Source organism: Pezoporus flaviventris, unplaced genomic scaffold (genome assembly GCF_033815535.1).
Source record: "Pezoporus flaviventris isolate CSIRO_AGI_PZ_B2104156 unplaced genomic scaffold, CSIRO_AGI_Pfla_v1 ptg000148l, whole genome shotgun sequence".
Lineage (NCBI taxonomy): Eukaryota > Metazoa > Chordata > Aves > Psittaciformes > Psittacidae > Pezoporus > Pezoporus flaviventris.
Window position 1 is genome coordinate 3,178 of NW_026892696.1, and position 102,204 is coordinate 105,381.

Genomic DNA, 102,204 nt, shown 5'->3' on the forward strand with positions numbered 1-102,204 from the left:
CCCAGCTGGCAAGCAATGGGATCGCAGGGGTTTATTTCACTGATCCCAAAACGGGGCTGCCCCTGAAGGTGAACACAGGGAACGCTTTGAGAAAGCTGAGAAAGGAATAACTTGATATAAACCACCCAGGGAGCTCATGGTCAGAGGACCCTCCATGGAGAGCAGCACCCGGCATGCCGGCAGGAGCCAGGTCAGGCTATCAGCTTCCTCTCCAGAGCAACACATTAATCCTATGTGAGACAACAGCAATGCAAACACGCAGCCTGGGAGGCTGGGGCGCCCGCTGGAAGGGGTTTAAGCTGTATTTCCTGAAAAGGAAATCAAACAGAAGGTTTCAGAGATGCTGCGGATGCTCCAACAAATGCCTGGGCTCCACTCAGCCCAATGCGGGTGAGCCGCTATCCGGGTGTCAGGGAATAGTTGGAGCTCTGGAAGGGAAAATTCCTTAGAGAAACCTAAAAAGCTCTTCAAAATCAACCCTGAAGAAGAGGTTTGGAAGGGGACAGGTGTGCAAGTAGATGAAGGAGATGTTTCTCATCATCATCCCAACAGCAGGTACCCAGCTCTCACATGCATGAGACCCTCAGAAGTTCCCAAACTCAGCACCATCAAGGAGACCCAACTCTTCTGTGTCTATATAAGGCCTCCTAACCCCAAGAACCTATTTTTGTGGATCATGGACTCCTTATAGACCCACAGGCTGCAAAGAGTTTTCCCCAATTTTGGAATAACCACCTCAAAAATCCAGCAGCATCTTCCAAGGGCCTGAGAGTCACGTTTCCAATGAGCACGAACCACGCTGGGAAGCACGGTGCATCCAGCAGCCACCCTGTCCCTGCTCATAAACTGGGACCAGGGAGGCTAAAAATTCTCCCCATCCATCCCGGAAAAAGGCCATAGTGGGAAAAATTCCTCTGTTAATCTCTGGAGGAATCTGCACCCAGGGAATGTGTCTCTGGGAATCTAAATCTGACAGGGTTAAAGCAACAAGCTATTTTTCATGTTGCTCTGCTCCATCATCACAGAATCCCAGCCTGGTTTGGGCTGGAAGGGATCTTAAAGCCCATCCAGCTCCAACCCCTGCCACGGGCAGGGACCCCTTCCACTAGAGCAGCTTGCTCCAAGCCCCTGTGTCCAACCTGCCCTTGAACACTGCCAGGGATGGGGCAGCCACAGCTTCTCTGGGCACCCTGTGCCAGCGCCTCAGCACCCTCACAGGGAAGAGCTTCTGCCTAAGAGCTCATCTCAGTCTCCCCTCTGGCAGGTTAAAGCCATTCCCCTTGGCCTGTCCCTACATCCCTTGTCCCAGGCCCCTCTCCAGCTTTCCTGCAGCCCCTTCAGGCACTGGAGCTGCTCTCAGGTCTCCCCTTCAGGAGCCTTCTCTTCTCCAGGCTGCCCCAGCCCAGCTCTCTCTGCCTGGCTCCAGAGCAGAGCTGCTCCAGCCCTCGCAGCATCAGGATATCTTAATGCCAGGTAGGACCAGGTGGGATCAGGGGAGGGTGGAACAGAGAAAGCTATGCAGTGACGTGGTTTTCAGACACAGTGCTCACAAACAGGAGGCACGGGGGTATTTTTCTCCCTGGTAGTAGCAGTCCACATCCATTTCCCATCGCACTGACTGGAGACAGAGTTCAAGAGCTTTACTTCTGAAGCATCTAAACAACCAGTCTCTGCAAGCAGGCAGCAGATTCCCAAGAGCCACAGTGACCCCTCGGAAGACGATGGGAATCTTCTGGCTTTTCCTGCCTGGTTCAGTGAAGGCATTTGCAGGATAGACCCTTGCAAACAGCGGATTGCACACCCCCTTTGCAATGTGTGTGCTCTACCTCTGCAGCCCTGGCTTCATTCACGCTATGCTGCTGGGTCATGCGTGGTGTCCATCCCAACGGGTAAGAGCTGCACTGCACCAAGTGATGCTGGAAAACAAACAGATCCAGACCAAAAACCTGAAGCAGAGGTTAAACATAAGCAGGCAGAGAGGCCACGAGACCAGAGCAGGCAAACCAAAGGGAGGGGAGATGTGTTGCAAACCTAAACCCGCTCGGATTAAGCATCTAATCACCACACAGAGCAATCCTATTGAATCAAACAGCGATGGATTAACGTGCTGGAAGCCAGCCCGCCACGCACAGGCTGTGCTTTGCCAATGGGACATCACAGCCCTTGGCAGAAAACAACCCTTCACCTGCTGAGTTTCTGATCTTTCGTCTCTTGCCCTTGGAATAGTTCACATTTCACACCACAAAGTTCATTAAAGCCACTTTTCCACAGCAGCCAAGCGAGGAAAGGAACAAATGAGCACCCGAGCCCGCCCCACACAGACTAACCAAGGGCCTGAGAGGCACCCCAGCTCCATGGAGCCTCAGAGCCTGCCAAACCAGCTCCAGGCTCACCCTCTGAAGGGCACTAATGAAGTTTAAACCCGCCGTTCCAGGCTGAATGGGGAGCTCCTGCAGAGAGCAGGGTGTACCTCGCCCTTTCCAAACGCAGCAGACCCAGGTCCCACTCCCTGCAAAGTTGTGTTTTGCAAGAGAGGTTGTTCAAGGTCTGCACGGATGCAGTTTTCCCCCAGGAGCAGGAAGCTGTGCAATGGGATGACCTTGGCGTGCTGTGCTTCGGGATGTTTCTACATGTACCACCAGGCAGATCACACCAGTTTACCAGGAGTCTGCTTCAAAGGATGCACTATGCCTTCTTACTTCTGCTTACATTTTGGAATGGCTTCATCCTCCAGTGCTCCTTGTCACTCCCAGCCCCACAGGACAGAGGATTTGGCTGTCAAAGGCTACTACAACTCTGCATGAGTGGTTACTCATCTCCTGGTAAACCTGTGAGCTAAAAGAGGGGGGGGGGAAACTCAATCTATTTAAATCAAGGAAAGCAATTCCAAGCAACAGCACCCATCCCAAAGGATGGTGTAGAAGGAAGCCCAGAAACTCCTGGCTGTGTTACAGAAGGGCAGTGTGTGATAAGCAAGCTTTGGCCAGGCAGCAGCCTCACCACAATTAAAGCAGTTTCCAATGGGATCAAGTCACCCTGGGCTTAAGGGCTCAAAGAACATTTTGATGGTGGTGGGAAAACCAGGGATTGGTTTTGATGGTAACATGGAAAGTTTTAGCCCTACAAAGGCAGAAATACAGCTACTGAACTGAGAGGACAACGAAAGAAAAAAGAGCCAGACCAGGAAAAGAGCTGGGGAAAAGCTTTCCTCTCCAGGATGCATTGACTACAGAGGGCTTGCATCCCTGTCATTAACCTGTTCCACTTTGAAGCACCAGACACCCACAGCCAGCAGCTGCAGCCCTAACAAGAGGTGTTATTGTCCACCAGGCACCAGCTTTCCACTCCTTTTCATTCCCAGGAGGGCAGCAACTACAATGTGGCTGCAGAGGTGATCCCAAAGCTCAACAGTAAGATTGGCATGGCTTTAATTAAAAAGGGATGTTCATCACTGCACCAAGCTCAGAAACACACTGAATCCCAGCCTGGTTTGGGTTGGAAGGGACCTTAAAGCTCATCCAGTCTCAACCCCTGCCACAGGCAGCGACAGCTTCCACTGGAGCAGCTTGCTCCAAGCCCCTGTGTCCAACCTGGCCTTGAGCACTGCCAGCAATGGGGCAGCCACAGCTTCTCTGGGCACCCTGTGCCAGCGCCTCAGCACCCTCACAGGGAAGAGCTTCTGCCTAAGAGCTCATCTCAGTCTCCCCTCTGGCAGGTTAAAGCCATTCCCCTTGGCCTGTCCCTACATCCCTTGTCCCAAGCCCCTCTCCAGCTTTCCTGCAGCCCCTTCAGGCACTGGAGCTGCTCTCAGGTCTCCCCTTGAGGAGCCTTCTCTTCTCCAGGCTGCCCCAGCCCAGCTCTCTCAGCCTGGCTCCAGAGCAGAGCTGCTCCAGCCCTCGCAGCATCTCCATGGCCTCCTCTGGCCTCGCTCCAGCAGCTCCACATCCCTCTTGTGCTGCTGCCCCAGAGCTGGATCAGGGCTGCAGGGGGGGGTCTCCCCAGAGCACAGCAGAGGGGCAGGATCCCCTCCCTGAGCTGCTGCTCACGCTCTGGGGGTGCAGCCCAGCACACAGGGGCACACAGTGTCCATTTTGCAGTTCTCCCTTCAAGGGCTGGAAGTGGCAATGAGCTGCACTGAATTTGGAAGCTCATTTTCCAGACCTGCTTCTCCCAGCTTCCCTCCTTGCATCCCCTCTTCTAAGAATCTGTTCTGCTACAAAAACTTTCACAAATGGTGTCTCAGGGACTGCAGCAGTGCCTAGACTGAGAAATGCTGCTCTAGGGAGGCCATTAGCACCGGCAGGGCATGGTTTGGGGGGGGGTGTGTGTGGGGAGGTGTTAATCATAGAATCATAGAATAATTAGGGTTGGAAAGGACCTTAAGATCATCCAGTTCCAACCCCCCTGCCATGGGCAGGGACACCTCACACTAAACCACATCACCCAAGGCCTTGTCCAGCCTGGTCTTGAACACTGCCAGGGATGGAACATTCACAACCTCCCTGGGCAACCCATTCCAGTGCCTCACCACCCTAACAGGAAAGAATTTCCTTCTTATATCCAATCTAAACTTCCCCTGTTTAAGTTTTAACCCGTTACCCCTTGTCCTGTCACTACACTCCCTAATGAAGAGTCCCTCCCCAGCATCCCTATAGCCCCCCTTCAGACACTGGAAGCTGCTCTGAGGTCTCCATGTGACTTCTCTTCTCCACGCTGAACAGCCCCAGTGTTCTCAGCCTGGCTCCATACAGGAGGTGCTCCAGTCCCTGATCATCCTCGTGGCCTCCTCTGGACTTGTTCCAACAGTTCCATGTCCTTTTTATGTTGAGACACCAGAACTGCACACAATGCTCCAGGTGAGGTCTCACAAGAGCAGAGCAGAGGGGCAGGATCACCTCCTTCGCCCTGCTGGTCACGCTCCTTTTGATGCAGCCCAGGATACAGTTGGTTTCTGGGCTGCAAGCGCACACTGAAGCCGGCTCATGTTCAGTTTCTCATCAGCCAACACCCCCAAGTCCTTCTCCTTGGGCTGCTCTGAATCTCTTCTCTGCCCAACCTGTAGCTGTGCTGGGATTGCTCCCACCCAGGTGTAGGACCTTGCACTTGGCATGGTTAAACTCCATGAGGTTGGCATCAGCCCACCTCACAAGCGTGTCAAGGTCCCTCTGGATGGCATTCCTTCCCTCCAGGGTATCAACCGACCCACACAGCTCGGTGTCATCGGCAAACTTGCTGACGGCGCACTCAATCCCACTGTCCCATGTCCATGGCAGTGACAAAGATGTTGAACAAGATCGGTCCCAACGCTGATCCCTGAGGGACCCCACTCGTTACTGGTCTCCAGCCGGACACTGAGCCATTGACCACAACTCTGTGTGTGCGGCCATCCAGCCAGTTCTTTATCCACCGAGTGGTCCATCCATCAAATTGATGTCTCTCCAATGTAGAGACAAGGATGTCGTGTGGGACAGCGTCGAACGCTTTGCACAAGTCCAGGTAGATGACATCAACTGCTCTACCCCTGTCCATCAGTTCTGTAGCAAAACTGCCTTGGATCACTCCCTACATTACCATGAGGTAAGCCATGCTGCCAGGGGAATGGAGGAACACGGGGTCAGGGATGAGTGGTTCAGGGATGAGTCTCAGCCCATTCTGGCTGCTCAGAAACACGATGATGCAGAACACAACCCAGGACAGAACAAGCTGCAGCTCTCGGGAGCTCTTCAGACTTGGTGGGGTTTAAATCCACAAAGCAGGAGGTTTGTACTCCTCTAACGAGTATTTACCCATGGAAACCCCAGTGATCCCTTGACAGAAGGTGCTGTGCTGATGTGTTGATGTGGAGGGCTGGATGCTGGCTGGATCACCCCTGCACAACCACCTCCATCCCTTGGGAAGCACTTTGCTGGGGCTCATGTCTCCTTTCAGCTCCATAAGGCTCACAGCCCTGAGGAGGAAACTCACTCCAGCCCAGGACCAGCATTCTGAGACTTCACCAGCTGCTCTGAGCGCTTGCCCTGGTTTCTCCAAGGGGATGATGAAAACAGGGCTGGGTTTTTTTGGCTCCAGGCAAGGTTTTTGCAGAGCTTTATCAAGGACAAACCGCTCCTCAACTACCAGGGACCACATCTGATAGAAGCACCTGGGGCAGGTGACAGCAGAGCCTCTCCTGCCTGCGCTGGGTTGTTAGCTCTGTTGACACAACACCATCAAAGGCACCTTCCCCATAGCTCACAAGGGGAAACCTGAGCCTTAAACTCCAGCAGCTCCCACTCAAAGCACTGAGAGAGGGCCTGGGGGAAGAACAGAGCCAAGAACAACCAACAACCAACGTGGGAGAGGGCTTTTTGCACACTTACGGGGTTGGGTTAAGGCTACCTGGGAGGTTTGCAGGGCAAACTTGAGGCTGATGGGCTCTGCTCATTTACAGGCTAAAGCAGGGAGCATCGGCTGCTCTGATGTGGCTGTGCCTTGACACTGAACATGGACAGAGGGGATCAGAGCATTTAATGAACGAGGTTTACCTCCAAGGCTGGTTTTATCCTCAAATCCTGAGGGACATGAACAGCTTTCCCATCTCCCAGCGAAAACAAAGGCAGCATGAGTGCAGGGAGAGCAAACCACCAGGAAACAGGTCCTGGAGTCCCACCTCCCCGGCGGAAGGGTGGGCACATGGAGAGCCTCCCATAGCAAACAGGAAGAGCAGAGCCACGAGTCTCCTGAGTCCCCTGATAGCACAGTGGGATCTCACAGTGGGAAAACACACAGCACCAAGGGGGGAACTGGGGCCTTTCCAGCTCTCCTGCCTCCCCAGGTACCTGGAGAGGAGATGGGATCGTGCTTGGCTGCGGGTGATAAAGCAGAAACAACAGGGAGGATGTGCAGATCCTGCAGAACTTCAGCTCACGTTCCTCTCCCTCAAAGACCTGCTCTTTGTAACACCATTCCTGACTCTGCCAGCACAGCAAGAGGCTTGGTTTGGGAAAGAAAAGCTTTCCATCTCTGTCCCTAAGCCCCTGGGAGCATGGGCAAACCTCCTGGCATTTTTCTCTCTGGTTTATAAAAGGTATTTCCCAGTTTGGTGCAGGCAGAGGCCAAGTGCAGGGCTCCCGAGAAACATAAACTAACAAATACAGGAAGGGAGAAAGTCTGCAGGAACACAGAGTCTGGAACAGCACAGCAGGCCAGAAGGAAAACTGCCTGCGGATATGGATACACCTCGAAGTTATCCCCTGCAGCCCAAGGAGGACACAACAGGAGAGAGATGATGGGGAAGGTCCTGGGTCAGTGCTGGTGGCCGAGGCAGCCTCTGCCAGCAGCATTCATTGCAGAGATGGACAGGATCTCATCCAGAGTGCTTCACAACCACATGGAAACAGGACAAACCTTCCCTGCCACCAGCACAGCCTGCATCAGCCAACTCCAAGCCCACGCCAAAGCCTCCACACTATGGGAACCCCAACATCCCCCATTGCATGAAACCCTGGTACTCCCCATCCCAAAGGGGTTTGGTTTCTTCCCTGGCTGTTTCAGCTGCACAAGAGCTTGTTTTGGGGGGAGCACCAGAGGATTATTGCCACCAAAGCCACCCTGCGTGCGCCCTCTCTGCGGGAGCGGCGTGCTGCAGCTTGAGTCAGAGTGGAGACTAACCCTTGCCTCCAGCTGCATCAACAGACTCCAGTGTAAACCACCTCCAGCCCTCTCTGTCAGGTTCTCCTCTGTGCAGATAGGCTCCAAGTCAAACAAGTGCCCAGGTTAATTATGCAAATCGAGAGAGAATAAAGCAAGCATCCCTAACACATGGAGAAAGGCTCCTGCCTCCCAGAGACCACCTACCCTGGGATAACATTGCAGCCTTCCCACGTAATGCCAGGGCCATTAATTACAGCTCTCCTCCTGCTCTGGCAAGGCTCCTGTGTGGGAGTGGAGGAGGTGGAAAACAGCTCCAAAGTGGCCAAAAGAGCTTGAGGGAGAAGGGTTGAGAGGCATTCCTGTTCACGTGCCTAAAATAGAGATCCTGCTGCCTTTACGCCCTCCTTTGTAGAGCGTTGAGCCCCACCAGGAAAAAGCACTATATAAAAGCCAGGCGTTGACTCTCTTGTTCTGCACCAGCCTAATAAGCCCAAAGTCAATGCCATTGTTTTAGATCTAAGCACAAAAATACTTTGAAACCTCAAAAATTAGGGTTTTTGGAAGCAATTATCTCCCTCCTCCTCTCTGAGACTAAAAGCAACACAGGCCAATTACTGCTTTGAAGGCTAAATATTTACTGCTGGGTGAAGTGCAGCAGCTCGGGCTGGAGAGGAATCATCCAGCTCTGATGTCATCTCATGCCTACAAGGAAGAAAACCCAAAGGAAAAACAGGTATGAACAAACAACAACAGAAAAGCCCTTTGGAGAGGGGAAAGGATGAAGTGGGTTCAGCTCACCCATGTCCAAGGCATTTAGTGTGGCCCTGGCACTGTTCTCCCAGTCGCTTTAGGTAGCCCTACCCAGGTCTCATTAGATAAGATGCTCACGCTTAATGAGGGTGCAAGGAGAGTGTGAGCCAAGCTCTCTGAGCAAGAACTGGCCTCGTGGAAGAGCCGGTGCCTTATCCTGGAGCAAGACCTACCCTATAGAGTCCGTAGGGGCAGGTGTGGGAACTCCTCAAGCTCCAGCAGCAATTAGCCTGCACACAGCAAGGGTTCATCCATCAATGTCAGCTCTTGTAAAGAGTAACAGCCCTCCTGCCTTATTTAGCTCTGACTCCTGAGTTTCAAAGCTCTCAGCTTTTGCCCCCTCCAGCCACTATTCTTTCCCAGGCAGCGGATGCCAACCCTACGGTTAAGGGCACCAAGGGATAAAAAGAGAGCAGTTATGTGTAAGACACAAAAAGGAGAGCAGTGATGTGTAAGATACAAGCAGCTATGTGTAAGATAGCACCAGGGGCACAAGCAGGGAGTGACTCATCTCCTCTGCAGACCAAGGAACAAGAGCTCTCTGTTTGGTGAGCCTGCCTGAAGTTTCAGTTGCGATCCCATCTCGCTCCACGCGCTCGTGACAGCATGCAGAAAGATTTCCTCGGGGGATCTTCCCATGGGACTTAACTCTGACACATATTCCCACAGGACTCGTTCTTTACAAAGTGTAATCTGTTAGTAAGGCACTGGGAATCTGACTCGGTGAAATACCAAGAGGGTGAGTGAGCGGAGCTGGGTGCCGGCGGCTGGAGCCACGGACACGACTGCGAGTCGTGCCCCGCATTCAATGCGACGGAAGAACTCGCTGGGCTGGAAGAATAGATGTCCTGGGTCAGAGCAGAGGTCTGCATGGCCCAGTATCCTGTTTATGCTACCCATGGCCTCTTCTCCACCCCTGAGCACAGGGAGATTGCTCCAGCAGGGAAGGGGGAAGAGTGAGAGCCAGTTTTCACATACATGCAGGCTGTGGTTGCTTTTCTCTCAATCCATGGCTGGTTAATTCTCACATGCAGTGGATGGGCAGATGCAGGAGTCAAACTATGCTGGGTATCAGTCTGCACAAGCAGCCATCAAGCACTGAGTTACATGTTAACATGTCAAAGTGACAGCCCACCAATTCCCAGAGGACACCAGGATGCAGAAACATCTGGATCTGGGAGGACTTCATATAAGGGAAAGAAGTGTCAGACAAGAAAATACAACTTTAAACAATAACTGAATAATCCACAACACTTAAGAGTACAACGGAGGAGGATCTGCACCCAAGCAGACACATCAGCAAGGAGTGGCCGCTGGATGCTGAGCTCCTTTTCTTCCTCCTACTCTTGGTTGCACATCAAGCCTTCACTGCAATCACTGCTTTAATACTGACTTTCCTCCCCCCAGTTCTTCTGCTTGTCTCCAGAGTTATTTCAGTCAGACTGAGAAGCAGAAGGAAAACAAGCACAGTGTGTGTGTGTGTGTGTGTGTGTGTGTGTGTGTGTGACATGGGGAGTCCGAACCCCAGGGTGGGAAACCAGGGCTGGTGTTTTCCTGCCCTGAGCATGGGGACTGCAGGAATGTGCCTGCTTTCCCACGCTGTGGGTAGCCCGCACGGGCATGTCTCCTCCACTCCTCAACATACCTGAGGTGGCGGCTACCAAGGTTATTAAAGAATACAAATCTCTCGGCTTTGAGACATCCATTATTAACAAAACAGGCTCTTGTGGGCACAGGGAAGTGTCACTCATCCCGCACGGCACGAACCGGCACCGAGATGCTCCTCCAGACAAAGAGGAACAACCCAGCACAGTGCTGCACGGACAAGGATACTGAAGTCTGTGGCCAAAACCAACCCCAATATCACCTGAAAACTGGTCAGATAGTGATAAAACACATGGGGAAACCCAGCCTGAGAGCAGCCATCGCAGGGCTGAGGAGGGTTTTACATGTCTGATAGTGGCATTTCTCACCTGAAGCCAGGGGCCGGATCCACTCCTTGCTGTTCAGGTCGAGTCTCCAGAGGTCGTTGAAGGCAGCGTTACAACTGCTCTGTGTGCAGCCACCAAACACGTACATGGACTGGTTAGAGTCATAGTAACACGCACCTGGAGAACAGAAACACATCAGGCAAGGCCCTGACATTTGTGTTTTGGGGTGAAAAGAGAGATCAGTCTCCCCTCGGGCAGGTTAAAGCCATTCCCCTTGGCCTGTCCCTACAGGCCCTTGTCCAAAGTGCTCTCCAGGTTTCCTGCAGCCCCTTTAGGCACTGGAGCTGCTCTAAGGTCTTTCCTCCTGTTCCATACAGAACAGCAGATGGGCTGCCCCAACTTCAATAAAACCACGGGCCAGGTTAGGGATATCCCTGAGCAGCATAAACCTCCAGCAAGAACCTTATCCCCTCAAGCAGAGCTGCTCCTGAAAGTGCAAGGAAAGCTGCCTTAGTAGCCTGCAGTTAATGAGATCAGCTATGATTAGCACTCAGCACTCCTCCCTTCTCTGAGCTCATTCCTATGATGTCCAGGGTCACCAGATGAGACTAAGAAACCAGCCTGTGCACCCAGCCCTTCACTTACTGCTTTTTCCAGATCTGACAGCATTTCGTAGAATTATTTGTGTTGGAAAAGCCCTTTCAGCTCATCCAGTCCAACCATTCCCCAGCACTGCCAAGGCCACCCCTAACCCACGGCACTGAGGCCTCATCTCCACGGTGTGTGAACACTTGCAGGGACAGTGACTGCAGCCCTGCCCTGGGCAGCCTGTTCCAATGCCTGAGCACCCTCTGGGGCAGGAATTGTTCCTCAGCTCCATCTAAACCTGCCCTGGTGCAGCTTGAGGCCGTTTCCTCTTGTCCCATCCCTTGTTCCTTGGGAGCAGAGCCCAGCCCCTCCTGGCTCCATCCTCCTGTCAGGCACTTGTAGGGAGCCATCAGGTCCCCCCTGAGCCTTCTCTTCTACAGACTGAACCCCCCAGGTCCCTCAGCCATTCCTCATCAGACTCTAGACCCTACTTTCAGCATCACTGAAACACATCCTACACAAGCATTCCCTCTGCTCCTTATGGGAAAGGATTAGGCAGCGAGATGGGGAACAGGGAGGGAACACAGCACTTGATGGCCCTCCAAAGATACCCAGGGAAATAAAGAGCGTTTGGCCCCAAACCAAACTCTGCAGGAAAAAGAAATTATATGCAAGTGTCTGCCTTTGGCAGTGCCCCATGGCACCCAGGCACCTCTGCCGGGAAATACATTAAACATGAGAGCAGAGAGGACTTGCTCAGCTTTTCTGCCTTGGAGGATGAGGAAGATTCAAACGTGTTCAGAAAGTTAAATCCCTGCAGCTACAAAGAGGATTTCCCAAGTTCTTCATTTCCCTCCTCAAATACAACGAGCCCCATTGACTTTATAGAATCCCAGCCTGGTTTGTGTCGAAGGGACCTTAAAGCTCATCCAGCTCCAACCCCTGCCACAGGCAGGGACCCCTTCCACTAGAGCAGCTTGCTCCAAGCCCCTGTGTCCAACCTGGCCTTGAACACTGCCAGGGATGGGGCAGCCACAGCCTCTCTGGGCACCCTCACAGGGAAGAGCTCCTTCCTGCAGCGCTGGTCAGAGCTGCTCTCCAGTTCAACAATAAAAATAGATTCAGATGATGTGACCTGAGGGGACACGGGATGCTCGGAGCTTGCACAGACAGAAAGGCTTGTTTCCCTTTTGGAAACAGCAGCCAGAAAAGAGAAGAAATGGAGCCTATAAAAGGAGCATCTGGAGCAAAAGGCTGATAACCTACTTTTGGTAGCAAGAGAAAAGGGCTCACAGCAAATCCCCACGAGAAGTCCCTGCTCTCAGCTTTGCTCTAGGCCAGTACAAGCACGTCCCTGGTTTCCAGTGATCCAACACCACAGCCTCACTTTTGCAGGCTGGAAGGAGGTAATTCCAGTGTGGAATTGCTGTGTAATACATCCCACCCCTACGTACACCAGTGACACTCATCCTGCTGCGTGCTCAGCACCATGCTGGGACACAATGACACCTGGTGGTCTTTGCTGAAGGTCCCATGGTCTGATCCCCTATTGAAAAGCCAGCAGCCCTCATGCCCTGGGCTATTAGGGATGAGTCCAGGGTGCTTTGCTGACCACCGGGTAGGAATGGGGGAGCTGGGGATATGGGATGTGCTCACAGGGTGAGACCACACAACCTATCCCTATCTACAGTGTCCTTATGTGCAACTGAACTGTCTTCATCGCAGCCCACATCTTGGTGAAGGATTTAATACCTCTAGCGCCACAGGCCATCGCTTTGGAGCTCTGTCTGGGTTGGAGGATACATAAATGATGGTGAAGTGCATGTGCCTGGCACTGGATTGAGGAAGAAATCACGATGAAGAACAGTTTTAGTGCTTTAGCTGCTCCCTGAAACTCAGCCCTGCCTCATTTTCACACAGCAGACCCTTGGAGGTCACCTCCACCCAGCACAGGGTGAGGTGCTTCACACCCTAAGCCCATGCAGTTAACACCCAGCACAAAGCAACACTGGGGCTTTTCTACTTCACCTTTCAGGAACGGCTTAGTTCCTTTAGAAATCTAATCCCCACCTCAAGCATGCCATGGTGAGAGCCTCTTCCTCCTCCCCACACCAGCCCCTTGGCAAGCTCAGCCTGCACACCGCAGCCCAGCTCCTCTATTATGTTGGAGGGGAGGTGGCAGCATTCTTCTCCTCTATTTGGCTTCAAACCCCAGGCCAGCCAGGCAGGCACCATGAGGCATTTTAATCCTAGACCGAAAGAAGTCAAACTTACTGTGCCTTGCTACTCCTTGTAAAGCTGCTGAAGCTGAGGAAGGCAGACTGGTTTGGGGAGGAAAAAGGACATTAGGGGTCAAGGAGGAAACAAAGCACAAATGAAAGCTGCAGTTTAAACCAGGCTTGCAAAGGGGTAGAATAAATCAAGGGAGGAGGGTGTGAGTCCCTGGTGCCCAGAAAAGGGTGAACACTGGATTTTGGGTTGATTTTTGTCAAGTGCCAGTAAAATTCAGTGTCCCCCATGTTTCAGTATTGCAAACACACAGATCTGTGTAACTGGAAACGAGGGCAAGAAATATTTGGGCTGTTTGAAGATGCTGATACCTGAACAGAGCACAGATGCAGCTGGATTTGAACGTGTTCCTCTTGGCCCTCTGTGCTGCACCACGAAGCATCAGAGACCTTTGCCTGGAGCATGAGATAACTGAAAGGAAGATCAAGTGGGAAGGGAAGACTGACTGCAGAGCACATGCCCTTTGTGGTACCTGGCTTTTTAAATGTCGAGTACACCAAATAAAGTCACCTGAGTTCAAAGGCTGCATTCCCCATTGGAGAGAGGGGAAGGAGTCAGCTTGGCTATTGGAATCCCAGTGCAGCTAAAGGCTGACAGCCCTCGGTGTCGGCATTCCCAGGAGGAGCCGGCCAAGCTGATGCTACAAGCGTTGTACATCGAGCTGCTGGCACTGGGACTGGAGGTAACCTCTCCACACCCAACCACACTTGGCACCGGAGCCATGGATGGTGGCGCCGAGGAGGACGGGCTGCAGATGAAAGCTCCAGGTCCTGCTCTGCACCAACCACACGGGCGTTGTGGCATGATAAATACCCAGCATTGCTCACAAAGCCCAGCTCCACACCCCTTCAGGGGGAAAAACCCCACCGAGCCACCTCCTGATGCTCTAAACCACCATTTCCCTGCTCCTTGCAGTGCAGGCACTCAATGTAATCAAAAGGCAGGGCTCCATTGAGCAATGCTGGGTGATATGAGAAGCTCTGGTGTAAAGCAGCCCATCCTGTAAACCAAACAACATTCCGGCTTCCACCTCGCCCCTGCCTCTCAGGGTGAAGGCAGGGAATTGCTTTTGTTAGTCATCAGGCTGCTGCCACTCTGCCCAGACTGCACGGAAAAACCAGAATCAGGCTTTAAAATTAGTCACTCTTCCATCAAAGGATCAATATTCCTGGCACAACGGGCGGCATTCCTCTGCTGCTTCCCCCTTCCTGCATTCCTCCTGACGTGGCATTCTGACCGGGGCCAGTTATTTAACCACATGAGTCACTGCCCTGCTATGATGTTTGTAGGTTCATACTTTAGGGCTAAAAAGGAATTAGATGACTCCTGCAAACATCAGACCTGGTGGTCGGCTCAAAAACCTCCATGGGAAGTGTTTCTCTGGCTGAGATGGGACACTTAGACCTGAAAAGCCAACATCATTGCTATAGGCTGATGTTCTGCAGCTTTAAATCCTTCATTAAAACTACAGCTCATCCATGAGGCTTGTTATCAGTTGTGTGAGCTTTGCCAAACGCTCCCTCCCCACGAGACCAGATGAAGGGAACATCCATTCATTATTCCTTATCAAACGGTTCTGCTGTTCCTCCCTTCGGAACTGAGAAGACATTTTGACCTCCAACTGTTTAGAATTCTCTTCCTCGTCCTTTTATGCTCCGTAAGAGCATTTGTGGGATAGTTCTAATAAATCCTGGAAGTCAGACAGCCCTGACCACTGTTTTGGTGCCAGCTCCTGCTGTCTGTTGCCTTCAGTGGCTCATGCCTGGGAGATGACGTCTTCTACATGAACTGGTGCATTACTCACCCCTAGAAAGGGATTTATGAGTCCCAAACCTCCTGTTCTTATTCACCTCAGCATCTCAGTAGTTTAGGTTTAAAGATTCAGTTGGAGTTTCTGCAATGAATCATTTGCAGCTTCAGTTTAATGCAGAAACCCAGCAACACGCGATGCTTTGGTGGACGGAAAGCAGCTACTGCAGATCTGCTTTAAAAAAATCCCTTTAAATCAGCAAACAAGTTAATCCAGATTAGCTTTCTGCACACAAAGTGCATTAATAACGCTTGGGGAGCAACTGAGGGCTGACCAGAGCCAGGACAGCATCAAACAGAGAGGCTAATCCAGATGACATGCTCCGAGGGCAGCGGCTTTAGGGAGACAGCTCACGTTGGAGGGAGCGTAACAGCAAAGCCCCCAGTGGGCAGCAGGATAAACTACAGAGCACTCAGGGTCTTAGGAGCAGTACCGGGGCCTATTTCAAGAATTCCCAGCCAGCCTTAAAGCTCGCAGGTTGAAAAAGGCTGCAAGAACTGAGGGGCAACACACTCGGATTGGGAAGTCATTAACAAGTACTTTGTGAACACTTCACACCAAGCTACGAACAGTGGGGACCTGCGTTCTTCAGGAGGACAAGGAAGTCTTTAAAGAGCTCCACAGCTTCACCAGAGATTCCTGCAGTGTCTCCTGGGGATGGAAGCCTTGTCCTATGTGACCGTGCCACCAGGCAGAGCAGGCTGAGGCAGCGCGGTGCTGCTGCACTACAGGCAAGTTCTATTTCAGTATCAATTCAAGGCCAGGTTGGACACAGGGGCTTGCAGCAAGCTGCTCTAGTGGAAGATGTCCCTGCCTGTCGCAGGGGGGTTGGACTGGATGAGCTTTAGGGTCCCTTCCAACATAAACCAGTCTGGGATTCCATGATCTTTTCCTCAATAGGAATGCTTTTTGCTGTTCTCTTGCAGAAACTTGGAAGCAGGGTGAAACTTCACCCATACATAAGCAGTGTGAACTGAATCACTTCTATGAGCAAATACACTCGTGTCTCATGTGTGGCTGTGTTTTAATCTGAAGGAAGCCATACTTGGCCCCCTACAAATCCATCTCCTGCATCTGTGAGTAACAGATCTGCTGTAAAAGCAGCCAGCACATGCCCCAAGCGTGGTGAGTGTGCAAACTCAGGGGTGTTGATTTAATGGCCTGAGTCTAGCAGCTAAGTGAGGTTTCTACTGAAGAAGGCACAAAGCTCAGGCTCAGAGTTATGGGAAGAAACCCGCATGTAAAATACACAAAATCATCTTCTTCCCTGTGAGGGTGCTGAGGCGCTGGCACAGGGTGCCCAGAGAAGCTGTGGCTGCCCCATTGCTGGCAGTGTTCAAGGCCAGGTTGGACACAGGGGCTTGGAGCAAGCTGCTCTAGTGGAAGGGGTCCCTGCCTGTGGCAGGGGTTGGAGCTGGATGAACTTTAAGGTCTCTTCCAACCCAAACCATCCCGTGATTCTATGAAAGCCAGAAAGCCAAGATCCCACCCCGGCTCCACAGACATTCCCAAGGAGCAATGAGCCAACAACAATGACAAGCAGCTACTAAACCCCCATCCCTGTGCAAAGCATTGGTGCTGGCAGAGCTGTGTGTTACGGTGCTGCAGTGACAGGGGTCTGCAGCACTGCTGGATCCCAAGGGATGCAGCACACACCCCTGGCCTGCAGTGTCCGGTGGCAAACCAGGGTGAGCAGAGCTTTCCCAGCAGGTACTTACTGTGTGAGAAGCGCTGGGTGATGGGGGTGCCGGGGTAGGGGTAAGTGCGGCTCTCCCACTGAATGTTTCCTTCTTGCACTGCTTTGATAAAGCCGTGATAGCACTGATGGGCCACGCCTGGGGAGAAACGAGAGAGCAGCAAAATTGGGGCACATTAGGAACAAACTGTGCCTGCACAAGCAGCGTGACAGCAGCTAGAAAGAGCTCCTGTATTTAGACAGGCTGAGAGCTGGCTGGGGCAGCCTGGAGAAGAGAAGGCTCCTGAAGGGGAGACCTGAGAGCAGCTCCAGTGCCTGAAGGGGCTGCAGGAAAGCTGGAGAGGGGCTTGGGACAAGGGATGTAGGGACAGGCCAAGGGGAATGGCTTTAACCTGCCAGAGGGGAGACTGAGATGAGCTCTTAGGCAGAAGCTCTTCCCTGTGAGGGTGCTGAGGCGCTGGCACAGGGTGCCCAGAGAAGCTGTGGCTGCCCCATCCCTGGCAGTGTTCAAGGCCAGGTTGGACACAGGGGCTTGGAGCAAGCTGCTCTAGTGGAAGGGGTCCCTGCCCGTGGCATGGGTTGGAGCTGGGTGAGCTTTAAGGTCCCTTCCAACCCAAACCAGGCTGGGATTTTGTGATGAGTCTACAATTATAAATAAACTGGTGGGAATTTGGAGGATTACAGAGAATAGAAAATAGGGATTGGGTGAATGTGGCAACGAGCAATGTTCACTGAACCAACTCGCTGTGTTTCTGCTATCCATCCCCTCCAGCCTGGCAAACAAAGCCTGTTTGGGAAAAGTCAGCACATGTGATGCCTCAACAGGGCTGGTTTTCACTCTCCTCTGCTGCAGCTGAACCCTGCTGTCCCCTAATCACACCTCGGAGGAGCTGCTGCCCTTCCCTTTACAGACCTTCCAGGACAAACAACCTGCACCCTCTTAAAACCAGCTCTGGTCAGCCTCAGAGCTGTGTATGGAGCCCACGTGGCTGTGAGTGTGCTGAGAGCGGCTGGATCCTGCTCCCTGCCCACAGAGGAGCCTCTGGAGGAGTTCTGTGACTGCATGAAAGCTGGTGGCTTCTGCTCCACTACAGAGGATGCCATAACCTGCCAAGAGACTCTGCCAAGGATCTGCTTACTGGAAGCTCTGCTGGGAACAGCCCCAGTAAGGAATCACACTCTGGATACAAAGCAGGAAGTTTTATTAATGAAACGCAGGGTCCTCAAGCAGCTGGTCCCGGAGAGTGACGCAGGAGACAGGATCTAACTATAGGATTTGATAGCAGATGTATCCTGACAAACAGGAAAAATTAGCCAGGATTAAAGGAATCAATGCTTTACCTCGAGCGACCCCTCGCAGGTTGCACTTACACTGCCCTTTTGTGCTGTGATGGCCACAGAACCAGTACAGCTGCCCTATACCACACATCCCCTGGGATGGGGGACTCCAAGGACAGCTCCAAGGCCAGGCTGTGCCTTGGACTGCTCATCCCTCCCCTCCACTGCAGGGATGTTTCCCACAGTCTCTTTTGGGGTGAATCACAGGGTGTTTGATCCCAGCTGCATCCTTTGCATCTCTCAGGCTGTTCCAGGAACAAGCCCTGGGTGAGAAAGTGCATCCAGGCAGCAACTCAAGGGCTGCTGACACTTGAAATCATAGAATCCCAGCCTGGTTTGGGTTGGAAAGGCCTTAAGATCATCCAGGTCCAACCCTCTGCCATGGGCAGGGACACCTCACACTAAACCAGGTCACCCAAGGCTCTGTCCAACCTGTCCTTGAGCACCACCAGGGATGGAGCATTCACAACCTCCCTGGGCAACCCATTCCAGTGCCTCACCACCCTTACAGTAAAGAGCTCCTCTCTTATACCCAATCTAAACTTCCCCTGTTTCAGTTTGAACCCATCACCCCTTGTCCTATCACTACAGTCCCTAATGAAGAGTCCATCCTCAGTATCCTTATAGCCCCCCTTCAGACACTGGAAGCTGCTCTGAGGTCTCCACGCAGCTTCTCTTCACCAGGCTGAACAGCCCCAATGTTCTCAGCCTGGCTCCATACAGGAGCTGCTCCAGCCCCTGCTCATCCTCGTGGCCTCCTCTGGCCTTGCTCCAACAGTTCCATGTCCTTCTCATGCTCAGGACACCAACACTGCACACAGTGCTGCAAGTGAGGTCTCACGGGAGCAGAGCAGAGGGGCAGGATCACCCCCCTCGACCTGCTGGTCACGCTCCTTTTGATGCAGCCTTTCAACAGGGGTGCAGGCTGTTGCTGCCCCAAAAGGATGCTAAATGATTCCTTTTGTGCTGCTGAAGTAGCTGTGCTTTAACCTCCAGCCTGTTCAACTCTGGGCAAGGCAGGAGGTGCCAGGAACCCGAGCAATGCCCTCACATGTGCAGAGGAGTCCACAACTGAGCCATCACCCCACACAACACCCAAAGGCATCTCTCACCTGACACTGTTTTCCCCTTATGCAGCTGCGTGCCTCATTCCTCCACATTTACCTGTGGGCTCCTCTTAATCTGCTTGGGTTTAAAGAAACTTGCACTCAAAGCACATGTTCCCAGTGGAAACACAATGGAAATGATCCAGTGTATTCCAGAAACACTGGAGCAGAGCACTCAGGTTACATCCTTGTCCAAACCTTACCTACCTGCCTGTCATATCATACCTATCTAGCATTAAAATATCCCCATGAGGTTTCAGGATTAACACTGTGTGGAAGCAAAGAGAAGTATCTGTGTCTCAGGGCTACTCTTTGAGGAAATGTGAATATGCAGATCTATGTTAATGCAGATTTTATGCACCACTTCAGCAGAGCTGTAAGAACCTGACAAGGCTTTGTTTCCAGCTGTAAGCATAAACTTTGGGAAGGTTATTACCAAGCAAGGTGTAAAGGAAGCACAATTACAGCCACATTAGCCATGGGATCTACTGGGTGGTGGAGGGAAGCTGAGTGCCAGGTCACGAGGGAGCATTCAAAAGCAACCTCAGTGAGCTGCTCTGTGCTGAGGTTTCACTCCTTCATACTTCAAAGAGGCTGAGGGGCTCAATTCTGGGCTCTTATCAGCACTGCCTTGAGCAGAGCAAGTGACCTGATGGCTGGAGCTGCTGTTTTGGCACCTTTCAGGATTCAGATTTCCCAGTTGAAGGGGAAAACAAGAAGTGAGGCTAAACCAAAGCAAAGGGCAGCTGGGTTACACATCCCCAGTAACAGAAATGCCTCCTCACTACAGGGCTCTGTACCTTTGATGAGTCGATACCACTGTTTGCAGACAAGGGCAGCAGTTTTGTGCTCCTGATAGGGCGAGAGGAAGGAGAGGATATATTCCAAAACCTCTTCAGGAAGCTCCAGCATTGATCTGTTGTGCCTGGTCTCTTCCACCTCCAGCTCAGTGTGTGGCTCATCATCTTGCTCCATCGTCCCCTCCACCACGGCGTCTTCTGGATCCACAGCCATGAAACCATCATCTTCACTGTCCGAGGAGCTGGCCATGGCATTCCACTTCACAGCTTCAGGAGGGGAAAGAGACAACAGTGAGCTCACAAGGAACATTAACAGCACCAGTGGCCCCAGTTGGCTGGTTTGCACTGTGGGGCCAGGCAGTGACGGGGAAAGGGATCCCCATGGAATTGAGAGCAACCCAAGGTGAGACATGATGGAAGCAACATCTCTGCAGCCCCTGCTCCCCTGTGAAACCAGTCTTGCCAGTGAGCCTGCTCTGGCCTGGGCAGCACAATGGGGGGAAATATCCCTGTCCCATTCCCCCTTATCACCCCCATGTTTTCTTTTTCTTCATAGAATCCCAGCCTGGTTTGGGATGGAAGGGACCTTAGAGCTCATCCAGCTCCAACCCCTGCCACGGGCAGGGACCCCTTCCACTAGAGCACCTTGCTCCAAGCCCCTGTGTCCAACCTGGCCTTGAACACTGCCAGGGATGGGGCAGCCACAGCTTCTCTGGGCACCCTGTGCCAGCGCCTCAGCACCCTCCCAGGGAAGAGCTTCTGCCTAAGAGCTCATCTCAGTCTCCCCTCTGGCAGGTTAAAGCCATTCCCCTTGGCCTGTCCCTACATCCCTTGTCCCAAGCCCCTCTCCAGCTTTCCTGCAGCCCCTTCAGGCACTGGAGCTGCTCTCAGGTCTCCCCTTCAGGAGCCTTCTCTTCTCCAGGCTGCCCCAGCCCAGCTCTCTCAGCCTGGCTCCAGAGCAGAGCTGCTCCAGCCCTCGCAGCATCTCCATGGCCTCTTCTGGCCTCACTCCAACAGCTCCACGTCCCTCTTGTGCTGCTGCCCCAGAGCTGGATCAGGGCTGCAGGGGGGCAGAACGTGCTGTTCAACACTTGCTCAGTTGGTGCTGGCAGCTGGGGAGGAAAGGACACGCTCCCTCCTGTCCCCCAGGATTTACTGCTGCTGAAAGCTGGAGTATCAAATCTTGTCCCTCCAGCTATTCCGAACATCTGCAGTGTAAGGTAACGCACTGACAGAAATACATCAGGAGATAAATCCACCTTAACAAGAGGCTGAGGCCAATTTCCAGCTGGCACAGCCTGCAGTTACCCCCGTGCTTGTCACTGCAGAACAAATCCCTGGACCTTATTTCCTAGGAAGCAGCTGACCTGTTTTGGGAAGTGGATCCTTTCCCCTTCCAACACCACTGGGTGATGACCATGGGATGGAATATCACTGCACAGGTACTGATAGCTCAAACCAGAATCCCACTCGTGAGGATGGCTCAGGGGATTTCTCTCCCAGAATCTCCCATCACAAATTCCTTTTGCATCCCTTCCCAGGGATGCAGGTTATAAAGAAAGGACCAAACCAGGGCTCTTATGATGGTGAGCTCAAGTTCCTCCTGATGGCATGCCATGTAGGCAGAGGCTGCCCACATGGACCGGGATGATGGAGTGCAGATCAACACAGTCCATGGGACAAATCCCACCTGCAGCAAGCCCAGGAAGCAAACCCACTGCTCAAGAGGAAGACAAGAGGGTGGCCAAAGATGGAATCACCCATGGAACGTGTTTGAGGTTGGAGGCTTCGATGGGCAGCTCCCACAGAGGACCAGCAAGGTTAAAAAGGGTGAACAAGACATGGAAGGGTGAAGTGAACCATGCGGTGTTCAACACATCCATCCTGATGCAGAGGGGTTTAACACGAGCCTCTAAGCTGTTCATTCAACAACATCCCAAGTCACAAACCCACAGAACACTTGAGGTTGGAAGAAACCTCTCTGGAGGGCATCTGGTCCAAGCCCCTGGTCAAGCAGGGCCACCTAGAGCAGGCTGCCTGGACTGTGTCCAGATGACTCTCCATTATCTCAAGGATGGAAACTTCTCTCTTTGGTGACCAGTGACAGGACATGAGAAAGCAGAATGAAGCTGCTTCAGGGGGAGTTCAGATTGGATATTAGGGAAAAGCGCACCGAGAGGGTGGTGGGTCTCTGGAGCAGTCTCCCCAAGGAAGTTCTCATGGCACCAACCCCATCAGGGTTCAAGGAACACCCCAGTGATGCTCCTTGTCACATCGTTTAGCTTTAGGTAACCCTGCGAGGAGGAGGGAGTTGGACTCAATGACCATTATGGGTCCCTTCCAACTCAAGACACGTTCAGACACAGCTTTTAGCCCAACACATTGCAATACAAAGAGGTAGCAGTTTGTTTTTACCAAACTCTCAGTACCACAGAAAACATGGATGGAAGGAATTTAAGTTACTAGTTATAAGGAGTCATAGAATAGTTTGGGTTGGAAAGGACCTTAAGATCATCCAGTTCCAACCCCCCAGCCATGGGCAGGGACACCTCACAGTAAACTATATCACCCAAGGCCTCATCCAGCCTGGTCTTGAACACCACCAGGGATGGAGCATTCACAACCTCCCTGGGCAACCCATTCCAGTGCCTCACCACCCTTACAGTAAAGAATTTCCTCCTTATATCCAATCTAAACTTCCCCTGTTTCAGTTTGAACCCGTTACCCCTTGTCCTATCACTACAGTCCCTAATGAAGAGTCCATCCTCAGCATCCTTATAGCCCCCCTTCAGACACTGGAAGCTGCTATGAGGTCAACTAAGCTGTTGTAACAAGCTGCCAGAGATGCAAAGTGTAGGCACTGTAGTGACAGGACAAGGGGTGCTGGGTTCAAACTGAAACAGGAACCTCAGGTTGGAGATAAGGCAGAAGCTCTTCCCTGTGAGGGTGCTGAGGCGCTGGCACAGGGTGCCCAGAGAAGCTGTGGCTGCCCCATCCGTGGCAGTGTTCAAGGCCAGATTGGACACAGGGGCTTGGAGCAAGCTGCTCTAGTGGAAGGGGTCCCTGCCCATGGCAGGGGTTGGAGCTGGATGAGCTTTAAAGTCCCTTCCAACACAAACCAGTCTGAGAATCTCTCACTGCCTTCCCCAGCTAAAGCCAGGGTTTCCCCAGGCTGGCACGCACACAAGAGCCATGGGAATAGCAGACAGCAGAGCTTCAGAGTGGAAAAGCTTTCCCTGACAACCAATTCCTGCTCAAAACCTGACGTGTGACAGCACTGCTGTGCTTCTGTCAGCCCCAGGGGCTGTCAATCTGCAGTGGAAACCACGTCAAAATGAAACTCCCAGTTCCCATCCTGACAGATCCTCCGGTGTCTCCTGTGTCACAAATCCTTCTCTGAGACAATGTTGTGACAGAGAGGGGCTGGAACCCCACGCTGAGAGCAGCAAACTGCATTACACAGCAGATAAAGCACCAATTCCCAAAGGTTAACAAATGGAAAACTAAGGGGAAAAAAAAGAACAAGTGGAGCTGGGCTAAAAAAACCGATTCAACCCAGAGGGTTGGGACTTTTCCAAGCCAAAGCATCCATCACTGTGAGGAGCACGCACTGATTTCCATCCTGACACAGCATGGCAGGAAGCCAAGCTGCCGGTATTCCAGCCTCGGGATGCGGGGAGGCTGGAGGAAGGCGGGTTGGGAAACTGGAGCAGCACATCCACCCAGGCAGAGGAGGTGTTTCACAACCCAAGAACGTGCTACAAACCCAAACAGGAGCCTGTCTGCAGCCAGATCAGATCCAAGAAGACACCTGCGGGTGACAGTGTGGAGCGTAAGCCTCGGCTCGCCAGGTTCCCACAGACCCGCTGTGGTGCTGAGGTTTGGAAGCAGAGGTTGTGTGTGATTCCCAACAGCTTTTATTTGCCCTTTAAACAACATCCCAAACCTGCTGGAGGATCCCAGCTGGGAAAGGCAGGAATGAACGCCTGGCTAGGAGGGGTTTTCCAATTATTAAATCCCAATTTCATTTCTCTGGAGTAGGTTTGGGAAAAACACAAGTTCATCACAGGCACAATCACAGCTTAGGGGTTAGAACAGCATCCCTAAGGCCAATTTAAGAAGACAGGAGAAGCTGCCTCAAATAGCACATGAATGTGCACATCATAGAATCCCAGCCTGCTTTGGGTTGAAGGGACCTTAGAGCTCCTCCAGCTCCAACCCCTGCCACGGGCAGGGACACCTTCCCCTAGAGCACCTTGCTCCAAGCCCCTGTGTCCAACCTGGCCTTGAGCACTGCCAGGGATGGGGCAGCCACAGCTTCTCTGGGCACCCTGTGCCAGCGCCTCAGCACCCTCCCAGGGAAGAGCTTCTGCCTAAGAGCTCATCTCAGTCTCCCCTCTGGCAGGTTAAAGCCATTCCCCTTGGCCTGTCCCTACATCCCTTGTCCCAAGCCCCTCTCCAGCTTTCCTGCAGCCCCTTCAGGCACTGGAGCTGCTCTCAGGTCTCCCCTTCAGGAGCCTTCTCTTCTCCAGGCTGCCCCAGCCCAGCTCTCTCAGCCTGGCTCCAGAGCAGAGCTGCACATTTTGTCTGGCCTTACCAGACCACTTGTTAATATTATCAGTATTCCAATGCATCCACTTGTTTAGATCCTTGTTTTCGATGTGTTTAAGTGACAAAAACCTCCTCCAGGCTTTCACATCCACCTGGTGCTGTTTTCAGAAGGAAAGCAAGGCCATAGCAAGCAATAAACCCAACTCCCAAAAGACAAGACTCAGTCAAAATAACCCTTCAAGCCTGACCTGTCACGGGTGTGGATTTTACTCTTACGACACAGGAACAACAGACTGGGAATAACCACCCCCGAGGGCAAAGCAGCAAAACCCTGTCCCAGAACTCTGCTCCAACACTGGAAAAGGGAAAAGCAAGTCAGGTAAGAGAGCTCAAGCATCCTAGGCAGCTCCTATTACCAACTATTCAGCAGATGCACAGGAGAGCATCCCATGGAGGTGTTTTTCCTATATCAGAGCAATGTTTCTGTCCCGCTTGCCCTTAGTGGGGATGCAGGAGGTGCTTTCTCACCCATCCTGGCTCTCTGGGTGCTCTCTGCTTGACCAGCCTGGGCTGCAGCTTGGCCAAGGGCTAAAATGAACCTTAGAGCACTCCAGAAGCCGCAGGGAAGGGACTGAAGCAGTTGTGTCTCATCCAAAAGTACAACTCCATTAAGCTGCTGGGATGCATCCAGCAGCCCCACTCTGCTTGGATCGATCTCTGCATTGGTCACCAAGAGCCCCTTGAAGCATCATATCCTATTTTGCACCCTCCAAGCCTCTGGTTTCCGAGAAATGCCTTTATATTGCAGCAGCAGCAACGGTTTATGGTGTTCAGAAATCAGGCTGAAGCTCTACCAAGGAGGAATTGCAGCTACTTAAAATAACACATAAGGAAACGCTAGAAGGGCAACTGAACGGGGCTGTGCCAGTGCTGATCAGATTGGCCCTTCCTAAAAGCTGTGTCTCTGCCAGTTGGCACAACACTTTATAACTCTTTTCCTCCTTTCAGAGCACTTCAGTTTTCCCTCTCAGCCATTTAAGAACCTGCTATTTATTCTGCTAAAGTAACTACCCACTGCAGTGGAACAAACAGATCACAGAACCATGGGTTGGGTTGGAAGGGACCTTAAAGCTCACCCAGTTCCAACCCCTGCCACGGGCAGGGACCCCTTCCACTAGAGCAGCTTGCTCCAAGCCCCTGTGTCCAACCTGGCCTTGAGCACTGCCAGGGATGGGGCAGCCACAGCTTCTCTGGGCACCCTGTGCCAGCGCCTCAGCACCCTCACAGGGAAGAGCTTCTGCCTAAGAGCAGAAGCTGGCAGGTCAAAGCCATTCCCCTTGGCCTGTCCCTACAGGCCCTTGTCCAAAGCCCCTCTCCAGATGAGGACTATTAAATGCGGATGGAAAGGACAATGAGGTTTAACACTTCTTGAAGCCTGGTAATGGCATCAAGGCAGGCTGCAGCCTGCTCCTGCAAACCCCCTCTTGACCCACCAAGGTTTTCCTACCTGCAGACACCAATCCTGGCTCCATGGACCCCCATTCACAGATGTGGGTGGCATCAGTGGTTCCCATCCTGAGCTACCTCCTCTTCTCCACAGCTCTCGGCTGCTTTAAGAAGTGCCTGAAGAACCCGCAGGGTTTTCAAGTCAACAGATTTTAGTGGTGGTGGGGAAAAGGCTCCGAGGGAAAGCTCCCGACTGAAAAGAAGAGGCCGTACAAGAGGACTGAGTCAGAGCACGTTACGCATGAGGGAACGCTCATTTTCGCATGCCACAAAACACTTCTCTCTCCAAACATGAGCACAGCAGTGATGTTCTCACCGGGGGGAAAACTAATGAAGGTGTGTGAAAGGACCCAGCCCTGCTCCGGCTGGAAGGAGACAGGGACTCTGTGAACAGAACAGTTAATTGCACTTGGCAATCAGGAGCTCCGGTGTTCAGCTAGGGCTGGGAGATAGCAACTAACCCGCTTCAGACTCTTCCTCAACCTTTGCAACTGCTTATTGTGCTTGTCAACAGCCCCATCGGCACAGCAGGGGAGCATTTATGGAGCTATTTAGACCTTTTGGGCTTATTCTCTTACCCACTTTAAACTCTCCATCAAACAGACACATTTAATAGTAAGTTTTAGGCTGCTTTCCTTGCAAAACAAGCCTGTATTGGGAAGGGATTGTTTTGCATGACATTGTATTGTATGGTGCAGCTGTGCCAGCAGCAGCAGCTTCCCTCCCACCTCCAGTTTGTTTTCCCTACCATCAGTCACCCTACAGAAACTCAAGCCCTTTTCTAATGATAAAAGGGGAAAATACAGTGTATTTCCTAGCTGGAAGTGCTATTTAAAGAAAGCAACAGCACAGGGAGCAAAAGGTCTGCTGGAGCCACTGGATTCAGGGCAGGGATAAACACCAATAAGCACGATGATGTTTCCAGTCCTCCCAAACTGGTACCAGCTAAATCACCCCATTTGAAACCCAACTGCTGGAGAGGTTCAACAGTGGGGAAGAGAGCAGATTTTAGTCACAAAAAGGAAAACAAAACCTCAGGAGAGCAAATGATGAGCAATATCCTGTCTGTGGGGCTGTGGAGCATCACCCAGAGGAGAAGGTGAGACCTCGGGATCCCTGCTCCATGCTTGTCTCATCCCTGCAAACCAGGCAGTTCCAAGCACTTTGAAGCAGAGCTTTTCCCTTTTTTAACCCCCTTTTGCTGCTCTTCCACAGGAAATCGTGTTTCTGCTTTCACATAAGAGCCACAAAGCCAAGGGTTTCCTAAATTCCCTCTGTGAGTGTGAAGTTCAACTGCAGACCTTGCAGCACAACCTCCCTGCGTGTGCTTTGCCTGTTAAACCAGGACCTTTACAGAGAATCCAGAGACAAATTCCAAATGAGCTGACTTCATTCTGCAGTGCCAGCTAACCTGCACCACGCTGGGATGAAACAGCATGAGAACAACTGAATGGTAATTGATATGGCTGGAATAAAAAGGTTTTGTTACCCGAAATCCTCCTGCTCTGCTGATGAACCAGCCCGATTCCTGCTCAGTTCTAGTCTAAGCTTTCATCTAAAGAAGGAATATAACATGCTGCAGCAAGATTTATTGCACAAACAGCACAGCAACCTAAACATAAATCCTGCTTAACCCATCTTCCTAGAGGAGCACTGGAAATGAGAAAGGAAATTGGAACACAAACCTCCACGTGGGTTCTATGCTTGGTTTAGTGTACAGCTCATGAGAATAAGGGGGAAGAGCAGAGGTGAATGATGCTGCGCTGCAGGTGTCCACAGCAGAATGGGACGTTCCCATCTGCTGATGGAATAAACAGGAGAAAAGCTCAGAATTGGCCAAAAAGCTGAATAAAATATTAACAGATCAAGAACTGGACCAAGAAGCGATGGCACCAGAACCATCCCTGCAGAAAACTGCCTGGAGCACCCAACAACCAAACAACAAATGGTATTTGGAGACTTCCTGATTTCTTTTGACACTGTTATTAACCTGTAAAAGGCTGCAAGTTGTTTAAAACTTGTCAAAAACAGAGAAGCTGTGGCTGCCCCATCCCTGGCAGTGTTCAAGGGCAGGTTGGACACAGGGGCTTGGAGCAAGCTGCTCTAGTGGAAGGGGTCCCTGCCCGTGGCAGGGGTTGGGGCTGGAGGAGCTTTAAGGTCCCTTTCAACCCAAACTACCCTATGATTCCATGAAACCCAGCTTGATGGGCACTGGCAGTGCAAAATAAGCTGTTATATTACTTATTAGGTACCACTTCAGCTCACACATGTGCTGTTGGCCGAGAAGCCTCAATTTAATCCCACCAGGCATTAAATACATTGAATCTTTGGTTAAAAGGGTGATGCAGGTGGGTCAGGCATCTATATAAAGGGCACTGTGCTCTTTGGGCTTTCCTGCTGGAAATTCCAGCCTCCATGTGTGCTCCTTCAACTCCAAATCAGTAACTGCTCAATGACATTACATCCGTCCAACCAAACCCCAGCAACATCCCTGCCTGTGGCACAGGGCTGGAATTGGATGATCTTAAGGTCCTTTCCAACCCAAACCATTCTATGACTCTATAATATCAACCCTAGTTGGGGTTTTCCAAACGCAGGAAGGGTCATTCCAGCAGCTTAGACCCAAATTTGGCTTGTTTAAAGAACTGCTCCTCTCTGGGGCAATAAAGGGCTGGTCTGCATCGAGGTTTGCCCATCGCCTCCACTGAACCCCCCCATACACGTTGTAGGGCTGACCAGGGAGCAGGATCTGGGGCTCACGCACTCCCTCTGCCGGCTCCCTGCCAGCTCCTGCTGAAGCTTTCGCCTCGCCTGAACTCCATGCACCAAAACAAACCATCATGATTCACTGCATAGGGAAGGCAAAACTGCACGCGAGCCCTTCACCGGCAAATAAGAGGCTTTGAGACTTGGAAACAGAGGATTTACCAAGAAAATGGGCAGATGCTTCTCCTGTTGGAGCGTATGCTGAGGATAAACAGCTTGTACAGATAAAAACAGCTGAGGGGATTTATTCAAACCTGTTGGTGATGATTCAACAGCAAGAACTCGACAACAGCAGCAAACACACCACGGCACATCCTGAAAGAGCTGTCACCTTCCTCCTTCACTGAGGTAGCGCAGCAGGGCTGGAGCTCATGGGCACCACTTGAAAGCTGCAGGTTACCTGAAAAAGGGGCTTTGGACAGGGGATGTAGGGACAGGCCAAGGGGAATGGCTTTAACCTGCCAGAGGGGAGACTGAGATGAGCTCTTAGGCAGAAGCTCTTCCCTGTGAGGGTGCTGAGGCGCTGGCACAGGGTGCCCAGAGAAGCTGTGGCTGCCCCATCCCTGGCAGTGTTCAAGGGCAGGTTGGACACAGGGGCTTGGAGCAAGCTGCTCTAGTGGAAGGGGTCCCTGCCCGTGGCAGGGGTTGGAGCTGGATGAGCTCTGAGGTCTCTTCCAACTCAAACCACTCTGGGGTTCTGTGATGACTCTAGGGACAGCATAAATGACACAGCACTCGCTGCTTTTCCACAGACATCTCTTTCACCCACCAAAGCCATTCAAAGTGGTTCATCTGTATACAGGTTTCAGGCAAATGAAGGCAAATTTATAACTGAACCCTGAGGAGAACACATGCTGCTGACCTGAAACCCAGCCCGGGTCTGACTGCAGGAAAACTAAGCCTGAAAACACAAGTGTGAAACATCATTTCTCTGTTTTCCATTTTCACACAGCCCAAAGCCCCTTTCTACATCCAAACCACCCAGAAAACCTGCTAAGGCCAAAGAATTCCATGGAAATGCCTTTGGGAAGGGATTGCTCACAGAAACCAGGAGGTCCCCAAACATATTGGCTGATTTTGCCAGGCTGCAGCAATGCTTTTCAGTGTGGTTGGGATGAATTTTGAGACAACCACGTCTTCCCTTTGCACTGTATAACCTGGTGACTCCAAACAGCTGCTCCCAGCACAATTCCCACTGCAGTCCGGGAGGTGCCCACGTGCAGAGCAAACACTGCCACAGGAAAAAGCACCATGGCAAGTGTCAGAGTCCGACCCGGCACACGACTTCCTTGGCCAGGAAAGCCCTGGATCACATCCACCTCCTCAGCTCAGCCAGCAGAACAGGCAGCTCAGGAATGTCGTTTCCTACCAATGCATCGCCTGTGGGTGAGTCTCTGCTGTCTGCAGCCATCGGCCTTTTTCCTCCTGGGAGCTCCTCTGGTCTGCAGGGTTCTGAGCTTCACTGAGGGCACTCACCGGGTGTTTCCTCTCCCTTTCCTGCCCTGTGAAACTTGGGGAATTTGAGGATCATAGAATGAATCCCAGACTGGTTTCTGTTGGAAGGCACTTAAAGCACATCCAGCTCCAACCCCTGCCACGGGCAGGGACACCTTCCACTAGAGCAGCTTGCTCCAAGCCCCTGTGTCCAGCCTGGCCTTGAACACTGCCAGGGATGGGGCAGCCACAGCTTCTCTGGGCACCCTGTGCCAGTGCCCTGAGCCCTTCATCCTTTTGTTGACTCAAGCATAAAGGGACAACAGGATCAGGAATTAGTGTGAGAGGGAAGCAAACTGCATGAGCTTTGCTTCCAAAACAACCCTGACAAAAGGCACCAAGAGACAAGACACACACACATGGGTCCACATGACATCCTTCAGCTCTTCAAGCGACTTAAATAAGCAGTGTCAGTGCCCACACTGCAGCACTGGCCACAGAAACCAGGCAACCTCCTGTTGCTTCACCCAGCGAGACAAGCAGTCAAGATTAAGGCTTCCAACACTGCTGCAACATTCCAGTTTAATGTTTCACTGCGGGAACGGGGAATGAAGTTTAATGCTCAGGCAAATCAAGTGAAGCAAACACCAGGTCAAGGTCAGGCAGCTGGTCCTGCCAAGTGCTCACACTGAAGCCTCCGGGTTCGCCCTGCGACGTGGTCTTTGGCTTAGCACCCGCATGGGAAGGAGGAAGAGTGGGGAAGGATTTCAGTTTTGCAATGACCGAAGCTGCTCTGCAGCTGAATTCACACCCACAACGTTCCTCCATCCACTGAGAAATGTGAGTGACGAGCAGTCACTGGAGAGATTTCATCACAAGGGAAGATGAGCTCAAGGCTACTTCCAAGCCAAAGAGAAGAAGGATGCAATGGGAAAAGCCACGTCTTAGCGCAGACTCAGCAGCCAAGGTTCAGTTTAAATCAATACCCCAGTGTTCAGATGGTGCTGACTTGGCAGCAGCTGGTGCAATGGTCCGATTGTGGTGAGCAAGCAGGGCGCTGAGATATCTCACACCATCTCCGCATGGACATCAGCAGTGTCTGAGCACAGCAAACAATGTTCTCCTCCTGAGCTTAACTCCTTGCTGCTGGATTGTGGCATGCACTGGGTGTGTAACACACTAACATGGGTTTTCATGATGTCCACTCACCTCAGATCTGCATCCCACCTTCAAACTAGTCTGTGTAATTCCTGGTAGGAAGCCTTTGATGAAAGCTACCAGCTCTGGAGTTAACCATCTAGCAAGTATTGCCCAGGAGCAAGGCTGGATCACCCCACAGAGAACTGAAGGGCAGAGCTGTTTAAACAGCAATTGCAACAACACAGAAAGTATTTTCTCTCTCTCTCAATGGTGGGAAAAAAGGAGTTTCCATGGATAGATCCACACCCAGACAGAAACCCCTCTGGCCACAGAGCACCCACCTGCCTGACACAGCTTCCAACACCTTCACACATGGCACAAGCACAGCATCAGGTGTCCCAGTGCCGGGCTCGTGGTGATTATCCCCATTCCATAAGTACAGAAGCATCAAGAAGCTGAGGTCGAACAAGCCCTGGGCAGCACTGGGATTACAATAGAGCGTCCCAGCTCCCTGACCTGTGCTGAAGAAATGGGGTCACCTCCTCCCTCCAGTTCAGATGAGCACAGCACCAAGAGCTCTGGGTTTGAGCTGGAAACTACGATAGGCTGATCAAGGAGAAAGAGGTGATGGGGAAGAGAGGAAGATGTCTGAAAAGCAGCCACACATTTAAGTGCTTGCCTTGACAGCCGGGAAGAGCATGCCCAACCCATCACTGGGGTTTGTTAGCAGAAGATACCAACTAGGGAGAGCCAGCACCCCTCAGTCTCTGCGATCTGAGCCTACGTACGTACCCCTTTGTCACACTGGAAGGAGAGAAGAGCGGTGCCTCAGGCTCTGCAAGCACGAGATGTCAGCGAAGGGCACCACCAGAGCCTGGTTAAGAGGCAGACACGGGTCTGGCTGAGGCAGTGCGGTCTCCTCATCACCCAAACCCCATCAGAGCCACTGGCAGTCTCCTGCAGTCCCTGTCAGTGCTGGCAGGAGCAGAGGATTCCTTTAAGACGTTAGGGAGGTAAAGCAGATGGGGAGGGAAGGAGAAATACTTTTCGGTGATACGAGCTTGCAAAACAGCCTGCCGGGTGGTGGCAACTGCAACCCTGTTATTACAGAACAGGGAGGACTGCTCTGTGTCCCCTCGGAGGCTTCAAGGGACAAGGATAAAGCCCCAGGGAAGAGCCACGCACTCCATGTGAGGGGCTACAAACAGCATCAACAACCCCACCAAGCACAGGCCTTGAAGCAACTGAGCCCCCTCCAGGGAAACACAACCCAGCAATTCCATGTAAAACACATTTTCTGAGCCACCCTACAGGCTGGAGGAGGATTTGCTGCAGTTTCCACACAGGCTGGGAACTGGCTTCTCTTTTTATAGGCTTTTCTTTTATTCCCTAGCTAATGATGAAGGTGATGTTCTGAGGAGCAAAAGCACTGCCAGTCACGGATGCATCACCATGGGGAAAGCAGTTCTTTCTGTCCTACATGTCATAGCTCATGTTAGCTCTTTAGGGAGGCTTCAAGCTACCAGATATTCAATACTAAGAAAGAGAAGACCCCAAAATACAAGTCAAATCCACGTTATATTCATAAGCAAATAAAAAATAAGGGAAATTGAGAGCACCTCTGCCACTCAAGGGCACCCCTTTCGAACTGATAACCACAGCCTGGCCTCACACCGAGCGCAACATCATCACACAGCATGAAACTCCAGGACACCACAGCATCCAAAAGCCAGGTTCAGAGCAGGCTGAAGCATCCCCCATGACCCTGTCTGGGGAACAGGTCACCACTGCTCTGAACACTGAAGGTCCAGGAGGTTTGATGGAGTCATGATGGGGAAAGAAAACAGCTGCCTAAAAACAAACGCAGGAAAGGAACGTGTTCCACAGGGCAGAGGGAAGGTGGCGGCTCCTGGAGCTCAATAACTGCAGGATGGATGTGACAACAATGGCACAAGTAGCTGCTTTTGGGTTTCTTAAGGTGTTTCGGGTAAGTGCCTTCACACAGTGGCAGAAGGAGCCGATGTGCAGCTGACAGCAGTGACAAGAGAAAGATTCACTGGCAGTGCTTGGCTTGTGCAGAGCTGTGCTTTTTGGACAGGCTCAGTACCCTGCACGCACTCTGCCTCTTCCCTGGAAGCTCACCATGAGGATAACAGCACCAAAGGGGGTTGGGATCACAAAATATGGGGATTGTTAAGGTTAACATGTGTTTTTGGTAATGATCTTCAGCATTCAGTGACAGCCCCTTGGTCTTACCCCTGACCCGAGGCAGCAGAACAAGTCCTAACACCATCCCTTCCAACCAACTCAAATCAAAGCATCTCTGCACCAAACAAAACTTGCTCTGGAGAGCTGGAGCACCCCTAAATGCATCTCGAAGCCCTGATGGGGCTGTCACTACTGATCTGAGGTTGGACAAGGCTGGCAGTGGAAGGGAGCATCCCCACACCTCATCAGTATGGACCTCCTGAGAAGCCCCAGAGCAATTCAAGCAGCTCTGCCACCTCGCCTTCAGCCTTCAGAGGCCCACACTGCTACAAAACATGCACAAACACAGGACAAAATAAGCCAGACAAGCATTTCAAAACGAGTCTGAAACACAGAAGACATAGAGCACATGAGCTGCAAACGTTGCCTGGACTATACTAGATAGGGGGAATATTAACATTTCAAGCCACAGATGTTTCAGTAGGTGTTCAGCAGGCAAACACAAATACCACAGAACTGGGGAAGCAAATAGAGATCACAGCATGGTCCAGTGTGGATGCAGCAAAGCTCTAGGAGAACATCTGCAGCTCCTGAAAGGAGACTCCTGAAGGCAGGAGCCCTGTTTGCTGCACGTTGCCCAACACAAGGCACAGTGTTCCATTCGGATGCGTCACCCGGCTCTCCTTTAATCTAAGACACAAGCAAGTTGAAAAGGGATTCTGACCTGAATATCTACACTACATCAAAAGCTGCATTAGCTGCTAATGGCAGCACAACCCAGATACCTGGATGCAGCTCCTGGGGATATCACCAACTGCAGATGGTCCCACTCAGGTCAGAAAACTGCACTCAAAAGGAGCTCCAACCTGGAAAAGCACCCATTGAGCACGTTATCAGGGCCATCTGTCCTCTTTTCACAGGGTTTTATCTAGATATGGACCAGATCTGAGCCCCTCTCTGCCTCTGACACCTTTCAGAAGCCCTCTCAGACATCCCCACATAACGCTGCAGTTCAAAGCCAAGGGCTTGAAGCTTATTTATATCCAACCTTAAGGACAATTTGTGAGGGCAAAGCCTGGCTCGGTGTTTCCCAACAAAGCTCGCCATGCCTAAATATACAGGGAAAAAGAACTTCCCTCTGAGGAGCAGCTCTATTTACACAGAAAGTGGGAAGCGTTTTCCAGCAGCCCTCACTCACATCCTGTGGAAGCGGCTGGAACGGGCAGCGGGTGAAGCTGCCAAACCCCAAGGCTGCTTTGAAGCCCTGCAGGGACCTTCACAAACCAGTTGTGTGCTGGGAACACAGGGAGAAAGGACCATCCCCTTCACCCCAGTGCTGGTGTCGCTGCTCCGGAGGGAACTCGAATCACAACTGGAACTCACACACAGTGCTTGGAAAGCCGGCGAGCGGAGCAGTAAAATCCTGTCAAACCCAAGAGCTTCACTTCCCAATGTGGAAAAAATGCTGCTTGGGTGGAGTCAGCCATCAGGGAGAACAGCAGGTAAGACAGCAGGAAAAACATGCACAAACATCTTCACTATGTGAAAACAAGCACTGGATGTGATTCTGCCTCTGAGAGGAGCACGCAGGTACAAAAGACACAGTGAGGATTGGACACGGTGCAGGAACAACAATCATTGCTTGCCCGAATCCTGCTCAGGAGCCTGCTCTCTCCTCTCCCACTTCTGACAGCAGGGAAAGACCGACCCCAGGCAAACCCAAGGGACACAACCTAAGGGAAAGCCAGCAGCACTGAGCCTTTCTGTGGTACAAGTGTAAGGAAAAAGGAAGGGAGGACGGTGGGAACACGCAGGGCTACGGAAATGTGGGAACAACAGCGAGTCCCTTAACTCCTGAATTAACCATCCAGCCCCGAGATTTGGCTCTTCAGCAGAGCCAAGCCCAGGCTGCAACTGCTGCGCTGTGATATCAAACCCTGCATCAGCATCATGGACCTGGGGTTCACGAGGCAGAGGATGGGCACAGGCATCCTGCCACCAGGCTGGGGATGTGAGCTCCAGTGTGATGGATTGTAAGGCATGCTCCTTTCAGGAGAGGGGAGGACTCCCAGCTGCTGAGCTGCAGCACGAGCCAGGTTCCCCAGTGAGGATTAAACCCCATTTTAACCCCAGCACCATCCCTGGTGCTCAATCGGGTTGTCCACACAGCCCCCATGTACCGACCCGACCCACCACACCGCAGCCCGGCACTTCAGTCCGGTTCCCTTTTGTTCTTCCCCCCCCCCAAACATGAATGAGACTTTAGGTTATCAAGGGCACGATTCCAAGGCTCCTAACAAACGCCCTGCTCCATTTGGAAACCCAAACGGGCTCCAAAGGAGAGGAGAGGGCTGCACAGCATGAGCTAATCCTGCCGAGCCCCTGCAGTGCCTGCCCAGCCCCAGCCCAGCCCCGTCGTGACAAGGGAAACACCACTAAATGAAGCCGTTCTCTCATCGCCCACCACAGACCAGCACCGAAGACAATGGCGAGGAAGGACCCAGCCTCATCGCTTCAATACAAGGCTCCGAGGGACCAAAACAAGCGCAGGGCGAGCAGCACACACGGCACGAACGCGAGATGTGGCTTCCTTAACGGGGAACAAGCAGAGGCTGAGCCTCACCTTTTGTCTTTAGACACGGAGGAGCCGCCTCTGAGGCTGGGGGCACCCCAGCCCGCAGCTCAAACGCTGCTTTTGGGGAGAAATCCGTTTTTTTTCTTAGAGAAAGGGCAGGTTTTCCCTATCCCCAGCAGTAACAAGACCTGAGGCTGCGCTCCCCTCTCCCGCGGGGCAGGGAACGAACGGGCTTCCCCCCTTCACTGGGGCGAGCAGCCCTCGGGGACCGGGCACAGCACCCCCTAACCCGGGGGAAGAGGGGCTCGGCCCCTTCGCCGTGTCCCCCTCCGGGCTCGGCCTAGCCCCCCGCCGCCGCCGCCCCCCCGGGGAAGGGTCACTACCCGCCCCACGGAGCCCTCCGCTCACCTCCCTTCGCCCGCCGCAGCCAGGCCGAGCCCTCAGGGCTGCCGGCCCCGGGTCCGCCGCGTCGCCCGGGTGACGGCTCGAACCGGCGCCGCCATCTTCCTCCCCTCCCTCCCGTCCGCCGCCAACCGCCGCTCCGGAGCGCACCGCGCAGGCTCCTTCCCCTCACGTAACGGCGCGGCGAGGGGCGCCATGATGGGGAGGTCAAGTGGAGCCCGCCCGCCCGCCTTCGTGTCGCCGTGGCGGACGCCATGATGGGGAGGTCCCGTCGTGGCGGGAGCGGCGCGGGCGCCATGTTGGGGAGGTCGCGCCGAGGAGGAGGCGCCATGTTAGGGAGGTCGCGCTGAGGAGAAGGCGATGGGGCGGCTCCTGCTCCTTCCCGACCGTACCGGGAGGATTCTGCGGCTTTCCGGGCTCCCTCGTCGGCCGCTGCTCGGGGAGGCACAGCCGGGTCCCCGGTTCCGTGCCCCAGCCGTTAGGAAGCGGCCATGTGGGGCTGGGAGTGATGGAAGCTGTGGTGTGGAGGCCGAGGGGGAAAGCAGCAGCGGCAAAGCAGCTTTGCTCTTTGCACCTCAGCGGTGTTACTTGAGGACCTGAGGGATACAGAGGTGAGGGTTGTGTCTCATTGCCCCGTTAAAGCCGCCTAAAAAAATCAATGTATCAATCAATAAACCCTACAAAAATTCAATCAATAAATCAACCAATAACCCCCCCCAAATAATCAATGAATCTACCAATGAACCCTAAAAAAAAATCAGTAAATCAATAAACCCTAAAACCTCTATAAATCAATACATCAACCAATAAACCCTAAACAATAATAATCAATAAACCTCCATAAATCAATAAAACATAAAAAACCAATAAATCAATAAAACATAATAATCGATAAATCAATCACTAAACCCAAAACCTCGATAAATCAGTCAATAAATTGACCAATTAACCCTAAAAAAATCGATAAATCAATAAATCCTAAACAATAATAAAAGTCAATAAACCCTAAAAAAGCAATATTCAATAAATCAATGATAAATTAGTAAACCCTAAAAAAGTCAATAATAAATCAATAAATCCTAAAAAATCAATAACCAATAAATGAATAACACCCCCCCCCCCCAAATCAATAAATCCATCAATAAATTCACTTTTTGGACGGGCGCTGCAGAACCTGCCCCAAAATCCTTCCTTTTGCCCCCAAACGCTGCAGTTGCACTCATGGGTGTTCATGTCCTGGCTGCTTGCAGCGGGCGGTGACCCAAGGGGTTTATGGGCTCTTTAACAGCTGCGTTTACCAGTGTTGAGCCCTGGCCACGGAGCCTGCACAAGGCACGGCTTTCCCGGTGCTTCCTTCTTCCCTTTGCCTTGGAAGTGCCCTTGAGCTCGGCTCCACTCGGGATGGGATCAGGCTGCTCGGGATGGATGTTTCCCGGTGGATGCAGGAGCGCTGTGAGGTGGATCCGGCTGCAGGACAGCCCTGCTCCCTTCGTGTTGGTTTATCACCAGCTCCTGCATCCCTCCTCACCAGGACACGGCATCGGCTGCCTGCGGATGGGCAAAGCTTCCCTATGGCAGCCAGGCTGAGGAGGACTCCCAGCACAGCTCAGATCCATGGGGACACCCAGGACTTGTCCTGACAAAGCTCTTCCTTCCTTTTCAAGGCCTCACCAGCAGGTCAGCCACATCCCATCCCGGGCTCCATGCTGCCATGGGAGAAGTGGAATTCCTTTCTGCAGGCGCTGGGTTCCATGGCACAGGACCTGCTTGGTGCTGTGCAGGATGGAGCAGCTCCTTCCCTCTGCTTCCAATGGCCAGCAGTGGCACAGCGAGGAATTCCACCAATTCCTGTCACAGGGAAAACCAACATGAAGGGAGCAGGGCTGTCCTGCAGCCGGATACACCTCACAGCGCTCCTGCATCCACCGGGAAACATCCATCCCGAGCAGCCTGATCCCATCCCGAGTGGAGCCGAGCTCAAGGGCACTTCCAAGGCAAAGGGAAGAAGGAAGCACCGGGAAAGCCGTGCCTTGTGCAGGCTCCGTGGCCAGGGCTCAACACTGGTAAACGCAGCTGTTAAAGAGCCCATAAACCCCTTGGGTCACCGCCCGCTGCAAGCAGCCAGGACATGAACACCCATGAGTGCAACTGCAGCGTTTGGGGGCAAAAGGAAGGATTTTGGGGCAGGTTCTGGAGCGCCCGTCCAAAAAGTGATTTTATTGATGGATTTGTTGATTTTTGGGGGGGTTATTCATGGATTAATTGATTTTTTTTGGTTTATTGATTTATTGATTTTGGGGGGTTTATTGATTTATTGATTTTGGATTTTGGGGGTTTATTGATTGATTTATTGATTTGGGGGGGTTATTGATTGAGTCATTGATTTTGGGGGGGTTATTGATTATCTGTTTTTGGGGGTTTGTTGATTGAGTCATTGATTTTGGGAGGTTTATTGATTGATTTATCTATTTTTTTGGGTTTGTTGATTGAGTCATTGATTTGGGGGGTTTATTGATTGATTTATTGATTTTGGGGGTTTACTGATTGATTTATTGTTTTTTTAGGCTGCTAGAATGGGGCAATGAGCCACAACCCTCACCCCGGAGACACTCAAGAAGTGAACGCAGTTGTGTCTGTTGTGGCAAGAAAGAAGAGAAAATGAATAAATGATGTTTTATTTTGGGTTTAAAGGCTGGGTCCGCACACTGGGGAGTAGCTGAGGTGTTAATGGAGCAGAGGTGGGAAGGACAGGCGGGTTGTGGGACCGGATGAGAATGGCGAAAGGAAGGGAAACCACCCCAAAACCTCGAGCGCTTCCAGGCTGACCCCGGTCCTCCCGCCCGCCAGGGGGCGCGGCCGCGCCGCCTCTTCTCCTGCCCCCTCCCCTCCCGGCCGCACGTGCTCGCCCGCAGCGGCTCCCTGCGCACGCGCCGCCCGCCTCACCTCTCCCCGGGCCGCTCGCGGCGGGGCGCGCATGCGCGGGGCGCGGCTGGCGGCGGCGGAGGGCAATTAAAATGGAAGATGAGGAGGTCGCCGAGAGCTGGGAGGAGGCGGCCGACAGCGGGGTGAGCCCGGCGGCGGGGCCGGCAGCGGGCACCGGGCGGGCGGCGGGGCGGAGCGGGAGGGACCGACAGCCGGCGGGGCGCGGCCAGCGGGGCGGCCGGGCCCGGAGCGCCTGCTAGGCCTCTTAAAGGGACCGCGGCCTCGCTCGGCGAGGGGGGGTGTACCCGGCCTCAGCGCCTCCCGCCCGCCTCCTCTCCATCCCCCGGTGCTGTGGGAGCCGCTTCCCGCCCCTCCGGCTGCCCCCCCGGTGCCCAGACACACTTCTCTGTTCCTCCGGCCGTGTGGGGCTGCGGGCAGGGTGGCAGCGGCCGGGCCGGGCCAAAGCTGCGGGCGCTGGGGAGCGTGGGGGGGTGCTGGCTCCTTCTGCTGAGCGGCCACGGCAGGATAAGCCACGTTAAGCCCCGCAGGGTGGGCTGTGTCTGCCGGGGGGGGGTCACAGCCAAAGCCCTTTTGCTCCCTTGGCTCCCTGTTAACGTGCTGCTTCACTAGGACAAACCGTGGCTCGTAGCTGAGGTTTTGGCTTGCCGTTAATTGCTCCAGAGCTGAGCCTCTCCTCACTGAGAGGCTCTGAAGCGTGAAATAAAGCCATTACTTTAGCAGGGGGGTGGGTTAGGGTCTGTGGGGGGCTCACACCGGGGGAGAGGAAACCCTTTACCAGGCACACTCCTGTTTGAATGCGTTCATTACCAACCAGAGGGCAAAAGGACTTTGTAACAATGACTTGGTGAAAAGGCTGAGGCTTCTCGGGGGATTGGGTTACGTCTGCCCAGCAAGGGGGTGGCAAAATAGAGCCTGTAACTCAACCCATGCCCGAGCCCAGCGCTCGCCCCGTGCCAGGGCCTGCGGAGCCTTGTGCTGGGTGGTGCGGTTCAGTCGCTCCATGAAGGGACATAACTCGTGTCCCCGGCAATGCTGATAGCTGTGGCCTTGAGTAATGGTTTAAAATTGTAGGGCTGCGCAGATCCCGGCCAGCCGTTGTCTGTCCTCACTGTCCTTTCCAGCCCGTACCTTGTAGGTGTGCTTCTAAAGCCCTTAGAAGGAAGAGGCTGTTCTCACCCCCTTTTCCAGTCCAAACTTGTGGGGTTTTTGTCTTCATCAAGCTCTCCTGAGGAGCTGCTGCTGCTCTTGCAGCTGCTTTGGCAGTTGTCGGGGCTTGGGGGTGCCTGCAGAAGCAAAGGTATCTGCGGCAGGAGCTCCTCTTGTGTAAGACAAGGGTCAGGAGCTGCCTCCTGGCATCTGTCGTGATTTAAAAAGGTCATTTCCAAGCCCTGCCTGGCAGGAAGGAGCCCCTCTACTGCTGCCGGTGGCTGCAGGAAGCACGGTGGGATGGAGCAGGGGAGCCCAGCCTCTGCCTGACCAAGGGTTTTCATGGTCCCAATGGACGTGGATGCGGTTGGGCTGTGCTGCTGCAGAATCAGAGCTACCAGAGGTGGAGAGCAGAGGGCAGGAAGAGGCCATGCTGCAGAGCAGCAGCGAGACTGATTCACTTGTTGGCTGGGCTCTGTGCCCAAGCCCTGCTGCTGTTGTGGGCCTGGAGCCTGGGACCTGCCCGAGCGAGATGGGTCTCATGGCAGAGGTGAAAAAGGATGGAAGGGGTGAGGTGGCCGGGTCCTGTCAGCACAGGGACCTACATCTTCAGACAGGCTGAGAACACTGGGGCTGTTCAGCCTGGAGAAGAGAAGCTGCGTGGAGACCTCAGAGCAGCCCCCAGTGTCTGAAGGGGGCTGCAAGGATGCTGGAGAGGGACTCTTCATCAGGGACTGGAGTGATAGGACAAGGGGTGATGGGTTCAAACTGAAACAGGGGAAGGTCAGGTTGGAGATAAGGCAGAAGCTCTTCCCTGGGAGGGTGCTGAGGCGCTGGCACAGGGTGCCCAGAGAAGCTGTGGCTGCCCCATCCCTGGCAGTGTCCAAGGCCAGGTTGGACTCAGGGGTTTGGAGCAAGCTGCTCTAGTGGAAGGGGTCCCTGCCCATGGCAGGGGTTGGAGCTGGAGGAGCTTTAAGGTCCCTTCCAGCACAAACCAGGCTGGATTCTGTGATTTTATTCTTCTGACTTGCCGTGGATTGGAGGTGGCACAAGACAGATCCTAGAAAGGCACAAGCCAGCAGCAGCCAGTGCTCAAGAGGAATATGCAATAAAGCATAACTCCCACATCAAGGAGCAGCTTTAAACACAGACTCTGCTCCTCGTACTTCAAGCACTTGAGGACCTGAGTTGCTATCATTTATGTTAGACCCTTCAGCACATCTCTGAGGGAGCAGCAGAGGTGTAGCAGATCCCAGATGGGCTTTGGGATATGTTGCTTGCTTCTCACTATGTAACTTGTTAATATTCCACCCAGATGGGTTCCTTAGGACAAAGAGCACATCACATGTTAGTGCTGGTCCTGTTCTGGGTGTTAGGCTGTGAACTTGTGCACAAGGCCTTCAAGAAGGTGGTTCCAGCCTGCCCAGAGGTGCTGTGGTCTCTCGGTTACAATTCCCCTCCCGTCTTTCTTATAGATCTGCCTTGCAACAGAGGCAGTGCTAAAATCTCTTTAAGTTAAGGGGAAACCCCCAGGAAACCTGTGGCAGACCTTCTGCCTTGCTTTGGTCAGTCAAGCAGCTCCTCAAGCATGTCTGCTGCTCTTGAGGTTGCCTTTTTGGGTCTTCACATCTTCAGTGTGGTTTCTGTTTGTGTTTTACCCCCCTGGGTCACTGGAGTTCCCCAGTGCTTGCCAGAGAAAGGAGCAGTTCTTTGGGTACGTGCCACCCCCTGAGCAACCGCGTGCAGCAGAGCTCTGGGGGACCTCTCCATCTGTGTTACCCCATTGCTGCTTCACTACACTTGAAAACGCCTGTGGAATGGGGAGGTTTTGCTGCTCTGTGAATTACGGGTGGAAAACAGGGCGTAAATAACAACTGAAGTGCCTAAATGAGGAGTCTGGGTTAGTAAACACTCGGATGACTTCATATGGGGCTTTTGTGTGGCCTGGCTGGCTGTAGGAAAGAGGGAATCATGGATGAGAGAGGTCTATTTGGGACACCTCAGTCTATTTACCTGCCTAAACGTAATAATTAAGCATCAGGTGGGAAGCTGAGCTCCAAAACTGGGCTGGAAGCCTCATGTCCTGGGTCACAGGTAACCCTCAGTCTGGAATTGGTGCCCTTCAAGCTATTCGGGGTTTGCTTATTCCTTTGTTAAGCAGAATTTGCATCAGTGTCATCCAAATTAGGAACTTACGTTTTCTCTGCACAGATTCTGAGTTGAAATCAGTCTGGCAGCCCCAAATGGGTTAAAAACTGTAAAACCTGATCCTCTTGGGTGTCTTTTCTCCACCTCAGTTTGCTGCTGATGGACAGTTTACAGGGCAGTTTGCTCCCAGCCGCTGCATCCAGCCTTCCTACTGGCCCTTCACACCTATCCCATCGCAGTCCAGAGTCGAAGTCCCGTGCTCAGGCTGCTCCTTGCTTCACTGGTCACCACCAGCACGAGAAGCTCACCCTGATGATCTGCAGCCCAGCCATTGGGGAGGATGAGAGCAGCTGAATGTGTGTCACTGAACTTTGTCCCTCCTGTGTGGGGACAGGGGTTGTCGCCTGCTTGTGCTGTGGCACTCGGTGAGGACCCAAGGTGGGGAAGAAAACCTTCTTTTTGTCCTCTCTAAAGTGGTCAGAGGGCCTGGATTTGAGCCTGCGGCAAAGGCAGAGCGTTCCCAGCTTGTAAAGGTTTTAGCTTGGAGTTGCTAAATGGGATTGAAGCACAGAGAAGTCGAAAGGGAAATGTTTCCGTGTGCAATGCTGTGACTCCAGTCCAGCTTGTGCCACCAGAGGAGGAACTGATGGGGTTTTGGTTTGCAGGACCTGCACCCGGGAGGATCACTGCTGGGTTTTGATGTCAGGTCTGTGAGGATGACAGAATCCCAGCCTGGTTTGTGTTGGAAGGGACCTTAAAGCTCATTGAGCTCCAACCCCTGCCACGGGCAGGGACCCCTTCCACTAGAGCAGCTTGCTCCAAGCCCCTGTGTCCAACCTGGCCTTGAACACTGCCAGGGATGGGGCAGCCACAGCTTCTCTGGGCACCCTGTGCCAGCGCCTCAGCACCCTCACAGGGAAGAGCTTCTGCCTAAGAGCTCATCTCAGTCTCCCCTCTGGCAGGTTAAAGCCATTCCCCTTGGCCTGTCCCTACAGGCCCTTGTCCCAAGCCCCTCTCCAGCTTTCCTGCAGCCCCCTTTAGGATGAGTTTTGACTTCACGGACCAAAATGCTCTTTGTAAAGCCTTTGCTGACTGTTCCCTTTAGGTGTTTGCAGTGTCACCAGAGCCTTAAAGCTGGGAAAGGAAAGGTTCCGTTCCTGCTGCTCAGGGTTGCTGGGGCAAAGGAGGTTGTTTTGGTAGGAGAAAATGATGTTTGCAGGTTGGGAATGGCTTTGGGGATGTTGCTGCAAGTCCTGCTCGTGTTGCTCAGACCTTGAGGAGCAGCTGGATGCGACCCTGCGCAGGGACATGGGTGCGGAAGGCAAAGGTGATCTTCAGGATTAAGGGATGTTCCAGGCCCTTGGCAGAGGGCTTTTGCTAGGTCTTAATCTCTGTTTTGTTGCTAGGTTGATAAAGGGTGTCAGTTCCCACTCTGTAGCTGAGAAGTGCATGTCCCAAGTGCTTCCCCCCTCCTGTAGTGTGTCTGTGCTGGGAATACCGTGTGGCGCCCGCCAGGCTTGTTCCCCAAAATACTCCCGTGTCTTGTTTCCCAGTATCCCGCTACCAGGAGCATTATCTGCCTATGGAAGATGTAAATGCCAGCACACTGAGAAGCATCTGAGGCTTTCTCAGGCACCATCCGCTGCCAGGGTTTAACATAAGCAGAGTAACACGGGGAATTAATTAATGGAGCAGTTTTGATTCCCAGGATAGCCTCAGGAATTGCAATGTTCCTGTAATTAATAGAAGATTAATTTATCTTCAGAGCAAAGAAGTAGGTACCTAATGAGGAGTCAGCTTGGAGGTGGCGGAGGATTATCTGCTCCTGCTCAGACTTGATGGTGCTTTTGGTGAGTCTGTATGTGCTGCTGTGAGGGGTTAGGAACCAGGAGCACCTTTGGTAACCTCAGCTCTGACAACCTGGTTCTTGTCTAAAGATGAGAATATGAGCCAGGCCTCGAAGTTCATCTCCTGTCCTTTAGAAGATGCCAGAGGATCTGGTGGTGCTCTGGTCCAGACAAGGCTTTGGTTTGGCTGGTGAAGGAGGATGCAGCTCCAGCCTCGATTCCCTCTTTCTGGGTTTGATCTTACACATCACTTGGGTGAGGAAGGGCAGAGGGTTGTGCTCAGGGGGAATGTCCAGTAAATACATCCCAGACTGTGGTTAATGGTTTTCTAGAGCTGTGTATGTGACATGTTATCACCTATCTAGGAGAGATTCCTGTATCCATGACTGTCCTGGTGGCTGTCTCCTGGATTCCTGCAGTCACCTTATCTGGGAGGTGGAGAGGAATTGTCCTCCTGGCAGAAGGGGTTGCTGTAAAGCCCAAACCTCTGCTTCCCTTCAGACATTCAGTCCTGGTTACTCACTGAACTGGAAATGAACCCCAGCGCTATGTTGTTATCCCTTCCCCTGCTCCACCAGAGCTGGAGTTGAGTCTGTTCAGAGTCCCTGTTGGCAGGGATGGGAAGGATAATTCCATAGACATATCTAATGCATTACAGTTACTCCAAGAAAGTTCTTCCAGCCACATTAGGGCTGACTCCAGCCTCTCCCTGTGCTTTGCAATACTCTGGAAAACTGGGTTTCCTTGGGAATGTGCCTAAACCCTACATGATCCATGGGGGCACCCCTCCTGAAGGGCACATTTCAGGGGTGTCGGGGGCAGCATCGGTCTCCAAGTACCCATAACATCACTGAGCTATCCTCTGTGATGGTGGGGTTCTTCCTTGGGATGGGTCTGTGCAGCAGGTTTGTGTGTTGGTCCCTGTCCAACGGCCTTCCAGAGGTATTCTGTCAATCCTTGTATGCATTGCTGTTTGTCCTGGGGTTAAAGGCTTGGAAGGATGGCTGGGATGGGGCTGGAGTTGTTTCCATGACGTCCTCACCTACAAATGCAGCTTAAATGTCAAAGAACAGTGTCTTCTTCATGCTCTGTGTGTGTGTTTGGGTCCTTTTTAGTCCCCAGACATAATAGCCCTAAAAATAGTTTGCTGAGATTCTTTGCTAATCCTTGGGGCGGGTGGTTTGAACCAGGGGGTGGAAAGTATAGAAATAAGGGGGGGGTTGGGTATAGATAGAAGTTGATTTGGGAAATAAAAGCCAGGAGAGCTTCCTAAGGAGACTCATGCCTGGGTTTGGGATCTGGGAATGTGCAGCGTGATGCCCCGGGGTGCCAGCTCTGGTGGCCTCTGCTGCGGGCTCGTGCCTTTGGGTTGTTGTAGTGCTCCTGGCATTCACCCTGCACGTCAGGGCCTAATTTTATCTCATTACCACCCAGCCTTGTGGCAGCGTGACACAGCAGTGGACAGGGAATGACATCAGGAGGCAAACACCTCCCCATGGAGCAGGGGCAGGGAATGTCGGCGTGCTTCTTCATTAGGAATGAGCCGTGTCAAGGTGGTTCTGCTGCTCGGCTTCGTGCAGCGTGATCCATGTGTGGGGCTTGGTCTGGCAGCGTCAGGGCTGCCTGCCTGCATCTGGGATGCTCTCTGCATCCAAACGCCTCCGCTTCAGACACAGTCGTGTTCAACACCCAGAGCTTGACTCTTGCTGAGGGCAAACCGGGCCAAGCCCTGCATTTCAGAGAACACAACACTGAACACATCAAGAGGTGCATGTGAGGAGGGAGCTGCTGTTACCACACCAGCCTCTGCACGCAAAGGGAGGCTCTTTGTACCCAATGGAGGCAGCTGGAATCCTCTCAGCAGCACAGCATCGTGTGAGGCTAATGTGGCTGGGGTGAGGTGACATGTGTGTATTGGGGGTGATGGCTGGTTGATGCTGTTCTGCTAGGATCTTTATGTGTGAAGGAAGCAGAGCACATCGTGGCTCTGAGCCGATGTTGGACTTGGAATGGTTTAACTGAGCTTTACTTTGCTCTTGGGTGAGGAGCCGGTGTGTGGTGGCTGGTGAACAGCACTTGGTGACCACTGACAACTGTGGAGGGATGTGGAGACCTCAGAGCAGCTTCCAGTGTCTGAAGGGGGCTGCAAGGATGCTGGAGAGGGGCTCTTCATCAGGGACTGGAGTGACAGGACAAGGGGTGATGGGTTCAGACTGAAACAGGGGAAGTTCAGGTTGGAGATAAGGCAGAAGCTCTTCCCTGTGAGGGTGCTGAGGCGCTGGCACAGGGTGCCCAGAGAAGCTGTGGCTGCCCCATCCCTGGCAGTGCTCAAGGCCAGGTTGGACACAGGGGCTTGGAGCAAGCTGCTCTAGTGGAAGGTGTCCCAGCCCATGGCAGGGGTTGGAGCTGGAGGAGCTTTAAGGTCCCTTCCAGCCCAAACCAGGCTGGATTCTGTGATGAGAGACAAAATACCAGGTGTTTTGCCAGCAGTTATCTGCACAGGAGTCAAACAGACGTGGACAGGAATTGTTTTGGGGAGCAGTGTGTCCCAAACACAGGTCTTGGAGGATTCCTTGGGATACGTTTGTGTGTGTTAAGCAAAGTAGAGGACTCTGTTTCTGGTAGGGGAAGCTGCAGGCTCTGGCGTCAGAGGATGTCTGTGTGTGTGTGTGTGAGGGTGTGCAGAGCTGCTCAGCCCAGTGACAGGCCCATTAATCAGGTGTTTGTCACCCGCTGAGGTCGATCCAAGGCTGTGCAATTGCAGGATCTCATAGTCCAGCACATGGACCAGGACTTGAGCCCCAGGACGGACCTGCAGAGCCATCAGGCATGTGGGAATGCGGCGTTTGTCAAACCCAGCTCCTGTGCCAGGGAGGAGAGCACAGACAGAGCCTTCCTTGCCATGTCTGTGCCCCATGGGCCTCACCGTGGGTTGCTGAGCTTGTCTTGTGTGGTTCAGCACCATGACTCTTGAAGGTGCTTTCCCCACCCTGCATCATCTTCCTGTCATCCCTCTCCTCTGCTGAAGGCTTTAATGAGGGATGTTTAAGGATGTTCCTTCCAGGTCACTGCTTCCAGGTGCCCCAGAGAGGTGTGGTGAGCTGTTTGAGTTGGAAAAAGTGCTGTAAACACTCTTCACCAGCAGGATACGGCCTCACCTGGTTTGGGCACATGAGAAACCCCTTCCCCTTAGTTTGACTGTCATTGTTTGCCGGCAGCTGCTCTATGAGGTCTCCATCCTTGCAGGGATATCCATTTCCCTGCTTGCTGATCCTTGGCCTTTGCAGGTGGGAAGCAGCTGCTGCACATTTCATTCCATCCTCCCAAGCAGCACTGGGGTGGGATTTTGCTCCCAGTGAAGAGGAAGGAGCCGACAGGTTCATGTGCCCTTGATGGGAGGCTCTAGCCATAACCTGGCTTCCAGTCCCTGGTTTTGTTCTGGCACATCACTCATCACCTTCCAGTACAGAGGCTGGGAGAAAATTCAACCTCCTGCCTTTTGTCTGCTTAAAGCACTTACAGTTATTTCATCCTAAGTGGAGGTTCCTTTGGGATGCTGACTGCTTAGAGCCAGAGAATCCCAGCCTGGTTTGTGCTGGAAGGGACCTGAAGCTCAAGCAGTTCCAACCCCTGCCACGGGCAGGGACCCCTTCCACTAGAGCAGCTTGCTCCAAGCCCCTGTGTCCAACCTGGCCTTGAGCACTGCCAGGGATGGGGCAGCCACAGCTTCTCTGGGCGCCCTGTGCCAGCGCCTCAGCACCCTCACAGGGAAGAGCTTCTGCCTAAGAGCTCATCTCAGTTTCCCCTCTGGCAGGTTAAAGCCATTCCCCTTGGCCTGTCCCTACATCCCTTGTCCCAAGCCCCTCTCCAGCTTTCCTGCAGCCCCTTTCAGGCACTGGAGCTGCTCTCAGGTCTCCCCTTCAGGAGCCTTCTCTTCTCCAGGCTGCCCCAGCCCAGCTCTCTCAGCCTGGCTCCAGAGCAGAGCTGCTCCAGCCCTCGCAGCATCTCCATGGCCTCCTCTGGCCTCGCTCCAGCAGCTCCACGTCCCTCTTGTGCTGCTGCCCCAGAGCTGGATCAGGGCTGCAGGGGGGGTCTCCCCAGAGCACAGCAGAGGGGCAGGATCCCCTCCCTGAGCTGCTGCTCACGCTCTGGGGGTGCAGCCCAGCACACGGGGGGGGCGGTTCTGGGCTACGTCACCAAGCACAAGCTCTGTGGTTTGGCACCTTGTTGTGACTTGTGTTCATTCCCTGCTTATTGGGGCAGCAGGGAATTACTGTGCAAACCAGTTTCTTCCCTGGGTTGTGCCTGTTGTGGTTTCTGACAGCAGGGCAGGGAGCTCACAGTGCAGTTGAGCAAACCAGCCCCAAAAGTGGAGCAGCTGCATCCTGCCGGGAGCTTGGAATTCCTGCAGTATTGCCAGTTATCAGCTCGTGCAACTGGGACGCTCTCAGGTGTCTTTGTTCCCCCTTCCCTTGATGGTTAAACACATCAGTGCATCAGTGAGGATCCTGGTAGCCGGCTTTGTTCTCCTGGTTAGCCAAGAGTCCCTGCGGGATTGCTCCAATTGCAAAACACGGACACCTTTGGGAAGCTTGGGACAGAAGCTGACATGCTCAGAGCCACGCTCGATTGGCACTGGGGGTCTGTGCAATGTCTTTGTGCCCATGGGTGACTCTGCAGCCATGGTGCAGAGGGGAGAAGCACAAGGAGGCTCAGCTGCGCTCTCCTGCTCGGGTGCACCGGGGCAGGGCAGGGCAGGGTTTGGGAAGGAGGGCTCATTGCAGCAGGAATGTGGCCCTGCCGGCCAGGCCTCCGGATGGCTGCAGGCTGTGGGGCTGAAATCGGGCACACAGAAGGATGTGCATCGCCCCGGCCGGCGCCTGCTGCTGCTGCTGCTCTGCCCCAGAGGTTTGGTGCCAGCTCCCGCTCGGATCCGGGCATACCTCCCTCTGTGTTCCCATGGCTCCTCACCCTCGATAGAGCTGTCCTGCCAGCTGAAGTGCTTACAATGAGCCATGAGTGCCCTGCGGCTGCCCTCGCGCCGTGACACACAAGACTCACAGCCTGCTGGAGGTGTATTAATGGCTATGGATGTAGGTGGTGGCTTGGCTCTTGTCTACCTCTTGATTTGCAAGTCATCCTCAGGTGGAGACACGCACTCTGTTTGTGCCCCCTTTATGGTTTCACTGTAAAGTGGGATGAAATATGGGTGCAGACAGACTTAAGCTCCAATTCTTGAGATGAGCCTTCAGGTTTTCATCTTCTTCCTTCCTTTCTTTCATCTTCATCTTTCATCTTCTTCCTTTCTAGGAGATAGACAGACGGTTGGAGAAGAAGCTGAAGATCACACAGAAGGAAAGGTAATGGTGCTGCACGGCTTGGTTTAAAACCCAGCGTTCTATTCCTGAGCTCTGGGGAGAGGGGACAGCAGGGAAATGGCTTCCGACAGGAGAACCAGCCGAGTTCCGAGGTCAGAACCAGGGAATTCCGTGCTCGTGCCACTAGATGGCCCTTTCGATCCATAACGGGGGAGTGGAAAGCTGCTTGGAGTGAGTTTATTTCAGAGCTGGGTCTTCCGGGCTGGCTGTAGCTGCAGCCCTGGAGAAGCCAGGTAAGAAAGAGACACTGAGGGTGAGTCAGGTAATCCCAGCTCCCAGCCCTGGGTTGGCTTGACAGGTCTTGCATCAGTGAGACTCTCTCTTCCTGCTTGCTTTGGGTTGGGTTGGGATGGGGGGTGGGTGTTACAGCCTGTTTGTAATCACTTCTGACAAGTCTTTTGTTGTGGTGGATTCATTTTCACCCCTTTGATTCCTGGGAGGCCACTTAAGGAGTCACGGGGAGACTTCTCTGGGAATGCCACACGGAGAAGGGATCATAAGAGCAATGCAGATGGTGACAGGGACCGAGGCTGGCTCTGAGGTGTGAAATGACAGCTTGGGCTGGGTGTCCTGGTGAGGGCAGCCCTAACAGGGAATGGGATCATGGTGCTGATACCAGTATCTACACGTAGAACCACTAAACCTTCAGCCCAGGGTCTGCTTCCCTTCGCTTGAAGATGTGGAAGGCAGAAGGGACTGATTTTCCATCCCTGCTGAGCTCTAGTTTAGGGTTACAAACATAGCAGGGTCTTTAATTATCACAGGCTACCTCTTAATCACAGGATGACATCCAACAGGCAGGAATTCCCATGGAGAGCAGGAGAACCCGCTCGGGAACCAGAACCAACCTCCTGTTTCTGCCTTTCCACCAGCAGAAAGTCCAAATCCCCTCCTAAAGTGCCGATCGTGATTCAGGACGACAGCCTCCCCGCAGGGCCTCCCCCCCAGATCCGCATCCTCAAGAGGCCGACCACCAACGGCGTGCTCAGCAATCCCAACTCCGCCAGCAGGCCGGTCTTCCCGGTGAAATCCTTGGCGCAGCGGGAAGCGGAGTACGCGGAAGCCAGGAAGCGAATATTGGGCAGCGCCAGCCCCGAAGAAGAGCAGGAGAAACCCATCCTGGATAGGTGAGAGCAGCTCCCTGTGTGCTCCGTGTGAGCCAGCTCCCCGAACAGCTCCTTGGAGAGCAAAGTGAGGCCATCGAGGAGAAGGCGTTGCTTTGCGAGCAAGCAGGGAGGCCTGAACCTCAAATAGATGGGACTTCAGGGAAGTGCCTGATGTGGCTGTTCGGGTGATCTTTGATCCCTGGAAGAGCATGAGGGGGGGAAAGAGAGATGTGTGGACAACTAGGGTTCATAGAATCCCAGCCTGGTTTAGGTTGGAAGGGACCTTAAAGCTCCTCCAGCTCCAACCCCTGCCACAGGCAGGGACACCTTCCACTAGAGCAGCTTGCTCCAAGCCCCTGTGTCCAACCTGGCCTTGAACACTGCCAGGGATGGGGCAGCCACAGCTTCTCTGGGCACCCTGTGCCAGCGCCTCAGCACCCTCACAGGGAAGAGCTTCTGCCTAAGAGCTCATCTCAGTCTCCCCTCTGGCAGGTTAAAGCCATTCCCCTTGGCCTGTCCCTACATCCCTTGTCCCAAGCCCCTCTCCAGCTTTCCTGCAGCCCCTTCAGGCACTGGAGCTGCTCTCAGGTCTCCCCTTCAGGAGCCTTCTCTTCTCCAGGCTGCCCCAGCCCAGCTCTCTCAGCCTGGCTCCAGAGCAGAGCTGCTCCAGCCCTCGCAGCATCTCCATGGCCTCCTCTGGCCTCACTCCAACAGCTCCGCATCCCTCTTGTGCTGCTGCCCCAGAGCTGGATCAGGGCTGCAGGGGGGGTCTCCCCAGAGCACAGCAGAGGGGCAGGATCCCCTCCCTGAGCTGCTGCTCACGCTCTGGGGGTGCAGCCCAGCACACGGGCGGGGGACGACTCTTCCTGGTTTATCCCAGCAGGACATTTCTTCATCTGCCCTGAGGGTTTAGACTTGAGGAAACCACCACATGCAGAAGGGAGGGTGTGAATGCTCTTTACTGCACACAGGTCACTTGGAGGCATTGTGCTGTGTGTTCTCTGGATAGAAACCTAAGTGCTGGTTTGGGTTGGGCCACATTCCTTGTCCCAGGGAGTGATGTGCACCGATTGTTCCGTGGTGGTGGCTCCCCACTGAGGCGGGTGCAGTATCACAGCATCCCAGGCTGGAAGCGACCTCAGGGATCACCAGATCCAACCTCCTCCTCTGACCTCCTCTCTCCTTGCAGGCCCCCGAGGATTTCCCAGCCAGAAGACACCAGGCAGCCCAACAATGTGATTAGGCAACCCCTGGGTCCTGACGGCTCCCAAGGCTTCAAGCAGCGCAGATAGAGGCGGGCAGGAGGGAGATGCTGCTGCGGGAGGCAGCGCCCGCTGCCCTGCGTCGGACTTGAGCAAAGGGAACTCCCCGGGTTCTTTGCACTGTGATCCCCTTTGCTCTGCCCACTGTGACCTTCATCCCCACGCACTGTGACCTCCCCTCGCCACCCACTGTGACCCACAGACGGCGAAGGGCTGTCCCCGCATGGCCGGGACGACAAGGGGGGGGGTTAAAGGACTCAGATGGGTGCAGGGAGCCGCGGGCGCGGTGCTTGGGCTGCAGCTAGCGCCAGCAATAACGTTTGTCGTCCTCGTCACCCGGGATTTAAGGAAGCAAAACCCCTGGGAATGCTCCCCAGACGCACGTGTTGTCCTCATCGCCTTAGGAGCGAGTTCTGCTTCCAAGGATCTCTCTTTATTTCATGTCCTCTCTGCTGTCTGTTTGGCGGAGCACATGGGATGGGTTTGAGCTCTTGGGGTTCATTGTGAGAGGGAGTTAAGCTTCCAACAAGGAATTTCAGTGAATTGCTGCAGCTTTTCCCAGCTCGCCTTTGGCAGCTGCTTGCTTCTCCTTCTCCATTTCCACTTCTGCCAAGCACAGGGGGTGCAGACTCCAGATTCCCACCTTTGGGAGCTGTTGGAGCCCGATGACCGAGTTTACATCCTGCTCCTGGTAGAGCTTGGCTGGTGTTTTCTGCTGGCTTTGAGGAAAAGCTTCAAATCATCTTTTTTGGTTGGTTTTTTGGCTTTCTTTTTTTGTATTTGGGGAGCAGGGAGCGTGCCCCCATCCCAGGAAAACGCTTCCCACCTGGCTGAGAGCACCGGGAGGTGAAGGATTAGGAATCCATTGCACGGAGGAGAAGGTGCTGCTGTGGTCCGTGGAATGAGGCTTGTCGTGTGGCCAGGGAATGGGGTGTCCCATGGCGCTGACTCCGAGTGTCACGGATGGTCACGGTACGAGCTGCGTTTCCCTCCTGGAATCACATCAGGGAAGAAACCCAGCGCTGGATAAAGTCTGGATGATTCCCACCATCGTACCGGCGGCTGCTGGGAAGCGATATTCCTCCTCCAGCTCCCGGGAGGATGACGGGGAGGCTGGTGATGGTGAAAACGTGGATATTGCCCCCCTGGATGAAGCTGACCTACCTTAATATTGAGGGATGAGATGAACACTAAGTGCTCGTCCTGGAGGGGATGGGACCTGGAAAACCATTGCTGGTTCTGGGTGCATGATTGTGCCGCTTTGTGCTCAGTAGGTTCAGGGGTAAAGGAGTGAATCCCGGTGTCCTCCACGCGCAGGGAAGTGCCTGGACACCCACAGACGTGTTCACCCCAACCCCAGACGGTCAAATAAACCTACCTGTGTCTCAATGACCCCGTTAGAGCATTAATGGGCTCATTCAAGCACTGAGGATGGTGGTGAGGGGGTGGTGGGCAGGGATCCCCTGGGTATCCCCATGTTTTGGGGGGGGGGGGGGGTCCTAATGTTTATCCCCTCCCAATGTCAGGCTGAGGCCCTGGGGGGAGCGGGAGAGGGGAATGACATCAGCAATAACCGCAGTCACCGCGCCTTTCCTTAATGATTATCCAAAATAGCTTTGAATAGCCCCAAATCCAGTGGGGTTTGGTGTAGCTGATCAGTGTTAAAGTCGCTGCCTCCAAAACATCCCATCTCCGGCACTGAACCCCCCCCCCCCTCCAAGCTCCATCACCGGAATCTCCATTTCCAGCACCCGGACCTCCCATCTCGGCACTGAAATCTCCATCTCCAGCACCAAAACCTCCTTTTCCAGCACGGATCTCTCCCGGCTCCTCCATCCCGGTGACCAGGAGCCGGCCGGCCCGCGGGCAGGGCTCGGCGGCGTTCCTGCGGGAAGCCCCTTCATCCCGGGAACGCTGAGGATGACCACGGTACCACGTGTGTTTTCACCCCCTCCCCCCCCCCCCAAACCCCGTGCGCCGTGAAGAAAACGTTTTATAAAGTTGTATTTTAAATAAATGTCTTTAAACTTTTAACGACAAAATGCGTTTGGTTCTGCTTTATCCACCCCCATCCCAAAGGGACTGCTGCAGGAGAGGGGGGTGGTGATGGATGAGCTCCCGGTGTGAGCAGAGCCTTAAACATCCCTTGGGAAGGTAAAAAATGAGGAGGTTTTTGGCCTTTGTGCTGGTACGAAGCCAAAAAGGTGGTGTCCTTCAGGGATGGGTGTTGGGACCGGGCTGGTTCAGCATCTTTGTCGCTGACACGGACAGTGGGATTGAGTGCACCCTCAGCAAGTTTGCCGATGACACCGAGCTGTGTGGTTCGGTTGATACCCTGGAGGGAAGGAATGCCATCCAGAGGGACCTTGACACGCTTGTGAGGTGGGCTGATGCCAACCTCATGGAGTTTAACCATGCCAAGTGCAAGGTCCTACACCTGGGTCGGAGCAATCCCAGCACAGCTACAGGTTGGGCAGAGAAGAGATTCAGAGCAGCCCAAGGAGAAGGACTTGGGGGTGCTGGTTGATGAGAAAATGAACATGAGCCGGCTTCAGTGTGCGCTCACAGCCCAGAAAGCAACCGTATCCTGGGCTGCATCAAAAGGAGCGTGACCAGCAGGGCGAAGGAGGTGATCCTGCCCCTCTGCTCTGCTCTTGTGAGACCTCACCTGGAGCATTGTGTGCAGTTCTGGTGTCCTCAGCATAAAAAGGACATGGAACTGTTGGAACAAGTCCAGAGGAGGCCACGAGGATGATCAGGGGCTGGAGCACCTCCTGTATGGAGCCAGGCTGAGAACACTGGGGCTGTTCAGCCTGGAGAAGAGAAGTCACATGGAGACCTCAGAGCAGCTTCCAGTGTCTGAAGGGGGGCTATAGGGATGCTGGGGAGGGACTCTTCATTAGGGAGTGTAGTGATAGGACAAGGGGTAACGGGTTAAAACTTAAACAGGGGAAGTTTAGATTGGATCTAAGGAAGAAGTTCTTTCCTGTTAGGGTGCTGAGGCACTGGAATGGGTTGCCCAGGGAGGTTGTGAATGCTCCATCCCTGGCAGTGTTCAAGGCCAGGCTGGACGAGTCCTTGGGTGCCATGGTTTAGTGTGAGGTGTCCCTGCCCATGGCAGGGGGTTGGACCTGGATGATCTTAAGATCCTCTCCAACCCAAACCATTCTATGGTTCTATGAATTTTGTCCCATTTTTGGGCTTGCTGAGGAGGGGGAAGGGGGGAGCTCAGGGGGAAGATGTGGTTTGCAGAACTGGTGTGAGCTGTGCCTGGGCAGCCTCCTACTGGGGGGGGGGTGAAGGGATAATTAATTTAATTAATTAATTTTAATGAAATTAAGTAAATCAATGTGATTAATTGAATGTTATTAATGATATTGCCATGTGCTGGCCTCCCTCCTTGGTGCTGTGCTGGATAACCCTTGGAGGAGCGGGGTAAGGGGCTATTGGGTGCCTCTGGCTGAATTGGGGGTGTGTGGGTGGCTCTCACCGGTCCTGACACCTTTTAAATTCTTATTAATTAATTATTTCTTATTAATTAATTGCTTCTTATTAATGACGTAATTCTTATTTTTAATGTCCTTTAACGATGAAATCGCTTTCAAAGGTGTCTCAGTGCCAGGGGGACAGGCTCCTTCCCTGTCCCGTGCCCCCCCCAACCCCTCGCAGTGCACCCTCCCGCCCGCCAGGGGGCGCGGCGGCGGCTGACGCCCGTCCCCTCCGCCCCACCCGCTGGGCGCAGGGCGGTACCATGGAGGCGGCGGGGCAGAGCGGCGCCGCGATGGCGGCGGCGGAGGAGGAGTACGAGGCGGTGCTGTGTGTGAAGCCGGCCGTGCACGTCTACCGCCTGCCGCCGCGGGCCTCCAACCGCGGGTACAGGTGGGGCCTCCGCCGTCCCCGCTGCTTCGGTCCCCGCAGAGGGTCCCGCGGGGTGCTCGGGGGCTGCCCCTGAGGGCAGTGGGGCAGGCGGGGCCCTGCAGCCCCGAGAAGCTGCTGTCCCGCTGCGGAAGGGGAAGCGAAACCTCTTGCTGGGTCCCTTCTGGGGTGAAACGAGAGGTGTCCGGAGGAGCCGGCTCCTTGCAGGGGCGCACGGGGGCTGTCGGTGCCGTTGCTGAGGCAGGCGGGCGCCATGGGGATGTCGCCGTGGGTCTGGATGGGCTCTTTCCGCATCCCCCAGGGCTGCGGAGTGGCAGCTGGAGCAGCCGGCGTGGAGCGGCAGGATGCGGGTCACGGCCAGGGGCAGCGTCGCCTTCATCAAGCTGGAGGATAAGAACACGGGTAAGGAGGGGAGGAGGGCACGGATCCATCAGGGCCCTTCTCGGCGCAGCTGCTGCAGGGGGGATGTGTGCAGAGGAGGCCGTGGAGATGCTGCGAGGGCTGGAGCAGCTCTGCTCTGGAGCCAGGCTGAGAGAGCTGGGCTGGGGCAGCCTGGAGAAGAGAAGGCTCCTGAAGGGGAGACCTGAGAGCAGCTCCAGTGCCTGAAGGGGCTGCAGGGAAAGCTGAAGAGGGGCTTGGGACAAGGGCCTGTAGGGACAGGCCAAGGGGAATGGCTTTAACCTGCCAGAGGGGAGACTGAGATGAGCTCTTAGGCAGAAGCTCTTCCCTGTGAGGGTGCTGAGGCGCTGGCACAGGGTGCCCAGAGAAGCTGTGGCTGCCCCATCCCTGGCAGTGTTCAAGGCCAGGTTGGACACAGGGGCTTGGAGCAAGCTGCTCCAGTGGAAGGGGTCCCTGCCCGTGGCAGGGGTTGGAGCTGGAGGAGCTTTGAGGTCCTTTCCCACTGAAACAATTCCATGGTTCTGTGATTTTTCCAGGAGAGCTTTTTGCCCAGGCACCAGTGGAGCAGTTCCCCGGCATCGCTGTGGAGAGTGTGACAGACTCCAGCAGATACTTTGTCATCCGGGTCGAAGATGGGAACGGTACATCCCGATCCATGGGGCACGTGTTGGGGGAGTCACCTCAGAACGTCCTCATTGCCCTCACTGCTCTGATCTGCGGATTCTTGCTTTTAAGTGCCAAATATTCCCAGCATCCAGTGGCAGAGGGATGAGTTCTGTCGCTCCCATGGCTCAGACACACTCTGGCCTCTATCAGGAACTAAAACCATTTTGATTTTGTTGCTTGGGGTTAACATGAGGATGCAGGATCATCATCCTGATGCCTCCCTCTGCTTTCACTCGCTTATGGGAATGTAAAAGCTGGTTTTACTCACCCTGCCTCAGCACCCTCACAGGGAAGAGCTTCTGCCTCAGAGCTCATCTCAGTCTCCCTTCTGGCAGGTTAAAGCCATTCCCCTTGGCCTGTCCCTATAGGCCCTTGTCCCAAGCCCCTCTCCAGGTTTCCTGGAGCTGCTCCAAGGTCTCCCCTTCTGGAGCCTTCTCTTCTCCTGTCCATGCAGCCAGCAAACAGAAGATATTCCCAGTCCCTTATCTCAGCCTCCATGGGCCCAGCTCCTGCAGGAGGAGGTGTCAGGCACGATGGGATGTCCCATCCCTCTTCCTCTGCTGCTTTGCAATTCCAACCCTTCCCGTTCCTCCTTCCCAGGCCGCCGTGCTTTCATCGGAGTTGGCTTTGTTGACCGAGGGGATGCCTTTGACTTCAACGTTGCTCTCCAGGACCACTTTAAGTGAGTTTGTGCCTCCCCCTGTGTCTTCTCAGCTCCATTTTTGTGGCGGATGTTCACCAGAAGTGGTGGAGAGGAAGTGGGAGGCACACTTGAGTGGTGTTGTGAGGTGGAAACCCCTGTTTCCCTGTGCAGGCAGCTTTCCTTCTCTCAGATATTGCCCACTCTGCATTAGCAGGGTCCCAGACTGGGCTTCCCCATCCAAAACTGAGCACATTCCTTAACTCCCTTCCTTCTTTTCTCGTGCCACCGGTAAGGGGCTGCTCCTGCAGCACTGGGATGCTGCTGCATTGCTCCAGCAGGGAAGGTGGCAGCTCCCATCCAGCACCTCTGAATCGCTGCTGCCAGGCAGAGGGGGATGATTTTGGGCTGGATGGATCCGGGAGAGCCTCAGGCTGGTTCCTGACGTCTCCTTTCCTGCTTCTGTGATCGCTGCAGGTGGGTGAAGCAGCAGAGCGAGCTGGCCAGGCAGGCCGAGAACCCCGAGCAGGGCCCCAAGCTGGATTTGGGCTTCAAGGAGGGACAGACCATCAAACTGAACATTGCGGTGAGGAGCTCTTCCAGCTCAATCCCACCTTTCCTTGGGTGGAACAAGAGGAAGCAGCAGCTTGTCCTCAAAATCCCTGCGCAGAGCCCTTCATGGTAACGCTGCAGGCAGGGATCTGGTTGTGTTATGGGTGGTGGGGCTGTGGGTTCATGGTGGGGATTTAAGGATAAACCCATCCTTGGTCTGACCCCTTTTGCAGTGGGATATTGCTACAGAGCGGGGTTTTCCCCCCCAGGATAAAGGGGTTTGGCTTTGGGAAGCTGTGCCTGGGAGGAATCGCACTCTGGCTCCGGATTTAAACCCAAATTTGCCTCTTTTGTTTCAGAACGTGAAGAAAAAGGAAGGAGCAACCGGGACCACCAGACCCCGGCCTGTGGCTCCTGGGGGCCTGAGCTTGCTCCCACCACCTCCTGGAGGGAAACTTCCTTCTGGAGAGCGCCCGTCTTCACTCTCCAATCCCACCCAGCTCCCAGGCACCCCCATCACAGGTCTGTGCTCACACAGTGGTGGCTGTAAAGCTCTTCAGGCTCTGTTTTATCCATCACAATGGGGGAAACAGCTGGGAATTTGGGAATAAGAGTGGGAAATAACCCCTGCTGTTTGTGTTCTCTTTTCCTGACTTCCCTGGTGCTGACAGACTCCCTCTTGTCGTGGCCACAGCCGAATGCTGCTCCCTCTGCCTCCACCAGTGATGTGTGGGGAGACTTTGCCAAAGCTTCAGGGTGAGGCCCTGTGGGGTTTGATTCCTGCTCATTTCCCTGGCTGTGGGGTTTGATTCCTGCTCATTTCCCTGGCTGTGGGGTTTGATTCCTGCTCATTTCCCTGGCTGTGGGGTTTGATTCCTGCTCATTTCCCTGGCTGTGGGGTTTGATTCCTGCTCATTTCCCTGGCTGTGGGGTTTGATTCCTGCTCATTTCTCTGGATGTGGGGTTTGATTCCTGCTCAATTCCCTGGATGTGGGGTTTGATTCCTGCTCATTTCCCTGGCTGTGGGGTTTGATTCCTGCTCATTTCCCTGGCTGTGGGGTTTGATTCCTGCTCATTTCCCCGGCTGTGGGGTTTGATTCCTGCTCATTTCCCTGGATGTGGGGTTTGATTCCTGCTCATTTCCCTGGATAAACCCATTGTGGTGGGGGGGGGCATGGCTGCACCCCAGCACCCCTTTGGGATTTCAGAGCAGCTGTGACTTGCACATTGCCTCAGTGCAGTGCAAGGCTATGGGTGCTGCCTCCCCATCTTCCTCTGGGAAGTTTGGGGTGATCCTGCAGGACCCTCCCTGTGTCCCATGGGCCCTTTTGGCATTTAAAACCTCCTTTTCCCCCTTTTTCTTCTCCAGGTCAGCTTCAACCCAGACAAACACAGGCTGGGTTCAGTTCTGACCCCATCCTCTCAGCTGCTCTTCCCTGCACGGGTGCTGGGATCATTGGGATTCCTTCAGGACCAAAGCAGCAGCTTCGGGACACCCCGCTCCTGCCCTTAAATCCTGCCTGGCATCCAGATCCTGCAGTGAATGCCAGGAAGCAAACACACACGTGCCTTCAAACACTCCACACCGGTGCTCTCTGTCCTGGGGGGCGGATCACAGGAAACCTCCCGAGGCTTCTCCATTGGGAAGAACAAGCCATCATCTTCATCACCTCCCCTTGATCACAAGATGGGCATTGAGTGCTCCCAGCGCTGGTTTTCACTAGAGGTTTACGTGCTGGAGCTGCTCCATGTGTATTTGGGCTGGAAAAGCCCTTCCCTTGGCAGGAGCATCCTCCTGGATTCATCTCACCTGCACGATCCTGATGAATGCAACGCTGAGCGTCGCCCTGATCTCTTCTTGAGTGCTTACCTCCACGGTGCAGGAGGTGGGGAGCTGGACCTCTGCCTTTCCATGCTGAAATTCCTCATTTCTTGCTCGGGGAAGTTTGGTTTTCCCCCTCTCTTTTGGGAAGACACGGTTTTACCTCGTCAGTTGATGAAGGACAGGACGTTGTTGGTCTCTTTGACAGAGCTGGGCTTGAGATTCCTCTTTACACAAATAAATATTTTCTTACCTATTTCTATGACGCTTTTTTGGTGTCCAAAATCCCGCTCCTGTTTGGTTTTTCCCAGTGTTTTGGGGTTTTATGGCTTCCATTCCCAACTGAATGACGGTTTCAGAGCCTGGCAGTGAGGCTGCACACCCAGGTGAGGGATTAATGCTTCCACGTGCTTCCAGATGCTTTTGATGCCCAAGAGGAATGGTGTTCCCCCCTCAGAGGGGCTGGGATGTGGTTTTGTGGTTCCCCCTCCTTGCTGGTGTCGAGGAGACCGTCTTGGACAGCAAAGCACAACACACACTCGTTGCTTAGCAGTGGCTTTATGGCTGGGAAAGACTCCAGGAGAGGAAGGTAAGGAAAGAAATGGGGGGGAAAAGGAGGGTTTTGGCATCCCCATCACCTGGGGGAGCCTCGAGGCAAGACCTGAAGCCCTAAATCCCATCCATTCGCCCTGTCCATCTCCTGTTCTCTGGATGCTTCCCCAAGCTTTTGGGGCAGCGGTGGGCTGTGGGGTAGGAGCAGGGATACTCCAGTCCCCGGTGTGGGGGATGTGGAGCTCAGTTGGGGATTTACCCACAGCTTTTCCTGCCGGATGGGGGCACAAAGGCCGCAATTACCCCCGGGGGGGGTATATTTACCGCCCCGGGGTGGCTGCAGAGGCTCCGGGGGGGGACACAGACATCCTAAGGGGACTTTTACTGCATCTTGGCCTCGGAGCAACCCCACACGCTCCTCCCCGGAGCTTTTTCTGCCAGAGCAAACCCCGGGGCTTTAATGAGCTTAATGAGAGCCAGGGCTTAAGGAAAGGGCTCTCTCCAAGGAGCTCCTTTCCCTGTGGGAGCCAGCACCATCCTGCCGGGGGGGGACAGCACCGCAGCGTAAGCCCATTTCCACTCATTCTGGGCGTGGGGATTGGTGGGGTTTAGTGGTTTACATCAGTTTGATCGTTCTCCTTGTGCCAAGAGCCTCCTTGGCTGGGTTTTAGTGCCAAATCCTTATGGATGGGGGGTTGTTGGTGGTGGGTGTTGAAGTGATCCATTGGGAGGCATTGGGACCCCTGAGGCAGCCAGGAAGAGGAGGGTCCCCGCTCCCGCCGTCACAGAGGGAAGAGGAAGGCAAAAGGCCGGGATTTCGGGCTAATCCCGACCGCGCATCCGCTTTCCTCTCGCAGGCACAGAGCCCCAAAAGCTCCCGGCAAAGGGGTTTTGGAGCAAGGAGCCTGCAGCAAAGGGGTGCCAAGGGCTCGGCGGCCACCCATAGGGAGCCCATGAGCGATCCGGAGGCTGCGGTTGAGGTGGGGTCCCCACATTGTCCCTTCCTGGTCCCCCCCATAGCGGGATCCGGCGGCTGCTCTCGCGGGAGCGGCGGCAGAGGGGGTGGATCAGGTTGGCCGGTTGCATGCAGAAGGCACCGGTGCAGTGGGGTTTTGCCACTGCAAACGGGGTTTGGGAGGGGAAATGGCAGCTCTGAGCCGGCTCCGTCGCTGCGGATGCAGTCGGGGTGGGTTTGGGATGGCAATGGGGAGACGCAGCACCCCGGTGCTCACAGACACAGGTTCACTGCTTCCGTGAGTGCAGCTGCGAAGCTGAAGTGGGTTTGGGATCACAGACCTGTGTTTGCAATCGGTTTGTGATCAGAACGGCACCTTTGCAGCGGGTTTGTGTCTGCAGCTCTGAGTTTGCAGTGGTTTTGTGCTCACATCTATGAACTTGCAGTGCTTTTGTGCTCACAATTGCAACTTTGCAGCAGTTTTGTGGCTGCAGCTGCAAATCTGCAGCCGTTTCATGATTTCAGTTGCAAATCAGCAGTGGTTTTGTGGTCACGCACACAAACCTGCACCCCTCTTGTGATTGCAACTGCAGATCCACAGTGGGTTTATGGGCACAAGCTTGCAGTGGCCTCGCAGCTGCCTCCCATTGCATGTTGGGGCGCAGCATTTGCAGCTGGATGAGGGAAAAGGTTTTTCACGGGGCAGGCTCAGCTCAGCCCCTTCCTCACTGATGGCTCCATCGTGGAGCTGGATCCGTGTCCCGCTGCTCCCGGAGCCGCCCTGAGCCCGGTCCCGGTCCCGCAGCGGGGGCCATGTCCTCGCTGCTGTCCCTCCAGGAGGAGAACCGCATCCTGCAGCAGGAGCTGTCCCGTGTCGAGGACCTGCTGGCGCAGAGCCGGGCCGAGCGCGATGAGCTGGCCATCAAGTACAACGCCATCAGCGAGCGGGTGAGTCCCGATAGCCCCAAACCACCCTTGTAAACCCCAGACCTCACAGCCATCCCAGCTGGAATCTTTGCATTCCCCATGCTGGGAGCTGGAGGTGCTGTGGCATCAATGGGAATTTCAGAGCCGGCCTGTCCAGACCTGTCCTGGCTTGCCAGGGCTTGTCCTGGGGGATGCACAAAGCATCCTCATCCCCCTTTTGTTTTCGGCAACAGGACCCCCTGCCACGGGCATCCTTCACATCCCTTCACCATGGCAACGGAGGGATTCAAAAGGGCTTTAGGCAATGGCCGGATGCTGAATGTGGCTCCTGGGGAGACCCGAATTGGGGCACTGCCAGGATTTTGGGGGCACCCCCTCTGTTTGTGCCTGGTTATCCATAAAATACCCCAGATCCTAGGATAACACCCCAAAGCAGATCACTGTGGCTGCACCCGGGTTTCCTTTATCCCGGTGCAAACCAGGGTGGGGTTTGCTGAAGCCCCTGCTTCAAAGTTGGGATGTTTTTGAAAGCACCCCCAAAATTTCCTGTTCCTCCCCTCCCTGTGTGTGCAAAAGGGGGGATGCAGAATTTGGGGGGCCTTTGTATAGGATGCCCTGAAGCAGTGGCTCGATCTGGATACGAGTGAAACTGGAGGATGCTCAGAGGGGGTTTAACATCCCGATGGACTCAGGGGGTATCCTGACATCAATCCTATCCCACTTCCCAGCTGGAGCAAACGCTGCGGCTGGAGACGGGCGAGCGGGATGCATCGGAGAGCCGGAGCCTGGCGCAGCACAACATCGAGCTGCGGCGCCTGCTGGAGGAGGAGCAAGCTGCCTACAAGCGCAAGCTGCAGGCGTACCAGGAGGGCCAGCAGCGCCAGGCCCAGCTGGTGCAGAAGCTCCAAGCCAAGGTAGACCCTTCCCAGGGGACACAGGGATGCGTTGGGGACCCCGTCTCGGTGCCACCCTCCCCGTTGCCTCCATCCAGGTGCTGCAGTATAAGAAGAAATGCGGTGAAGTGGAGCAGCAGCTGCTGGAGAAGGCGACAGAGCTGGAGCAGGAGAGGCTGACGGTGAGGGATGGGTTTAGGGGTCCTCTGCCTTGAACCCCCCCAGGTTTGGGGGATGCTGATGACAAGTATCCCTGCAGAGCCAGCTGGATGTGAGCAGCGTGCAGCCGGAGGAGGAGGGCAGCAATGAGCTGGAGAACGCCCTGATCCGGCTGGAAGAGGAGCAGCAGAGGTGAAGGGGGGGGGTGTGTCCCTGAGGAGCTGTGGGACCCCCTTGGGGTGATGCTTTCAATGACCCCCCCATTCCCCACCCCGTCCAGGAGCAGCAGCCTGGTGCAGGTGAACTCGATGCTGCGGGAGCAGCTGGAACAAGCCAACGTGGCCAACGCGGCGCTGAGCGAGGACATCCGCAAGCTGACGGCCGACTGGGCACGGGCACGGGATGAGCTGGAGCAGCGAGAGGAGGAGTGGAGGCGCGAGGAGGAGGTTTGGGGGGAACAGGGATTGCACAGGGAGAGGGATGTGGGGATGTGGCATGGAAAGGGGGGTGGGGATGGGAAGGGGGATGCAGGACTGCTGGGAAGGATGTGGGGTTGTTGCATGGAGAATAGTTTGGGGCTATAGGAGATGTGGCATGTGATGGGAAGGGGATGCAAGGCACAGGGGTGGAGGGATGTGGCATAGAAAGGGATGTGGGACCACCAGGAGGGATGCAGGACCATGGGGAATGTTGCATGGAGAAGAATTTGGGGGTGCAGGAGATGGGGCATGTGATGGGAAGGGGATGCAAGGCACAAGGATGGAGGGATGTGGCATGGAAAGGGATGTCGGATTACGAGGAGGAATGTAGGACCATGGGGGATGTTGCATGGAGAAGAATTTGGTGATGCAGGCGATGTGGCGTGGAATGGGATGAGTCCCCCAACCCTTGCCTTGCAGGGTGGGAGGGAATTGGGGTTGGGGTTATAGAGCACCATGGGGATGATGGTTGTGGCCATGGGGGTGTTGCAGGAAGATCTGGGGACCAAAGGACGAGGGATGTGGGGCCAGGGGAGGTGGGGATGCTCCACCAAGGAGGCTGCACGGGGAGGGACCCCACCACCGCAGTCAGCACCAACACATTGCACCCCATAACAGACCTTCAACACCTACTTCAGCAACGAGCACAGCCGGCTCCTGACGCTCTGGAGGCAGGTGGTGGCCTTCAGGAGGCACTTTGGGGAGATGAAAGCCACCACGGAGCGGTCAGTGCGGCGCTCGGGGAGGGCTCACGGCGATCCCCACGGATGCGCAGGGGTCCCGGGTCCCATCCTGCGCCTCCCCGCACAGGGACCTGGCGGAGCTGAGCCACGAGGCCTCTCGGGCGGGCAGGGCTGCCCATGCCGCCTGCCTGCACCTCGCTGCCAACCTGCGCCTGGCCGAGAGCCAGGCGGGAGCGGCGCGGGAGCAGCAGGAGCTGCGGCTGGGGCAGCTGCAGGAGCAGTTGGCGGCGCGGGCGCGGGATGCGGAGCTGGAGAGAGCCGGGCTTGGAGCGCGGTACGAGGGGTCTGGGGGCACGGGGTGGGGGGGTGCTGGTGGGGGGGCCTGGTGCTGCCCCATGGACGGTCCTGCCCCATGTCCTGGTCCTGCCCCATGTCCCATTGTTGCCCCCATGTCCCATTGTTGCCCCCATGTCCCGATGTTCCCCCATGTCCCGGTGCTGCCCCATGTCCCATTGTTGCCCCCATGTCCCATTGTTGCCCCCATGTCCCGATGTTCCCCCATGTCCCGGTGTTGCCCCATGTCCCGGTGTTGCCCCATGTCCCGGTGTTGCCCCATGTCCCGGTGTTGCCCCATGTCCCGGTGTTGCCCCCATGTCCCGGTGTTCCCCCATGTCCCGGTGTTCCCCCATGTCCCGGTGTTGCCCCCATGTCCCGGTGTTCCCCCATGTCCCAGTGTTGCCCCATGTCCTGGTGCAGGCTGTCGGAGCAGGCACTGGCTCTGGAGAGGCTGCAGGAAGGGAATGCAGAGAAGGAGCGAGAGGTGGAAGCGCTGAAGCTGCAGCTGCAGAGCTTGGTGAGTGCTGGGGTGAGTGTGGGGCATGGGGGTGCAGGGATGCACTGGGGCTGGGAGTGCCAATGTGATGTGTGATGTGCATTGGGGCAGGTTGCGTGCGGAGCCAGGCTGAGAGAGCTGGGCTGGGTCAGCCTGGAGGAGAGAAGGCTCCTAAAGGGGAGACCTGAGAGCTGGATGAGCTTCCATCCCAAACCAGGCTGGGATTCTATTTCATGCTGGAGCATGATGCATGCTGCACACCACGGTGTGATGTGTGCTGGAGCACAGCACAGTGCACGCTGAGCCATGAAGCACGCTGGGGATGATGCAGGATGCTGCCAGAGCACGGTGCATGCCAGAGTGCAGTGCACCCCGGGGTGCACCACATGCTGCGTGTGCCTGATGCATGCCTGTGATGCGGGGGGGGTTGCAGGAGGCTGCACGTGCCCAGGATCCGTCTCCAGCAGAGGTGGAATCGCTGCGCTCGGAGGTGGAGCTGCTCCAACAGACCCTGCAGGACATCACCCAGGTGATGGGGACACCCCGGCCCCGCCAGCCTCAAGCCTCAATTCCCCCCCCCCTTGCCTCAGTTTCCCCCCGCTGACATGGGGGTTTCTCCCCTCTCTCTCAGGCCGTGCTCTCGGATGACCCTGAGCAGCCCCCGCTGTCCCCCCCATGTCCCCCCACGTCCCCTCACCGCAGCCTCTCGCCCAGCGCTGCTGCTGCTGCAGTGCACGCTGCCCTGTGCCGCCGGCAGCTCCAGCTGCAGGTGAGTGAGGGGTGGCTGCGGGAGGAGGGTGGTGATGAGGACCTGGAGAGGCTGCGGAGGTGGGACCGAGATCAACAAGGGCAAGGGCAAGGTCCTGCCTGGGGTTGGGGCACTCCCAGCACAAACACAGGCTGGGGGAGATGGGATGGAGCAGCCCTGAGGAGAAGGACTGGGGGTGCTGGTCAGTGAGAAGCTCCCCATGACCTGGCTTCAGTGAGTGCTTGAGCCCAGAACCCCCCTGTGCTGGGCTGCACCCCCAGAGCGTGAGCAGCAGCTCAGGGAGGGGATCCTGCCCCTCTGCTGTGCTCTGGGGAGACCCCCCCTGCAGCCCTGATCCAGCTCTGGGGCAGCAGCACAAGAGGGACCTGGAGCTGCTGGAGCGAGGCCAGAGGAGGCCATGGAGATGCTGCGAGGGCTGGAGCAGCTCTGCTCTGGAGCCAGGCTGGGAGAGCTGGGCTGGGGCAGCCTGGAGAAGAGAAGGCTCCTGAAGGGGAGACCTGAGAGCAGCTCCAGTGCCTGAAGGGGCTGCAGGAAAGCTGGAGAGGGACTTTGGGCAAGGGCCTGTAGGGACAGGCCAAGGGGAATGGCTTTAACCTGCCAGAGGGGAGACTGAGATGAGCTCTTAGGCAGAAGCTCTTCCCTGTGAGGGTGCTGAGGTGCTGGCACAGGGTGCCCAGAGAAGCTGTGGCTGCCCCATCCCTGGCAGTGTTCAAGGGCAGGTTTGACACAGGGGCCTGGAGCACTCCACCTCGAACCAGTCTGTGACTCTGTGGTTCTATGTTGTTGATGATGATGGTGATGGTGATGCTCACCCCTCTTTCCCCCCCATCCAGGACGCCCGGGGCCAGGCAGATGCCAGCCGGGAGCTGGCCGGGAGCCTGCGTCGGGAGCTGGGGGACAGCGAGAGGCGTGTGGGGATGCTGCAGCGGCAGCTGGAGCAGCTCAGTGCTGAGGCCGAGGTCCTGCGCAGGTACCTGCTGTCTGTGCAGCCATCCCTGTGTCTGACCATCCCTGTGCAGCCATCCCCCTGCGTCCTGGCCAGGATGCCCATCATCCGTCCATCCACCCAACCCTGCCTACACGTTTATGTTTGTCTGTCCCTGTGCATGCTGCCTTGTCCGTGTATCCATCCATCCATCCCTACACGTTTTTATCTGTCCATTTGTCCCTGTGCGTTCTGCCCTGTGTCCACCCATCCATCCATCCCTACATGTTTCTGTCTGTCCCTGTGTATCCTTCCCTGTCCACCCATCCACCCGCTCATCCATCCATCCGTCCACCCATCCGTCCACCCATCCATCCACCCATCCATCCATCCATCCATCCATCCATCCATCCATCCATCCATCCACCCACTCATCCATCCGTCCGTCCATCCATCCATCCATCCATCCATCCATCCATCCATCCATCCATCCATCCATCCATCCATCTGTCCACTCATCCACCCATCCATCCACCCACCCATCCATCTGCCCATCCATCCACCCACCCCCTCATCCATCCATCCATCCATCCATCCATCCATCCATCCATCCATCCATCCATCCATCCATCCATCCACCCACCCACCCACCCATCCATCCACCCACCCACCCATCCACCCATCCATCCATCCATCCATCCATCCATCCATCCACCCACCCACCCATCCATCCACCCACCCACCCACCCACCCACCCACCCACCCATCCACCCATCCACCCATCCACCCATCCATCCATCCATCCACCCATCCATCCATCCATCCACTCATCCATCCATCCATCCATCCGTCCACTCATCCACCCATCCATCCACCCACCCATCCATCTGCCATCCATCCACCCACCCCCTCACCCACCCATCCATCCATCCACCCACCCCCTCACCCACCCATCCATCCATCCACCCACCCACCCACCCACCCACCCATCCATCCACTCATTCATTCATTCATTCATCCATCCATCCATCCATCCATCCATCTGTCCACTCATCCACCCATCCATCCACCCACCCATCCATCTGCCCATCCATCCACCCACCCCCTCACCCACCCATCCATCCATCCACCCACCCACCCACCCATCCATCCATCCACTCATTCATTCATTCATTCATCCATCCATCCATCCATCCATCCATCCATCTGTCCACTCATCCACCCATCCATCCACCCACCCATCCATCTGCCCATCCATCCACCCACCCCCTCACCCACCCATCCATCCATCCACCCACCCACCCACCCATCCATCCATCCATCCATCCATCCATCCATCCACCCACCCACTCATCCATCCATGCACCCATCCCTACACATTTATCTCTCACATCTCTCCGTCTGTCCCCGTTCACTCCTGCCCCTCCCTCCATCCTGGCACAGCGAGCATCGCCCCATCCACCCCTGCCATGTCCATCCATCCATCCCCCCATGTCCATGTGTCCGGCAGGGATCGGCAGCGTGCGGAGGAGGCTCTGGCAGGGGAGCAGCAGCGCGCAGAGGCCCTGCAGCAGGAGCGGGCGCAGCTGCAGCGCCGCAGCGAGGGGCTGGAGGATGCTCGGGACGAGGCCGCCCGCGCTGCTGAGGCTGCCCGGGGGCAGCTGGAACGCAGGTACAGGGACATGGGACACACACAGGGGGTGCTGCAGCCTGTGCCTCACCTGGGGCTGCACCCTCAGCAAGTGGGTGCTGCAGAACTGCAGTGGGTGTTGCAGCCTCATCCTCCACCCAAGGGTGGGTGTTGCCACCCCTGCAATGGGTGTTGCAATACCCCTGTGCATATGGGTGCTGCAGTGGTGGGTGCTGCAACCCCTGTCCTGTGAGGATGCTGCGATAGTGGGTGCTGCAACCACTGTCCTGAGTGGGTGCTGTGTAATAGTGGGTGCTGCAACGCCTCTCCTGGGTGGGTGCTGCAATAGTGTGTGCTGTAACCCCTGTCCTGGGTGCATGCTGCGGTAGTGGGTACTGCACCCCCTGTCCTGGGTGGGTGCTGCAATAGTGGTTGCTGTACCCTTTATCCTGGGTTGGTGCTGTATTAGAGTGGGTGCTGCAATAGTGGGTGCTGTAACCCCTGTCCTGAGTGGGTGCTGTATAACAGTGGGTGCTGTAACCCCTGTCCTGAGTGGGTGCTGTATAACAGTGGGTGCTGTAACCCCTGTCCTGGGTGGGTGCTGCAATAGTGGGTGCTGTAACCCCTATCCTGGGTGGGTGCTGTATAACAGTGGGTGCTGCAACCCCTGTCCTGAGTGGGTGCTGCAGCGGTGGGTGCTGCAGTGGCGGGTGCTGCAGTGATGGATGCTGCATGCCCCGTGTGTGCTGCCCCCTGCCTTGCCGCAGCCAGCAGCAGCTGGAGGAGCTGGATGTGCAGCGTGCAGCAGTGCAGCAGGAGCTGCTGGAGGCACGGGAGGCGCTGAGCCAGGCGGCGCTGGAGGCTGAGGTGGCGCGGGGCGAGCGGGAGGCGCTGGCCGAGGCGCTGAGCAAGGTGGGTCCCTGACACCCCCGTGACCTGCTGCAGTGGGTGCCCCCCACGCAGTCTGCAGTTGCCATGCAGTGGGTGCATCCCCAAGCAGCGGGGGCAACCCCCCCGTGCATCAGGCTCATTCCTCTCATACCTTTGCCATGCAGCAGGTGCAACCCTGTGCAGTGAGTGCAACCTACATGCAACAGGCTTATTCCCCCAGTGAAGTGGGTGCAACCCCTAAGCACCAGGCTTAGGCCATGCAGTGGGTGCGACCCCCAAACAACAGGCTCAGCCCTGCAGCAGGTTCCTCCTCATGTCCCGGGTGCCTGCGCACAGCCCATCAGCTCCAGTCACAGTGCTGGGCACAGAGATGGTGCAAAGCCCATCAGCTCCATGCACAGGGGTGGTGCAGAACCCATCAGCTCCATTCACAGTGCTGGGCACAGGGATGCTGCCATCAGCTCCATTCTCAGTGCTGGGCACAGGGATGCTGCCATCAGCTCTGTTCACAGTGCTGGGCACAGGGATGCTGCCATCAGCTCCATTCACACTGCTGGGCACAGGGATGCTGCCATCAGCTCCATTCTCAGTGCTGGGCACAGGGATGCTGCCATCAGCTCCCTTTGCAGTGCTAGGCACAGGGATGGTGCAGAGCTCATCATCTCCATTCGCAGTGCTGGGCACAGGGATGATGCAGAGCCCATCAGCTCCATTCTCAGTGCTGGGCACAGGGATGGTGCAGAGCCCATCAGCTCCATTCTCAGTGCTGGGCACAGGGATGCTGCCATCAGCTCCATTCTCAGCGCTGGGCACGGGGATGGTGCAGAGCCCATCAGCTCCACTCTCAGCGCTGGGCACGGGGATGCTGCCCTCAGCTCCATTCTCAGCGCTGGGCACAGGGATGCTGCCATCATCTCAATTCTCAGCGCTGGGCACAGGGATGCTGCCATCAGCGCTGGGCACGGGGATGGTGCAGAGCCCATCAGCTCCACTCTCAGCGCTGGGCACGGGGATGCTGCCCTCAGCTCCATTCTCAGCGCTGGGCACAGGGATGCTGCCATCATCTCAATTCTCAGCGCTGGGCACAGGGATGCTGCCATCAGCTCCATTCTCAGCGCTGGGCACAGGGATGCTGCCATCAGCTCCATTCTCAGCGCTGGGCACAGGGATGCTGCCATCAGCTCCATTCTCAGCGCTGGGCACAGGGATGCTGCCCTCAGCTCCATTCTCAGCGCTGGGCACAGGGATGCTGCCATCATCTCAATTCTCAGCGCTGGGCACAGGGATGCTGCCATCATCTCAATTCTCAGCGCTGGGCACAGGGATGCTGCCATCATCTCCATTCTCAGCGCTGGGCACAGGGATGCTGCCATCAGCGCTGGGCACGGAGATGCTGCCCTCAGCTGCGGTCTCTCGGCAGGCGCAGGGGAGCTGCGGGTCGCTGTCGGCAGCGCTGCGGGAGGCGCAGGCCGAGGGCTCCCGGCTGCGGGACGCGCTGGCCAAGACGAGCGAGCTGGCGGCGGGGCTGGCGCGGGACAAGGCGGAGCTGAGCCGGGGCCTGGCGCGGCTGGAGGCGGAGCGGGACAGCGGCAGCGTGCGGGAGCTGCGGCGGGAGCTGGCGCTGCTGCGGGAGCGGCTGGAGCGCGGGCAGCGCGCGGGGGCCCTGGAGCGGCTGCGCCTGCAGCGGGCGCGCAGGGCGGCGGAGGAGCAGCGCTGCGGGGGGCTGCGGGACGAGCTGCGGGCGCTGCGCGACCAGCACCTGCGGCTGCGCCGGCACCTCGGGCAGGTGCGGGGGGGACTGCGAGGGATGCTGCGGGTAACTGGGAGGGAGAAGGGAGGGACTGGGGGCAACTGGGAGGGATGTGGAAGGTGCAGGGAGCAAGTGGGGTGGTGAACGCGGTAACCGGGAGGGATGGGGAGAGCGCTGGGGTAACTGGAATTGTTCACAGGGCAGCTGGGAGGGATGGGGAGGATGCCAGGGGTAACTGGGATGGTGAATGTGGTAACTGGGAGGGATGGGGAGAGTGCAGGGGTAACTGGAATTGTTCACAGGGCAACTGGGAGGGATGGGGAGAGCGCAGGGGGCAACTGGGATGGTGAATGTGGTAACTGGGAGGGATGGGGAGAGCGCTGGGGTAACTGGAATTGTTCACAGGGCAACTGGGAGGGATGAGGAGGATGCCAGGGATAAGTGGGATGGTGAATGTTGTAACCAGGAGGCATGGGGAGAGTGCAGGGGAACTGGAATTGTTCACAGGGCAACTGGGAGGGATGTGCAGGGGGCCATTGGGATGGTGAATGTTGTAACTGGGAGGGATGGGGAGAGCGCTGGGGTAACTGGAATTGTTCACAGGACAACTGGGAGGGATGAGGAGGATGCCAGGGATAAGTGGAATGGTGAATGTTGTAACTGGGAGGGATGGGGAGAGTGCAGGAGTAAGTGGAATCATTCACAGGGCAGCTGGTAGGGATGTGCAGGGGGCCACTGGGATGGTGAATGTGGTAACTGGGAGGCATGGGGAGAGTGCAGGGGTAACTGGAATTGTTCACAGGGCAACTGGGAGGGATGTGCAGGGTGCAGGGGGCCACTGGGATGGTGAATGTGGTAACTGGGAGGGATGGGGAGAGTGCAGGGGTAACTGGATTTGTTCACAGGGCAACTGGGAGGGATGTGCAGGGGGCAACTGGGATGGTGAATGTGGTAACTGGGAGGGATGGGGAGAATGCAGGGATAACTGAAATTGTTCACAGGGCAACTGGGAGGGATGTGGAAGGTGCAGGAAGCAAGTGGGGTGGTGAACGCGGTGACCGGGAGGGATGGGGAGAGTGCTGGGGTAACTGGAATTGTTCACAGGGCAACTGGGAGGGATGGGGAGAGCGCTGGGGTAACTGGAATTGTTCACAGGGCAGCTGGGAGGGATGTGCAGGGGGCAACTGGGATGGTGAATGTGGTAACTGGGAGGGATGGGGAGAGTGCAGGGGTAACTGGAATTGTTCACAGGGCAACTGGGAGGGATGGGGAGAGCGCTGGGGTAACTGGAATTGTTCACAGGGCAACTGGGAGGGATGTGCAGGGGGCAACTGGGATGGTGAATGTGGTAACTGGGAGGGATGGGGAGAGTGCAGGGGTAACTGGAATTGTTCACAGGGCAGCTGGGATGGTGAATGTGGCAACTGGGAGGGATGGGGAGAATGCAGGGATAACTGGAATTGTTCACAGGGCAACTGGGAGGGATGTGCAGGGGGCCACTGGGATGGTGAATGTGGTAACTGGGAGGGATGGGGAGGATGCCAGGGTAACTGGAAGGATGCGTTGGACAACTGGGAGAACTGGAATGGTGCAAGGGATAAATGGGAAGAGTGGGAACCATGCATGGGGCTTTTGGGAGGGGTAGAGAGGGTGCATGAGCAACTGGGATGGTTCATGGGACAACTGGGAGGGATGAGAAGGGTGCAAAAGACAACTGGGAGAGATTTGGAATGTGCATGGGGCCAGCAGGATGGTGGGCAAGGCGACTGGGGGGGGGTGGAAATAGTGCATGGGGCAACTGGGAGGGAAGGAAAGGGTGCATGGGGGAACAGGGAGGATGAAGAGGGCAACTGGGAGGGATGCTGAGGGTGCACAGGGTAGCTGTGGACACACGGGGTAGCGGTGCCATCGCTGTGCTGCAGGCGGTGCAGGAGCAGAGCGCGGCGGGCGAGGCGCTGGCCCAGGCACGGGCAGAGCAGGAGCGGCTGCGGGGGGATCTGCTGCGGCTGAGCCGGGCCCGCGAGGGGCTGGCCAAGGAGGGAGCCAGCCTGGCCGTGCAGCTCGCTGCTGCCCAGCGCCACGGGCAGGATCGGGCCCAGGAGGCGGCCGGGCTCAGGTGGGTGCTGGACCGGGGTGAGCGGTGCTCACAGCCATGTAGCTGGGCTCTGAGCACTGTGACTGGTGCTGGTGTGGCTCTGAGCACTGTGACTGGTGCTGGTGTGGCTCTGGGCAGTGTGACTGGTGCTGGTGTGGCTCTGGGCAGTGTGACTGGTGCTGGTGTGGCTCTGGGCACTGTGACTGGTGCTGGTGTGGCTCTGGGCACTGTGACTGGTGCTGGTGTGGCTCTGAGCACTGTGACTGGTGCTGTTGTGGCTCTGAGCACTGTGACTGGTGCTGGTGTGGCTCTGACCACTGTGACTGGTGCTGTTGTGGCTCTGGGCACTGTGACTGGTGCTGGTGTGGCTCTGACCACTGTGACTGGTGCTGGTGTGGCTCTGAGCACTGTGACTGGTGCTGGTGTGGCTCTGGGCACTGTGACTGGTGCTGGTGTGGCTCTGAGCAGTGTGACTGGTGCTGGTGTGGCTCTGGGCACTGTGACTGGTGCTGGTGTGGCTCTGGGCACTGTGACTGGTGCTGGTGTGGCTCTGAGCACTGTGACTGGTGCTGGTGTGGCTCTGGGCACTGTGACTGGTGCTGGTGTGGCTCTGGGCAGTGTGACTGGTGCTGGTGTGGCTCTGAGCAGTGTGACTGGTGCTGGTGTGGCTCTGGGCACTGTGACTGGTGCTGGTGTGGCTCTGAGCACTGTGACTGGTGCTGTTGTGGCTCTGGGCACTGTGACTGGTGCTGGTGTGGCACTGGGCAGTGTGACTGGTGCTGGTGTGGCTCTGGGCACTGTGACTGGTGCTGGTGTGGCTCTGAGCAGTGTGACTGGTGCTGGTGTGGCTCTGAGCACTGGGACTGGTGCTGGTGTGGCTCTGGGCACTGTGACTGGTGCTGGTGTGGCTCTGAGCAGTGTGACTGGTGCTGGTGTGGCTCTGGGCACTGTGACTGGTGCTGGTGTGGCTCTGGGCAGTGTGACTGGTGCTGGTGTGGCTCTGGGCACTGTGACTGGTGCTGGTGTGGCTCTGGGCAGTGTGACTGGTGCTGGTGTGGCTCTGGGCAGTGTGACTGGTGCTGGTGTGGCACTGGGCAGTGTGACTGGTGCTGGTGTGGCTCTGAGCAGTGTGACTGGTGCTGGTGTGGCTCTGGGCACTGGGACTGGTGCTGTTCTGGCAGGTCGGAGAAGGAGGGGCTGGAGAGCAGCATCTTCCAGCTGCAGCAGCAGCTCACCCAGCTCGATGCCCGCAACCAGCAGCTGGAGGCTGAGGGACGGAGCCTGCTTCAGGCCAAGGAGGCTTTGGAGGGTGAGAGGTCCCTGTCCCCATCACCCCGGCCATCTCCTTCTGTCCTTTTACCCCTGCTTCATCTTCCACATCCTCATCTCCATCCTCATCTCAATCACTCTCTTCATCCCCATCCTCATCCCTGTCCATCCCATCTTTATCCTCATCTCTAACACTATCCCTGTTCAAACTTCATCTGTATCCTCATCTCCACTTTCACGTCCATCCATCCACCATCTTCATCCCCTTCCACCTCCCATCTTCATCCTCTTCCCCATCCTCATCCCTGATCCTCATATTCATCCCTGGTCCCCATATTCATCCCCATCTCCATCCTTATCTCAGTCCCCATCCTTATCCCGGTCCATCCCTATCTTCATCCTCATCTCCAACACTATCCCCATCTTAATCCCAGTCTTCATCGTCATCTCCAGTGACATCCCTATTCATTCCCCATCATCATCTTCATCCTCATTCCCATTCATTCCCCATCATCATCCTCATCCCTGTCCTTCCTATGTTTATCCTCATCTCCAACACCATCCATCTGTACTCTATCTGTATTCTTATCCCCACTTTCATCTCCATCCATCCACCATCTTTATTGCTGTCCATCCCCCGTCTTCACTCTTGTCCATCCCCATCCTCATCCTCTTCCATCCTCATCCACCTGCAGCAGGGCCATGACAAGCTCTTCTCCACCACCATTTGTCCCCCTGTGACCCTGCTCCTGTCCCCCCACACCCCGGGGTGTCCCCACTGACACCCCACTGATGGGTGCCCTGCAGCGGAGCTGGGCGCCGCACGGCTGGACCGGGAGCGGGAGCTGCAGAGCCGGCGTGAGGCCGTGGCCGCAGCTGAGACCACGGCGGTGACCGTGGCCCTGCAGCGCGCCCGCGATGGGCACCGCGCCGAGCTCGACCGCCTGCAGCATGAGAAGGTGAGCGCAGTGGGGTTGGGACAGGGGTGTAGAGTTTGGGGGGATGGGGAATTTTTGGGGTACTGCGCTTATTCTTGAGACATAATGCTGATGTTGGTGGTGCGATGCTGATTTTTGGGGTGCAATGATGATTTTTGGGGTGCAGTGATTATTCTTGGGGTGCAAAGTTGCTGATTTTAGGGGGTTGCTGGTGACTTTGGGGTTCACTGATTTTTGGAGTTTCACTGCTTTGGGAGGTTCACTGTTGGTGTTGGGTTCACTGTTGGGGTTGGGTTCACTGCTGGGGTTGAGCTCACTGTTGGTGTTGGGTTCACTGTTGGTGTTGGGTTCACTGTTGCTTTGGGTTCACTGTTGGGGTTGGGTTCACTGTTGGGGTTGGACTCACTGTTGGTTTGGGCTCACTGTTGGTTTGGGCTCACTGTTGGTGCTGGGCTCACTGTTGGGGTTGGGCTCACTGTTGGTTTGGGCTCACTGTTGGGGTTGGGCTCACTGTTGGTTTGGGCTCACTGTTGGTGTTGGGTTCACTGTTGGTGTTGGGTTCACTTGGGGTTGGGTTCACTGTTGGGGTTGGGTTCACCGTTGGGGTTGGGCTCACCGTTGGGGTTGGGCTCACTGTTGGTTTGGGCTCACTGTTGGGGTTGGGCTCACTGTTGGTTTGGGCTCACTGTTGGTGTTGGGCTCACTGTTGGGGTTGGGCTCACTGTTGGTTTGGGCTCACTGTTGGTTTGGGCTCACTGTTGGTTTTGGGCTCACTGTTGGTTTGGGCTCGCTGTTGGTTTGGGTTCACTGTTGGTTTGGGTTCACTGTTGGTTTGGGTTCACTGTTGGTGTTGGGCTCACTTGGGGTTGGGCTCACTTGGGGTTGGGCTCACCGTTGGTTTGGCCTCACCGTTGGTGTTGGGTTCACTGTTGGTGTTGGGTTCACTGTTGGTGTTGGGCTCCCTGTTGGTGTTGGGCTCCCTGTTGGTGTTGGGTTCACTGTTGGTGTTGGGCTCACTGTTGGTGTTGGGTTCACTCTTGGTGTTGGGGTCACTGTTGGTGTTGGGCTCACTGTTGGGGTTGGGCTCACTGTTGGTGTTGGGCTCACTTGGTGTTGGGTTCACTGTTGGGGTTGGGCTCACTGTTGGGGTTGGGCTCACTTGGGGTTGGGTTCACTGTTGCTGTTGGGTTCACTGTTGGTGTTGGGTTCACTGTTGGTGTTGGGTTCACTGTTGGTGTTGGGCTCACTGTTGGTGTTGGGTTCACTGTTGGTGTTGGGTTCACTGCTCGTGTTGGGTTCAGGAGGAGCTGGAAGCCGAGCGGGTCCGGCTCTCTCGGGATCAGGAGGTGCTGGCAGCTGAGCTGGCGTCGATGCGGCAGCAGCATGAGAACGAGAAGCAGCAGGTGGGTGTCCCCATGTCCCCCCAGCCTGAGCCCCGGTGTCCCCCCGGGCTGATCCGTGTCCCCGCCGGGGCTGATCCTTGTCCTCACAGGCACTGGCGCTGCAGGAGGAGGAGAGGGCTGCCCTGGCTGAGGCACTGCAGCGGCTTCAGCGGGGCCTGGCCGAGGCCACGGCTGAGCTCGAGCAGCAGCGCCGGGAGGTCTCCAGCCACCAGGAGAAGGAGGAGGTGGGTGTGGAAGGTCCTGGGACCCCCCCGCCATGGTGGCGCAGAGCCCCACATGGCCCCTACTGCAGGCCCATGTCTGGCTGTCCCCTCTCCGTGCAACTGCCTATGCCTAAGCATCCCCTTCCATTGCAGCACCCATCACTGGATGTCCCCTGTGTCCCCCTACTGCCACTCCCCCATGCCTGGGTGTCTCCTATGGCTCCCCCATTACACCCCCCCGTATCTGGGTGTCCCATATATCCCCATCATTGCAGTTCCCCCATGCCCCCCCCCATTACAGCATTGCAAACCCCCATGCCTGGGTATCCCCCATTCCTGGCCATCCCCCTTATTGCAAACCCCACTTCCCAAGGCTCACCCCCTCCATTCCAAGAACACCCCCCCCATCTTGCAGCTCCCGCAGTGTCCCCCCATCTTTCAGGCTCTCCATTGCGAGGCCCCCATTTTCCCCTTGCAAGCCTCCTGGGCGATGGGGATGCTCGGGTGCGGTACCCGAGGTTCCCCATCCCCGCACCATCCCCATCACAATTCCCCCGGGATCCTAAACAAGCGGGGCAGGGGTGCTCAGGGTGCTGTGCCCCCCCCATGCAGAGCCTGGCAGCGGAGCTGCGCACCTTGCGGGCGCAGGCAGAGGAGACAGCGGCGACGCACGAGCGGGAGGCGAAAACCCTCCGTGACCAAGTGACAGCAGCCGCCAAGCAGCGGGATGGAGCCCTGCGGGAGGTGAACCCCCCCGACCCCTTCCCACCGCCCCCAATACCCCAGCCCCTAACACCCCGCTCCCGCCCCGGCGCAGGCGGAGGATGCGCGGGCGCAGCTGCGGCTGGTGGCGGAGGCGCGGGCTGCGGGGCGGCGGGAGCTGCTGCAGGCGCAGCGGGAGGCCCGGGAGAGCCGGGAAGGCCGGGAAGCGCAGCGGCGGCAGGCGCAGGAGGCGCGCAGGGCGCTGGGGGACGAGGCGAGGGAGAAGGAGGCGCTGCGGAGGTCCAACGAGGAGCTGCGGGCGGCGCTGCGCCGCGCAGAGGGCGAGCGCATCAGGTGAGGGGCAAGGGGTGCTCGAGGGGGGGAGAGGCAGGAGCTGGGGTGATGCTGAGGGTCGGGGTGATGTGAAGGACAAGGGGCTGCCCAGGTTAGGGTGATGCGCAGGGTCGGGGTCGTGTGCAGGACAAGGGGTACGAAAGTTGGGAGATACAGGAGGTGGGGCAATGCTCGGAGTAAGGGCAACGTTTGGGGTAGTACAATGTTTTGGGTGCTGGGGTTGGAGTGATGGTCAGGTTGGGGTGATACTCAGGGTCAGGGTGATGCTTAGGACAAGGGGATACCTAAGTTGGGAGGTACAGGAGGTGGTGCGATGCTCAGGGTCAGGGCAGTGCTTGGGATAGTGCAGTGTTTTGGGTGCTCAGTGTTGGGGTGATGTGCAGGACAAGGGGCTGCTCAAGTTGGGAGATGCAGGAGTTGGGGTGGTGACTGGGGTCGGGGTAATATGCAGGACAAGGAGGTGTTTGGGTGATGCTCAGAGTCTGGGTGATGCTTAGGACAAGGGGATACCGAAGTTTGGAGATACAGGAGGTGGTGCAATGCTCAGGGTCAGGGCAATGCTTGGGGTAGCACCATATTTTGGGTGCTCAGGGTTGGGGTGATGGTTGGGCAAGGGGCTGCTCAAGTTGGGAGATGTAGGAGATGGTGCAATGCTTGGGGTCATGGGATGCATGCAGTGATGCAGTGTTTTGAGTGCTCAGGGTTGGGGTGATGGTTGGGAGAAGGGTGCTCCCAAGCTGGGAGATGCAGGGGGTGATGCAGCACCTTGGAGGGTGGTGCTTGCTGTTGGGATGATGCTCAGGACAAGGGGATGCTCCAGTTAGGAGATACTCGGGGTGATGTGTTGCCTTGGCAAACGATGTCTGTGATTGGGGTAATGCTTGGGACACAGGGGTGCTCAGGTTGGGAAATCTATGGGTTAGTCCAATCCCTTGGAGGGTGGTGCTCCAGGTCAGGGTGGTGTTTGGGGACAAGGAGATGGAAGTTTGGGCATGGGGAGGGATGCCTAAGGACAGGATTCACTGGAGCAAGATGCTCACTACAGGGGTTGCTCGAGGTGAGCAGTGTTTGGGGTGGGGCAGTGCCTTAGAGGGACTTTTTAGGGGAAAGAGAAACCTGTAGAGGGGCTTTGGAGAAGGGCCTGTAGGGACAGGCCAAGGGGAATGATTTTAACCTGCCAGAGGGGAGACTGAGATGAGCTCTTAGGCAGAAGCTCTTCCCTGTGAGGGTGCTGAGGCGCTGGCACAGGGTGCCCAGAGAAGCTGTGGCTGCCCCATCCCTGGCAGTGTTCAAGGCCAGGTTGGACACAGGGGCTTGGAGCAAGCTGCTCCAGTGGAAGGGGTCCCTGCCCGTGGCAGGGGTTGGAGCTGGAGGAGCTTTGAGGTCCTTTCCAACCCAAACCAGGCTGGGATTCTGTGTTCAGGGTGGCAGCGCTCAGGGTGGAGGCTGCCCTGATGGGGTGGTAGCTGGGGAGGAGCATCCAAACCAGAGGGATGCTGGAGGATGGGGATGGCTTGGAGCGGGATGCTGAGGACAGGGCGGTGCTCGGGGCACTGCAGTGCCCCTGTGGGTGACCCGGCCCTGTCTCCCCTCGCCCGCAGCCTGAAACGTGCCGGTGAGGAGAAGGAGCAGCGCCTGGCGCTGCTGGAGGACGGGCGGGCGGCTGCGGAGCGGGAAGTGAGCGAGCTGCGGGCGGCGCTGCGGGAGCTGGAGCGAGCCCGCCTGGATGCGCGCCGGGAGCTGCAGGAGCTGCGCCGCCAGGTGAGGAGGAGGAAGAGGAGGAGGGTGAGAACCCCCCCGCTTCATCCATTTCGGGTGTCCCCACACCGTGCCCCTGCGCTCCGTGGGCAGGTGAAGGACCTGGACGGTGAGAACAGCCGGAGGAGCAGGGAGCTGGGCGAGCTGCAGGCGCGCATGGCCCTGGAGGAGCAGCGGGAGCAGGAGAGCCGCCGCGAAGCCTTCGGCCTCAGGCAGAAGGTGGCAGAGAGCGAGGCCGGGACGGAGGCTGCCAGGAAGGAGGTGATTGTGTATGGGGAGTGTCCCCAGAACCCTGTTTCTCAGTGCTCTGTGTCCCCATCACCCCACAGCTCCGTGCCCAGCCTATCCAGTGTCCCTGTCTCCTCCCCCCATAACTCAGTGCCTGTGGTCCCCAAGCATCTCCATTACCCCAAAGCTGGCATACTGCGTCCCTCGGTGTCTCCACTGTTCTGTTTGATGCCATGCCCCTGGGTGTCCCCATTATCCCATCGCTCAGTCTCTGATGTCACCATCACCCTTTGCTCTCTGCCCTGTGTCCCCTGAGGTCCCTTGCATCCTCCATTGGTTTGTGTCTTGCAATCCCATTGTCTCCTGACTCTGGGTCTAGTGTCCCTGGGTGTCTCCATCACCCCACCACTCCGTCCTGCATCCCTGGGTTTCTTACACCTCATTGCTCTATCCCTTGGGGCCCCCATCACCCATTACTCCATCCCCTCCATGCCCTCCATCCCCATCACCCATTGCTCTATCCTCTGTATCCCTGGGGTTCCCCCATCACCCCATTGCTCCATCTCTCCATCTCCTCCATCTCTGTTATCCTGTACTCCAACTGCTGCACCCCCATCACCCCATTGCTCCATCCCTGGAGGTCCTTGTCACTCCACTGCTCCATCCCCTGCATCTCAACCTTGCTGCTGTGTCTCCTGCTTCCTTGGTGGTCCCCCATCACCCCATTGCTCCATCCCTGGGGGTTCCCATCACCCCAATTGCTCCATCCCTGGGGGTTCCAATCACCCCAATTGCTCCATCCCCTGCATCTCCACGTCGCTGCTGTGTGCCCCGCATCCTTGGGGCTTCCCCATCACCTCATTACTCCATCCCCTGCATCCCCACCCTCTCGCTGTGTTCTCTGCATCCCTGGGGGTTCCCTATCATGCCATTACCCCACCCCTTGCACCCCATCACTCTCCTCTCCCCATCGCCCCATCTCCACCCGTGTTCCGCAGCTCCAGCACCTGCAGCAGCGGCTCTCGGAGGTGGAGGCCGAGTTCCGGCAGCGGGAGAAGGACCTGGCCCGCAGCCTGGAGGAGGCTCGAGGCAATGAGAAGAAGCTCTTGGCCGATGCCCGCAACCTGCAGCTGAAGGTGGAAGCGGCGCGGGGCGAAGCGGCCGAGCTGAGCCTGCGCCTGAGCGCGGCCGAGGGCCGGGCGCAGGGGCTGGAAGCGGAGCTGGCGCGTGGCGAGGAGCTGCGCCGGGCCACCGAGACCCGCCTGGGGGGCATCCAGTCCGCCCTGCGCCGCACCATGGGCATCGGCCGCGCTCGGGCCGGCTCCCCCGGCAAGGGTGAGGGGCTCCGGGGACCCCCGCTGCTTCGTACCTTGCTTATAGGGGAGAGGGGTGCATCCTGCTGCAGTGCATCCTGCTGCAGTGCTCCATCCCCAGCATCCCAGGGGGTTCCCCATGTCCCATTGTTCCAGCTCTGCATCCCCATCACACTGTTGCTCCATCCCCTGCATCCCCATCACACTGTTGCTCCATCCCCTGCATCCCCATCACACTGTTGCTCCATCCCCTGCATCCCTGTTGCCCTGTTGCTCCATCTTCTTCATCCCTCTCACCCTGTTGCTCCATCTTCTTCATCCCTATCACCCTGTTGCTCTTTCCCCATTGCCCTGTTGCTCCATCTTCTTCATCCCTATCACCCTGTTGCTTCTTCCCCATTGCCCTGTTGCTCCATCCTCTTCATCCCTATCACCCTGTTGCTCCTTCCCCATTGCCCTCTTGCTCCATCCTCTTCATCCCTATCACCCTGTTGCTCTATCCTCTGCATCCCCTTCATGCTGTTGCTCCATCACCTGCATCTCCATCATTCTGTTGCTGTGTTTACTGCATCTCTGGGGTCCTCCATACCTCATTACTTCATTCTTGGGAGTCTCCTATTCTCCACTGCTCCATCCGCTGAATCTCTGGAGGTTCCCCAATCACCCTATAACTCCATCCCCTGCTTCCTTGGGGTTCCCTGTGCTCCATTGCTTCATCCCTGGGGGTTCCCATAACACCTTTCCCATTACACCCCATCTCCTCTATCTCCATCATCAGGTGCTCCATCCCTTTCACGCCATCACACTTGCTGTGTCCCCTCCAATCCTGGGGGTCTCCCATACCCCATTTCTTCATCCTTGGAGTCCCTCATCACCCCATTGCCCCATCCTCTGCATCCCTGGGATCCCCCAGGACCCATTGCTCCATTCCTGGTGTTCCCCTCTCACCCCATTGTTCCATCTCCTACATTCCTGGGGTTTCCTATACCCCATTGCTTCATCCCTTGGAGCAGCGGGGTGATGGGGGACCCATCTCTTACACCCCTGTATCCCATGGGTGCATCCCACTGTGGCACATCCAACTCCGGCTTGCCACCCTCCCTTGGGTGCTGCCCCCGTTGTCCCCATGCTACCCTGTTTGTCCCCATACAGGTGGGGGACTGGAGGGGTCATTGAGCCCCGGCTCATCCCTGGACCCCGATGCAGCATCCGAGCCCGAGGCGGTGCGGGCAGCGCTGCGGGACTTCCTGCGGGAGCTGCAGGATGCGCAGCGGGAGCGGGTACCATCCCCGCTTCCCTTTCCTCCCCTTCCCTTCCCCATCGCACCCAAAAAGCCCCTTTTTCACCCCATTTTCTTGCCGCAGGAGGAGCTGCGGGTGCAGGTGGGCAGCCTGGGCCGGCGGCTGGCGGAGGCAGAGGAGCAGCGGGACAGCACCAGTGCCCGGATGCAGCAGCTCCAGAAGCTGGTGGATGAGAGTGAGGAAGGTGATGGGGGAGATGGGGTTTTGGAGGGGAGGAATCCCCTCTGAATTGTGGGGTTTGGGGTGATCTGTTCCATGCTGGAGCCTCACCAATGAGTGGGGAAACTGAGGCACAGGGAGGGTGATGAATGGGTGGGATTTCCTCCATGCACAGCCTCAAAATCCTGGTACAATTGGTCTGTCCCCCCCTGGAAACCCCATGAACCCTGGTAAAACCCCAATGCCTGCCCAGTAAACCCTGGTGAAACTGCCCCTGTATCCCCTTTGAACCCCAGTAAAAGTGGTAAAAGCCCCCATGCATCAGTGTAAAACCCACAGAAACTGGTAAACCCCCTCTGCAGCCTCCATAAATCCCAGAACAACCCCCCTGCATCCCTGTAAACCCCAGCAAAGCCGGTAAAACTCCCTGTGCAGACTCCTTAAATCTCAATAAAATGGATAAAATCCTTGTGCGTCCCCCGTAGATCCCAGTACCGACCCTGCATCCCCTTTAAACCCCAGTAAAGTGGTAAAAGCTCCCATGCATCCCTCTAAACCCCACTGAAAGTGGTTGAACCCCCGTGCATCCCCCATAAATCCTTGTAAACCCCCCTGCATCCCTGTAAAGCCCATTAAAGCTGGTAAAACCCTCTTTGCAGACTCTGTAAATTCCCCCCAAAATGGGTAAACCCGTGTGCATCCCCCATAAATCACAACAAAATGGGTAAAATCCCCTGTGCATCCTTCATAAATCCAAGAAAATGGGTAAACCCCCTTGTGCATCCCCTATAAACCCCGATAAACCCCTTTGCATCCCTGTGAACCCCAGAAAAATGGGTAAATCCCCCTGTGCATCCCTATAGATCCCTGCATCCCCACTAAAACTGGTGACACCCCCCCCCCCCCCCCCGTGCACCTTCCATCGATCCCAATGCAATGGGTAACCCCTGCCCTGCATCCCTGCAGGACGCCGCAGCGGCGGGGAGCTGAGCAGCGCGCAGGCAGCGCTGCTGCTGCAGGAGGAGACGCTGGCGCGGGGCGAGCGGGAGCGCCGGGCGCTGCAGGACAAGGTGGCTGCGCTGCAGCAGAGCCTCCGCGCTGCCGAGGGCGAGCGCCGCGCCATGCAGGTGAGCATCGCCGTGCGGGCTGCATCCTGCCCTGCATCCCCATCCCTGAGCGCGCCATCCTGCAGGAGAGGGTGAGCGCGGAGCGAGCCGGAGAGCTCAAGGATGCCAAGAGGAGGTTGGAGGTGGCCGAGAGCAGGAGCTCGCGCCTGGAGCTGCAGCAGAAGGTGCTGGAGGGTGAGCTGCAGCGCGCACGCACGGCCCTGGGGGAGCGGCAGGCGGAGGTGCAGGCGATGCAGGATCATGCTGAGCTGCTGCAGAAACAGGTATCCAACAGGGACATAGAGTTGAATAGAATCACAGGTTTGGGTTGGAAGGGACCTTAAAGCTCATCCAGCTCCAACCCCTGCCGCAGGCAGGGACCCCTTCCACTAGAGCAGCTTGCTCCAAGCCCCTGTGTCCAACCTGGCCTTGAACACTGCCAGGGATGGGGCAGCCACAGCTTCTCTGGGCACCCTGTGCCAGCACCTCAGCACCCTCACAGGGAAGAGCTTCTGCCTAAGAGCTCATCTCAGTCTCCCCTCGGGCAGGTTAAAGCCATTCCCCTTGGCCTGTCCCTACATCCCTTGTCCCAAGCCCCTCTCCAGCTTTCCTGCAGCCCCTTCAGGCACTGGAGCTGCTCTCAGGTCTCCCCTTCAGGAGCCTTCTCTTCTCCAGGCTGCCCCAGCCCAGCTCTCCCAGCCTGGCTCCAGAGCAGAGCTGCTCCAGCCCTCGCAGCATCTCCATGGCCTCCTCTGGCCTCGCTCCAGCAGCTCCACGTCCCTCTTGTGCTGCTGCCCCAGAGCTGGATCAGGGCTGCAGCGGGGGTTCTCCCCAGAGCACAGCAGAGGGGCAGGATCCCCTCCCTGAGCTGCTGCTCACGCTCTGGGGGTGCAGCCCAGCACAGGGGGGTTCTGGGCTCAAGCACTCACTGAAGCCGGGTCATGGGGAGCTTCTCACTGACCAACACCCCAAGTCCTTCTCAGGGCTGCTCCATCCAATCTCCCCCAGCCTGGAGCTGTGCCTGGAGCTGCTCCGACCCATATGCAGGACCTTACACTTGGCTTCCTCATCAGTTCCTCTCAATCCCCATGGCACAGATGAACGTTAACCGGTGCATTCACTGCTCTCGGTGTTTTGGCTGTAGCTGGCAGACAGCGAGCACCGCGCCGGCACCTTGCAGCAGGCGATGCAGCGCCTGAGCACGGCCCTGACGGACACCGGCTCCAAGGATGCTGCTGCGGCTGCGGCCGATGGCGCCGTGGTCCACGAGCGGCTGCTGCAGCTGCGGAGCGCGCTGGCCGCGGGCGAGCAGGACCGCCGGGCGCTGCAGGTGGGGTGAGCACCCTTGGGTGCGGGTACCCGCGGGGTGCGGGTGCCGGGGAGTTGGGGGGTCACTGCCGTGTCCTTACGCTGCAGGAGGGGCTGGAGGTGGCGCGGCGGGCGCTGGCCGAGGCAAGGGAGGAGAAGGCGGCGCTGCGGGAGCAGCTGCAGGAGCTGCGGCAGGAGCGGGAGGAGCTGCAGCGGGGCAGGGATGAGCTGGAGGCGCAGATCCAGCAGCAACAGGAGGTGAGGGCCGGGGGGGGGGGCTCCCCTCCATGCTGGGTTCCCCACGTTCGCTGTCCTTTGCCTCCGTGCAGCTCCATTGCCTGCTCCATCCAGCCTGTTTTGACCCCATGCAGCGCCTATTGCCCCACCCCATGCAGCATCCTTTGCATCGCCACCCTTGCATGACCCTATGAACCCCTCTAAAGCCCCAGCACCCTTTTCCCCTATACACCCTTTAACCTCCCCATGCAGCACCCTATTGTCCCATACAGCTCCCTGCATTCTTTAACCCTACCACGCAGCACCCTACACCCCTTTGCCCTCCCATACAGCACCTTTTGTCCCCCCTTGCATCGCCCTGTGGACTCCTCTAGAGCCCTAGAACCCTCTTGAACCCCTCCAGGAAAGGAGGGAAGGGGTGCTGCTCATCCCAGCACCCTATTGCCCCCGTGCAGCATCCCTTCCCCCTCCCCTTGCTTACCCTCTGGAACGCCCCAGAGCCCAGCATCCCTTTCCCCGTGCCCATGGCCATGCTCCCGGCCCGCAGGCGCTGCTGCAGCGGCAGCAGGAGGAGCACGGGGGGCTGCAGGAGCAGCAGGGGGGGCTGCAGCAGCGGGTGAGCAGCCTGCAGCAGGCCCTGGCCCGCTCGCAGCGGGAGCGGCGGGAGGCCGAGCGCCTTGCCCTGCGCCTCGAGAAGGACAAGGGTGCCCTGAAGAAGACCCTGGACAAGGTGAGGGGGCACCTCGGGGGCATCGCACCCATGGGGGTGCCGGGACACGCACCCATGTGCCAGGGCTGGGTGCGCAGCAAAGGCAAACGCGAGCCCCAGCTCGTTATACAGATATGCAATGGGCTTTGTATATATGTTGTGTGCTAGGCACAGGGTCTGTATGCACTTACGTATGTATTATATATATGAAATATGTGAAATATCTGTCTTAATCTACCATATTTTATATATATAATCTGTGGTATTTTATATAATGTGTATTATCGCATGTCTGCTCTATTCCATTCTGTTCCATTCCATGTATTCTCATGTGTATATATATAATCTGCTACAATTTTATTATATACATTATCTGCTATATATTATATAAGTAATGTATTTTTGTATTATTTATAATCTATATTTTATGTGTTATCTGCTCTATTTTATATATATTATCTACTCTCTAGTATATATAATCTCTATTTTATATTGCAATGATATATACATTATTATAGATCTCTACAGTATTATACATCTATAATACATTACATTAATATATATGTATATATACTATATATGGATATATAGAGAGTATATATAAAATGTATGTATAATATATATACACATATAAAATATAACATTAAATCTGCAATCTGCTGTATTTTATAGTATATAGAGTCTATGTGGCTTATATCATATATTATCTGCAATATATGATACCAATCACCAACTATATTTTATATTATATACAAACTGGCAGGGGGTTGGATCTAGATGATCTTAAGGTCCTTTCCAACCCTGACTATTCTATGATTCTGTGATTCTATATGTATAATCTCCTATATATTAGTCAATCTGCTATATTTTATATTATATAAAATTTATATGTAATTGCTGTATTTCATATGTACTATATATGTTATTTTCTGTATTTTACGTGTCCTGCATCTCTCATTTACTCTATTCCCATGTCCTGTATCTCTCACTGCTCCATTCCCATGTCCTGTATCTCTCACAGCTCCATTCCCATGTCCTGTATCCCTCACTGCTCTATTCCCATGTCCTGTATCTCTCACTGCTCCATTCCCATGTCCTGTATCTCTCACTGCTCTATTCCCATGTCCTGTATCTCTCACTGCTCCATTCCCATGTCCCAATACCTGTCTCACTGCTCTATTCCCATGTCCTGTATCTCTCACAGCTCCATTCCCATGTCCTGTATCTCTCACAGCTCCATTCCCATGTCCTGTATCCCTCACTGCTCTATTCCCATGTCCTGTATCCCTCACTGCTCTATTCCCATGTCCTGTATCTCTCACAGCTCCATTCCCATGTCCTGTATCTCTCACAGCTCCATTCCCATGTCCTGTATCTCTCACTGCTCCATTCCCATGTCCTGTATCTCTCACAGCTCCATTCCCATGTCCTGTATCCCTCACTGCTCCATTCCCATGTCCTGTATCCCTCACTGCTCTATTCCCATGTCCTGTATCCCTCACTGCTCCATTCCCATGTCCTGTATCCCTCACTGCTCCATTCCCATGTCCTGTATCCCTCACTGCTCCATTCCCATGTCCTGTATCCCTCACTGCTCTATTCCCATGTCCTGTATCTCTCACTGCTCTATTCCCATGTCCTGTATCTCTCACAGCTCCATTCCCATGTCCTGTATCCCTCACTGCTCCATTCCCATGTCCTGTATCTCTCACTGCTCCATTCCCATGTCCCTATACCTGTCTCACTGCTCCATTCCCATGTCCCAATACCTGTCTCACTGCTCTATTCCCATGCATTCCCCGCAGGTGGAGCGGGAGAAGCTGGAGGCACAGGAGTCCTCGCTGCGGCTCTCTGCGGAGCAGAGCCGGCTGCACCGCTCCCTGCGTGCAGCACAGCAGGAGCTGGCGGAGGCGCAGCAGCGCGTGCGCATGCTGCAGGTGGGTGCCATGCAGCGGGTGCTGCCCACCCGCTTGGTGTGGAGCCCCCGGCCCCACTGGTGGCTTGCAGCGGGGTGGGGATGGGGACTCATCCTGGCATGAAGGGAGGTGCTGGTGCTTGCAATGGGATGGGGCTGGTCTTGTTTTTGGGGTGCTTCACAGCCTGGGGCGATGGTGGTGCTTGCACTGGAACGATGCTGGGCTCATCCCAGCTTGAACTGAGATGTTGGTGCCTGCCCTGGGATGATGCTGGGGCCTCTTATGGGCTTCTTCCAGCCTGGGGAGATACTGGTGCATGTACTAGGATGGGTCTGGGCTCATCTTTGGGGTGCTTCACAGCCTGGGGAGATGCTGATGCTTGCTCTGCAACGATGCTGGGTGCAACCAGGCATGAAGGAGATGCTGGTGCTTGCCCTGGAATGGCACTGGGCTTATTTTTGGGTTTCTTCCCAGCCTGCGGAGATGCTGGTGCTTGCTCTGGGTTGATGCTGGGCTCATCCCAGCATAAAGGGAGGTGCTGGTGCTTGCCCTGGGATGGGGATGATCTTGTTTTTGGGGTGCTTCACAGCCTGGGGAGATGCTGGTGCTTGCTCTGCAATGATGTTGGGCTCATCCCAGCATGAAGGGAGGTGCTGGTGCTTGCCCTGGGATGGTGCTGGGGCCTTTTATGGGCTTCTTCCAGGCTGGGAAGGTGCTGGTGCTTGTACTGGGAGGGTGCTGGGCTTATGCCATCATGAAGAAAGGTGCTGAGACTTGCACTTGGATGGTGCTGGATTCCTTTGGGGGCTTATTCCAACTTGGGGAGAGGATGTTCTTGCCTCGGGATAGTGCTGGGCTCATCCCAGCATGAAGGGATGTGTTGGTGCTTGTACTGGGATGGGGCTGGGCTCTTTCTGGGGTGCTTCCCAGGTTATGAAGATGCTGGTGCTTGCCCTGGAATGGTGCTGGGCTCTTTCGGGGACTTCCTCCCCCCTGGGGAGATGGTGGTGCTTCTGTGGGGATGGGGCTGGGCTCTTTTAGGGGTGCTTCCCAGGGATGCTGGTACTTGCCCTAGGATGTGGCTGGGCTCTTTGGGCTCATTCCCTGTTGGAAAGATGCTGGTGCTTGCCCTGGGCTGGGGCTGGGGTGACACCACCGCTCCCCATGCAGGCGCTGGCGCTGGAGCACCCATCTCCACCGAGTTCCAGGCCCTCTCCGGTGCTGGAGGCTCGGGAGCGCATCCATCACCACCGCATCCGTGGCCTGGAGGAGCAGGTGAGGGGGGGACACTCCGGGGGGGGGTACAGCCTCATGTGCCCATCTCATCCCAACCCCACCTTCCAGATCGCGCTGCTGAAGGGGCAGGAGCTCCACCGTCACCCCACCAGCATCTAAGGAGCCTCCGTGGACCCATCCATGGGATGTGGCTCTGGGCAGCCTGCTCTAGGTGAAGATGTCCCTGCTCGTTGCAGGGCGGTTGGACTCGATGAGCTCTGAAGGTCTCTTCCAACCCAAACTGCTCTGTGATGCTCTGCCGCCCGCAGAGACCGGCGCAACTCATCGCACACATGAGGGAGGAAGTATTCCCCATCCCCGTGCTCAAACCCCACATCTGTTTGTGTCTCATCATTCCCTTCTCTGGCACTTTCCCAACAAGATGACACTTGTGTATTTTTGATACAAATCGGGTGGGTTTTCCCATTTTTTTATGGCTATTTTTAACAAAAGGTTTGGAATTACTCCTGGTTTTTAGCCCTGTCCCTTCACCAGCCAAGCTACTTGATTAATGCCCCCCCAATCTGTGATGTTTCACAATTCCCAGCACTCACTGGATCCTAATTTTCCCCTTTTTCTAACCAAAAAACTCCTCTAGGTCGGTGCTTTTGATCTGATTTTTAGCAAATAGAGGGATTTTTATACCACTATTTTTGGAGTTTGAGGTTTTTACTGGTGCTACCGGATGGCCTGAGGTCAGGTACCCAAACCCCCCTGCCCTGATCCTGGTCAGTCCCTATTCAATGTGGAACCCCCAAATTGGAAGCCCAACAGGGTGTATTTTTGGGGGGACATCAGTGTTTTGGGATGCCCAAAGGGATGTCCATTGGGAGAGTGGGATTGATTCAGGTCCTTAATAAGTAATAATAATCAATAATAAATAATAAGATGCATTAATAAATAATAATAATTAATATTTTGCTATTATTATTGTTACTATTACCATGAGCACCCCCACATTAGAGGGGAGCTGCAGAGAAGCACTGGAGCCATTAAGCAGCATCCTCTGGGGTGCTGCTGCCCTCCCTCTCCTTGTTTTAAGCCTCTGGGGAAGATTGAGCCCCAAAGAAGGATGAATCCCTTGTGCCTCTGAGGCCGTGAGCTGTGCAGGGATAGGGATGGGGATGGGGATAGGGATGGGATGGGATGGGATGGGATGGGATGGGATGGGATGGGATGGGGGAGAACGACAGAGAAAACTCAATGCAGAACCCCCCTGGACTAATTTCTATAGAAGAATTGGAGTATAGACCAACTGCACCCTACATGAGAGAGGCACACTATAGGGCTCTGTATGATATGAGACCTGCAGCCTGTGTAAGATCTGCACTCTACATAAGAGCTATGTGCTGTAAGAGAACTACACACTATGGGAGATCTTCTGACCCTGCAGAGCTCCTCAACAGAGGGGTATGGTCGGTATAGAGCTGCATGTTATATATGAGAACCACACACTGAGAGAGCTGTACAAGAGCTGTATGGACCCACTGCGTAAGAGCTGCACCGTAAGGAAGAGCACGGCGTGCTCTAGAACTGTATCCTATATGTGCTGTGGGAGAACTGTATGCTCTGAGCTGCATGCTCTGTACATGAGCTATGCACTGCAGGAGAGCTGCACACTACATAGGAGAGCTGCACAGTATAGACAAGAGCTGCACACTACGTATGAGCTGCACACTGTGTAATAGAGCTACACACTGTAGAAGAGCATATGTAAGACTATATATGAGAGCATATTAGATTATATATAAGAGCATATATGAGCTACACACTAGATGTGAGAGCTATGAACTGTGTATGAGCTGCACACCGCATATACGAGCTACAGGCTATATAAGCAAGCTATGCATTGAATAAGAGAGCTGCACACTACATCTGAGAGCTACCCACTGTGTAAGAGAGCTCACCCTATAGATGAACTGCACACTGCATAAGACAGCAGCATGCAGTGTGAGACCTATGCACTGTAGAAATGAGCTGCATGCTATGAGACCTGCAAGCTATGTTAGAGGGCTACATGCTATATAGGAGCTGCATGGCATATAAGAGAGGTGCACACTATATATAAAGAGCTGTATGCTATATATGAACTGCACACTATATATGAAGAGCTGCATGCTATATATGAGAGCTGCCTGCTATATAAGACCTACACACTGTATATGAAGAGCTGCATGCTATATATAAGACCTACACACTGTATATGAAGAGCTGCATGCTATATATGAGAGCTGCACACTATATATAAAGAGCTGTATGCTATATATGAACTGCACACTATATATGAAGAGCTGCATGCTATATATGAAAAGCTGCATGCTACATAAGACCTACACACTATATATGAAGAGCTGCATGCTATATAAGACCTACACTCTATATATGAAGAGCTGCATGCTATATATGAGAGCTGCATGCTATATAAGACCTACACTCTCAATGTGAATGAGAGCTGCATGCTATATATGAGAGCTGCGTGCTATATAAGACCTACACACTGTATATGAAGAGCTTCATGCTATATATGAGAGCTGCATGTGCTATATATGAGAGCTGCATGCTATATGTGAGAGCTGCACACTGTATATGAAGAGCTGTGTGCTATATATGAGAGCTGCATGCTATATAAGACCTACACACTATACATGAAGAGCTGCCCACACTAGTTCCTGTAAGTGACCTGAACCCCAACCTCCACCCTCCATCTATAGGGGAGCCCAAACCCTAAACACCCAAACAGAGACCCCCCCCCCACACCACCCTGCTCCAGGGGAACTGATGGCACCCCAAAATCAACCCCAAACACCCCCTATTTGGTCTAAGAGACTCAGAAATGTGCCCCAAACACACCTATACCAAACCAAGCCCCCTCCAAGTGGTGCTGTTTCCCACCAAACGCCCCCAAAATTACTCATTTTATATGCTCCAAAACGCCCTAAAGCACCCCAAACTCACGTCCCCCAGCCCTTCCTCCTGTGCACAGGGTTGGGATTGCTCAAAACACCAGAAATGCCCCCAGAATTGGATCATCCCCGCCAAAATACAGGAATTCCCCTCCCCAGCCTGGAAATCCTGCCAAAAATTCAGAAATGCCCCTAAAAGAGCAGAAATCCTCCCCAAATCAGAGCCCTTTACCCCAATATTGGAGCCATCACCCCCCCAAAAATGGACACCCCCAAAATAAATTGAAAATCCTCCAAAAAATCAGGAATCCTCCCCAAAAATCAGAAATTCACCCCAAAATCAGCAATTCACCCCAAACTCCGAGCCTTCGATCCCAGTATTGGACCCCCTCCAAGTAAATCAGAAATCCTCCATCAAATCACAAATCCAACCAGAAATCTGTCCCTCGAATCAGAAATTCCCCCCCCCCCCAAAAAAAAAAATCAGGAATGCCCCCAAAATAATCAGAAATCCCCCCAAATCAGAGCCTTTTCCCCCAAAATTGAACCCTCCCCATCAAATTGGACCCCCCCTGCAAAAACCAGCCCCTCCTTCAAATAAATCAGATCCCCCCACTCCAAAATACGAGGTTCCCCCCCCCAGTAAGGAGTCTGGAGCCGAGTGACCCTTCCGCTTTATCTCTTGGATACTCTACATAGAAAACGGGGTGACGGGGGCTGCCGCCGCCCCCCCTTTTACAATATAATAAAGAAAGTCATAAAAATAATACCCCCCCCCCTTTTTTTTCCTTATTATGTGCACAAAAATGGACCTTTTCTTATGTTCTTTCATGCACCGTTTCGTTAGCACCATGTGAGGAGGCTCCGGAGCGGGACGGGGACCCGGGAGACCAGGATCCAGGGATGGGGAAGGGGGTTTCGGGGGGTCCCGGTGATTGGGGGGGGGCCCCGGAGCTCAGCAGCCGCCGCAGCTGCGGGCGCAGGAGGCGACGACGGTTTGGCAGAGCCCACTGGTGGCCATCACCCCACACTTGGAGAACTTGTCCCGGCACAGGTCGGCTGCGGGAGAGGGGGAATCAGCCGGGAATGGTGGGAAAACAACGCGCATCCCATTGGGATGTCATAGCCCACAAAGGGGGGGGGGGGGGGCAGCCCCTTCGATAATGCAGCCCATGGGGTGCGATTTGGTGGGGTTGTTGGGATTATCCAGCCCGCATCACCGTGGGATAAAGGGGATCGGGATGGGAATGAGCCCATCCTTACCTCGCAGCAGCTCTTCGTGGGCGCACACGGTGCGGACGCAGATCTCCTTGTTGATCACGTAAACCCGGCGGAGGCTGGATGAAGGGGTTATGGGGTTGGTGTCAGTGAACGGGGGGGTCCCCAAAATAGAGGGGTTAGGGAAGCTCCCCCCCCCCCCTTCCCATCCCTGCTCACCTGTAGAAGCAGATCTCATTCAGGCATTGCTTGCAGGGCTTGTGCACGGAGTAGAGCCTGGTGCAGGGGTATTGCTCCTCCCGGCAGTCTGCAAGGAGAAAAGGGTAAATCCATAGGGATGAGGCCTGACGCCCTGGGGACGGGCTCAGCCTCCACTCAACTCTAACCCAGTGCTCTCCCAGTCCTCATCTTCAACCCGGGGTGTGAGAGTGGAAGCGCATCCTTACCCCAGCTGGGATGAAAGGCAGGATGAACCCCCCCAGGTGGGGACCAGGGAGGGGGGACAAGGACTCACCAAGGGGTCCTGGCTCCGTGGGCTCAGTCTCGGGGACAGCAGCTGTGGGGAGATTGAATGGGGGGGACACGGGACAGACGGACACGACATTTAGGGATGGAGCAGAGCATCTTTGCCTGGGTTTTGGGGCTGGAGCATCCTTATGGTGGTACCCACCTGGGGTTGGAGCCGGCACGACTTCCTGCTGGGATTGCTGCTGGGACTGGTACCGAAACTGCTCCTCAGGGGCACGGGGGGTGACATCTGCAGGGAGAGGGACAGTGCGGGCACCCCCCAAAATCCTGCTCCCCCCCATCCGCCGTCCCGCAGGGAAACCACTTACCGTGATAGTCGTAGTAATCCTGAATTTCTGGGGAATAAAACGGAAAACAGCAGGGGCTGAGGGTGGGATTTAGGGACAAAACACCCCCCATCAGGGCCAGTTGAGCCATGATCCCCCCCCCCCCGTATCTGCAGCCAGTCTGAGTGATGGGAGAACCCCCCCCAGCCACCCCAGGAATGGGGCAACATCCCACGGCAGGGGGGTAAAAATAAAGCCTTAATGAATAGTTGGTAGAAGGGGACAGGAGAAGAACATCTACAAGGAGAGAGGTGGGAGTGGGTTGGGAGGAGGCTGGAAGTGTCAGGAGGAAAGGGATGGAGCAAAGAGCATTGAAGAGGCATCAGATTGGTGGCGTTAGCCAGAGGAAGCAAAAAGAGGGAGGAAAAGGAGCAGGAGGGAGGTGGGTGAAGCCTCTCCCGGGTCAGGGAGCTCTAACCTGATTGCTGGTCGTACTGGGAATATTGCACCGGCTCGGGGTAGGTGATGCCTTCAAACCTGCTGTACTGCGCCTGGACCAGGAGCGCTGCTGGGATGCAAGAGCCAGGGGGGAAGCATCACTTAGAGGGGCACAGGCACCCCCAGCCCGAATGGGGGGTCCCTGCTCTGCCTCCACCTCTCCTCCTTTGCATCATCCCCCAAAATACCATCCCAGAGCTGTCCTTAGGGACACGCTGCCTGGAGAGGAGGAGGGAGAGGAAGGTAGGATGCTCACTGATGGGGGAGCTGTGATTCCTGCCTTGTCCAGGCACAGCTGGGGATGATCCCAATGTCTTGCAGCACCTGGGTACCAGGACCCTGCCCATCCTGCATCCAGCTGACCCCAGTGATGCTCCTGACACCCCGGGCATCCCCTATAACCCTTATGGAGACCCTGGGAGCTAATCCAGCCACGGATCCAGGGGGGAAAGTGGTGTTCAGAGGCCACTGTGCATGAGATGATGGGATCACACAGGCAGAGTGCTGCTGGAAGCGGGGATCAGGTCACCCCCATCCCCAGGGCAGGGCAGGGATGCCCCATGGTCTATCTAGATGCCGCATCCCTCCTTATCCTCCATCCATCAGCAGTGGGAATGATGCTGGGATGGGACTTATCTTCTCTGCCCACTCTCCCCCATGCTGCCCCCTCCTTCCTAGGCTCCTTCGGCCTCAACTGCTTAATGTTTTCCATCTGCTCCCTACCCTTTGTGTGGAGCTGGTTTCACCCAAAGTTTTCCTGGCTCCCGGCTCCGTCGCCTCCCTCCTTGTTTCCATCCCGCCTTTGCCAGCCCCTCCGGGGGTCACCAATCACCACTTCTCTGGCTGTTATCCCAGCCACCTCCATGTCCCCAAGCAGGAGGGATGCGCTTGGTGCCAGACCCCCGGTACCCCGCACCCTGAAGCATAAAGAGGAGCCTAAACTGAGGGTTGGGGCTAGTTTTGGGGTGCAGGAGGCGATGGGGCGATGCTTGCCCCATATGGCTGCAGCGCCCAAGGGTGGCTCCTGGGGTCGCCTCGCCTTGGGGACACTCACCTGGCACACACAGCAGGAAGAGCCCGAGCGCTCTCATCCTGACAGCAGCGATGGAGGGGCAGCGCGGGCCGGGATGCAGCCGGAGTCTGGATGGGGCCGAGGGGACAAGCAAAGGGATTAGGGAATAGGGGACACAGATCCCAGACCCCTCCAGTCTCCATTCCCTATAGCAGCCCCCCCCCCTCCCGGCTCGTTGTCCTCGGGAATTGGCTCAAAAACCCACCCAAACCCCAGGAAAATGAAGAAACCTCCCCAAAACCGGGCTTCCAGCGGGAATTGCAAGGACCAAACCCTCAAAGATCCCGCGGGCAGCATGAGGGGGGATGAGAAATGCTGGAATGTCTGAATCACTGCCATGGGGGGGGGAGTCTGGATCCCCCCCAGTCACTTGGGGTTCCATGCCCGGGATTTTCAGCCCTGCTCCTCGGGAAAGGGATTATCTGGGGGGTCCCCGGTGCTGGGGGATGCTCTGTGTGCTTGGGAATGCCCTAAATCCAATGGGATGTGGAGATCCGGGGAGGGAAAAACCCGCTTGCAAGAGAAATCCCGCGCTGGGGGTGGCAGCTTTGGCTGCTTGCGGCTTCCCAGCACTTCCCAAGCGAGATTCCATGTCAAGGTCTGTCTGCCCTGGCGGGAGCACGGACCAAAGCCGGCTGTGCCGGAACCCCGGTCCCAGTGGTGGCTGGTGGGGACGCCGGCGCAATTCCCATCATCCCAAACCAGCTCCAGGGGGGAAAACTGGGGGGAAAAAAGGAGAACTTCTCCCACAAAGCTCCTTTAAGATCCAACTGAACGTGTTTGGCTGCTGGGAATGGAGCACGGCGGCTTTCCTGCTGCGCCGGGATGGAGAATCCCTCCCGACACCCCCCCCCGGGAGCAGGGAAACTGAGGCACGGGTGGACATGACCAAACCCATTGGTATCCATTGGTGTCTTGCTCCTGGTGCTGGGAGGAGCACCAGGAGGGTCCCGGACCCCACCAGCTCCCAGCTGGATGCAGCATCCGGGATGGGAATGTGGCTTCCCCATCCCTGCTGGGATTGAGACCACCCTGGGGAAGGTGGGGTCAGTGGGACCATCATTAGAGCATGGCAGCTCCTTATGACCATGTCCTCACCATCACCTTCTGGTGAGCGCATCCTGCACCATCGCCACCATGTAACACCTCTTAGGGACCACATCCTGCACCATCGCCATCCTGTAACACCTCTTAGGGACCACATCCTGTGCCATCACCATAGTGTCGCACCTTCTGGCCCCCATGTCCTCAAGATCACCAAAGTATATCTTGTAGCGACCAGGTCTTCACCATCACCAGAGCACAGCACCTTCTAGAGACCGTATCCTGCACCATCAGCGAGGCGCAGAACCTTCCTGTCCTCACCATCACCAAAGTGTGGCATCCTCGAGGGACATTGTCCTGCACCATCACCGTGGCGTTGCACTTCCTAAGGACCAATCCTCACCATCACCAAAGGCAGCACCTTTTAGTGACCACGTCTTGAGCCGTATCCAGTGCTGCACCTCGAGATCATCAAAGCACAGCATCTTCTAGGGATGTTGTCCTGCACCTTCTAGCCACCACATCCTCACCATCACCAAAGCACCTTCTAGCACGGAACTATAGAACCAGCCAGGTTGGAAAAGCCCTTTAAGCTCATCAAGTCCAACCTTTACCCCAACGTTGCCAAGGCCACCACTAACCCATGGCAAAATGCAGCTGCCACAGTTGCATCTTTTGGGCACCGCATCCTCTTCCATCCAGACAACTGATTCCAGACCCTTCCCAGCTTTGGGAAAGCCACACAGTTGGTCCCTGCCTGAGCTGGGATCTGATAACCAGGAGTACAGTAACCAAGAGTTTGGTGGGTGCCAACCAAAGCACCCAGCCTGCCTCCAACACCAACCCATGGCTGCACCGTGGTGGGATGTGGGACCCTGCAAGCCCCATCTGCTTCCCACTGCAATGGAAGCCTCAGACCCGGGTTTAACCCAGGCTAATTGTGTCTTGGGATTAAAGGGATTGCACAGGGATGAGTGGGATCATGGCACAGATCTGGGTTTGGTGGGTGCTTGGAAAGGGACTGGAGGCTTTATCAAGCTGCTTAGATCCTGTCTTGGATCTGGGTCCTGGCCAGGATCGGATGGGTACAGGGAACCAGGGGAGCCTGGGGCTACCTCAAGGTGCCAGAAAGGGAATGCAGATGCCCAGCCCGGCTTTTGCTGGGTGCCCGGATACTGGAATCCTAAGGGATGCTGGCACCAACATCCTGCAGCCCCAAATCACCTGGTGCCGTGTATCCCACTGGGATAGCCTGGGGCAAGGCTATGGGGCAGATGGATGCCCACCTCCAGAGGCGTCCCACATCATCCTCCCATCACTCCATTGCTCACAGAACCACAGAGTGGTTTGGGTTGGAAGGGAGCTTAAAGCCCATTCTGCTCCAACCCCTGCCCCGGGCAGGGACCCCTTCCACTGGAGCAGCTTCCTCCAAGCCCCTGTGTCCAACCTGGCCTTGAGCACTGCCAGCAATGGGGTGCTGGCACAGAACCCGGAGCCAAGGCTCCAAGGATGCAGCCCCACAGCTCAGGATCACCCCCCCCCCCCCCCCCAGCCCCTTCATTCCCCAGCACCGTCTGCAGCGTCCGCGGCCTCTCTCGAGGCCCAATTCCCCCTGAATTCCCCCCAAACACGGAGCTCTTGGAGCGAGCCCGCACGGCTTGGCCGGGAGCGGGGACAGTCGGGTCACGTCTGCCCTGGCCTCCTCTCCTCCTGCTTGAGGCCGTCGGAGCACCCAGCACCACCCCCAGAGCCCCCCGGCAGCGATGCTGGGGGTCACCAACACCGTCCTCACCCCCCAGGTGCCCAAAGAGCAACGGGGCCACCACCTCCTCCTCCTCCTCCTCCTCCTCCTCCTCCTCCTCCTCTCCCTCCTTCGCCTTTCCCCCCCACCAGCACCAGTGAGGGGAGGGGGGTGATGCCCCAGGTCCCCTCCCCAGCCCCATTCCCCTCCGTGCAGGGGTCCAGCGGCTCCAAGAGCGCCAGATGTTGCTGCAACTGCACATCTGGGAACAATCAGCCCCGAAGAAAGAACACCACAGCCTCGCTCTTTCATTCTGCTAAACCCCACCTCCCCCCAGCCGTTCCCCCCTCCCCCAGCTCCCTTTTTTTTTTCCCTTTTTCCTTTCTTTCCTTTTTTTTTTCTTTTTTTTTTTTCTTTTCCCCAAGCTCTCCAGTTGCCAGAGGGTGGGAGAACAAAGGGAATAGAAAAGGATTCACTTTAGAAGGGGGGGGGGGGGCTTTAACCAAAGGTAAAACCCAGCCCTTCTTTCCCCCCCATTCCCATTTTCACACATCGCGGTTTCATTTGGGTCCCGTTCCCACCCGGGGCACACACACAAAATGCATGGAAATACTGAAATATCCCTTTCCTACAGCCTCATCCCAGGAGGGAAAGAGGAAAAATGCCGTTCTCTTCAGGCATTGTGGGAGTTTGAAACTTTGGGAAGCGGTTAAAAATCGACTGAAGTGGTTAAAAATCTACTCCATCAGCTGTCAGGCTGCAAAAATGCCCCCCCCCCCCCCCCCATGGCTGGCGGCTTTTTAGCACCCCAAAAATGAGGTGGGTTTGCTTTGTATGAGCTTAAAAGGTTGGAGCAGCTTTTCCGAGCCCCGCTGATGGAGTTTTAAGGAGGTTTCAGAAGCACCAAAGATGGGGTTTGGTCCCGTGGGGTGCTGGGGGGATGCGGGATGCAGGGGTTGGGATGGGGGGGTCCCTCCCGCCTGGTCCTTACCTCTCGCGGTGTCGGTGCTGGCTCTGCCCTCGGCCGGGTCCCTTCTCGCGCTTCCCAAAACTCCGAAATGAGTTAAAAGCCTAAAAAACAACCCAAAAAGCAAAGCTCCTACCTCCAACATGGGGGATCCGCTGGGTCCTAATGCCACACCTGAGCCGGCCCCTTCCTCCGCCCCAACGGCTGCCTGTGAAGGAGGGGGATAAGAATGAAACCAAACTGATCAATAAGAGCACAGGGATGCAGTGGTCATCAGGGATAGGGATTGGGTTTTCCCAGGTGGATGAGTTTGAAATGGATTTAATGCTACTTTGATTGTGAAAGCAAGGAGGGAGGAGGATTTTGTGCAGCACCGAGCACAGTTTAGGCTGGGTTTTGTGCTGCTGTGGGGTGGGGGGAACGAAGGGGTCGTGTCAAAGCATTGCTCCATGATCCCGGGTGTCTGGGGGAAACGGAGATAAACCCCCAAAACTGGGATACCGGCACCCCAGAACACTCCTCACTCCATGCTTGGCATTAGCGCTCCATCTCCCACTGAAGCAGCGAGGATGCTGCAACCCCGCAGCGGATTTAAAGCTTTATCCCAGGATGAAGGGAAAATAACTCAAGAATTCCCTGTTTTCCCACCCCGTCGGAGGATGCTGGAGCTGATCCGCAGCCCCTGTGTGGTGCTGGAGCCAGCACTGCTGACCGTGGGGCCCTCTTTCCCCCGGCTTGCTGGCGGCTTTCCGCAGCACACAGGATGCCGGCTGCATCCCAGTGAGGCCAGGGATGCTCCATAAACCCCCTGATCCTGGGGGGGGAACAGAACCAGCACTGGGAGGGGGGGGAATCCTGCACATTTTAGGGAGTTCTAAGCCAGCAATGGAGCAAACAGAGAGCGCTCGAGGGCTGGGGTGGAAGGAGAGGATCTCTGGAGATGTGGATGAGCAATGGGGAGGATGATTGCACCCATTGCACCCACTGCACCCACAGGCACTCGCGCCAAGGTGTGAGCACAAAGGGGATCTGATTGCTCTAAAACCAGTTTCAGACTAGAAAGGGGGGGGGGGGGGGGGGTAAGGTGCTCCCATCTCCTGTCAAACCTGGTTTTCCAGGCTGGAGGATGGATGAAACCACCACAAAGACTCCAAACACCCAAAAGCTGCTCCCATAAAGCTCCTGCTTGTCCCGAACCCCAGCCCTGTCCCTGTCCCCAGCCCTGTTAACCTCTAACCAAGGGCAGGAGCTGCCTGTTAATCATCAAAGAGACTTTGCAACCCCCCGGGCAGGAGCAGCCAAGCAAAACACCCCAGGGAAAAGGGGAAAACCAGGGGGGCAAAGGGTCCCCTTTTGCTCTCCCAGTGACCAAGCCCAGGGCTCGGGGGCCTGTGTGTGTTTTGTGTGCGTTTCCAAGCTCAGGCAGCCTGGTTTAATAACTGCAGCCTTGGCTGGGCTGTCAGGAAACCTCTTACCTCTGCTTGTGCCTCATTTCCTGATCTAATCCCCAGCTCCCGGAGGGCAGAGGCGCCGCTGGCGCTCGCAGGGGCTTCGACTTTCCATGCAGGAGACTCCCTGCAAGAACCAGCCCTAGATCCAAGAGCCAGGCTGAATCCCCCGCTTCGGAAGGGGGATGCAGGCACCCCAGGGGCTCGGCTCGGCCCCTTTTGGGATGCGGCATCTCCATCTCTTGGCTTTTCCGCCCTGGAAGGAGCGAGGTTTTGCAGCCCTGGCGAGGACACCTGGGTTTTTCCAGCAATTACGATGGTTTTCTAGGAAATTCAAGCTGGAAACAGGCTCGGGGGTTGTTTATACGCAGACGGAGCTGCTGCAATCCCAGCGGTGCCGGCTCTGGATTCACTCTGCTTTGGGGCATCGAGG

General features: G+C 55.6%; 5 protein-coding genes across 19 annotated transcripts; 3 read left to right on the forward strand and 2 right to left on the reverse strand.

Annotated features, from left to right (window-relative positions):
* Positions 1-5,915: 5,915 nt before the first annotated feature.
* LOC133282984 (F-box only protein 42-like) lies at positions 5,916-36,788 on the reverse strand. 2 transcript variants are annotated; one of them, XM_061479387.1, is made up of 5 exons: positions 36,589-36,788; positions 20,001-20,267; positions 16,779-16,895; positions 10,416-10,550; positions 5,916-8,334 (listed from the first exon to the last, which is right to left on the reverse strand). In XM_061479387.1, exons 2-5 carry the CDS (start codon positions 20,248-20,250, stop codon positions 8,324-8,326), a joined length of 513 nt encoding a protein of 170 aa, XP_061335371.1. In that variant the 5' UTR covers positions 20,251-20,267; positions 36,589-36,788; the 3' UTR covers positions 5,916-8,323. The 2 variants fall into 2 exon arrangements, with proteins under 2 accessions (XP_061335371.1, XP_061335370.1); XM_061479386.1 differs by lacking the exon at positions 36,589-36,788 and adding an exon at positions 26,059-26,098.
* Positions 36,789-36,942: 154 nt separating this feature from the next.
* Positions 36,943-54,446, forward strand: SZRD1 (SUZ RNA binding domain containing 1). Its single transcript, XM_061479360.1, has 5 exons — positions 36,943-37,075; positions 39,430-39,647; positions 49,977-50,026; positions 50,920-51,171; positions 52,340-54,446. Exons 1-5 carry the CDS (start codon positions 36,943-36,945, stop codon positions 52,440-52,442), a joined length of 756 nt encoding a protein of 251 aa, XP_061335344.1. The 3' UTR covers positions 52,443-54,446.
* A 1,710-nt stretch (positions 54,447-56,156) lies between these two features.
* On the forward strand, positions 56,157-60,623 carry NECAP2 (NECAP endocytosis associated 2). Of its 2 annotated transcripts, XM_061479385.1 has the most exons (8): positions 56,157-56,291; positions 56,590-56,690; positions 57,224-57,328; positions 57,954-58,035; positions 58,471-58,579; positions 58,905-59,067; positions 59,217-59,301; positions 59,915-60,096. In XM_061479385.1, the coding sequence occupies exons 1-8, from the start codon at positions 56,164-56,166 to the stop codon at positions 59,955-59,957; spliced, it is 816 nt and encodes a 271-aa protein (XP_061335369.1). In that variant the 5' UTR covers positions 56,157-56,163; the 3' UTR covers positions 59,958-60,096. The 2 variants fall into 2 exon arrangements, with proteins under 2 accessions (XP_061335369.1, XP_061335368.1); XM_061479384.1 differs by lacking the exon at positions 59,217-59,301 and having other exon boundaries at positions 59,915-60,623.
* A 273-nt stretch (positions 60,624-60,896) lies between these two features.
* Positions 60,897-90,863, forward strand: CROCC (ciliary rootlet coiled-coil, rootletin). Of its 6 annotated transcripts, XM_061479333.1 has the most exons (36): positions 60,897-60,956; positions 61,777-61,899; positions 62,712-62,822; positions 63,530-63,715; positions 63,793-63,876; positions 63,954-64,045; positions 64,134-64,299; positions 64,951-65,057; positions 65,143-65,349; positions 65,772-65,868; positions 66,281-66,376; positions 66,479-66,616; positions 67,450-67,586; positions 69,052-69,213; positions 69,939-70,083; positions 71,483-71,848; positions 73,735-73,928; positions 75,089-75,216; positions 75,984-76,135; positions 77,416-77,517; positions 77,607-77,741; positions 78,333-78,464; positions 78,538-78,776; positions 80,378-80,537; positions 80,628-80,795; positions 81,761-82,151; positions 83,228-83,355; positions 83,440-83,560; positions 84,502-84,662; positions 84,728-84,925; positions 85,786-85,971; positions 86,058-86,207; positions 86,734-86,916; positions 88,701-88,832; positions 89,982-90,086; positions 90,156-90,863. In XM_061479333.1, exons 2-36 carry the CDS (start codon positions 61,873-61,875, stop codon positions 90,204-90,206), a joined length of 5,337 nt encoding a protein of 1,778 aa, XP_061335317.1. In that variant the 5' UTR covers positions 60,897-60,956; positions 61,777-61,872; the 3' UTR covers positions 90,207-90,863. The 6 variants fall into 6 exon arrangements, with proteins under 6 accessions (XP_061335317.1, XP_061335319.1, XP_061335318.1 ...); XM_061479334.1 differs by lacking the exon at positions 60,897-60,956 and having other exon boundaries at positions 61,660-61,899; positions 62,680-62,822; XM_061479338.1 differs by lacking the exon at positions 60,897-60,956 and having other exon boundaries at positions 61,661-61,899; positions 62,680-62,822; positions 81,761-82,097.
* Positions 90,864-93,646: 2,783 nt separating this feature from the next.
* MFAP2 (microfibril associated protein 2) lies at positions 93,647-100,704 on the reverse strand. 8 transcript variants are annotated; one of them, XM_061479366.1, is made up of 9 exons: positions 100,348-100,704; positions 96,554-96,639; positions 95,480-95,569; positions 95,044-95,070; positions 94,878-94,964; positions 94,722-94,763; positions 94,427-94,514; positions 94,253-94,326; positions 93,647-94,048 (listed from the first exon to the last, which is right to left on the reverse strand). In XM_061479366.1, the coding sequence occupies exons 2-9, from the start codon at positions 96,588-96,590 to the stop codon at positions 93,945-93,947; spliced, it is 549 nt and encodes a 182-aa protein (XP_061335350.1). In that variant the 5' UTR covers positions 96,591-96,639; positions 100,348-100,704; the 3' UTR covers positions 93,647-93,944. The 8 variants fall into 8 exon arrangements, with proteins under 8 accessions (XP_061335350.1, XP_061335356.1, XP_061335351.1 ...); XM_061479372.1 differs by having other exon boundaries at positions 95,480-95,566; positions 100,460-100,703; XM_061479367.1 differs by having other exon boundaries at positions 100,460-100,703.
* Between the last annotated feature and the right edge of the window lie 1,500 nt (positions 100,705-102,204).

Coding starts and splice junctions, on each gene's coding strand:
- SZRD1 (XM_061479360.1), top strand. CDS start 36,943: ATGGGGCGGCTCCTGCTCCTTCCCGACCGTACCGGGAGGATTCTGCGG. Junction 37,076..39,429: donor AGCCGTTAGGAAGCGGCCAT/GTGGGGCTGGGA, acceptor CCCGCCCGCCAG/GGGGCGCGGCCGCGCCGCCT. Junction 51,172..52,339: donor GAGAAACCCATCCTGGATAG/GTGAGAGCAGCT, acceptor CTCTCCTTGCAG/GCCCCCGAGGATTTCCCAGC.
- MFAP2 (XM_061479366.1), bottom strand. CDS start 96,590: ATGAGAGCGCTCGGGCTCTTCCTGCTGTGTGTGCCAG. Junction 94,764..94,877: donor CGTGCCGGCTCCAACCCCAG/GTGGGTACCACC, acceptor ATCTCCCCACAG/CTGCTGTCCCCGAGACTGAG. Junction 94,515..94,721: donor CACGGAGCCAGGACCCCTTG/GTGAGTCCTTGT, acceptor TTCTCCTTGCAG/ACTGCCGGGAGGAGCAATAC.
- LOC133282984 (XM_061479386.1), bottom strand. CDS start 26,083: ATGGAGCCAGGATTGGTGTCTGCAG. Junction 20,268..26,058: donor GCCAGGATTGGTGTCTGCAG/GTAGGAAAACCT, acceptor CCCCTCCTGAAG/CTGTGAAGTGGAATGCCATG. Junction 10,551..16,778: donor CACCCAGCGCTTCTCACACA/GTAAGTACCTGC, acceptor TCTGTTCTCCAG/GTGCGTGTTACTATGACTCT.
- NECAP2 (XM_061479384.1), top strand. CDS start 56,164: ATGGAGGCGGCGGGGCAGAGCGGCGCCGCGATGGCGGCGGCGGAGGAG. Junction 56,691..57,223: donor GCTGGAGGATAAGAACACGG/GTAAGGAGGGGA, acceptor TGATTTTTCCAG/GAGAGCTTTTTGCCCAGGCA. Junction 58,580..58,904: donor CCATCAAACTGAACATTGCG/GTGAGGAGCTCT, acceptor CTTTTGTTTCAG/AACGTGAAGAAAAAGGAAGG.
- CROCC (XM_061479333.1), top strand. CDS start 61,873: ATGAGCGATCCGGAGGCTGCGGTTGAG. Junction 71,849..73,734: donor TGCGCCGGCACCTCGGGCAG/GTGCGGGGGGGA, acceptor GCTGTGCTGCAG/GCGGTGCAGGAGCAGAGCGC. Junction 82,152..83,227: donor CTTGCTTATAGGGGAGAGGG/GTGCATCCTGCT, acceptor GTCCCCATACAG/GTGGGGGACTGGAGGGGTCA.